Genomic DNA, 142052 nt, shown 5'->3' on the forward strand with positions numbered 1-142052 from the left:
CTAAATTAGGTGGTTAGGTTGCTAAAAGACCATGAAATTGTGAATTTTTGATGAAGAAAAGTGTTGGATTTGGGCTTGTGGAGGGGCTGGACGAAAATTGCAGAAATGGAGGTGAGATATTCTTGTTCTTGCAATGAATAGTAATTGCAAGAGGATATTTGTTTGGTCAAAATTTGACCATGGTTACCCTACCAACCCTGGTTACTTTATGCCATAACTAGAGTTACTTTATGCTATAGTTTAATCATGGTTAGGTTAGTATTTAACTCTAGTTAATTTTTGAACCATGGTTAGTTAATATATTAACTAGGGTTACTTTTATGTGACATAAAGTCGTTATGCCACGGTGCTAATTAAATGTGACATTGTTATAGTATAGTACTATGGTCGTGAATTAATTATATGTTAGAAAATTATTATTGTTCGGCCGTGATAAATTTCCACGTTAGTATAATTTTAGTGGCGCGTGATTTATAAATTGCTACGTTCGCGTAATATGGTCGCATGACGTGGATTGGATACTATGGTAGTATTAATTGATCGGGTAGTCTGAATTAATATTTGGATTAGTGTGAATTAATCGGGTGACCCCAAATCATTAATTCTCTAACGTGAGTGAATCACGTGGTCCCGATCTATTCTGAGAAAATGAGAAGGGTCGTATTCAATCAAGTCGTTCGAGGCCAAAGTGAGCCGTATTCGTCTGATTGTCCGAGACCGAGGAAATGTGAGGGTCGTATTCAATCAAGTCGTTCGAGGCCAAAGTGAGCCGTATTCGCCTCGATTGTCTCGAGACCGAGGAAATGTGAGGGTCGTATTCAATCAAGTCGCTCGAGGCCAAAGTGAGCCGTATTCGTCTGATTGTCTGAGACCGAGAAAGCAAGAAAGTCGTGTTCAATTAAGTCGTCCGAGACCAAAGTGAGTCGTGTTCGACTAATTGTCCGAGACTTGATCCGGTCGTGTTCATATGTGTCCGAGACCGAGATCCGTGGGTCGTATTCCTATGTGTCTGAGACCCCGATATATATAGAGCCGTGTTCCATAAAGGTCCGAGGCTCAATTTCATGAATGTATGATGTCGGTGGAGTAACATGGAATATTTTTGGAGTAACGTGGAATATTCTGGAGTGACGTGGAATATGTTTGGAGTAACGTGGAATATTCTGGAGTAACGTGGAATATTCTAGAGTGACGTGGAATATGTTTGGAGTAACGTGGAATATTCTGGAGTGACGTGGAATATTTTTGGAGTAACGTGGAATATTCTGGAGTGACGTGGAATATTTTCGGAGTAATGTGGATATTTATATTATGACCGGATGTGTTAAAAATGGGCCCCGGAGTACGTAGAATATTTTATTGTCGGACTGAGGCGTGGAACGCCGAGACGAGAGTAACGTAGAATATTTGAGAAGGTGTGAGAATTTTCGGAGAAAGAATGGAATTTTCTGGAATTTAATTGAGGAATTTTTGGGTAAGAAAGAAAGAGTTGTTGGAAATTGTTGCTCGCTTAGATTGTGTCTGGAGGCACTTGCGACCTGATCTAGGGTTAGAGATTTTCCTACTGAGATTTTTATCTCACCCCGTCGTGAGTTCGTTGTTTTTCGGACCCTCCGCTGCAATGATCCGACCCGTAGATTGAGACGCCGGGAGAAATGGTGGAACCTTCGGAAGGTGAGTAGCCGCTTGAGATAGCGAGGTTGAGGCTTAGGATAGTTGGCCTCTCGACTTTTGTAGAGTACTTTGTTTTCGTTGTGTAGCGGGCTTCAACCACGTGTCTTTTGTTAGGTGGTCACAGGCTTGTACGGTGGCCCCCGAAGCCCTAGGTTTGACAGTTTGTAACAACTATGTATATATGTACATATGTGTGTTTTTACCATCCCAAGTTATCGTAGATTTATTGGTTTTCTGTACGGAGATTTTGTTGCTTCCGCATGTGTTGTATAATATTGTTGGCCCGAGGATCCTGGAGAACCGTACGTAAGCGAGGCCAGGGGGGATGTCGATGGTTCGTAGGGTTCGGGTCGTGACATCACCCGTTACTGTTAGAATGCCTTGACGACGTCCAAGTGACAGTGCCTTAATTTTGGTACTCCCCTGACGATGGAAACACCAAGAAGTCCACAAAAGTGAAGGTCAAAATAAAACAAGTGCAAAATAGTCCACAACAATCCCTAGGAAAATAAATTACTGCTCCCTTTTTATACCTCTTTACCCTTTGAAATGCTCCAGGTTTCTTCAGGATTCCATACTCTACTTCGTTCGCTAGGATCTTCGCAATTCTCTTGACGAACGATTTCCCTTCCAAGGTCCCGTACTTGGTCATGCATCCAAAAAGTATTGTTGTCTTTGATTTTTATCAAGGACATGAAACAGAGGACCTTAATGGTAACGTGTGGGTGGTATCCACAGGCATCCCACATGTAGAAAGGGTATGTCTTATTCTTATCAATAAAAAAACAAGCTATATCCAAAAAAACTTGCTTTTGTTTATCTTCCAACTTATCGTAAGATATCATCAATTTACTTTGGACTTCATTGGGAGGAGCATTTTTTTAGCTTTTTCAATGTGGCTTCCCAAAATTCTTCTGACTCATTGTTAAGGGATGAACCTGTAACTTCAAGGGCTAAAGGAAGCATTCCCAAAGTGGAGACAATCTCATTTGAAAGGGAGAAAAATTGATCTCGAGGAGAGTCTCTTCTAAAGGCGTGCTTACTGAAAAGCTTAAGAGCATCATCGAACTCCATTTCACGTACTTCGTAAAAAGTAACTTTTGAAGACTTTTCTATGGGGCCTTCACTTGCTGCTTCTCCCTCAATCCTTAGGACACTTTGGTCCCTAGTAGTTATGATAATCCTACTCCCCATACCGAACCAATCGCCTTTTTCTGCTAGACTTTTGAGTTGCTCTTTCCCGTCCACGTCATCTAGAACAATGAGAACTTTTTTACTACCAAGAACTCTCTTGATCATGTTGATCCCCTCATCGACGTCATGAATTCGGTCAATTAAAGAACGAGAATCAAGAAACTCAGACAGCAATTGTTTCTACAAATATACCATACCGTGGCGTTGTGATGACTCTCGAACGTTTGACAGAAAATTGCGGTCTCTAAAGTAAGAAGATAGCCGGTTGAAGACGCACTTGGCAAGTGTTGTTTTGCCAATCCTGCCCATTCCGTGGATTACGAGAAATTGTACGCTATCAGATCCCACATCCAACATTTTGATAAGAGCTTCTACACGATCATCAACTCCAACTAGATTTTCAGTCACAATCTTTTTATTTCCGGCGTTCAGCTTATCCAACACAGTTTCAATTACAGATTTTATCAAATCCGCTTGGCTGCAACAAAGTAACAACCATGTTAAGAATGTATTTTATATTGCAAAACTACTCCCCAGGAGACTCAATTGCCCATACAGTTTGCAGAGATTACATGAAATAATCTAGCCGTTTAATAAGTAACCGTTTCATTCTAATGTTCGTTGAATGGAGAGGATAGGAAATCTACATAGGACAATAGAAAAATTTAAGACATTTACCCTTCATCTCTCTTCCAGTTCCATCCCTTTACCTCGTCCACCTCAATAAGGGCCTTTTTCCATGATTCAACTTCAGTGCAAAACTTCTTCTGGTGCTTCGAAAGTGCTTTGCTGTATAAGTTTGTTTTGAGTTTGACATCGTCGGGCTCCACGTCCAGGAAAATCGGCAAGATCTCTTTATTCCCGTTCGATTTGGAGGCGCACTCAACCATGTGTGCGAGCTGTCGGAGGCACCAGTGACTCCAAGCATAATTCTTGGAGAAGACGGAGATGTAGATCTTGGAGTTCTCGATTGCTCGTAGAAGTTCATCGCCGATCCTTTTACCGACGTGGAGGGATTCACTGTCTCTAAAGATGACGATCCCGGCATCATCCATGCCATGGTAAAGAAAATCGGTGAATTCATGGCGGGTGTCCGCTCCTCGAAAGCTTAGGAAAACCTCATAGGAAGGTCCTGATGATGCCCTCGAATTCGTCTCTTTCCCTAGCGTATTGTGCTTCTTCGAGGTCCGGCGGAGACGTATGCAGAGGTATATGAGGAGAACGATGGAGAGCGCGGAAAGGCTAAGGATTCCAATGAGGACGCAGAGCTTGAGGCTGGGGAAGGGAGTCTTGGAGGTGAGCCCGTGAGGTAGAAAGCCGTCGAGAGGTCGGCGTTCGCCGGAAACTGCCATGTTTCCAGCGGGGCGAAGAGCGAGTGGGTCAAAAAGGCTTAAGGGAGTACGCGAATGGGTAAGCATTGAAGAATGAGTGAGCTCCGCGCAGGAAGAGAGTGAAGGATCTTCTATGTCGTTGTTGAAAGTCTTGTCTAGCAGTATTATTACGAAAGTGACACTGTGTTGGATGAGTGACTTTTGTTTCGGTTGTACGGATGGCGGTGATAAATTGCAAAAAGTGAGAGTGGTGATAAATTTCTTGGGATGAAACCCTATAACCTAATAATGTGAAAGGCCGACTAAGTATTAACTGGTTCGTGCATGAGCCGACAATGCAGTCTTAGAATCCTAACTATGCTCCTATTTTGGTTTTCTTAATACATAGAGAAACAAGTTAAAAGTGAGTATTGTCATAAAACTCCGCATGATGAACTTAATTAGCTGATAAGGTGGATCTGAGATCTTAACTATGGATGATCAAGAAATATCTAGTATGTGACTCTGCTTGGTTATAAAATATCGTGAGATCATATTGGTGCCATGTTTTATATAGCAAAAAATTTTGGTTTATGGCAAGAAGAATTAGTTGCCAATATCTTTAGTTTTCGTACGATTGAAAATGAAGTTTTTGAATATAAAAGGGCACGCGGTGCACAACATTGTTTAGGGAATTCTTTTCCATTAGTCTCACTCAAATGATGTCTCGAAAAATTTAACTAGTCATCCTAGAATCTTCGTGGAAGTTTCCTTTGGCCAATCAATGGGTTGTTGTCCTAGGAGTTTCCATGCACACACGTTTACTAATAAATTTAAAATCAGAGATTCATAGTCTTAAAAATAGAGGATGTAAAGTGAAATCAGGATACAAAATGAAGATGATTTTTGAGTTTTTCTTTATTTGATTAAATTAGAAAAAAATTCAGAAATCTAATCAGCTTAGCATCTACATCAAGTATAACCCTGAGTTGTTGACATTTGCGGCAATGTTCACGGACAAAAATTCTTAACTATATGGTTAACTATTTCTCTATCACAGTGATATATTTTTAAAAATCGATCATATGATTGATGTGATATAATCGGTCAATTCACCTTATTCGTGCAATATGCATGTCATTCTGACGGGAAGAATCTAAACTACAGCTTCCCGATCAATTATCAGACGTGTTAGCATCTGAGCATGCCTCGATCCGGGCCTTAATCCCACGATGGACAAACTCTAATTCCTCCCCCTCTTGATGGAATCATGCTCAGCCGTCCAATCCAAATACCTGCTTCCAAGTCAAACCCCGTCACCCAATCAGCCACGAAGCCCGGGAAAAGGAATATGAAATGAGGGTGTCGTGACACCATCATTGAGGACCACTCAACAACCAAGAAAGCAAGTCAAAAAGTCTTCCACCATCTTGCTTGCTTAATTGCAAAGAAAATGATAAGGCAAAAGCCGACAAGACCTAAGTAGCACATATACTGATACGCGACATGCGAGACGTGACACGCGACACGACACGCGACACGATACGCCAACACGTCATTTCTAAAAAACAAAAATTTTCGACACGTTAAGGACACGTTGTATATTAAATACATATATTTTTATACAAAATAAATTATTATTTTATGATTTTTTTATAAAAATAGAGAATTTACAAAAAATACCTTTATAAGAAAGAAAAATTTTCTACCGTAAATACTGTCCCAATTTAATCTAAGCGGTCTAGGAAATGAATAAATAACAAAAAAAAAGTCACTTGAATTGATTGCTTCGATTAGACCACTCAACACCCCATATAGACGTGGCCGGTTCCGGTTCCAAGAAAAGTTGGAACCGGAATCGGCCCTTGGAAATACCGGATCCGGGCCGGTTCCCGGACCGTTTCCTTCAGGTTCCGCTTTTTAATTTTAATTTTTAAAATAATAAATAAAATAATAAATTATAAATTATAAAATATAATCAAATTGTACATTGTAATAAAATGTGGAGAAAAAGAGAGAGAGGAGGAATGGGCTTGAACTTAATGAATTATTATTAAGCGCCTACATATCTTCTTGGAGATAGAAGAATCAAAGCCAATGTAGTTCTTTTACTTTTGATATCCCCAACTTATCTCATCGTCAATCGTCGTTATCCGTTGTGGTACCCGTGGCGGTGGTATCTCCACAATCCTCGCTAAAAAGTTCGTGTTCTCGATCCAGCTCTTGGTGTCGAAATTTCGCTTTCGTCCAATCATCGACACAAGCTTGAGCTTTCACGGACTCCGGGCTTAATCTTGAATGGCGAGAGTCCAAAACTAATCCTCCAACACTAAATGCTTGTTCAACTACAACCGTTGAAGAAAGGGTTGCTAATATCTCGCGAGCGATGAGGGCGAGAACTAGGTAATCGATTTGATGACTCTTCTACCGCTTTAGGATTTCGAAATCTGTACTATGTTCTGCATCACGAAACTCAAATTGAGTGGTTAAATATTTTTCTAATTCAGAAATACTATATATTGCCCCTTTTTTGTCTTTTTTTTTTTTGCCTACTCTTAAACATATTATACTCTCTACTAAGTGAACTACCACCTTCGCTACGTGAGGCAGTAGATTGTAAAGATCTAGAATCACTTAAACCATATTTACTACAAAATTCTCCATATAATACTACTATAGATTCTTTAACATCTCCTTGTATATTTGAAATATCTATTGAATCTTCCAAATGTAAACAATCATGATAATACACATTCAAATAATCTAGTAAACCGTCTAATTTAATACGTGGATCAAAAACAATACCAACTAAATAGACAAGAGGAATTTGGAAATAATAATGCAACCATTTTTCTCGCATTACTAAAATAGTCCGAGCTAATTCAGTATCATTTTCATATTCACTAAAAACACTACCAATATTAACACTCTATTAAAAATAAATGCATAGTAGGATAATAAATACCAGATAAAGTATTAGTAGCATCATTAAAAATTTTCAAAAAATCTAAATTTTTTTTTTGCAAACGTCCCAATGTTGTGGAAGTAAAGTAATTTCAGGAATATTTTGTGAAATAAACATACATAATAAATCTTTGTAATCAAAAGTTTGCCGAAGCAACTCGTAGGTAGAATTCCAACGAGTGGGAATATCTTTTGGAAATCGTTTTGCCCTTCTCCTAGGTTGTTTACAAAATTTTCCCCATGATTTCATAAAATGGGCACGACTCCATAAAAATTTAATTGCACCCTTTATTGGGGCGAGAGAAGTGTCAAGAGTTCGTAAATCATCTTGTACACGTAAATTTAAAACATGGCAAGTACATCTAATGTGAAAAAATTGTCCGCCAAAAGAGGGTTTGCAAATATTTTCTAATTCAGGAATAGAAGCGGTATTTGCGACGGTATTATCAAAACCAATTGAAAATACTTTATTTATCAAATTATATTTTTCTAAAACTTGCCTAATTATTCTATAAATATTATGAGCCGAATGTCTTTCATCAAAAACTCGAAATGCAATAAGTCTTTTTTGAATGGTCCAATCGTCACATATCCAATGATACGTGATACCCATATAAGAATGAATTTGCCAATGATCACTCCAAATATCGCTACCTATATGCACATGTCCATTGAATTCCGTAAACAATTTTGCTAAAGATTTTTTTTCCTTTTTTATAAAGATGAAAAACTTCGCGTTTAAGAGTACTTTTTGGAATAGTTGGTGCTTGCGGAACCAACGCAGTATTTATCAAATATTTCAAATTAAAATTTTCACTAGTAGTAAACGGAGCATGATCAAGGGCAACATATTCAGCTAATGTTTGTTTATAAAGTGTATCGTTGTAACGGAACAAAGGATGAGGATTAGTATTGGCATACCCGAAAATTTGTTGTTGCGTGTTGTCGATCCCCGCTTGCATTGGATTTTTTTCGTCAGATGCCGACGGAATGGTCCATAGCCGTCTCCTTTCGTAAATTTATATGTTTGCGAACAATATTTATAATTTATATTATACTTACCTTCGCTTTCATCACGTACCTTGTCGAAGTGTAGTCACAAGTAGGATGTACTATCTCGGCTCTTCCGTTTCGGCTCATTTGCCGTTAACGTTTCTTCGACACCAGTAGGAGGATGAAGATTTTCTTGTGTTGGGATGTGCTCGACGTTCGGAATTGGGACAATGTTGATATTATCGTCGTTGTCTTCCCAACATGCATACTCACGAGGATCATATTCGGGAATGGGATACTCGGAATCTCCCATAGTCGTTTTGCCCTTTCCAGCATTTCTACTTCCACTTGCCATTTTTGAGAGAATTGATCGGAAATCCGATTAAGAGAATTGAGGCGGGATTGAGAGAATTGAATGAATTGAGAGAATTTGAGCGAATTGAGAGGATTTGAGAGAATTGTTGAGAGAATTTGTAAGAAAAATGAAAGGGAAACGATAGGTATTTATAGACAAGAATTAAAAAGATTTCATTTTTTTTTAGGCAACGGCCCAAAGAGCTGTTGGGTGGGGGGGCCCGGTGGGGCAAAGAGCCCAACGGCTCTTTGCCCCACCGGCCCATATTCTTTTTTTTTTTTAAATAATGGGTAGGAACCGATTCCGGGCCGGTTCCCATAATTATGGAACCGTGGGCCCGGTCAATGGGCCTGTTCGGGGCCAGTCCCGGGCCCACGATTCCAAATGGCCATGTTTACCCTATGTCCTCTATCTTGCTTTTTCCCATGCTCTCTCTCCCTCCCCTCTCTCCCTTTACTTTTTCAAAAAATTTCACACACTTTCCCACGCTCTCTCTCCTCGCTTGTCTCTTCCCCAGGCTCTCTGTTCTCTCTTTGTCTTGCCAAGCGAACGAAGAAAGGACAACCACCTGGATTTTGGTTGCCTCGTTTCTCCTCCGACGCGATCTCCGCCGCTGGTTCGCTCTCTCCTTCGGCGCACACAATACTCATTCATTACTCATATGCTTGCTCTAGTGTTGGCTCGCTCGCTGTCTCCCTTCTTCCAGATCTGCAGTTTTTTCGCCCTCGTCCATCACCGTCGCTAGCTCTCTAGACATCCTCCTCCCCCTCTCCTTCTGATGTCATAGTTTCGGATCTACGTTTTCCCCGCCCTCCTTCCTCGCCGACTCGCGCGTCCGTCGCGTGTCCCGGCGCTTAGGAGTGTGCATGGTCTGGGCCGGTCCGATCCTGGTATGCAACCGGGGACCGGACCGGTAGTCCCGGTCCCCAAATTTTCAGGACCACGGACCGGATCGGGACCGGTGGTCCTATCCGGTTCTGGTCCCGGCCAAGTGGGACTGCTAATATTAGCTACTTATAAAAATCTAACTCTTTGAATACAATATGCTTCAATTGCATGTTAATTTACAATCTATACCTCCGGTTGAATAAAAAAAAAATAAGTTGGAATATCATCATCTTGCTATGGAAAATGACATCACGTTAATACTCTAGAAGTAAGGCTTCTAAGTAGAAAAATATGGAGCATCTTGAAAACAATGTAACTGCGTTACTACATGTAGTTTTGGCGCAATAAAAGAAGATGAAAAGATTGAAGTAAATATAGGTAGTACAACATAGTTAGCCTGATACAAGAAATGCAAAAAGAAACCTATTTTTCACAAGTCATTATGAACATAAAAACAAAAACCTCAATCAATCATAAACAGATAAAAAATATAGAAGAGAGAAACATTAGGTGGCACGAAGTTCACCAGATTTACATAATGGAAACCGGAAAAGAATATCAAGATTATGGCATGATTCCTCCAACTAACCGAAAGGCGAAGGTGAGACGTGAGCGGGGAAGCGAAGGCGAGACGTGAGTGGAGAGGCAACAAGGAGACGCAAGTGGAGATGACTTAGGAAAATTAGGTTAACTAGTTCATGTTAACTGGTTCTTTTTTTCTTTTTTATTATTGGATTATTTTGTTTGAAGTCAAACATTTCTAATTATTTTTATAATTTTATGAATCTCTATATATATTTTGAACGGTCCGGTCCGGACCGGTCCCATCTACCATGGATCCGGGGACCGGACCGCCCGGTCACCTGTTCCATTTATTGGGACCGGGGATCGGACCGCCCCCCTCAAGGACCGGACCAACCCCGCCGGTCCGGTCCGGTCCAATCCAATTTGCACACCCCTACTAGCGCCGACCAGTGTCGGATCTCCGACACCGGCATGCCGAGGGGATCGGCGTGTCGGTGCTTCATAGGACAAGACTACTCAAAAGAAAAAGGAGAAAAGACTTGGGAGGAAAAGCAAGTCAAAGTCATTTCCACGTGGCTTGTTTAGCACATTTTGAAAATATTTCTAAAATAGATATGAAATAGAAATTCATTTAATAATATAATATAATTTTTTTTATTTTTGAAATAATTTTTTTAAAAAATAAATTTGGAACAGAAATGAGAAACTAAAATTTTCAACGTTTCTGTATTTGAAATAGAGATGAGAAATAAATTCACCCGTTTGTAGCCACCGATCCCCGATCGCCAATTCGCTGGTCCATCGATCGTAGGTTCACCGTTTGCCCCCCGCCAATTTGCCGATCATAGGCTATCGGTTGTCGGCCCACCGATCACCTGTTCCTAATCACTAGTTTACCGATCCTCTAATCGCCGGTCTACCGTTCGACGAGCCACGATCATCGATTGCTGGTCCTTCGATTTACATTCTCCATGCACCCATCCATCGGCCCCTAGTCTCCGATTGTCGGTTTGTCGGTCGCCCGTCCTCAATCACCGGTTTGCCGGTCCTCCAGTTGCCGGCTCATCGGTCAGCAATTTACTCGTCCACAGATCCGCTGTACTCCGGTCCACCAATTGTCGTTTGCTAGCCCCCGATCGTAGATTATCGATCCTGTAGTGACCGTCTTTTGTTCACCCGTCCATCAGCCCTCGGCCTCCAATCGATGTTCCTCCGATTGTCATTCGCCCGTCAACCGGCCCCTGGTTTTCAAGCGCCGATCCTCCAATCGCCTGCTCGCTAGTCACTATCCGCCACTCTGCCGTCCATCAGTAACCCTAGGAATTATGTGTTGTTGTTAAATAAATTTTTGTTTCGGGAATAGAATTTTTTTGTCGTTATCGGATGCGTTTATTTTCTTTGAAACTCATCTAGGAACCAGAAATTAATACCAGAAATAGAGTAATTATCATTCGCGCTCTTAATTACATGGCGATACGAAAGACTGCTATTTATCGTGAAAATATTTTTGTAGACTTTATTTATAAGTGATGCGACTGTGAAAATCAATCACAATATAATAATTGCATCGAAACTTGTATATTGATGTGGAACTCAGGATTCAATTTGCACAGTTCTTCTTAAGCCTAACATCCTAAAACACTCCAAACGTTAAATCCAATATCAATTCTACCATAATTTTTTTTATCTCATCAAAAAACTTAACTTTATGTCCAGTCCCAATTCTACTCTTAACTTTTCTTTACCTCATTAAAAAAAAAAAACCTCAACTTTAGATTCCGTCTTAATTCCACTCTAAACTTTTTTTTTCCTCATGGAAAAACCTCAATTTTGGGTCAAGTTCTAATTTTGTCATATTTTCTCTTTGCCTCACAAAAAAATCACCAACTTTTAGTTGACTCGAAATCTTCTCGCATTAATCCTCCGTCCAAAATCGTCCTTGTTGATCTTATTTGGATTTCTTACGTCATTGCTATAGTTTTTCTCCCAAAATTCAAATCTAAGAGAATGACTTTTGGAGATGAATTTTCATATCAGCCCAAACGCCTTCTTGGATCTCAAATTTAAATAAAAACTTGAGCAATTATGATTGGCTTTTCAATTGCTCTTACTTTTAAAAGTGTCATCTTTTTATCTCGCTCGAGGACCTTTGAGTTTGCACTTAGTATTCAATTTCTCATGTTTGGGAGTGTTCCATCTCTCGGGCTCGGGACGCTCAAACATCTCGTGCTTGATCCCTCGGTTGAACTTTTAGACAAAGGGTTAACGGGACATATTTGAGACTCAAGTAAATGTTGGTTTGTTTTGTGAGACTGAAGAAAATTTTAGGGTAAAAATGAGTTTGGATGGTAAAATTAGGACTTGACCTTAAGTCGAGGATTTTTCACGGGACAAAAAAAAATTAAGGTAGAATTAGAACTGAACTTAAAATTAGGATTTTTTTATGAGATAAAAAAAAATACGGTAGAATAGGATATTAGGTCATATTTCTTTGGTGTTTTCGAAAATCTAGGCATCTGCAGTATTATTTAAATATACAGTGACATCAAATTGTTTAATTTCTCTATTGAATTTAAACAGCTCGTATTGATCTGATAGCATACGTGATAATGTCATTGTTCTATAATTCTGAAGGACTCATAAGTGAACAAAAAACATGTTGCAGCAGTGTGGCGCAACGTCAAATGGGCTCGTGGGATATTTCTCCTCACGTATCATACTCATGCGAGTACCTACATTTTGCAGACAAAAAAATAAAAAAAGGACGACATCGATCATGATGCCCCAAAAGAAAAAGGAAGGGAGGGAGACATGTAGGTTACGTGGTCCATGTTAGGTTTGAACTCAACAAAAATCTGTCTTATATGATTATGATATTTTGTGAAATCATCACTAACTATTTTAAAAGCTTAAACCATTAGATAAATATGCGATTTAATATTTAAATACTCTAATGCTCTTCCTCATGAATAAACTTGACTTTGGCAAACACAGGCCTAAAAAATTGAAATCATGATTTCTTGCTTTGATACCAATTGAGATTTTATGACACATTGCTAACTATTCTAAAAGTTCAAAGACTTAAATAAATGTATGATTTATATCTAAATATTCTAACAAAGATAAACAACTTTTTTTTTCTTACTTTCTTTTTTATAAGTCAGGTTTCATATCATTCGCCTTACCTCCTTGAAGGATCATCCCTTTCTTCACAGTTAGAAAATCATAGTCAATGATATATCGCAATTCCCATTGCTATTCTAGAGCAGTACATAAGATTTTCACCTCATATGTGGTTTGAATAACATTTGCATATTCGTCTCAATCTTTGGAAGCATGTAAATGCGGACAATTTGGATCATCATTCAGATAAAATGTGCTAATAGTTTGCTGAAACAGACAGCTGAAACGGACAAACTTAACTAAAAAGAGTTTATTTGTCACGTTATTTTGTCTTTATAACTTGTTCAGGGTATGGGTGAATTAAGTTCCAGATGCATCGGATACATTAGGTACATTTATGTAGACAAGTACATATTACTGTGGTGCTTCATAATTTCCTCCAAACAAAGAACAAATAATAAAATTGTCAAATGCATAATCGTAAGTTGTAAACTCCATGAGTGAATGAGATTCTAATGAAATGTAGAAGCACTTGTAATGTACACCAGCATAGCCAAGATTGGCCACCTAATAAAGTTCATCGAATTTTCTTTTTTATCCTAATTCATAAGATCGGTTTTCTTCTCTTCCACTTGTTCTGCTTATGTTGATCATGAGTTTGCTGAGGTTTACATTATATCCTTCATTTTATGGTCCGAATATAATTCTGCGCATATATTAGACTTGCAGAATAATTCCTCCGTGGGACGAGAGAGTTCTATTAAAAAAATTGGGGTTAATACCATGAAAAATTCTAAACCGATACACCTATAATAAGCTTAACTCAAATTATTTTTTTTATCACGAAAAATCCTAAACTGGTACATTCATGACAAATTTATCCAAAATTATTTTTTGACCACAAAAAACTCTAAACTGGTATATCTATAATAAATTTACAATAAACTAATTCTTTTGACCACGAAATACCCCAAACTAGTACACCCGTGAAAAATTTGCCATCTGTTAAATTGAGTTGATATAACGAAAAATCCCAAATTAATAAACCTATGACAAACAAATAGTAAAAATCCCAAACTGGTATACTCGTCAATGGTCACGTGTCACTAATTTAGCAATTTGACGATTAAATTTAATGAAAATTAACATAGAGTAAATTTATTACAGGTGTACTAGTTTATGGTAAATTTGTCACAAGTGTACCAGTTTGGAGCTTTTTGTAATAAAAAAAAGTTGCCACCGGTATCACGAAGAGCGCGGTATCATCAAATTGGAGAGTTGCCAGCTAAGGAAGAAATTTAAAGGATCGCGTTACCTTCATCCGCTAATCATCTACGAGACGACCTTATATCATGAGATTCAGCGACAACTGTCTTATGAGGCGCTAGTAACATTTCAGCCTTCATTGTTCACATGAAGAGCATCGAGAATTCTAATGATATGAGAGGAAGGAGTGTAACACGATATACTCTTCAGCCAGTTATCATATATGTCAGACAGAACCATTGAAGGATCTGCTGCCTTCAAGATCATATCACTAAATTTTGGTATCTTCAAGCATACTTGGAACGGTAGCAGCAGCTCATTTTCTTTAAGAACAATAATGGAGAAATCAAACAAGTGAACATCCATAGGATCAAGCATCCCTTGCGGCAACACATCCAGCAATCTGGTCGTCCAATTTGGACAAATTAGGCTTAGTTGGAAAGCTGTTAGTATCCCTGTCGTCAAAAAATGGTATTATTGGGGGAAATTTCCCTTAATGGCGGGAACGGCTAAAGAACACTAGAGGTGTCAAAACTTGTGTACGATGCTCACTTTAGTGTCAAAATTTTCAAAACGATCACTTAAGTACCAACTTTTTTAAAAAACGATCGCTTCAGTGACAACTTCTTTTAAAAACGATCACTTCAGTGCCAACTTTAATTTCAGCTAACGTGGCTTACCGGAAATCCGACACATTTTTTTTATTAATATTTGAGCTGACGTGGCTCAAGAGAGTTGACACTAAAGTGATCATTTTTAAAAAAGGTTGACACTTAAATGATCGTTTTTTTAAAAAAATTGGCACTTAAGTAATCGTTTTGAAAGTTTTGAAAATTTTGACACTGAAATGATCGTTTTTCAAAAATTTTGGCACTTAAGTGATCGTTTTAAAAGTTTTGACACTAAAATGAACGTCGTACACAAGTTTTGACACTTGTAGTATACTGAAGCCTGGCGGGAACTTTCCCTTCAGACAAATGCAAATGCAAAAAATGATTTGTCACACACTCTGGTTCTAACTTTAACCAAAGTTCGAGAAAATTCTCTCTCAAACTCCTGCATTAAGTAGACATATAAGCGAGATAATAGACTGAAAATGTGTTGATGCTTAGAAAGAGGAAAAATACCATTGACTGAATTAGAATTTTACAATTGAAGTTTCTATGACAAAAAGGAATTAACTGAAAAAAAAAGGGCAAAAGATAAATTGAAAAGAAAGATCTACAAACCAACACAATTTGGGCATCATGACATCAACAAAGCCTGAGAAATGTCACCAAGAATGTTCTATATTCAAGTTTGAGGTGTCCACCCCGAACTCTCCAGCATTGAAAATCGACAACTCCTTCAGAGATTCCAAGCAGTTTAGACCTTTGACGCTTCTTAGCTTTGGACAGTGTCGCACTATGAGCTTCCTTAGCTTTGTAAAGCTCGATAGGTCCGACATCCTTTCCATGGACCAGCAACCCTCGATCAACAGGGAGCAAAGGGCTCCCAATTCTTCAAGGCCGCGAATCTCGACTAACGTTTTGCATACAAACAGGCATATCTCTTGCAGATTTTTCATGTGCGACAGATCAAGTACTTCTGGGAGGAAATCACACAAACGCATCTCTAGCTTTCTCAATCTTTCCATTTCCAACTGAAGCAGTGCGTCCAGTTTTCTGATTATGCAAAACTCCATACGGAGCACTTCCGACCCCAAAGAAAATATAGTATGTAATTTTGCCCTCGAACGAATAACGGATAAGTTTTTCAAATTGGAAAAATCGAGTGATCGCGAGGTCACCAGATTTCTGAATTGTAACTCTCTTAAACTAGACGAGAGTTGGGGGAGGAATTGCACCTTTTCAAAATAAAATGCTAGGAAATCAATGCTAGTGGGAAGAGTAGTGTGATTCTCCGACTCGTAGGAACCAATTGCCGTTTCGGTGGTCCATCTTAGACAAGTCAAACTTGGGGGAAGCTCCGGCAACTGTTTAAGCATACGACATTCTTCTAGATTAAGTGTTTGGAGATTAGAGAGGCGACTCACCATGGTGGGTAGTTCCGATATATCTGTGAATGACAAGTCTAGCTCTTTGAGCTTCTCCAATCCCCCAATGGCACTTGATAATTTTGTCATCCATCCCATCCTACTCAGCCTCAGTACTTTTAGTTGTTTCAGATTGCCAATTGAGTCAGGTAGGTGATCAATACTTGTCCATGACAAATCCAACTCGACTAATGACTGTAATTTCCCAATGGATGGGCCAATTTCAATTAACTGGCTACAGCGTCGAAGAATCAATCTCTCCAAGAACACCCATGTAGATAAATCAGGTGTTCTTGTTAAGTTGTTGTAGTGGCTGAGATCTAGGACTTTGAGTTTCCTTGCTGCCTGCAAAACAATTTGATAAAATATATATTAAGGAACGACTTGTCTAAAAAATGGCAAAGGACATGATACAACAATACAAGAAGTGAGACTCATATCATACTCTGATTTCATTCCACCCATTCCAATCGTTGGAAATATAGCTGTGTGAAAGGTCAAGAACAACTAAATTAGTCGGATGAAAGTTTGTTGCCTCAAACTTGGAAGGGCAATATTGCCAAGAAAGCCATCTTAAACTGGAGAGAAGATTATTGAAGTCTCCAACAAGGGACACTCCATCCCCTTGAAAGAAACGCAGGTTTCTTAAATCAGCAAATTCACCATGCTTTAGAATAATGTCTTTATTTGTTGGAACCCTATCCCCTTGAAAGAACAACCGCTTTCGTAAATCAGAAAATTCACGACGCTCTAGACTAATGTCTTCACTATGCCCATGACTGTGAGGTCCTGTTGACAGCGCTTCTATTTTCCTACTTCCCTGACAATGGAAACACCAACCAATTGCAAGCGTTAATAGCAATTAATTTCTCCTATTGCAAGAGCAGTCTACAACAGTTCACAAGAAAATAAATGAATGTTCCCACATTATACCTCTTTCTGCTTCAAAATGTCTAGGGCTTCCTTGTGATTCCACACTCTACTGCGCTTGCAGGGGTTTTTGAAATTCTCTTGACGCACAATTTCCCTCCCAAGGTCCCGCACTTGATCATGCATCCAAAATGTGTTGTCATCTTTGATTTTTACCAAGGACATGATAAAGAGGACCTCGATGGCATTGTGTGGGCAGTATCCACAGTTATCCCACATATAGAAAGGGTACGTTTTGTCATGATTAATAAAAAAACAAGCTATGTCCAAAAATACTTGCCTTTGTGCATGATCTAACCTTTCGTAAGTTACCATCAATTTTCTTTGGACTTCCCTAGGAGGAGCTTCTTTTAGCTTCTTCAATGTGTCTTCCCAAAATGCTTCGGATTTGCCATTAAGGGATGAACCAGTAATCTCAAGAGCTAAAGGAAGATTTCCCAATGTAGAGACAACTTCTTTTGAAAGGGAGATATAATGACTTGGTGGAGAGTCTCTTCTAAAGGCATGCCTACTGAAAAGATTGAGAGCATGATCAAACTCCATTTCATGTACTTCATAAGTCAAAACTTTTGCAGATTTCTCTGCAGGGCCTTCACCCATTGCTTCTCCCTCAATCATTAGGACACTTTGGTCCCTGGTAGTTATGATAATCCTACTACCGGAACTGAACCAATTACCTATTCCTACTAAACCTTTGAGTTGCTCTTTCTCATCCATGTCGTCAAGAACAATTAGAACTTTTTTATTGCAAAGTACTCTCTTAATCACATTGGTCCCATCATCCACGTCATGAATTTGGTCGAGGATAGAACGAGCATCAGGGAACTTGGATAGCAATTGCTTTTGCAAATGTACCAGACCATGACGTCGTGATGTCTCACCGATGTCCGAAAGGAAATTGCAACCTTGGAAGTGAGAAGACAATTGGTTGAACATGACCTTGGCAAGTGTGCTTTTTCCAATCCCACCCATTCCGTGAATCCCTAGAAATTGTACGCTACTGGATTCCACATGCAACATTTCGATCATAGCTTCTACCAGATCATCAATTCCGACTAAATATTCAGTCACATTCTTTTTAAATCTGACGTTCAGCTTAGCCGACACAGCTTGAATTACAGATTGTATCAGATCTACTTGGCTGCAACAACATAATAACCACGTTAGGGATATACGAGATATTGTTAAACTACTCCCTAAGTTACAGAAAATCAAGCAACATAATCTAGACGACGAACCAATCGGGATTTTTCCCAATCTATCTCCGCTCCCCCAATTTGAGTCACTACACCGTTGGCCACTACAGCCACGGCCACAATTTACACTACATAGGATCCAGCAATGCCGCAATTAAACTGAATAGGGAGGAAAAGGATATTTACATATAGACTTGTGAAAAGTTTAAGATATCTTATTACCTTTCATCTTTCTTCCAATTCCAGCCCTTTATCCCATCCACCTCAAAAAGAGCATTTTTCCATGATCCAACTTCAGTGCAAAACTTCTTCTGGTGCTTGGAAAGTGCTTTGCTGTATAAGTTTGTTTTGAGCTTGACATCATCAGGCTCCACATCCAAGAAAATGGGCAAAATCTCTTTATTCCCGTTCGATTTGGAGGTGCACTCAACCATGTGTATGAGCTCTCGGAGGCACCAGTGACTTGAAGCATAATTCTTAGAGAAGATGGGAATGTAGATCTTGGAGCTCTCGATTGCTCCTAGAAGTTCATCGCCAATCCTTTTGCCGACATGGAGGGATTCACTGTCCCCGAAGACAAGTATCCCGGCCTCAGTCATGCCACGGTAAAGAAAATCGGTGAACTCGTGACGGGTGTCTGCTCCTCGAAAACTCAGGAAAACCTCGTAGGAAGGCCTGGATGATGCCGGCGAAGTCGTCTCTTCCGCTAGCGTTTTGCGCCTCTTCATGGTCCGGCTGGCACGAAGGCAGCGTCGTGCAAAGAGAGCGACGGAGAGCGCGGAGAGGGTGAGAATTCTGACGAGGAGGTAGAGCTTGAGGCTGAGGAAGGGAGTCTCGGAGGTGACCTCGTGAGGTAGAGAGCCGTCGAGAGGTCGGCGTTCGCCGGAAACCGCCATGATTCCAGCGAAGCGAAGAGCGAGAAGGGTTGAAGAGGCTGAGGGAGTAGGTGAATGCGTGAGTATTGAAGAACGAGAGCTCCGCGCAGGATACGGAGGGAAAGGAAAGAGAGAGAGAGAGAGAGAGAAGGAGTGTCGGTGTCGTTGTTAAGAGTCTCGTTTGAAAATTTTATTACGAAAGTGCCATTTAGGTTGGATGAGTGGCTAGAGATTAGGGGTGATCGGTTCCCGGTCCGGTCCGGTTCCTCTCAAGAACCGAGAACCGGACCGGTGGTCCCGGTTCTCAATTTTCCGGAACCGGGAACCGGACCACCGGTCCGGTCCGGTTCCCGGGCGGTTCAATTAGATTGAACACATGCCAAAAAAAAATTTGTACCATTCTCGGACGGTCCCGATCTAGAAAATATAGAGACTGGACATTAAAAAATTTCAAGTTCATTTCCTAAGACGGGTCTTTCAATGCAAAGTTGAGAACTTTTTGCAAGATTGTTTCCAAAATGCATATGGGATTCAAGCAAAAACGATCTCCCTTTAGGTCAAAAACGGCCCAAGAACCGATTGAGGCAAGATCTAGATAGGGATTTTGTTTGGGGACTAAAAAGGCAAGATCGAGAAAACTCCATGCGCATGGAGTTTTCTTGATCAAAATATAAAAAAAAAATTCGATCGGTCCGGTCCGAGCGGTCCGGTCCCCGCGGACCCTAGAACCGGGAACCGGACCGCTCCCTCTAGAACCGGGAACCGGACCACCGGTCCCGGTCCGGTCCGGGCGGTCCCGGTTCGGGCGGTCCGATTTGCTCACCCCTACTAGAGATGAATGGCATTATATTTCAACCCCATCCATTCAACAATAAAAACGCAACTAGAATTATATATATATATATAACCTAATAATTTCAAAGGCCCACCAATTAGTAAGTATTAACGTAAAATCCTAGCTATGCTCCTATTATGATTTTCCTAGTACATAGACAAACAAGAAATATTTGGTTTACGACTCTACTTGATCTTAAAATGTCATGATACTATAGCGGGCCACATTCATTACATAGCAAGAAAGGTTTGGTTTTATAGCAAGAATAATTAATAGTCAAGTCTTTAGTTTTTGCACGATGTAAAATGTAAGGTTCGAATAAAAAATGGCAAGCGGGATACGAAATTGTTCAGGAAATTCTCATCCATTAATCTCGCTCAAAAGGTGCGTCGAAAAAATAAAACGCCTTCTACGAGCCATCCTAAAAGCTTCGTAGGAATTTCCATTGGTCAATCGATGGGTTGTCGTCCTGGAAGTTTCTATGGCCCATACGTTTAACAACAAATTCTAACTCAGAGAACCAAAGCCTTCAAGATAGAGGATACGAAGTGAAATAGGGATACAAAACGAATATGATTTTTGAGCTTTTCTTTATTTTAATCATATAAAGGAATGATTTTTAAGAAAAAAACGAATCATTCTTTGCATCTACATCAAGTACGGCTCTTAATGGAATCATCATCAGCCGTCCGATGCGAATACCTGCTTCCAAGTCGAATCTCGTCACACATCAGCGGGGCCCAGGAAAAAGCAATATGAAACGAGAGTGCTACCATCAAAACAACGAGAGAAAGCAAAGTCAAAGGGTCTTCCGCCATCTTTGCTTTTGCTTAATTGCAGAGAGAAAGGATGCAGTTAAAAGCCGACAAGATCGACTCGAAAGGAAAAAGAGGAAAAGACTTGGGAGCAAAAAGCAAGTCGAAGTCTTCCACCGCGTTGCTTTGCTAAGTTCCATCGCGGGACGAGAGATGTGGCAGTGAAAATCAATCACAATCTCATAATTGTATCGAAACTTGTATTTCACGGTGGAACTCAGTATTAAGTTGCACAATTTTTTTTTTTTTGGGTCTAGTATTCTAAAAAATTAATCCAGTCTTAATTTTATCACAACTTCTTTTTTGGACTTAAATACACTTCAAGTACCACAACTTATATACAACACTCACTTTAATATTAAAACTTTCAAATCGATCACTTCAATGCTAAGTTTTTGTAAAATCGATCACTTTAGTACTAATTTCAGAGAATATCGTGCGCTTCAGTGCCAGCCCGATCGAAATCCGACCAAGGTCCGGCGAAATAAATTACATGAATTTTACAATTAATTTTTATTATCTTACGTGGCAAATTTTTACAAGCGGCTGCCACGGTGGAAATCCGACGTGGCTTAAACAAGTGCAGAAATGTAAAACGACGTCATTTATGTATAGACAATACATAAACGACATCGCTGAGTCTATCTTCTTGGTCTCTATCGTTCAAAGATCCTGATGCGAAGAAAGTAAGCTGCTTATTGAATGCTCTAGTTAGTTTTCGTTGGGCTATATGATGACCTATCTGGCTAATGTTGGCAGCCTGAAGACTGGGAAGACAAAGAGTACATTCCTGATCCTGAAGACAAGAAGCCAGAGGTACTGATCCTTCATTCCTTAACACTGCTAACCTCTTAAATGCAATATTCCCTGCAATTCTTTTCAAATGACATTGTGCATGTGACTACAAGGGTATGATAACATCCCAAAAGAAATACCAGATCCCTATGCCAAGAAGGTAAACCTGCTGAACGATGATTCTAATTTGAAGCTGATCTTCTACTATGCGTTCATGAAATTGATATAGACTAGTTAGTAACTTATCAAGATCATGATTTCAGCTTGAAGACTGGGATGATAGACTATTTATGGTCTCCATTTTTTTTCTTTGCAGGCTGAGAAGGCAGCATTTGACGAGGGTGAGAAGAAAAGAGAGGAAGAGGTAACATAGAGTTGTCATAACTCAATACCTTTTGGGAAGTAGAAGCAATTGTAGAAGTTTTAAGAATAAATTTCTTCATTAGTTAGTGCTGCCTGAATTGTCTGACAATACTTTTCACAAACAAGCATGTGAATTTATACTGAAAATCATTGAGTTGACAGGAGATCACTACGCATTTATTCTCGTGATGCTAGGTTTTATCTATATGCATATTTTTTCCTGCATAGCTTAGGGTTCTCAACTAGACTTGTAATGTATTTGTGTATGTGCGCGCGCGCGAGCCCCGTGTTTGCGTGCTCACGAGAGAGAGAGAGACGTCATATTCCCGTTGGTTTGCTCCCCCTTTTTCTGATTTCTGTTTATCCCATTTTTAGGGAGCCAAGGATGAGCCAGTAGATTCTGACGTAAGCATTTTATTCCTGCTCGTTAAATATTCCTGATACTATTTATTTGGATGGTTCTAACCGTGCATACCTTTTTTTTTTTTTTTTTTCAGATTGAGGATGAAGATGATGATGCCAATGCTGATGATGCAGAAGACGATTCTGTTTCCGAAATCAAAGCAGACGAGAGTGCTGAGTCTGCCGACTCCAAGGACGAAGTAAAGGTATAATTCTTCACTTGACATGGTCAAGAACTTCATTTTGCTGCCCCTTTTTTCTTGTTTTTTGCATTCACTCATCTTCCATCATTTTTTTTCTTTTCACAGGATGAGTTGTAGAGAGGCAAAGCAATAAAACTGACCAGTTGGGTTCGACATACGCCTGGTGCCCGAAAAAATTTTCTTTTTCTATCTTGACAGTATAGATGTAGGGACATTTCTTTAGAGGGGGAGAGATGTAGGGGGGCTGATCCCAAGACCATGTGACTAATTTGCATCTATATTCTTTTTGAGTGATTTGAGTTTTTAGAGCAAAGGAAAATGTCCATTTTCGAAACAATTACGCTCGTTAAAATAGGCAGGATCTGCTGCAAATGGTTTTAGATATTGTCATCGATTCCTATCGGTCTTCTGTCTTTGATTTCGTTCACATTAGTTTACTAATTTCTGCAATCTGGGAACCGCAAGCTTCACATTCTTCATGTTTTCAGCACTCATCTTTGTTACTAAGAGATTTAGCTTGGATATACGCCGCTTGATGATAATTAGGTCGAGCACCACCATATCCATTTCGATGATTAAATTCTACTAAGAAAAATCAATCCATTTTACAAGTCAGAAACTCATCAAGAATATGCATATGCAAACATAGTTTCGGTATGAGGACAAAGTGGCACGTGGGCAATGTAGGAGTGAGTGTACACAATGAAACTTGACAAACCTAGGACTAGGACACCACATGAGCACCAATTTCGCAGATTGAGTTTTAGTTGTTCTTGCTGGATTTGGGCCTCTTCACTATTAGTACAGGGCACTTCACATTCTGAGTGCAGTGATAGCTCACGCTCCCCCAGAAAGGCCCTGCCATATTTCACCAATCACAATTGAGCATCGATTAAGAGACCAAACTTCATTACTTTCCCATATTCTGTTTAGGGAATCTATTCTCCATACCTGAAATTTACCCTATCACATGTTCCAAGTATTCGGAAGTTGCCAATTTCAATTTGTTATGTGTTTTTCCTTCATATTTTGTTAAGTAAAATGAGAACCAGCGCAATGACAATAATGAAAGTGTCTCATCTCCATATCTATCTTTGCATAGCATGATGAACAATTAGAAGCCACAGAAAGGCACAATTGAGAAGCTGGGTGACTGAGGAATGACTTATAATGATTTATGTGCTAGAATATGGCTAATGTTTTCCCAATCATAAAATTTGTACCGAAAAGAAATTCATAAGCCGTACAAAGCATCCACACAGCGGCAAATCTGAAATGCTTCTGTCGGAGTAAAGAAAGGAGTTGTACTCTAGAAATATGGGCCACTACCTGACGGCAAGCAAGCTATTATTGTTTTCCCGGGTCAGTCAAACTATTACTGTTTTCACAGGTCTGGTTCCTAGAAAAATAGAATCGAGAACTGGACCCTCACTCATCGGAACCTGGGACCGGACCGAAAATTGGCGATTTGGCTCTCCGGTTTCCGATTCTATCCTAGAATCATGCACCAAGCGCTCGAACACTTCTTGATGGTATCTTGAGATAAGACTACACAACATATGCCTTCTCTCCAAATTTATCAATTATTAAAGTCGATTTTAGGAGTTTTGAGTAATTTAAAGGAGAACGAGAAACGGGTATTTGAAGTACCTCTTGATATTCGACCCAAAAAATAATAATAATTAGTACCTCTTGATAAGGGCGTAACCGTGGCTTCCCATCGCCAGAACATCAGGCACCAACTTCTGTGCCACGCGGCAGATCACATCTCTTGCATCCCCATTCTCAACTCTCGTCTCCACCTCAACCTGCCCCCCGCCCCCTACAAAACAAAAGCACCCCCGCCCAGGTCAACAAAGCCCATTGATCCTCAGATGTCTCTCTTATTGAAGATTAATAAATTTAATGCCTAGATTAGGAACACTCACCTCACCAAAATCCTCGCAGATCTTCGTAGCCTTGGCCATAACGCAGTCGGCCATTTCGTTGTTGCACCTTTCCATGGTGGCCACTACGTCCGACGAAAACAAGTACCCTGTAAACAGAACCAAAAAGGAAAATAATAAAATAAAATAAGAAGTTCGAGCCAATCTTAGGTCTCGGAAGCAAAAGAAGACGACCGTCTCGACCCTTGTTCTTACCTGTGCCGTCGAGGGACGAGTAGGCAGAACGAAGGGGCTTCGCGTAGAGGAGGACGAGGGTGTCTCTGGAGTTGTCGGAAACGAGGTTGCTGAGACACCACGACAAGGCGTACATGCTCTCCTCGCCCCCGTCCACAGCCACCAGAATCTTCCTCTCTTTAACTACGGTCTCAGCCATCCCCCCCTCTCAAGAACACCAAGAAAACAAGAAAATTCTCTCTCTGTCTCTCTCTCTCTCTCTTCTGGGTACGATGTATGAACAGAACGACGAACGAATATGATGTGTTGCTCGATTCAAGGTCTAGACTCTATATATGTTATCTATTGGCTTTGTGCTGTTTAAGAGCAGATTGAGGTGAAGGGGGTTTTCCGGTTTCGACGGTCAGTGGTTTTCGTTTTGGAAGACGGTGGGCTCTCCTGTTTCCCATTTTTCTGAAGACTGGGAATAAGAGAAGAATTATATAATTCAGAAGCTGAACTGTTCTTTTTTTTAATCTTATTTTTTCGTTTTTGATTGGGAATTTTGCTCGATAAGCTCCGAATGACGTGTCTTGAGGATTTCGACCTACCGTGCCGGTCAACCTAATGACACAGGAATTTGGATTCAATGGACCAATTCTATGTTCTCTTTTCTCTACACCTATGGAATATCGAGTTTGATGAGAGAGAGAGATACATCTCGCGCGAAGATCTAGGCGCGAATATCAACCATTCTCTTTCCTAGCTCCAGATCTAGCTAGAAATATTTTTTTTTTCTATTTCTATTCCCTAGACGAATTTCTAAGCAGATACACATGTTTGGCAACGACACAAAAATTTTTATTTTTGGAATAGAAATTAATTTGATAACAGCATAAAATTTTTACGGTTGGGTGACCGGCGGACGGCGGCAGAGATGCGAGAGAGGCGACCGGCTATCGACGGCGAGGGCATGAGAGAGGCGACCGACGGTCGGTGAATGGCGATAGGCGGCCGACAAATGGCGACGAGCAAGGACTGGAGACGGCGACCGGCAATCGGTGACAAGAACGCAAGAGAGGAGACTAGCGAGATGGCGATCGTAGCCGGCAACCAGCTAGTCAAGGACATTTTCATCTAAAGATAATTTTAATTTTAATTATATATATTTAATTTTATTCTTTTCTTTTTTCTTTGTTCTTTTTTTCCGTTGTTGCACTCGGCAAGGGCTAGATAACCCTTGTCGGCCATTGGGCGAGGGCCCGGCAGCCCTTGACGGGTGCTAGTGTGGGTCTTAGCCCTCGTCCCTATGCCTTTGATGGTGGCTTGGCCCGGGGTGAGGGTTACCTCGCCTAAGTAAGGGTGGCCTTCGCGAGTCGCTTCAAGGGCGGCCTTGCCCCGGTGAGGCTGTCCGGCGATCCTCTACGAGCATCATCGGAGATCAGCAATGTGCGAAAAAGGAAGGAAAAAAAAAAAGTAAAAAAGGGAATGCGCTTATTCAATTCCGTCTGACTCGTTTTCCGAGAATCGTCCCCACCCATCCCCCCTCTCCTTATCCACCACCAATGAGTAAATATCTCTCGCCACGCCGATCCATTCTTCCACGAGCTCTCCCAGCACCTCTCGATTCCCCTCCCAAAGCATTCGAACATTCCCAAAACACCCCCGCCATTCTCATGCCGTTTCCACAAGACGAAGGGCGTTTCCGTCATTCCGCGTCCCGTAACGACAACGGCCCTCTTTGCGCTTTGTAATCGCCCCGCGACTGTTTGAACTCTCTCCACTCAAGGGCCTTGGTTTCGTCCCTTTCTTCTCTCCATCTCTTCGTCGTCTTCTTTGTTCTCTCTGACCCGCTCCAATGGCTCTGCAACTTTCTCTCTCTAGCCCCCCTCGCACCGTTCCAGCCCGCTAAACTAGGATACGTCAAAACCGAAGTGTTGACTTTTTTCCCGGTCCAAAGTTGGGATATATTTACTCACAAGGTAAACTATATTCGAGAGTAGAGGACAAACTTAGCAAAGAAAAAATTTAAGGATGAAAGAGATATTCATGGATAACTTCCGTATCGATTCAAATAATACAATCTGAATCTGGTCCCCATAAAAAAAGAAAAATTCACAATCAAGACCCAACCCTATTGCTTCTTCTCATTCAATTAAAATCCAATAAATCATTGGATAGTCAACTAAATCACGGAGAGGCTTCTCGATTCTCCACATATAGGTGAGGACAACCTTGAACCGGGGTGTCACGCCCGATCCCCCGAGCCCGCAACAACCCTACCAAAAACGCCTCTAGTCAAAATGGACGACGTCCCGGGCACGTCATCGACCCATTACTTTTATCTTTTATTAGCGCACGCTTAACGTGTAATTTCCCCAAACAAATATAAAATCTACAGGAATAGAAAAGTAGGATGTCAAACAAACAACCACATCAATTAACAACACACGATCATTTTTATTTAATTATCTTGTTAATCCCGTACATACAAGCCCTACCTCGGGGCCACTTTCTACTGTCCTCAAAAATATCAGTTCATGGTTAGGGGTTAACACCACTCCATGCTACTAAAAAAAACGGCTCCTCACTTTTAGCTTCCCACAGCTAATACCTGAAAAATGGTTAACAACAACGGAGGAGATATAAAATCTCCGTGAGTCAACGCCTAAGTCCGAGTAGGACATTGACTCGCTCAAGGCAGCCTAAACATACGGGATAATATCGATAGCGGAATAGCGTGCGACTCACGCCACGCTATATCTATCACATGACCAAGTACAATATCACGGTGAATCATCAATCACATGCAAACTTACCCCGCCTTGGTCCATACGACGAACATTTCATATTATAACAGCCAACAATATATAAACCAAGGCGTTCGACCGTAACACTCATCACAGTCTCATACATAATGTATCACACGTGTTCCGATTATTAGAGATCATCGGACCCGGCGCACACGACGGGTGTGGCTTAACAAGACGACCGGGCGTTGTTTAACAAGACGACGGCGCGTGTCTTCATCGGCATGACCAGGCTTCGTCCCTTACTTCCGACGACGGCGTCCGATAGTCCGTAAGATTCGTACGACCGGCACGACACGGAACTACCGGGAATCCTTTTAGGGGCATCGGTCCTTCACAAGTCGCGACCGGCGTCTAATAAGTCATGTCATTCCGTACGACCGGCACGGCACGAACTTTCGTACGACCGGCACGGTATAATCTCCTCATATGACCACGCAAGCACACGAGACAATCAAGTCGGTTCTTATCTTTGCATTTAATTCAATGCACTCACAAGCAATCATGCTCAAAACTTGGCCCGAGGTCATTTTTATGCTCAAAATTCAGTCCACACATGGCCACATAGTTATACAAATCATCCACAAGATTTTGCAACCATAAACAGGGTAATCACTCATATCAATCCGCACAAATAGCAGTAATTACATAATCACCCAATAATAATACAATAAATGTCCAATAATAATAATAATAATAATTATACAATAATAATTAATTAACGTAATTAACTATCTCAATCACGTTTAATTAATCCAACATGATTAACTATTCCAGACTTCCATTAATAATATTAAATCTATCCTTAAACGCAGTTAATTTCCTATTCAGAGTTTAGGGGTTAACTCACAACTCTTGCGTTTGATGTCGAGTCGGGCGCGAAGCGATACGAGTTCGAATTTAAATCCACATTCAAGTTCGCGGCAACCAACAGAACTCACACGTTGGATCCTCGAGTTGGCGCGGCGTTACGGGTTCGATCATCGGTCCGAGTCGGTTCAAGCTCACAGGTCGGCCTCGGTTCGGGTCTCGCGGTTACTGTTCACATTCCCAAGGAGCTTCGGATGGCTAGGTGGTTCATCGTCGGGACTAAGAAGAAGCTGGGAGTGATCGGGCGGATGTCGAGGACTCAAGGCAGTGGCTGGCGTTTGGGAAACTCGGGACAGCGGCGTCGGGAAGTGATCGGGATGGAGCACGGCGGCCCGGACCGCGTCGACTCCCCGTCGTGGCCCGCGGGTAAAGCGGCGACTTCGGGTGAAGCGAGGGCTAGAGGTGGAAGGCGACGGGATGAAGCGGAGGCGCGGCTGGCGGAACTGCAAGGTTAGGTGGCGGATCGGGACTGGCGACGGCCGGATCTGGGTTGGATAGAGTTCGGCGCGGCGGCACAAACCACGCTGGCCCTTGGGCCAGCCGACTCGCGAGCGAGTATCAAGCAGACCAACGGCGTCGAACCGAAGTTGGCACGGCGCAAAACGACAGCTGGGTGGTGGTCGTGCAGATTTTGGGGGGGGGGTCTGCTCGCGCGAACAGAAAAAGGAAAGAAGAAGAAGAAGAAGAAGAAGAAGAGGGGAGGGAGGAGTGGGGTCACGTCGTGGGGGAGGGGAAAGCTGAGAGAGAGAGAAAAAAAAACGTGGGGAGGGGAAACTTGGGCAGGAAGTGGGGGGAGAAAAGTCAAAAAAAGATAAAACTTGGGGAAGAGGGTGATTGAGGTGGGCAATGATGTCACCTTAGCTAAAGTGGGGTGGCTGCACAAATTGGGGAGGGGAATTTCGACGGAAAAAGGAAAGAGAATTGGGCCCACATAACTTTTCAAAAATTCCTTAATTCCCTTGTCTCAAGTGCATAAATCCCACGGCAATTTGGTAATTTAATAAATAGATATCGGACGGTCACTTGACTCAAATGACTGAGGGTAAAAATGATATTTTCGCATTTAGGGCTCGGACAAAATTAATTCGCGCTCGACGAGTCCGTGGTATTACAAATCAAAGTTTGACTATTCAAACTTGACTTTTTTCGACGGACGTTTTGGAACGACCAATCATCATCTCTTAAATCCTCAAAATCCAAATTTACTTTCCACGCTGGAATTTATAATTTCCTCACAAATGTCGAAATTTTAGGACGTCACACGAGGTGAGCCACCGGACTCATTTTCATTTGTCCTTCGATTTCTTAGCCACCATATTTCAAATTTTTGCCGTACGTAGAACTTACAATTACATGGCAAACGTCGTCGCGGCCCAAACCCGGCCTCGGAGTCGGGGGGAATAATAAATTGAAACCCTTGAGATCGCTCAAGTGCCCTGAACAAAGAAACAAAACGAGAAACAAAATGTTAAAACCACTCTGTAACTGCAAGAGATGGTCTCCAAAGCAGAAGAAAGAAGACCTACCTCAAATATCGACAAATAATCCCCCATTCACAACGATTGCGGTCGGGCAACAGCTCGCAACGGATGACATGGCCACATTTTAAATCCATAGTTGAGGTGTCAGCCAAACACTCCAACAACCCGCAATCGCAAATCCACAACCTTTTTAAAGATTCCAAGTGGTTTAGACCTTCCAGGCCTCTTAGCTTCGGACAATTTGTTACTTGGAGCTGCTCTAGCTTTCTCAGTTTCGATAGATCGGACATCCATTCAATCGAACTACAACTGTTGACATTGAGGGAGGAAAGGGATCCCAATTCCTCAAGGCCGCGAATCGCGACTTGCAGCTTGCATTCCCTCGAATTACCATGTTGCGGATTCTTCATATGCGCAGATCAAGTATTTCGGGAGGAAGTCACACTTATCCAAAGTTAAAGATGTCATTCTTTTCATTTCCGATCGAAACAAAGGCCCAGTCTTCTAAACGAGCATCCCCACATGTAAAGTTTCTCCAACTCCGGAACAAATATACTAGAGAATTCCGGCATTGAACAGCTACGGAATTCCAAGGTTGACAATTTTACCAAATTGGAAAAATCTAGCGGTTGTGCGATCGCCTGATTTACAAGTTTTAACTCTCTTAAACTAGACGGGAGCTGGGGGAGGAATCGCACATTTGGGGAGCCCAATGTCGGTGTTTTCAGCTGAGATGGGGTACCGATGCTAGTAGGAAGAGGACTGAAACTCTCCAGCTCCCATGTCAGACAAGTCAAACTAGGGGGAAGCTCCGGCAACTGTTTAATATAAGATCCGGCTAGCTTGAGTTCTTGGAGATTAGAGAGGCGATTCACCGCCGTGGGTAATCTAGATATTTTGGTCCATGACAAGTCTAGGATTCTCAAACAAGACAATCTCTCAATTTCTTCAGGTATTTCGCCGGTCAAGTTCTTACATCCTCCGGCGTCTAAAAGTACAAGCTTATCCAACCGCCAGATTGCACTTGGTAATTTTGTTATCCCCCGTGAGTTGCCGATCCCGAGTATTGTCGGTTGCTTCAAATTGCCGATTGAATCGGGTAGATGACTAATACCTGTCATTAACAAATCCAACTCGATCAATGATTGTAACTTCCCAATCGAGTTCGGAAGTTCCTTTATCTCCCCACAACAACATAATATCAACCTCTCCAAAGACACCAGCGTGGATAAATCCGGTGTTCTCGTTAATCGGTGGCAAGTGGCTGAGATTTAGTACTTTTAATTTACTTGCCACCTGCAAAACAATTTCATAAAACATTTATTGATAAACGACCTACAATAAATAATGTAAAGAAATGATTTACGAATACAAGGAGTGGGACTCATATCTTACTCTGATCCAATCAATCCTTTCCTCCGAAATATCGCTGCATGAAAGGTCGAGAACGGCTAAATTAGTCGGATGAAAGTTTTTCGCCTCAAACTCAAGAGAGAAATCACGGCAAGAAAGCCATGTCAAACTGGGGAAAAGACGATTGAAGTCTCCAGCAAGGGACACACTTTCTCCGTGAAAGAACCTCAGCTTCTGTAGATTAGCAACCTCGTCACCCGTTAGAATGCCTTCACGATGTCCAAGTGACAGTGCTTTAATTTTGGTACTCCCCTGACGATGGAAACACCAAGAAGTCCACAAAGTGAAGGTCAAAATAAAACAAGTACAAGAATAGCCTACACCAATCCCCAGGAAAATAAATTATTACTCCCTTTTTATACCTCTTTACCCTTTAGAATGCTCCAAGTTTCTTCAGGATTCCATACTCTGCTGCGTTCACTGGGATCTTCGCAATTCTCTTGACGAACGATTTCTCTTCCAAGGTCCCGTACTTGGTCATGCATCCAAAAAGTTTCGTCGTCTTTGATTTTTATCAAGGACTTGAGACAGAGGACCTTAATGGTAATGTGCGGGTGGTATCCACAGGCATCCCACATGTAGAAAGGGTATGTCTTATCATCTTCAATAAAAAAACAAGCTATATCCAAAAATACTTGCTTTTGCTTATAATCCAACTTATCGTAAGATATCATCAATTTACTTTGGACTTCATTGGGAGGAGCATCTTTTAGCTTCTTCAATGTGGCTTCCCAGAATTCTTTCGACTCATTGTTAAGGGATGAACCCGTAACTTCAAGGGCTAAAGGAAGCCTTCCCAAAGTGGAGACAATCTCATTTGAAAGGGAGAAAAATTGATCTCGAGGAGAGTCTCTTCTAAAGGCATGCTTACTGAAAAGCTTAAGAGCGTCATCGAACTCCATTTCACGTACTTCGTAAGAAGTAACTTTTGAAAACTTTTCTACGGGGCATTCACTGCTTGCTTCTCCCTCAATCCTTAGGACACTTTGATCTCTAGTAGTTGTGATAATCCTACTTCCCATACCGAACCAATCGCCTTTTTCTGCTAGACTTTTGAGTTGCTCTTTCCCATCCACGTCATCCAGAACAATGAGAACTTTTTACTGCCAAGAACTCTCTTGATCATGTTGATCCCCTCATCCACGTCATGAATTCGCTCAACGAAAGAACGAGAATCAAGAAACTCGGATAGCAATTGTTTCTGCAAATATACCATACCATGGCGTTGTGACGACTCTCGGACATCCGAAAGAAAATTGCAGTCTTTGAAGTAAGAAGACAGCCGGTTGAAGACGCACTTGGCAAGTGTTGTTTTGCCAATCCCGCCCATTCCGTGGATTACGAGAAATTGTACGCTGTCAGATCCCACATCCAACATTTTGATAAGAGCTTCTACACGATCATCAACTCCAACTAGATTTCCAGTCACAATCTTTTTATTTCCGGCGTTCAGCTTATCCAACACAGTTCCAATTACAGATTTTATCAAATCCGCTTGGCTGCAACAAAGTAACTACCATGTTAAGAATGTATTTTATATTGCAAAACTACTCCCCAGGAGACTCAATTGCCCATACAGTTTGCAGAGATTACACGAAATAATCTAGCCGTTTAATAAGTAACCGTTTCATTTTAATGTTCCTTGAATGGAGAGGATAGGAAATCTACAGAAGACAATAGAAAAGTTTAAGACATTTACCCTTCATCTCTTTTCCAGTTCCATCCCTTGACCTTGTCCACCTCAATAAGAGCCTTTTTCCATGATTCTACTTCAGTGCAAAACTTCTTCTGGTGCTTCGAAAGTGCTTTGCTGTATAAGTTTGTTTTGAGTTTGACATCGTCAGGCTCCACATCCAGGAAAATCGGCAAGATCTCTTTATTCCCGTTCGATTTGGAGGCGCACTCAACCATGTGCGCGAGCTCTCGAAGGCACCAGTGACTCCAAGCATAATTCTTGGAGAAGACGGGGATGTAGATCTTGGAGTTCTCGATTGCTCGTAGAAGTTCATCGCCGATCCTTTTACCGACGTGGAGGGATTCACTGTCTCTAAAGACGAGGATCCCGGCATCATCCATGCCATGGTAAAGAAAATCGGTGAATTCATGGCGGGTGTCCGCTCCTCGAAAACTTAGAAAAACCTCATAGGAAGGTCCTGACGATGCCCTCGAATTCGTCTCTTTTGCCAGCGTACTACGCTTCTTCGAGGTCGGGCGGAGACGGATGCAGAGGTATATGAGGAGAGCGATGGAGAGCGCGGAGAGGCTGAGGATTCCAATGAGGACGCAGAGCTTGAGGCTGGGGAAGGGAGTGTTGGAGCTGAGCCCGTGAGGTAGAAAGCCGTCGAGAGGTCGGCGTTCGCCGGAAACTACCATGTTTCCGGTGGAGCGAAGAGCGACTGCGTCGAAAAGGCTTAAGGGAGTACGTGAATGGGTGAGAATTGAAGAATGAGGGAGCTCTGTTCAGGGAGAGTGAAAGGATCTTCTATGTCGTTGTTGATCTTAAATTCCAAATTAAGAATTTAAAAAGAAGGTAATGAGAGGAGGTCATGAATACTCAAAGTTGCAAGGGAAAGCAAGTCAAAAGTCTTCCACCATCTCGCTTGCTTAGCTTTTCTTTTTCTTTTTTCTCTTTTTTTTAAAATCCAGTCTTGCAATGCAAAATATTGTATGAGATTAAATTGTAAGTGATGCGACAAAAAAGAAAAACCAATCACAATATATTATCGAAACTTCTGTTTTAGAGCAAGATTCAATATCGGACTTGAACAGTTTCTCTCAATTATTTTAAGAAAGCTTGACAATGTTATTTGAATTAGGTATACATCAAACTCTTCACTGAATAGTAAATATCTACTTAAAATCCTAGCTATGCTCCTTTCCTATCATGGTTTTGTTAGTACATAGACAAACAAGATGGAAGTGAGTATTGTCATAATACTATGCATGATGAATTTAATTTGCTGATAAGGCTCCGACATCTTAACTATAGGTGATCGAGAAATATTTCACGTACAATTCTACGGGGTCTTAAAACATCATGATACCATAGCGAGCCACATTGGTTACATAGCAATAAAATTTTGGTTTTATAGCAAGAACAATTAATAGTCATGCATTTGGTTTTCACACGATGTAAAATGAAGGCTTGAATCGAAAAATGGCATGCGAGGTACGAAATTATTTAGGAAATTCTTGTCTATTAGTCTCGCTCAAAAGGTGTGTCGAGAAAATAGAATGCCTTCTACGAGCCACCCCAGAAGCTTCCTAGAAGTTTTCTTGGGTCAATTGATGGGTTGTCGTCATGGAAGTTTCTATGTCCCATACATTTAACGACAAATTCGAACTCTGAGAGCCAAAGCCTTCAAGATAGAGGATACAAAGTGAAATCGGGATACAAAACGAAGATGATTTTTGAGCTTTTCTTTATTTTAATCATATAATTGAATGATTTTTAAAAAAATCCAATCATTCTTTGCATCTACATCAAGTACGACTCTCGAAGGAATCATCATCAGCCGTCCGATGCGAATACCTGCTTCCAAGTCAAACCTCGTCATACAATCAGCGGGGCCCAGGAAAAAGCATATTAGACGAGGTGGGTGTCACCATCATTGAGAAATGTGGAAGGCAAAAAGCCAAAAAGTCTTCCGCCATCTTTGCTTTTGCCTAATGGAAAGAAAAAAAAAAAAAAGGGATGAAGGCAAAAGCCGACAAGACCAACTCGAAAGGAAAAGGGGAAAAAGGAGGAAAAGACTTGGGAGCAAAAAGCAAGTCAAAGTCTTCCACCGCGTTGCTTTGCTAAGTTCCATCGGGGGACGAGAGACGAGGCAGTAAAAATCAATCACGATAGAGCAATTGTATCGAAACTTGTATTTTACGGTGGAACTCAGCATTAAGTTGCACATTTTTTTTATAGGCCTAGCATCCTAAAAAAACTTAATCCAGTCTCAATTCTAGTGCAATTTTTTTTTGTCACATAAAAAAACTTAACTTTAGGTTTAATTACAATTCTACCCCGAATTTAGGCCCAGTCTTAATTCTACTCTAAGTTTTTTTTTTTCTCGTAGAAAAAATCCAGCTTTAAATCCAATTTCAATTTTACCCTAAATTCTCTTTATCTCTTAAAAAATCACAAATTTTTAGTTAATTGCTCCCATTAATCCTGCATCCAAAATCATCGTTAGTGATCTTATGTGGAATTTTCACGTTATTGCTATAGTTTTCCGACAAAATTCAAATCCAAGAATACGTTTTTTAGAGATAAAGTTTCATATGAACCCAAACGTCTTCTTAGATCTGAAATTCGAGTAAAAACTAGAGCAATTAGTGTTGGCTTTCTTCAATTGCTCTTATTCTTAGGAGAGTCTTCCTTTCATCTCGTTGGGGGAACTTCGATTTTGCACTTAGTCTTCAATCTCTCGTGCTCAGGAGTGTTCCATTTCTCGGGGCTCGGGATGCTCAAACAACTCATGCTTAGGAGCTTTTCATCTCTTAGTTGGAATTTTAGACATAAGGTTAATAGGACATGTTTGTGACTCGAGTAAAAGTTGATATTTTTTTCGTGAGACTGAGAAACTTTTAGAGTAAAATTGAGATTGGATGATCAAATTGGGACATAATCTAAAATTGTGGAATTTTACATGGGACAAAAAAAAACTGTTTACGGTAGAGCTGGAATTGAATATAAAATTGATGGGTTTTTATGGGACAAAATATTTTTGTTAGGGTAAAGTAGGGAAGCCGTTTTTCTTAGGTGTTTTAAAAAATCTAGATGTCCGATAATAGTATTTAAATTCAGTATACTTTAAATTCTTTAATTTGTCTATTGACATTAAAGAGCTCATATTGATCTGATGGCGCAGTGATAATGTTAATGTCCTATAATTCTCAAGGACTCATAAGTCAACAACAAACATGTTGTTGCCGCAGTGAAGCGCAACGTCAATTTGGGGTTCGTGGGATATTTCTCTTTACGTGGCATGCTCATGCTAGTATCTACATTTTGCAGGAAAAAAGGTCAACATCTATCATGATGTGCCCCCCAAAGAAAAAGGAAGGGAGGGAGAATAATTAGTTAAAACACGTAAGTTATGTAGTGCATGTTAGGTTTGAACTAAAAAAAAAAAAAAACTTATATGATGGTGAGATTCTGTGAAATCATCTCTAACTGTTTTAAAAACTTAAATCATTCGATAAATGTGTGATGTTATATTTGAATATTATAACGATATTCCTCACGCATATGCTCCAATTTGGCATGTGCCTAAAATGTGAAAATATTTACTTGGGAGGCAGATATAAACTTGAAACATTTAAAATTAGGACCTTTTTTGCTTTGATACCATGTGAAATTTTGCCAAATATATTGTTAACTATTTTAAAAACTTAAGTCGTGAGATGAAGATATAATTTTTTTTTTTTGGTAAATGTAAGTATTGTATTAGCTTTAACCAAACGCAGCTTTACAAAAGCGAAACCCGACACCAACAAGGAAACTTGCACTCAATGTGACACTATACAATGTCACTAAGTGTGCAAGGGTGTCGTGGGTTCAAAAGCACAGGTATATATACCCTAGTACAGAAAAAAGAAAGGCCAAAACAGTCAGCCAAATAAGCACCTAGGACGAACCTCCGATCACAAAAAAATAGTCGGATCGATGCCCCAGCTAGCTTGCATCCTCCAGTTCCTAGAGGTGTCTTCAACATGCTCATACGTGAATGCCTTGTCCCTAACCACCTTCTCAAGGTGTTTCTTGATAGCCGGCACAAACAGAGTTTGATTCCGAAAAAGAAAATGATTCCTTTCCTTCCATATAACGTGGCACAAGGCTCCAAAGGCGAAGCGGGCAATACACTGGTGAAAGCTCCGACCGGAGATGTATTTCATGACCCATTCTAGGTTTTCCTACCACGACCTATTGTACCAAGCAAGGTTACACTTCGCTGCCCAAAAAAGAGCAAGGCTTACGGTGGACCGGCAGCCAAAGAAAAGGTGGTCGATGGAGTCCGGTCTACATGAACAGAACGCACAAGTAGCATCTACAATTCGGCCATAGTTTAGTAGTAATACCTGGGTTGGTAGCCTATTCCGTGTGATCAGCCATAGATGAAAAGAGTGACGAGGCGCAAGGGCACGGTCCCATATAAAGGAATGCCAAGGCACTGTTTGCCCTCGAGGACGTATGTTATCCCCAGCCGATGCAATGGAAAATACTCCTAAGGGATGATCGATCCAAGTGAAGCGATCGTTGCTCCGAGAGAACACGGGGAGAGGCTCCGGCCAAGCCGTAATAGTGGCCGAGACATAAGAGGGAGGGCCAGAATAAGACATGAAGTCCGCCACCGTAGCAAGTCGGGATATGCCCGATCGATAGATGTCTCTATCCGGGAAGATCTTATTGAGTGGTCCTCTAGGGTGCCAAGAGTCAAACCGGAAGGACACTTCACGACCACCGCCAATCCGCCATTTAAAGGATTGTTGGAAGTCCGCACGAAGGTGTAAGATCTTCTTCCATGCCCATGAACAAAAGGTTGGCTGCTTGGCAATCTAGAAATTTTTGTTCTTTAAAAAGGTAGAATGAATCCATTTGGACCATAGGGACTCCTTGTCTGTAAATAGGACCCAATTATGTTTGAGCATGGCTGCCTTATTGCAATCCCGCAACCCGCGAATGCCAAGGCCCCCTTCCTTTTTTGGGAGACAAACATCGTCCCAAGAAACTTTCGCCCCACCTCTTCCGAGACCCGAGCCTCTCCACAAGAATTACCTAAGGATCTGCTCGATGCGGTCTAAGATCGATCTAGGTAAGATGAAAACACTTGCCCAATATACATGGATAGCATGAAGGATCGATCTTATGAGCTGCAGCCGTCCAGCAAAAGAGAGACAGCGTTGCGCCCAAGACCGTGCTCGGGCCGTGATTGAGTTCACCAACATATTACAATCTGCTTTGCCAAGTCGTGATGCAATGACAGGCACCCCCAAGTACCGGAAGGGCAAGATGCCTTCATGAAAGCCAAGGATACCCATAATTTGATCCCGAGTATCAATAGACCCCCCGAGAAGAACGTCTCGCTCTTGTTTATGTTCGGTTTCAAGCCCGACCAACTAGAGAACCTATCAATTCCAACCTTCAAAAGCATGATAGAGGCTACATTTGCCTTCGCAAAAAGAAGTACATCATCAGCGAAGAAAAGGTGTGAGAGCCGAGTAGCCTTGCATCGCCGTAAGAACTTAAATTCCGGCTGCCGGGTCCGAACATTTAAGATGCTCGTGAATACCTCCATAACCAATGTGAATATATACGGGGACATAGGATGACCTTGCCGAATGCCTCTCCAACTAGAGAAAAAGCCGTGCAATTCCCCATTGATAGAGATGGAGAACTTGGGAGTGCGGATGCATACCATAACGAGTTTAATAAACTCTCCGGGAAAACCAAAGGCTCTGAGGGTTAGCTCCACGAAATCCCAATCCACCGTATCGTATGCCTTTTGGAAATCAACTTTGATAGCATATTTGGGTAAGTAGGGCTCATGCTGAAAGCTACAAAAAAGTTCTTGGGCTAGCAGTATATTATCGCTAATACGACGACCTTTCACGAATGCATTTTGTGGGATGCTAATGAGGGTAGAGCGAACACTAGCCAACCGATTAGCTAAAATATTCATGATACACTTATAAATAGTATTGCAACATGCAATGGGTCTATAGTCATTCATGGTCGAAGCATTAGGAACCTTTGGCACAAGTGCTAAGATCGTGGTATTAATCTCACGAAGTAGCCTCCCCGACACAAAGAAATCCTTTACCGCCATTATAACCGATGGGCCCACAATATCCCATGTATTTTTGAAGAACTCAACATTAAAACAGTCCGGTCCAGGGGCTTTTCCAAAGGCAAGTGAAAACATAGTATTACGAATCTCCAAATCAGACACGGGCCGAGAGAGGAACGTTACCCGGTCATCATTGAGGAATCTCTCCATAACCGATTGGAGCTCCTGCACCGTAGGCCTAGCCGGAGGAGTCGTGTGTGAGAGCAAGCCTTCGAAGTGGGAGGTGATATGCCGCCGCACCGTAGTCGGGTCGGTGATAAGAGCACCCGAGCCGTCCGCCACAGAGAGTATTCTGTTTCGAAGGTTCCTCTTGTTAACCGAGAGGTGGAAGTATTTAGTATTGATGTCTCCCTCCTTAAGCCATTGCACCCGAGACTTTTGTTTATAAAATGATTCCTCTTGAAGACGGAGATCCGAGAAGTCACGTAGAAGGTCCCTCTCCCGATTGGCCGGAGATTGGTTATGAGGATCCAACACCAAGGCATTCTGGATAGCCATCAAGGCACTCCTAGCTTGAGCAGTTCTAGCTGAAATGTCCGAGAATGAGTCCTTGTTGAGCTGTTTAAGTCGTCCCTTCAGCATCTTTAACTTCCGGCACGGGGAGAACATAGGCATGCCGTCAATCCTTGTATCCCAAACCCGAGCCACCATTGTCAAGAATGATGGGTGAGTCATCCAAAAGTTGAAGAACTTGAAAGGCCTTCTAGATCTTGTCGGATTCAAAATCTTGATAACCATTGGAGTATGGTCGGATACTCCGGGAGCCAAAAATGTTGCCTCCGAGTAAGAGAACTCAACGCCCCATTTAGCATTTATAAGGACTCTATCAATCTTCCTCTGTTTCCGATTTTCCCCCGAGGAGGTAGCCCATGTGAATTTGTGCCCGACATACCTAAGATCCTCTAAACCTGGTTGAGCAAGGCATTGTCCGAATTCATCAAAAGCCGGGATCCAGTTGTTTGCACTCCCCAATCTATCCGTGGGGTCCCGAATGGCATTGAAGTCCCCAGCAACAAGCCAGGGTGAATCCACTAGAAGTTCACTATTCCGGACCGGATCTATCCATAGGGACCGCCTCAATACAAAGGTATGCTCTGCATATATAACCGATAAGTAGCAGCTCTTATCAATAGCCATGAGTGTTAGGCATCCATGTATAACCCGAGAAGAGGAGGACACCAAAACAAAATCTGCATGCACCGGGTTCCACCCAACCCATATTCTCCCACGGTGAGAATGATCATAGTTGGCATACCACTCCCAACCCGGCAAGAGGGTAGCCGTAATGATAGGAAATAAGGTAGCCGGTACTTTTGTTTCTAGTATGCCAATACAACAAAGATCGTTGGATCTAACTTGATTCCGAATTTCAGCCTGTTTAAGGGAGTCAACAAGACCCCTTATATTCCAAACACCTATATACATATGTACAAAGAGGGAACAGAGTTACCACTTTCGAGAGCCACCCCGCCTTTTCTTCTTAGCGGTCGGCTTAGCTTTCTTCACAGTCTTGGGACCGCTATCTGAGATGGTATCCTGGTGAACAGCTGTCGGTGGAGCTGGGGCTTGCATGTCTGCAGCTTTCTCCGGCCGATGAGGAGTTTCCATCTGCATATGAATGTTCGTGGTGGTTGGGGGGGCATGATCCTCATCATCGCTACCCATATTACTCACCTCATCATCAAGACCATCCTCCGAGTCGGATGAGGTTGTTAAGACATCCCGAGGTGCCACCCTAGTCTCATGGTTTGTAGGGGCCGGAGCAGAGGAGATTGTCAAGGCCCCTATCTTCTCGGTAGACTCAGCTACCTTCTCGGTTGTCATAGGCACATTGGAAACAACATTCATCGATTCACCAAGCCTAGTCAAGGCTGATTGAGCTGCCCGGTCCAGTATCTTAGAAATCATGGGCGTTCCCACGGGTTGTCTTGAGTCGGCGGCCACCTCATTTCCTCCGGACCCTAGTCCGGCGTGTTGACGTCCCTGCTTTTTCCCAACTTCCTCCCATCCATCAAGGGATTGGGCAGCTTGAGTGATCACCGTGTCCGATGGGTTAGACAGTGGCATAGCAGAGTTGATGGTAGTGACGCACTTATGCCCAAAGGTGCCACAAGATGGGCACGGGTTAGGCTTCTACTCATATTCCACTTTCATAGAATGAGCTTCATCATTAACGACAACATCAATCGATTCACACCGAGGCTGCTTTCCATTGATCTCTACACATACACGAGTATACGATATCATCTTCATTTGCTCTGTTTGGTGATCTACGTAAAGTGGTTTACCAATGCAACTTGCCACAGCACTAATTCACGGAGCGGACCACAAGGAGTAGGAGATATTCCTCAACCTCACCTACACCAGGATGGATTCATGACTATCTTTCTTAAGTTTCATTGATGGAAACCACTATTGTAGGATTAGTAGCACTTTGGCAGCTGTTATAGGCGCCCCATCCAGCACCTTATGTCGAAATTCCGCATTAGGGATGTGAAAGAAATAGAACCCATCGTCATTAGCCATGACTTTCGACAAATGGGGACCCCATACATTTTTTACAGCCGCCTCAGTAAGCTTGAAAGGAAGCTTCTTTCCAATATAATACCCAACAAGGCACTCCGACCATTTCGGGTTAGTAGTTTCTAATATCTCATTCGGAATATGTGTTACCCCTTTTGTACCAATAGCGGAAGGAGGGATAAAAGTGAGGTCGTACCCCTTCACGGCCGACTTAGCAACAGCTGCCCAGGAACGACTTGGGGGTCGATTTGCTTCCTTGGAAGCACGGTTGGATGGCTGTGGAGTCTTGGGGGAGCTCCTACTTCTGCTTCGCCCACGCCCCCCAGTTTGCTAATCTTGGGTGGCTCGGCTCGATTCAACCCCAGGAGCATGTACCGCTTCTGCAGCTTTACCTTTCTCGGATGGGAGCATCACACCATCTGCCAACACCGGATTATCACTCACGGCGTGCTTGGGAATCAGGGGTTTTCTCCCTCGGGACCGTCCCCATCTCTTCACGCGCGAGACTTGTGGCCCTTGGCTTGACTCAGCACAGGTCGCAGTAGCCCCATGGATGCTTGCAGATTTTCCTTCCAGACGAACAGAAATTGCGGGCTGGTGCACAGCACCTTCAGCGAACACCAACCGAACGCCCTCACCTTAGTCGGAGGGTGTAGGAAGCATCGAACTCTTAGCCTTTGCCGCATCAGAAGGCTTAGCCGGGAGAGAATCCTCCCAGTTCAACATTTGGGCGGCCATGAAAACAACCTACCGTAGATCCGACATAGAGGCAACAGCTTCGATCCAACCGAAGATCCCAATGGTGAGGAAGGAGAGGATGGTGGGGCGACCTTTGACACCAAAGATCAGCTGAAATCGACAATCGGATCGCCGGGAAACACCGAAATCCGAAAGCGTGAAAAGTAATAGTCGGGCGGAGGCTTGAGAGAAATCGATGAACAGTAACCCGCGAGAGGAAAACGCTTTTTTCCACTTTTCGATATGATTTAATATTTACATATTCCAACAATGACAAACGACTCTTTTTTCTCTTACCTTCTTTCCCGTAAGTCCGGTTTTATATCATTCTCCTTACTTTCTAAAGTGTTCATTTCTAGGCCAAGGATCATCTCTTTCCACATAGTTCGGAAAATAAAAGTCGATGATAACACTATTGTTCCTATCGCTATTCCATTGCAGTATGTGAGATGTTCACCTTATAAATGGTTTGGATGTCATTTACATATTCGTCTCAATTTTTGGAGGCATGTAAATGCGAATAATTTAGATTATCATTTAGATTAAATGTGTTGATAATTTGATTAAAGTTCCCACTACATCGGATATATTTGCCACATTTATTCGGACTTACGTACATCTTACTATTGTGCCTTATAATTTCCTCCAAACCAAAGACAAATAATAAAATTGTCAAATAATTGTCAAATAAATAGTTGTAACTCTATGGATGAATGATATTCTACATGTTATGTATAATTTCTCTTCAAATAGTTTAATGAATAGTTTTCGAATTTCACCCCGCTACCACCCAATAATGAATTGATTTGCAAAATTCTTGATAGAAACTACTTTACATAATTGTGATTTATCCGTAAGCAGCACCATATATTTTATCTGCCCGTGTACGCAATCCAAGACATACTCACCATAGAATGATTCGACGAAGGTATTCCACATCGAGACTGTACCTTCAGGGAAAATTTTTCCTTGTATGACTTCCCACCATGAACTAGCATCACCTTGTAGTTGGTGAGTGGCCAGCATCACTTTGTCCACTTTCGAGCATTTCAAGGAGGTGAATGTCTTTTCCATTTCCCTAATCCACATGGTTGCAGCCTCGGGATCTCCAACTTCCGTAAACTTCGGTGGACGGAGCCTCGAAAACTGCTTCACCAACTCAAGCATCGATGGCCCACTACTCCCGTTCCCAACCGATGGGCCTTTGCGGGAAGTGGTGGCGGCACTAGCAGCTTGATTCCCCCGTTAATGTATATCTATTTCCGAAGTTTCCAACGTCGGTGGGGTCTCATCCACTCTGGGACCTTTTTGAATGGACCTCTCAAGAGGCAGCATCTCATTACTATTGCTCATTATACATGTGATTTACGGAGCCCTGTTCACCCCAAGCAACACGTAATGAAAACTCGGGCATATAGCCTTAAATCCCAAGCAACAAACACATGCATGGAATTTCAATTTTACTAACTATTCCAAAAACCCAATGCTCCTTATCGGGCCAATCTTGCTTTGATACCACTTTGGGCGGGGATGTTACGCCCCAATCCTTGAGCACGCAGCATCCCTACCTACTCATCCCTCGAGTTAAAAGGATAGCGTTCCGGGCACACTACCAACCCTTGATAGTAACTACGCATGCAGAAACGTATAATACTCTAGAACAATAATAGAAGATAGGGATAGGCAAGTAGGAAAACACATCAATTCAAAAACACAATTTCACTTACAAACACATCATAGGCCAATTGAGATGACACGCTAATCAGCCCCTCGGGCAAGGGAGGATCAACTTCGTATTTACTCCAAATAAGGCTACGTCACCCTCGTCATTATTAGTTTTTCAAAGAACTACTAGCTCTATTACTTAGAACCTGAAAATGGTTTAACAATGATGGAGTGAGATATAAATCTCGGTGGGTCAACGCCTAAACTTAGCTATGGCGTTGATTTGCTCGGAACCCCTACTAAGTAGTAATAGAATCATAGTATAAATTTTTCAGTTACATGCGAGCTTACCTATCAGAAGTCACATATAATATAATGCAAAACATGATGTAACAGTCATATCAATCAATTCACAGCCAAGCATCACATCAACTTGTCTAGAACGTCTTATCAACCAATCGCATACCTCAATGCAGATACCTTAACCACCTGCAACTCATTTACCAGATTACCACACAAAATGTAATGATAACTCGAACATGTGCAAATATGTGCCTTCGTCGTTCTACTCAATCCGTCCCATACCAGATTTCATAATTAAGATGCACACACAATCACCCATGAACAAGTCACAATTGCATACGGTTCAATTATTAATGGCCGTTTGGCCTTGCACACTAGGCAGTTGGTGCATAACACACTAGATAGTTGGTGCTCTACTAGTAGGATCAGGCTTTGTTCCTTATTTCTGGCGACGGCATCTAATAGTCCGTGTGATTCCGATCGACACGACACGGAATTACCATGAATCATTGTAAGGGCTTCGGTCCGTCATAAGCCGCGACGAGAATCCGCTCAATCCGACAATACGGAAAGGCGTGCATTTAACAAGTTGTGAAACTCCATTCGACGCGGCATGATATTGTCAGGGAAAATCCATTATATGACCATTCAAACACACTTAGCAATTCATCAGTTCATAATTCTATTTTTAGCCATATGTTCATAAGATATATTCGTGACTCGGCCTATGATTGTTTTCATGCCAATACATGCAATTGATATCGGATGTGGTCATACGAATGCACAAAATTATCCACTCAACTCTGCGTGCGCAACGAGACGATTAACCCCCAAAATCGAACATCCAATCAATCAGCAGATAATCAATCTATTCAATCGGACAATCGATATGGACGATCGATTCAAGCAAAGCCAAGCCTTCATATGAGAATTCAACCCAATCTCGCTTATTTAGGCTCTATTCATACATCAATTCATTATTAACCAATCCAATTCGTCAATTGAATGTACGCTCGTCCCTAACCTATTGCTCACTCGTAATCAAGCAATAATAATCATTAAATCAATCAAATTAATTCAATCAGCCATATAATCCTAGCTAACCAAGCTAGCCTAACCAATTAGGGCCATTTAACCTAAACCAAATTTCTAATCTAAACCGGTCCAATCGAACTAGCTAAACATCCAATAATCTAATTAAGCTAATCTATACGTAATTAGCGACCTAACCAAGGATTGGGGTCGACTCATAGTCAAATAGGCGAGGTTGGTGTGACAGCGATTCTTGAAAGCCTTCTTCCCGAACCTCGGGTTCGATTGGATCGTGGGCCTAAAACCTCGGATAATGGGTCTAAACTCTTGATCTACTAAACCTACGAGCCTAAGAAAAGGCCCAAGCTCTTAGCCCAACACCTTAGATCACGGCTCAAGTCGATTTGGGCCATGGCCCAACCCTTAAACCCACAAATCGGACCCAAAAACGGGGCGGGCCAGGTAAATAGGGCACGGCAAGGGGAGTCCAAGGTTGTGGTGGCTCTTTCGGTGGCCTATGAGCTGATGGCGGGTGGTGGGAGGCTTGGGGGACCTTTACGGATGTCTGGGGAGATGGTCGGAGGTTCACGGTGGTCGAAGTTATTGCGGCAAGGGCGGAATAAGCATGGCCAGAGCGGGGAAACAGAGAAGAGGCTATTCGAGGTTTTGGGCTGCCGCTTGGGACTCCACCGGTGTCGAGGCTTCGTGGGGTTGATGGTGGAGGTCTGTGGATGTGTGAGGGTCGTTAGAGACCGGCCGAGCTGGCCGGTAGGGGCCGGAGCAGCAAGCAACAGCGGTAGGGGCGTAACCGGCATGAAACAGGGCATGAGGAGCGATGTCTTGGGTTTGAGCTATTCGGGTTCTCCGGCGGCTGCCAAAGGTCGACGGTGGTAGCTAGAGGTTGATGGAGGGGCTGAGGTGGTATCTAAGGTGGTGTTGGTGGTCGAGAGCCACTGCAGCAGTAGACGCAAAACGGGGGACTTCGGCTGTGCGGTTGTTCGGGGTTGCTACGGTGGCGACAACGGTGGTGGTGATGGTCGTGAGGGGCGGATGGAATGGTGGCTGATGGCTGGAGGTGATGGCAGTGGGTGTGGTCGTACGCAGTAAAGGCAGAAGAAGAAAAGAAGAGAAGGAAGAAGAAAAAGAAGACCAGGAAGAGTAGTTAACATAAGAGAGAGAGAGAGAGAGAGAGAGAGAGAGAGAGAGAAGAGAGAGAGAGCCAACATATTTGACTTGGGGGTCTCGGAGATAGATTGGGTCCCACCTTCATCAATGCACTTATCTTGTAGTTCATAAATCGTAGGGGCAAAATGGTAATTTTACAATTTGGCCAGGGGCATTTTGGTCATTTTGCAACCAAGGCTAATGCGAACATCCGACAATCCGACGGAGGGTAATTTAGTCCAATTTCAAGTCGTGTTGATCATAACGAGGCCCGGGCGCGAGAATTCTAATTCCAAGGCATGCGACTAATCGATCGAATCACAATCCAATTCGATCGACGATTCGAGGAAATTCCCAATTTTCGATTCCTAATTTATTGAAATTCAATTTCGAGCAATAAATTGGAATTCATAGTCATTTCATAAACCGAATTTTACTATTAAATAGAGGTTGAGTTTTTAGGGCGTCACAATATTAGTACAAATGAACTTCTAAGAATAAACCACAAATGCATAGTGTCGATAACTTCCATCAATAAATCCATAATTGTTGTACGATCTAAATATTAAAATAGCAAAGGAGCTCATGCAGCATTTCAAAGCCACATATTCGACTTTGACGGGAAATGTAGACAAGCTCATCAACGAGATAGATCAATCAGTGAATGTTGAATCGTTAGAGAGAAACCATTGTGATTCACCTTTGAAATTCTGAGAAGTATAATGCTTTGACACTCTCACCTACTTCATTTTATTAATTTTTTCTTTTTATTTCTTCTTTATTCCTTTCCATCATCCCTTAATAGTATTTATTAATTAATTAACTCTATTAATATACCTAAAATATGTAATACATATTCTAATTGTATATATAAAATATATAGTTTAGAATAGAAAGAAATTCAAATATATAAATAAAATAGGAATAAACAAAAATGAAAATTTTCGTTTTTTTTTCCCATACCCAAAAAAAAATTCGTTTTTTTTGTTATTTTGAATTTTCTTCTCTATATTAGAATTCAAATAACATTTAGATTTAATTATTACACTAATTTTATTAATTATTTTGAAAATATTTTTTTTATTAATTTTATTAATTGAAGAAGTTCATTATTGGAGAGAAATAGTTCTTATACAATGGATATGAAAAATCGTATCCACTATTATCCCACCTCCTCAATGGGATGTCTTTATATGGGTATACCCCTATTTTATTAGACTTTCATAAGATAAGATAAATTCTAGATTATTCTATCTAATCTAGAATTTTATCATGACTACTAAGCGCTGCCTAAGAGACAAGTAAGTTTTCTTTGATCTTTTACCTCAAAAAGTTGAACGAGAACCGCTTAAGTAAGGTATGATCATGTCAGTTTCATAGATTAGTAGCGAGATAATACCTTGATCAGACTATCGCAAAATGATGCAAAGTCATGAAAGTTGAATAGAGAACCAACTCTTCAATAGTTTACACAAAATGGCGTCGGTTTCAAACCGTATTAGACCTTGTGTAATGTCAGCCTTTCTTTCTGACCAGGTCAAAAGTGGTGGGACCTGTAAAAAAGGCAAACGTTACAATGGACCCGTCAAAGGCTAAAACATTACAATGGACGCTTCAATTAAAAGAGGTCGAAATGCCCGCATAAACAGAAAGGGAAAAGACGAGAAATATAAAAGAAATGAAAAATAATGGAAAGCTTGTAAGGAAACAAAATAACATAGCCGATTTGGACACCCTGGAAAGCCGAATCAATTGCGCATTGCAACGCCGGGTAAGTAATCAAAGCCTCCATTCGTTTGTTCAAAGGAATTTCCAAAATTAGAGCGTAAATTTAGATCTGTAGCGATTCTGAGTTGCTACGTCTAATTTAGGGGTTGCCGGGCTATGTATATTTATAGAAATGATAACTTAGGGTGCTGTGAAGGTATAACATTTTATTGAACTCAATTTGGGCTCACTATTTGTTTGGAAAGAATTTTATATCGGATGCACATGTTGCGACCAGCAACTTTTTGGGCTGAATTTCGTTAGTTTTCAACTTGATTTTGGGTCGGCCAAGCTGAAGATTTTGTAGTACGTCGAAGGAGCTTTAAATTGACTATAAGTTTGCTTGAATTGAAGTTTGGCGAAAGAAGTTACCGCACAAACAGATTTAGTGCCCGAGCTGTGCATTGCGATCATCAATGTGTGTCCGCTATGGGCAAGTCTTTCGTTAGCATGTAAGTATCGTTTTATCGATGAATAGGCACACTTTACGGAGTCCGCTTAGCAGGAAGTAAGCGGAGAAAAGCCTGAACCTGAAGCAAGTATGCTATCCCCAACACCAGGTTCTCTTGGCCAATTTCAAGGGACTGTCTTTTAACTTTCAGGCTCAATCTTGAAGTTCAACCCTCAAGGTGTCAAAAATTTAATCGACGAGAAAGCTTGAAAAAACTAAAGTATTACGCTGAAATTTAATCGATGAGAAAGCTTGAAAAAACTAAAGTATTACACCGAAATTTAATCGACGACGCAACACCTAGGATAAAGACACTCACCAAAATATTATCGACTATGTAGATCTAGAAACTACAACTAAGAATCACCTCAGAATTTAGTCAACGACACGAATCTATAAAAGATAAAACTACAATGCAAGAAAGTAAAGATACTAAAAGATAGTGAATTTGTTTGATCTATGCGGGTTGGGGCTCCTCAGTAGATAAGCAATGGTATTTATTGTGATTGTGCCATAGCTGCTCCGCGAGCGGTTTCCAATTGTTGTGTCAATGTTCTTCTATCTTCGAAAATACCGTGACCATATTTTTATGATGCTATGATCCCGTTCCCAAAATAGTTGTTCCTCTAAAAACACACATCAGTTGTCCCACAATTGCAACTACTCTTGCTCTTTAGTGGCTTCAAACTTATAACCGTAACTTGATGCTCTCACCTCCCTTCTGGTACCTTGATTAACATGAACTGATTACCTCGAGGGCCAAGAAACAAAAGTTGTGTAACTAAAAAGATCATCCCATCTATTCTGGAATCTCGCAAGAGTCAATGGCCAAGCAACTACACCCTCAGCTTGACGTGATGGAACTTGAGCCCACAATCGGCACTGCAGTGAAGTCCATTGTTGCCATGGCTTCCAACTCTTGAATTGCATCAACGAGGATATCAAACTAGTCAAGTGGGGCCTCAATACACCAACTGCTTCCTTGATCTTCGATTGCTACATAAAACATACATAATTAGAAGCAAAGGGTAGGGAAAGATTGTACAATGAGCCTTTGTACAAAACTACAAGCAGGTAATGCGCCCCCAACTACTCATCACAGTCAATTCATAGCATTCAAACAACTGACTCATATTTGCATTAGAAGCTATTGTTTCAATGTTAGAACACAAAACACTCATCATCAACAACCTTCCATTTTTGCGGTGTAGAAATAGCAAACGATTCCCATGTAATGCCCAAAACATAATCACAAGAACATGTATGCTTCAGGCTTCAAATGCTCACACATGCCCCCGCATACTTCGTGTACTCTTACTCTTTGTTTGGTAGTACACAGAGTCAAACAAACTGTTAAGCGATTGTTACATAAGATCAACTTTTTTCTTTACATCGTTTGAGTTCTAAATGGAATAGCGAGCAAAATTGAGCTTTGACTAGGATTTTGCAATGACTGAGCCCGCCTCTTACTGAACTCAGTCTCATTGCATAATCCCAGTCAAACTCAGCCAAAACAAGAGACGCAGACTTTCACCTTCTTTTCAAAACCTCCATTGCAAATACTGCAACTTGCGAGGGAAAACACACATGAAACAAAAGAGACGCATGTTCAAGTGATTCGGGTCTCTCTCTCTCTGTCGTCGCCGCCTCACACCGTCACAAACTTCCCACGTTAAACTCTTTTTATCTGCAGGAATTTCCTCTGTCCTCTCTGTGAACGCAAACCATCCAATTTTCTCATGCAATCCACTCTCTACACAACGCCCAACCCATGCCACTTCCGTTTCCTCGCCAGCTCAGGGAACCCGGAACACCCTTTACGAAAAAACCCAGCATTGTCATCAACTCTCTGAGAACTCCCCTTCACTCCGACCGAGCGGGAGATAAACTCCACGAAGAAGGCTTCGCAGCCAGGTCAAAGCCCTAGCCTCTACCCGAAAAATTTAAAAATAAAAAGAAACGAGCTCGCTCGACAAGCAAATTCATAGTGGGAAAGCGATATATCCAATTTGGCACAAATCCAAGCAATCGAACGCAGATCCACCAGAGAGAGGGAAACCTCCGGAGAGATGCGAAGATTGGAGGCGAGCGAAGCAACAAAGATCAGTCGAGCAGGAGCAAGGGAGAGCGAAGCAGTAAGGAGAAGTCGAGCAGGACAGAGGGAGAGCCAAGCGTGGGGTATATACAAGAGGGGCAAATGTACACCTCTTGGGAAAGCTCGACGAAACGTACTCACTTACAAATATCTTAAAATTTAAGTAACCTCTTGTAAATTTTACAAGAAAGCTAATAATATTTTAGAATGTTGACATTGTAAAGAATTAAAGAATAACTTCAAAGAGTCATGATGTCAAAATGCGAAACTTTTCTTCGATTAATTATACCAATTGCTTTTTTAGTTATTTACCCACATGTACTGTTTGTTGTGGAATTACCAACCTAAATTTTGGAATATGTATGTAACTTTGACTATTGAAGAAATTCCAACTCTTAACTTGACTGAATCATTAACTTTTTTCCTTTAAGTTTCGAGTTCGTAGGTGAACTCTTATTTGACTTCTCAATGAACTCTTATTTGACTTCTCAATTATGAATTTATGTTGACAACTTTGTGGTGACCCTCCTGAAGGCAGTCTAGAGGGGCGGGGTTTAATGGTCTTTTCAATAGGACCGGGTGGTTTCTCTACTCGAGGTGCTTGCCCTTGTTTGGTACGGGTTCCCCCAACTTGTTCCATGAGTTATGTTGAAGAAATTAGATTTGACTAAACGATGAAGTTTCATCTAAATGAAGTCGTCACTAATCTATTAGTGAAAGGACGTTTCACTTGCTATGAATGAGAAATTTAGGTTTGGAGACTTAATTTTGCTACCGTTTAATTAGCACCCTTTCGGTTTTGAAACTTGTTTTGTTACGAAAGACATGAATCATGCGGTTTGTCAAGTTTTAATCCTCTAAGTATGTTCTACTAAGTCAAAATGCGTGATCTTTTTACGGAAAAAAAATGCACTTACATCAAGCACAATAGAAAAACGACGTAATATTAGATGTGAAACCCCCATGTGATGTTGCACAAAGCATATAAATGGCCTCATTATTGAGCTCGGGACATGAACCCCAAGAGCTAATTCAAAATTAAATCTAACTCTAAAGAGAACTATTTATCATCTGCAAGCGTATCCGTTACTGAAAGTAAACTATGCTAAGCTATGCTAGAATGACGTGGAATCAAACCTATGGTTAAGTAAGGTAAAGAATGATCCAATTAACATCTAAATCAGCCGAAGAGCCCCAAAAATCACACTCAATCGTCTCTTACCAGCAATTTATGTCGCGTTGCAGTTGATGATTAGATATGTCATAAATTTCTAGGGAATCAACTATATTTTAGCACTTCATTACGGGCAACTGACAAGGTTCAAATGAGCCTGGGATCAATTGAAGGTATGTCCCAAAAATGACCTGCAAAGAAAGGGTAACAACGGCCCATGTCCCACAAATAAAGAGCACGCAGATACATCGCACAGCAAGATTTGGACATGGGCAAGATCGAACACACTCAATTAAGTCCAAATGCACTGACCGAAAAACTGAAGGTATTAAAACCCAAATCGAAGTCATACAACATAAGCTCGACAAACACATGCCTATCTTATCATGCAAATAGATGTGATAAGGTCAGCAAATTGAGTAGGAGAAGGCTCTCAGGCAAGCAAATTAACATGAACCAATCAAATGCAAATCCAAACTACATAGGAAACTCTCAGCCTACAATCAACATATCAAGACAGCGATGCAAAATGTCACGCCCCGACTCTCGAGCCCGTGACATCTCTACCAAATCGCCACGAGGTCACGAAGGATAACGTCCCGGACGCGTTATCGACCTTTCAATTATCTACGCATGCGGAAACGGTTTACTCCCGGACAACATAAAAACAAACGGGGATAGCATAGCGAGAAATACATGCCAAGGCAGATAATCAAAAGGTAACATATACAATCACCAAACAGCAGATGAGCCTTAACCCTACCGAGCTACGAAAAGATACACAACCCCATACTTCGGGGCGGCTCACTAGATCTCAAAAGGTTATTAGGTCGGATAAGGTTAACTTCTCATCTACTCCAAAAGACTACCCTCATAACCTGGCCTTGGTGTCCGCAAAGCTCCATCACTTGGGACACGAAAGTGGTTCCCACAACGGGGTGAGATACATATCTTAGTGAATCAAGCCTAAGCTCGGTTAGGACACCGATTCACCGTAACCTCCTAAACACGAGGATTATAAACATCACGATATAGACATATATCCAGCTATCATATCACATAGCAATAATCACCCACATGCATACTTACCAGCCTTCAGCCACACATAATGCAATGCTTGACTCCACTCAACAGCCACGTCGGACAACCAATTGAACACGCATCACACTCACAAGTATGCACTGGACACCACACAAGTCCATTTATTAACGATGACCGCGCCCTTGGCGCCACGGTGATGAGGATCCACGCGACCGGCGTGATCGACTCTCACAATTAATGCGATCACGCATTCTTCCGACAGGACCGGGCCACGTTCCTTTTCCCTCTCGGCAACGGCTACTACAAGCAGTGTATCCAATGCACCCCGCACGGCACGGCAAGTAGGCATCCCTATACGGGGCTTCGGTCCATCACAAGCTGCGGCCGGCATCCGATAATCCCTTAAAACCGTACGTACCATACGGGGCATGAATTATCGTGCTTACGGCAAGTCGTGTGATTCCATAAAAATGGTACGGTGTGTATTATGTGTATAGTACGAACTTGCCAGGAAAACCCATCATCGTTCCTTCATATGACCATACAGCACACCCGACACATCAATCAATTTATTCTCTTTGATTTAGGCCGGATGCTCACACGTACGTGCTCAAAGACTCGGCCCAATGCCATTTTCATGCTAAAATATGTCTTTGACCTTGCACACGGTCATATGCATATGTAGACTACCAAATAGACACCGCAAAGATACACATAACAATTAATTCCCAAGCGTACGCCAACTCACTCAACGAGCATCCAGGATACTCAAATCAACATTTCAACGTGGCGATCCGCCCAAACAAAGTCATCAATTCAACACGAATAAACCAATTCGATTAGGCCACATAAAGGCTCAATTTCGTGCCGTAGTCATTAATTAGCCAGTTTGATTTAAAATCGCCAATCGATCGCTCGTCCTTAACCTATCGCTCACTCGCGATCAAATCACAATATACAGTCAAATTCATTTAACAACAATTAACCACAGACGATTCTAATTTAATCGATTATGGCCATTTACCCTAAACCGGGTTTCTAACTAATCCGACCATAATCAAATCTATCTAAATTCCTTACCGACTAGCTAACTAATCCTAGGCGCAATTAGCGCCCTAACCAAGGATTAGGGTCAACTCACCAAAAACGGTGGTCGAGGTCGGGTCAGGCACGATTTTTGAGACCGGGGCCAAAAATCACTATTCACGCCGGAAAACACTGTTCACGCCGGAAACACTGTTCACCGGCGGCACTGTTCCGGCGACACTGTTCACGGTCGAAAACAGTGACGAGTTCGGCTGTGAAATCGCTGCAAACGGTAGCAGCTCAGCGATTGGAGGTCCGGCGAGCGACGGAAGCTGAAAAACAGAACCGACAGAGGTGAAAACAGGGGAAACCGGGCTGAATTTGGGGGAAAAACGATCTCGCGGGCTGAGGCGAGGCTAGGGAAGGCTGGGGGACTCACCTACAGGTCGAGGACGACCTTCGGGACCAGCTGGGGGCGGCGGACGGTGGCCGGAGGCGGCCGAACAGCAGCGGTGCAGAAACCGGTGCAGAAAACAGAGAAAACGGCAGAACAGGGGAGGTCCGATCGGGGCTCAAATTGAGCTCTACGGGCGGCGGCCGACCACCACAAGCTCCGAGGGACGAGATAGGACTCTAAGGAGGTCGTCGGTGGCGGTGGTGAGCGGCGAAAGGCGGTGGAAACGGCCGGAACAGCAGCAAAAACAGCAAAACCAGAAAACAGGGGTTGTCGGTTTCCAGGGCGGTTCGCGGCGGTTCCGGTGGACGACGAGCGGCGGGGTTGGGTCGGGATGGTGGTGAGGAGTGGTGGATTGAGGAGTAGGGTGGTGGATGGAGGTGGTGTTTTGGCAAAAATCGCCAAGGAAAAAGATGGTTCGGTGATGGAGGGGGAGGAAGTCGCGCGAAGGAAAACAGGGGGGGCTGCAGGCGTGAGGGAGAGAAAGAGAAGAGAGAGGAGCACGTGGGCAGCAGAAGAATTGGCCATATTTGACTGGGTGGGGCCCACGGGTCTCATCCAAATTAATGAATTTCGTCCCATACGCATAATATCCAAGGGCGATTTCGTAATTTGACAATTCGGGACTGATCGGATTTTTGGCTCAACCGATTGGGAATAAAATTTGGATTTCTACGGGCTAGGGTCGGTCCGGGAAAAGGCTTAAGCGCGACGATTAAAAATCCTAATTCGCGGCGACCACGATTTTGAGACCCGATCGAAATCGAACGACATTTCGGAAATTGTTCAAAATTCGTCACGTACGTCCTTTCGATCCGAAATTTAATACCAACCAAAGTTCAATAATAATCATTTTTATTGAACTCGGTCTCTGTACCGAGGGCCTAATTTTCAGGGCGTCACACAAAACACTGAACGATTCGGTTCAGCCACATACATGCCATTTGCACAGATAACTATGACACTTCCCTAGGAAGCGAGAGCACACTGACAAGACTCAAAAGATGCCAAATGATGTGCGAGAAAATTTAGAAATTCCATGTTCCATCCAATAGAATGGACATGATCAGTACGGGGCTTTAGCAAATTTTACAGAACCTTGGAATCAACTCAAGAACGTCTAAACAGGATCAGTTCAATAATAAGTAAACAAATACATGAATCAATTCGGTTTCATATGAACTCGGCAGAACACGCATATCGGGATCGATTCAATTTTATACAGGAGATTCTCGCCCAGTATTACATAATCGAACACACATGGATCTAGCTCAGAAATTTTATCAAACAAATGATAGGTACCTCGGCCAACATGATTTTTCATGAAGAACATCCTTCAAAATAGGCCTACATGACAAAATTCAGTCGACAATTTAGTAGGGAAAGAAATTCTCCATCGAGGCCTGCATCGAAATACCCACTGACCTAGTTCAGGCATTTCATCAAACACATGATATACGGAAGAGGAGCTTAGATGCAACAGTAAAGCAATGATTCACACCCAGATTATCAGAAAGGAAACGCAGCAAGTTCAGATCATTAATAGAGCCTCATTCGCAGCCAATTTTCACACAGGCAGTAGCTAGAGCTCTTGGCCTCTGCTTCGTGTAGAAAATAAAAAGAAAACAGCGCATATGTTTTCTAATTGAAGAGAGACTGATTACCTATGGTTATAACAAAGTCGTATCCACCCAATTACGACAATACTGTTGCAAACGGGCTTCCAACCTTCAAGGGTCGTACTTGTTAGTTGTTACCACCATTTGTCATGGGAAAACCTTCTTCAGACCCTCTGAATTCAACTTCAAAGGAAAAACAAACAAACAAAATGAGCACAATAAGCCCAACAATCAAGTCTTGTTCCGACTCCCCTACCGACAAAACACGTACTTGCCAGACTTTCATCGGCTCAAAATACCCAGCGTGGTCGAGTTCATTAACCACCGAATCTCTGTCATCATGACATCTACAATAACTTTTACGATTGGGCAACCGCTCGCAATGTTCAATTGTGGAACATTCTAAATGCAAATCCGAAGTGTCGGCCAAACTCTCCAACTACCTGCAATCTTGAGTCCACGACTTCTGTAAAGATTCCATGTGGTTCACACCTCCCACTCTTCTTAGCTCTGGACATCTCCAACTCTGAGCTTCCTTAGCTTTCTCTATTTCTGGATAAATGGAATTCCACTGGCTCTTTGACTCGCCCCTCTGTCATCCGTCGACTGATATGATGCATCAGTGGCCCAAAATGGAAAAGAATGAAAAGGACAAATTCACTCACCCCCATCATCTTAGGACCACCAAATATAAGACTTCGAAACGAGGTTAAAAGTCTTGGGTTCTGCTGAGCAACAAGCAAAAGCAAATGGTCAAGCGCATGAAGAGGAAAGAAGATTGTCTACTTTTACCATCAAAATGAAATGAGAGAGCATCCAAAGGATCAAGCATCCCCTTGCGGCAATATATGCAGCTATCATGTCACGCGATTTCAGTAACTTAGGCATCGTTGGAACACTCTTACAATGCACGACCCAAGTGTACCCGTTGATCGAACCTTGATAAGAAGTTAGGTGTCTTAGAGGGTCAACAGGCTTCACTTAAGTAATAGATTCTATTCATGCTGTCAATATTAGAGAAAACGTGGATGGGCATCATTTCGCATAGGGGAGACATACTTACGTCAAGCAGGCACGTATTTCATTTCCTCCCAAACGTGAGAAAAATAGAAAGAAATGCAAATGCTGCCTTGTTTTTTTTGGGCAAGATTGTCCTTAGTTTCCTTTCAAGTGCTAAGTGAACAAAGGATAATAATTTTTTTTTTGTCTACAGGTCATTTACATTCAACATGCATCTAATCACACGAAAAAAATAATTTTTGTTTGTCTTTTTATTAGATAACTAAAAAAAAGTGGTCAGGAACGAACCGCTAAACAGCTTGTGCTTCGTTACCCAATTGTGACAAACCATATGTGGAGAGACTTCGTCGTTGCATCTTGGTGGGCCGAAGTGACGAATTATCCAATCTCGTACTTTCAGGACGTAATGCGTTGATTTCGTGAAACATATCATACGCATGATTGCATCTACCATAGCTATCCTGGTTGTTAAACTGCTCGCAACCATAAACTGTGGAAAATTCTAAATCCAAATTTGAGGTGTCAGCCAAACTCTCCAACGAGCAGCAATCGTGAATCCACAACCTCTTTAAAGATTTCAAGTGGTTTACACCTTCAACGCTTCTTAGCTTTGGACATTTTCCTACTCTGAGCTTCCTTAACTTTCTCAATTTCGATAGGTCTGGCATCCTTTCCAAGGACTTGCAAGCCACGACCTCTAGGGAGCAAAGGGATCCCAATTCTTCAAGGCCGCGAATCTCGACTAACAACTTGCATCCATACAGATCTAACTTTTGCATATTCTTCATGCGTGACAGATCAAGTACTTTTGGGAGGAAGAACTCGCACCAAAGAATCTTTAAAGTTGTCAATCTTTTCATTTCCAACTGAAACAGGGGGTCCAATTTGCCGAACGAGCACCTCCGCATATGGAGGACCTCCAACTCCGCATCATGTATACCAGAAAATTCTGACAACGAACAACTGTAGAATTCCAGGGTTGACAAGCTTTTCAAATTGGAAAAATCCAGTAATTGCGTGGTCGTCAGATTTCGAAGTTCTAACTCTCTTACACTAGACGGAAGTTGGGGAAGGAATTTCACTCTTTCGCAGGACAATTTTAGTTCTTCCAGCTGAGATTGGATACCGATGACAGTGGGAAGAGCAGTGAGGCTCTCCTGCCTACGGGGAATGTCCTTGTAGGAATCGTAGAGTGCATCACTAGCCAATTTCAGACGAGTCAAACTTCGGGGAAGATTTAGCAACTGCTTAAGCTCAAAACATGGACCTAGATCAAGTATATGGACATTAGACAGGTCACTCACCGTGGAGGGTAATCCGGCTATAGGAGTCCCTGACAAGTTTAGGATTCTCAAACAGGATAGTCTCCCTATTTCTTCAGGGATTTTTCCAGTCAAGTTGAAACAATGACTAGCGTCTAACTCTTCAAGCTTCTCCACCAGCCCAATCGCAGTTGGTATTTTTGTTATCCCACTGTTACTCATCCTCAGTAATTTCAGCTGCTTTAGATTTCCTATTGAATCAGGTAGTTGATCGATACTTGTCCCCGACAAATCCAACTCGACTAGTGATTGTAAATTCCCAACCGAGTCCGGAAGCTCCTTTATCTTCGTACAATTCGATAAATCCAACCGCCTAATTTTCACCAGCCCTCCAATTGAATATGGCAATTTGCTGATCTGCCTATTTGGTACATCAAAGGTCAACAATGACTTCAAATTACCAAATGTCTCCGGAAGTTCATGTAGCGTATTAGGTAGGACAATTTCTGTCAAAGCTTGAAGACATCCTATTTCTTCAGGCAACTCTCGAAGAGATGTGCATCCGCCCAAGTTCAAAGCAGTTAGGAGCTTTAATTTACCAATGGATGGGTCAATTTCAATTAACTTGGAACAGCCATGAGCGTCTAACTCTTCAAGCTTCTCCACCAGCCCAATCGCAGTTGGTATTTTTGTTATCCCACCGTTACTCATCCTAAGTAATTTCAGCTGCTTCTGATTTCCTATTGAATCGGGTAGGTGATCGATGCTTGTCCTCGACAAATCCAACTCGACTAGTGATTGTAATTTCCCAACGGAGTCCGGAAGCTCCTTTATCTTCGCACAATTCGATAAATCCAACCGCCTAATTTTCACCAGCCCTCCAATTGAATATGGCAATTTGCTGATTTGCCTATTTGGTACGTCAAAGGTCAATAATGACTTCAAATTACCAAATGTCTCCGGAAGTTCATGTAGCGTATTAGGGAGGACAATTTCTGTCAAAGCTTGTAGACATCCTATTTCTTCAGGCAACTCTCGAAGAGATTTGCATCCACCCAAGTTCAAAGCAGTTAGGAGCTTTAATTTACCAATGGATGGGTCAATTTCAATTAACTTGGAACAGCCACGAAGAATCAATATCTCTAAGGACACAAACGTAGAAAATTCAGGTGTTCTCCGTAAGTTTTCGCAGTAGCTAAGATTTAGTACTTTTAGTTTCACTGCCGCCTGCAAAACCATTTGATAAAATATTTATTAAGAAATGACCTACGAAAAAATGAAAAGAAATGATTTACCAATAAAAGGAGTGGGACTCGTATCGTACTCTCATCCATCCAATCGTTTCATCCGAAATGTGGGTCCATGAAAGGTCCAGAACGACTAATTTAGTCGGATGAAAGTTTGTTGCCTCTAACTCGGCAGAGCAATCTTTTAAAGAAAGCCATCTTAAACTGGAGGGAAGATTATTGAAGTCTCCAAAGAGGGACACCCTTTTTGCTTCAAAGAACCTCAGGTTTCGCAAATTAGGAAATTCCTCATGCTTTAGGGTAATGAGTTCACTAAAAGTTCCACGACCTGCTACGACAAGTGCTTCTATTTTCCTATTTCCCTGACAATGGGAACACCAAGAAGTCAACATGTGACGATCCAAAGCAAACAATTTCAAGCGCTAGAAGCAATTAAAATTTTTCTTTGGCAAGAATAGTCTACAACAAATCATAGGAAAATAAATTGCTGTTCCCTTTTTGTAACTCTTTCCACTTCAAAATGCTCAGGGCTTCCTCATGATTCCACACTCTGCTACGCTCGCAGGGATCTTTGAGATTCTCTTGACGGACAATTTCCTTTCCAAGATCCCGCACTTGATCATGCATCCAAAATGTGTTGTTATCTCTAATTTTTACCAAGGACATGCGACAGAGGACCTTAATGGTAACGTGTGGGTGGTATCCACGGGCATCCCACATGTAGAAAGGGTATGTCTTATTCTGATCAATAAAAAAACAAGCTATATCCAAAAACACTTGCTTTTGTTTGTCTTCCAACTTATCGTAAGATATCATCAATGTACTCTGGACTTCTTTGGGAGGAGCATCTTTTAGCTTCTTCACTGTGGCTTTCCAGAATTCTTTCGACTCATTGTTAAGGGATGAACCCGTAACTTCAAGGGCTAAAGGAAGCCTTCCCAAAGTGGAGACAATCTCATTTGAAAGGGAGAAAAATTGATCTCGAGGAGAGTCTCTTCTAAAGGCATGCTTACTGAAAAGCTTAAGAGCATCATCAAACTCCATTTCACGTACTTCGTAAGAAGTAACTTTTGAAGACTTTTCTACGAGGCCTTCACTGCTTGCTTCTCCCTCAATCCGTAGGACACTTTGATCCCTAGTAGTTATGATAATCCTACTTCCCATACGGAACCAATCACCTTTTTCTGCTAGACTTTTAAGTTGCTCTTTCCCATCCACGTCATCCAGAACAATGAGAACTTTTTTACTGCCAAGAACTCTCTTGATCATGTTGATCCCCTCATCGACGTCATGAATTCGCTCAACGAAAGAACGAGAATCAAGAAACTCGGACAGCAATTGCTTCTGCAAATATACCATACCGTGGCGTTGTGACGACTCTCGGATGTCCGAAAGAAAATTGCGGTCTCCGAAGTAAGAAGAGAGCCGGTTGAAGACGCACTTGGCAAGTGTTGTTTTGCCAATCCCGCCCATTCCGTGGATTACGAGAAATTGTACGCTGTCAGATCCCACATCCAACATTTTGATAAGAGCTTCTACACGATCATCAACTCCAACTAGATTTTCAGTCACAATCTTTTTATTGCCGGCGTTCAGCTTATCCAACACAGTTTCAATTACAGATTTTATCAAATCCGCTTGGCTGCAACAAAGTAACAACCATGTTAAGAATGTAGTTTATATTGCAAAACTACTCCCCAGGTGAGTCAATTGCCCATACAATTTGCAGAGATTACACGAAATAATCTAGCCGTTTATAAGTAACCCTTTCATTCTAATGTTCCTTGAATGGAGAGGAATAGGAAATCTACAGAGGACAATAGAAAAGTTTAAGACATTTACCCTTCATCTCTTTTCCAGTTCCAGCCCTTTACCTCGTCCACCTCAATAAGAGCCTTTTTCCATGATTCAACTTCAGTGCAAAACTTCTTCTGGTGCTTCGAAAGTGCTTTGCTGTATAAGTTTGTTTTGAGTTTGACATCGTCAGGCTCCACATCCAAGAAAATCGGCAAGATCTCTTTATTCCCGTTCGATTTGGAGGTGCACTCAACCATGTGCGCGAGCTCTTGAAGGCACCAATGACTCCAAGCATAATTCTTGGAGAAGACGGGGATGTAGATCTTGGAGTTCTCGATTGCTCGTAGAAGTTCATCGCCGATCCTTTTACCGACGTGGAGGGATTCACTGTCTCTAAAGACGAGGATCCCGGCATCATCCATGCCATGGTAAAGAAAATCGGTGAATTCATGGCGGGTGTCCGCTCCTCGAAAACTTAGAAAAACCTCATAGGAAGGTCCTGACGATGCCCTCGAATTCGTCTCTTTCGCCAGAGTACTACGCTTATTTGAGGTCGGGCGGAGACGGATGCAGAGGTATATGAGGAGAGCGATGGAGAGCGCGGAGAGGCTGAGGATTCCAATGAGGACGCAGAGCTTGAGGCTGGGGAAGGGAGTGTTGGAGCTGAGCCCGTGAGGTAGAAAGCCGTCGAGAGGTCGGCGTTCGCCGGAAACTGCCATGTTTCCGGTGGAGCGAAGAGCGACTGGGTCGAAAAGGCTTAAGGGAGTACGTGAATGGGTGAGAATTGAAGAATGAGGGAGCTCTGTTCAGGGAGAGTGAAAGGATCTTCTATGTCGTTGATGATCTTAAATTCCAAATTAAGAATTTAAAAAGAAGGTAATGAAAGGAGGTCATGAATAACTCAAATTTAAATTAATCCTAATTGGTTAATTGCGTAGAAATATAAACCACACAAACTCCCCAGGGAAGGCAAGTCAAAAGTCTTCCCCCTTCTTGCTTGCTTCCCTGCATTTTCCAATTGTTTCTTTTCCTACCAACCAATGAAAGGATTGGACCAAAAAAAAAAACCAATGAAAGGGATGAGGCAAAAGCCGACAAAACCTCCGCAAAAGAAAAAAGGCTTGGCTTTTCTTTTTCTTTTATTTTTTTTAAATCCAATCTTGCAATGCAAAAATATTGTATGAGATTATATTATAAGTGATGCGACAAAAAAGAAAAACCAATCACAATATATTATCTAATCGAAACTTGTGTTTTATATTGTGATTCAGTATGAGACTTGAACAGTTTCTCTCAGTTATTTTGAAAAAGCTTGACAATGTTATTTGAATTAGGTATACATCAAACTCTTCATCGAGTAGTAAGTATTAACTTAAAATCCTAGCTATGCTCCTAGTATGATTTTCCTAGTACATAGACAAACAAGTTAGAAGTGAGTATTATCATGGCACTATGCATGATGAACTTAATTAGTTGATAAGGCAGATATGACATCGAGAAATATTTGGTTTACGACTCTGCTTGATCTTAAAATGTCATAATACTATAGCGGGCCACATTCGTTACATAGCAAGAAAGGTTTGGTTTTATAGCAATAATAATTAATAGTCAAGTCTTTAGTTTTTGCACGATGTAAAATGTAAGGTTCGAATAAAAAATGGCACGCGGGATACGAAATTGTTCAGGAAATTCTCATCCATTAATCTCGCTCAGAAGCTGCGTCGAGAAAATAAAACGCCTTCTACGAGCCATCCTAGAAGCTTCACAGAAATTTCCATCAGTCAATTGATGGATTGTCGTCCTGGAAGTTTCTATGGCCCATACGTTTAACAACAAATTCTAACTCAGAGAGCCAAAGCCTTCAAGATAGAGGATACGAAGTGAAATCGGGATACAAAACGAAGATGATTTTTGGGATTTTCTTTATTTTAATCATATAAAGGAATGATTTTTTTAAAAAAAAAAAACCAATCATTCTTTGCATCTACATCAAGTACGGCGCTCGATGGAATCATCATCAGTCGTCCGATGCGAATACCTGCTTCCAAGTCAAACCTCGTCACACAATCAGCGGGGCCCAGGAAAAAGCAATATGAAACGAGGGTGCCACATTCATTGAGGGCCACTCAAAACAACGAGAGAAAGCAAAGTCAAAAGCCGACAAGACCCACTCGAAAGGAAAAAGGAAGGAAAAAGAAGAAAAGACTTGGGAGCAAAAAGCAAGTCAAAGTCTGCCACCACGTTGCTTTGCTAAGTTCCAACGCGTATCGAAACACGTATTTTACAGTGGAACTCAGCATTAAGTTGCACATTTTTTTTTTATAGGCCTAGCATCCTAAAAAAACTTAATCCAATCTCAATTCTATTTGTAATTTTTTTCATCTCATAAGAAAACTCAACTTTAGATTTAATTACAATTCTACCCTGAATTTAGGTCCAGTCTTAATTCTACTCTAAGCTTCTTCTTCTTTTTTGTCGTAGAAAAACTCCAACTTTAAATATAGTTTCAATTTTTTAGTTAATTGCTCCCATTAATCCTCCATCCAAAATCGACGTTAGTGATCTTATGTGGAATTTTCACGTTATTCCTGTACTTTTCCAACAAAATTCAAATCCAAGAAAACGATTTTTGGAGATAAAGTTTCATATGAGTCCAAACATCTTCTTGGATCTGAAATTCGAGTAAAAACTAGGGGAATTAGTGTTGGCTTTCCTCAATTCCTCTTATTCTTAGAAGAGTCTTCCTTTCATCTCGTTGGGAGAACTTCGATTTTGCACTTAGTCTTCAATCTCTCGTGCTCGAGAGTGTTCCATTTTTGGGGTCTCGGGATGCTCAAACAACTCATGCTTGGGATCTTTTCATATCTCCTTTGGAATTTTAGACATAAGGTTGAGAGGACATATTTGTGACTCAAGTAAAAGTTGATATTTTTTCATGAGACTGAGAAACTTTTAGAGTGAAATTGAGACTGGATGATCAAACTGGGGACATAATATAAAATTGAGGATTTTACATGTGACAAAAAAAAAAAAGGGTTTGCGGTAGAGCTGGAACTGAACATAAAATTGATGGTTTTTTATGGGACAAAATATTTTTGTTAGGTTAGAGTAGGGAAGCCGTTTTTCTTAGGTGTTTTAAAAAATCTAGATGTCCAATACTAGTATTTAAATTCAGTATACATCAAATTCATTAATTTGTCTATTGACATTAAATAGCTCATATTGATCTGATAGCGTAGTGATAATGTTATTGTTCTATAATTCTCAAGGACTCATAAGTCAACAACAAACATGTTGTTGCAGCAGTGAAGCGCAACGTCAAATTGGTGGTTCGTGGGATATTTATCCTTACGTAGCATCCTCATGCTAGTACCTACATTTTGCGGAAAAAAAGGACTACATCGATCATGATGCCTGCAAAGAAAAAGGAAGGGAGGGAGAACAATTAATTAAAACATGTAAGTTATGTGGTGCATGTTACGTTTGAACTAAAAAAAAAAATCCTTCTATGATGATGAGATTTTGTGAAATCATCGCTAATTATTTTAAAATTTTAAATCATTAAATAAATGTGTGATTTTATATTTAAATGATGTTCCTATGCATATGCTAGACTTTCCCTTGTTCCTAAAATGTCAAAATATTTAATTGGGAGGCAAACATAGATGTGAAATATTTAAAATCATGATCTCTTACTTTGATATCATGTGAAATTTTACGAGACACATTGCTAACCATTTTAAAAATTTAAGCTATTAGATAAATGTGTGATTTAATATTTAGATATATTCTAACAATGATAAACAACTCTTTGTTTTCTCACCTTCTTCTCTGTAAGTCCAGTTTCATGTCATTCAACTTACTTTCTAAAGTGTCCATTTCTAGGCCAAGGATCATCTCTTCCTACACAGTTCAGAAAATAAAAGTCGGTGATAACATCACTGTTCCCATCGCTATTCCATAACAGTACATGAGATTTTCACCTCATTTGTGAATTGGATGACATTTACATATTCGTCTCAATTTTTGGAAGCATGTAAATGCTAATAATTTAGATTATCATTCAGATGAAATGTGCTGATAATTTGATGAAATGGATAAACTTGACTAAAGGAGACGTCTTTATAAATTGTTGACTGGATGGGTGATTAAAGTTCCTACTGCATCAGATATATTAGCTACATTTATTCAGACTTACGTACATCTTACCGTTGTGCTTTATAATGTCCTTCAAACCAAAGAAAAATAATAAAATTGTCAAATAAATAATTGTAACTTTACAGATGAATGAGATTCTACATGTTACGTATAATTTCTCTTCAAATAGTTTAACGAATAGTTTTCGAATTTCACCCCGCTACCACCCAATAATGAATTGATTTGCAAAATTCTTGATAGAAAACTGCTTTACATAATTTTGATTTATCCGTAAGCAGCTCTATATATTTTATTTCAAATCTTTAAAATTGCAACTCGTTTATACTAAATTTCAAGTTAAGAATTTAAAAGAAGGTAACGAGTGGAGGTCATGAATACTCAAAGTTCCAAGGGAAAGCAAGTCAAAAGTCTTTCACCATCTTGCTCTCTTCGCTGCATTTTCCAGATTTTTTCCTCGACCAAAGAAAGGGATAAGGCAAAAGCCTACAAAACCTACTCAGAAAAAAAAAAGAAAAAGGAAAAAGAAAATATTGTGAAAATATTGCTTTAGCTTAGTCGCAGTGCGAGGGCAAGCAAGTCGAAGTCTTCCACCATCTTGCTTTAGCTTAGTTGCACTGCAAGATTAGTAACGATTGTTTAACGTGAAAACATTGTATAAACTTAAATTGTTAAGTGATGCGACAACGAAAAATCCAATCACAATATATTATCATATCGGAACTTGTGTTTTGCAATGAAATTTAGTATGAGGCTTGCACAGTTTCTCTTAGGCATTTTAAGAAATCTAAATGTCTAACAATGCTATTTAAATTCGGTATACATCATCTTCACTTTGTCTGTTGACTCTAAATGACTCATATTGATCTAACAACATACATGCTAATGTTATTGCTCCATAAATTATACTTTTTTCCCCTTTAAATTGACAAAAGTGAGCTGATACAGGTCACTTATCCATGAATATGAACACGGGAATATGCTATACGTAACGCTAGTGTCATAAAGGGTTTGAGGCAAGTTGACTTTGATATGTGGAAGCGATATGTTGCTTGGAATATACATCAGCATAGCCAAGATCGGCCACCTAGTAAAGTTCGTCAAGTTTTCGTTTTTGTCCTAATTCATAAAATCCGTTTTCTTCTTCTCTACTTGCTCTGCTTATGTTGATCATGAGTTTCTTGAGGTTTACATTATATCCTTCATTTTACGGTCCAAATCTAATGCCGCACATACATTAGATTTCCGGAATAATTCGTCCGTGGCACGAGAGTTCTATTTAAAGGAGTAACATGGAAAGCTAGATTTTTGCCTTCTGCTGAGGATCAACATTGTCATTTTCTGGTTTAACAAATAAATGGACCATTAGACTGATCTGAAAAATTCTGATTTTGCCGGTTTTTGCTAGTTATGAACCACACGAATCAAAGAATTAAAAAAAAAATGGAATACCATTGGCTATGTGACTCTCCCCTTTTCATCGGTTGACTGAGATGAGACATAAGTGGCCAAAAATGGAAAAGAACAAAAAGCAACAAATCATGTCATGTAGGACAACCGATATCCATGTCAGTGATTTTCGATCAAAATTGGCCGGAATGACTTAATTGGCAAATTGTCCAAAGTTTGAAAACTAAAATGAACAAATTGAAAGGTTTGCGACTAAATTAGCACAAGTCCAATAAATTTAGGACTTTTTTTTGGATAATTTTTCCATTTTTGACATTTACAGCAATGCTCATATTTAGACAAAAATTATCTAAAAGATTAAACTATCCTCAATTGTGGGAATGTGTTTTATGAGCCGGTCACATGATGTGTCCTAATCGATGAATCATCATTACCCAAGCAATATGGATGTCCATCGCTATCGAGTGGTACAACTCTCTCTCTCTCTCTCTCTCTCTCTCTCTCTCTCTCTCTCTCTCGTCTTTGCCAACGGCTTGACTCGAAACTATGGGCGTGGATGCTTGAGTATTTCTGGCATCTATCGACAATAGTTTGATGTCAAGTTTGATACCAGCCATTGTCGACGCCACAGAGAGAGAGAGAGAGAGAGAGAGAGAGAGAGAGAGAGAGAGAGAGAGAGAGAGAGAGGTGTTTATTAGATGAAAGATTTAAGGCAACGACTAATAAAGTTGGCCATCACGAAGCAGTTATTACAACTATGTTTCGAGCTTGTTGTTGATGAAATTCAAGTGTAAAAATACGAGACGTGGAAAATGACTAAAGACTCCATGTTGGAGCTATGTTGGATTCCCGCTTGAGTTCCACCGACGGGGAGATCGAGACTTGGTTGGTTGTTCCTGCAAAATCCAAATTCTCAATTGATAAAATAAAACTGTAATTCCTCAATTGATCAAGCAAATGTAATTTACTACTATGTTGTTGTGAGTTTTTCAATTTTATATCGAGTCCTCTCCTTTTCTTTGTTCTTTGTGTTTCTCTCCTTTCTTTGGTATCTTAACGAGAAAAAAAAAATCAAAGGTGGAAATTATTCGACAGTGAAAGGCAATTGGCACCAGAACACATGAGTTCTAATTGGAGAACCAATCATGGTTCTTGGTCGACTCCAGTTCCTTTTCACACACAAACACACTCACCAACCAAAAAGAAACAGAAAACGAACGACAAACATTAGCAGAATTTAGTTGTTGACACCTAAATTTTGACTAAAATTTTCAATCATTAATTAGCATAAAAATTAGGAATTATTTTTAGTTCCTACAAAAATTAGCTCTTCATTCGTATTTAAGTTTGTCGTTCATGCATATCATTTGCATTTTAATTTGGATTGCCGGTGCACAGATTTAAGTGATAGAGGTTCTGGGTTTAATTTGGTAAATTAAAACCCATACATTGGATGTACGGTCAAGCCCTTTGATCGTTTATATGGTCAAAATTGTGTACGTGGGTTTTTGAACTTAAACAGATTATGGGAATCAACTAGCCAATAATACTAAGATTTTTTTTAGTTATTATTTGGTATAACTCCTTGCGATTTTTAAGGAAGAAATCCAAGACCGTGGGATATCAAAAATGATCTGAGCAAAAAAATTGTTGAATCCCTACGATCAAGGGATTTCACGGTTGCATAAAAATCGTGGGAGATTTCTCCTGGGTCTATAAAAGAGAAAGGGGGCTTGAGAGTATCATAGGGGGAAGAAAGGGGAGAGCTTCGTCGATTGAAGTGCAGAAAAATCAGAGGAGAGAGAGAGAGAGAGGAAAAGCTTCGTTCAGTAAAGTCAAAAAGTGAATGGCTTCATCCAGTGTGGAGAGAAAAAAAGTGAGAAGAGGGGGGCTTCGTCCAGATAAAAAATGATAAGTCTGAGAGTAAAGTGAAAAAATGAGTCTGCATTACCGATACCTTTGCCCAAGCCCCACCGCGATATGCTCTTTATCGTGAAGTAGCCACGCCTATCCGAGAAACAGCTGAAGCCGCCGACTTGATGATCCCTCCGATGGTGATTAAACCGACGTCCAACTCCCTATAGCCAGTGCGAACGACAGTCAAGCTCGAACTACTGTGACGCTGTTGTTCCACCTACCTGCATTCCTGTCGCTACTGGTGGTTTAGTCCAGACGAACTAGCCCTGCTTTCCAGCGTCTTGTCCTGCCTCGGCTTGTAAGTGGCTCGGTACCATCGCCGTGCCCGCTGGTCCGTACCCATTTGGCGTTATTCACTGCTCACAGCCTGTGCCATCGCTCGAGCCATCCGTCAATTTTTTTTCTCACCTGCGACGTCCTTTTGCATTTCCTTGGTCTTAATTAACGTGCTTTGCGCATCATTGCATAATCTGTATCCAGCAGATTGTTCATTGTATCCGTTCGGCCATCGAGCTTGCTATTTGAATCCGTCCAATCCACAAGTTCCCTGTGAACAAGCCTTGCGAAGCCGTTGCTCCAAGTCTGCGAGATTCCCAAGCCGAGCGAAATCTCAACGAAAATTGATCTCATCCGCAAATTCTCTCGCTCAAGTGGGGAGCGATAAATTTGGAATTGTTTTCCAAGTAGGTAAGAATCCGATCCACTCAGATTTTATTTCTTATTTTTCATGTGAATATCGGATGATTTCTATTTAGGCAAGTTTTTATCTGTTGATATTGCAGTATGTGATAATTGCCTATTTGAATTTTATTTATAACTCAAGCATATTTTTAGATTAGAAAACCGTTTCGAATTAAAGGGTGATTCCCTAGCAACAACGTGCAAATTCGGACTAATCTCGACCCCGAGATTTGTCTCGATGGCACGGGGATCGAGATATCTAATCTTAACCACCAGATTTGATTCCTCGATCCAATCCGTTATCTAATTCGAATCGGAAGATATTTTCATAAATGATCATGCATGATTTGATTTGTTAAACAAAAAAATAAAAAAAATAAAAAATCCATTCAAAACACCAAAAATATCTCATTCATGTAGATTGCATATAGTTTAGAACATTCTATTCATGTAGATTGAACACATTCATTTTACATATGCACGTTGTTTAGGCCTAGTCGCATAATCACTATGTCATTTTCATGTCGCATTGATTAGTCATGTCATATATTTTACCACGTCATCAAAGTTTGACATATCATTCGGCATGTCATTTCGTCATATTATTTTTACGTGTCGCCATAAGTCATTGATGTCATGTCACATTCATACGTCATTTAGAATAAGGCTCGTTCATTTTAAATTAGTAGATTAGTCTAGTCTAATATAACACGTCATTTAGATTAAATCCATGTCATTTTTGCATAACATGTAGGTTAGAATTCACGTTGCTTTGCATGTCATTAGGATTCAAAAACTTTTAAAAAAAAAAAAACCATTATGCATTCATGTCATATTAGAATAATCGTCATTTTTTTCATCTCATTAGAATAATTGTGTTCTCACAACACAATTACATTCATGCATTGCATCATTCATTTTAAAAAATATATATAAAAAATAAAAAAACAATTACACCTTTGGAACTTTAAACCACAATCCTCACAAGTTGCCAACTCAGATAATTTTCATTGAAATGAAGGGTACCGAAAGGGCGTTAATAGAAATATTAGCGTAACCAAGTTTTCTGAACCCAATGAATCTCTGGTTCGTAGGAATAAAGTATTTCTCCCGATACTTTATTTAGGCGTCTAATCAGCCTACCAGAAAATGATTAGTGGCGACTCCAATTTGAAAATCTTTTTGCTTGTTAAACAGTAAACCATAAGTTGCGATTTGGTATGGACTTGGGAGAGTCCGAGTTAAGCTAATTAGATAATTAGCTTGATAATCCATTAGCCTAGAAACCTGATTTTTTAGGTCGCGACATTAGTAACTTTGCATTTCAATTTATACAAACTAGCCAACTTATTTGCTGTGCATCTGCATCATAATCTAATGTACTTTACACGGGCTGATTGGGAAATCATCTAAAAAAGAACCAGGATGCGATGCTTTTCACATGGGAAGTTCAGTGAACACATGGGAAAAAGAAAAACAGTTCCATCATGCATAGGGAATACATGGGCCGTCATTACCATGTCCTTGCAAGCCTATCCGTTATTCAAAGTCAACTATGCTAAGCTATACTAAATGAAATAGACTACAACCTATGTTTAAGCAAGCTTAAGAATCATCCAATTAACATCTAAATCAGCCCAAGACCCCCCAAATATCACAATCGTCTCTTACCAGCAATTCATTGCATGCGTTATCACCACTTCGCCCGTGCAATTAATTACATGAGACGTCCAAAATTACTAGGCAATCAACTGTATATTAGCACTTCATTGTGGGCAATTGACATAAGGTTCAATTGAGCCTGGGATCAATTCAACTTATGTCACAAATGACCAGCAATGAAATGGTAATAACGGCATAATTCCTGCAAATAAAGAGCACGTAGATACATCACACAGCATGACTTAAAACATATACTGGCATTGCCCATGTATATACCCACTTTTGGCTCGAAAGATGTGTGGGTGAGAATATCTAGCTGACCAATGCATAGCAGCAACGTATCGTGAGACATAAATTGGTTAAACACAGAAAATGATGGTCATCATGTATCAATGTGACTAATTAAGATATGAAGTAAATGAGCGAAGAACAAATTGACGTCACAAATAGAGTTCTTCTCCGCTCGGGCATAAGGAAAGCAAGATTCAGACACGCTCCAACAAGTCCAAATTTCATTCACGGAAAAAGTGTAGGGTGTTAAAACCCGAATCGAAATCATACAACGTAAGCGCGCCTATATAAGGTCAGCAAATTGAGTAGGAGAAGGCTCTCAAGCAAGTGAAATAACATGAACCAACCAAAAGCAAATGCAAAATTATCATAGGAGACTCGGCCTAGAATCAACTAGACTTGTCAAATGGGTGAGTCGGGTCGGATTTGGATCGGGTCGTAAATGGTCCGACCCAAATTGACACATTAACCCATTTATGATCCATTTATATGTAGTGCAAATTTCCTGACTCATATCCGACCCGTTTTATACTCAATCTAATCCATATTACTAAAGCACTTCTATATTTAATCCAATCTAAAATTATTTATTTCTTATAATTTTTTAACAAATATATGTTGCTAATTGTGGACTATTTTTTTAATTTATAAAAATCTGAATTTTTCGTTATTTTTAGAAAGTACAAATTTTTTATTTCTTTTTAAAATGAATATTTTATCCGAATTTTTCTTTGTTTTTATTTCTTTTTCTTCTTTTTCTTGTTACTTTTCTTCTTTTTCTTCTCTTTTCCTTCTACCTCCTTCCTTAGCCATTGCCGTGCCTCACAACCAGCCACCAGTGCAACCGATCCTAATGAGCTCAAGCTTGCCCGATGCCAATCCGGGTGAGCTCGATTCTCGACAAGATCCAGGCAAGGATGAGCTCGCCGAGCTCGATTCTCGGCAAGATCTAGGCGAGGACGAGCTCGTCGAGCTCGATTCTCGACAATGATCGAGCAAGCACAAACTCACCGGTGGCCGTCACCGGCTAGTAGAGGTAGGATCAAAAAGAAAAAGAAGAAAAGAAGAGAAAAAAAAGAAAAATAATAATAATATAATAATAAAATAACAAAAATTCAAATTTTAAAATATTCAGAAAATCAGTCTATGGATCACTTAATATAGTTATATTAATGAACCCATTTACTATCTGTAAGGTAACCATTTAAGATCCATTTAAAATTCATGTAAAACCCATTAAGTTATTAAGTGACCTATTTATGACCCATGTAAGCTTGTTAAGCAATCTATTTAAGACTCACTCCCTTAAATGTGGATTAATATATGAGTTCTTGACCCATTTTGACACCTCTAGAATCAACATATCGGTACATGCGCATATAATGAGTGTATCAGTAATGCTAATGCAATGCGCTGAACAATTCGGTTCAATCATACATTCGCCGTTTACATCGAGAACTATGACACTTTCCTATGAACACACAGACAAGAATCAAAAGATGCCAAAATGATATGCGAGCATATTCAGAAACTCCAAGTTGCGCAATAGAATGAACATGATCATGACGGGGCTTCAGCAAATATTACGGAACAACGGAATCAATTTAAGCACATCTAAACCGGATCGGTTCAGAAATGAGAGTACAAATACAGAAATCAATTTCGATTGGTAAGAACTCGGCAGGAAACACATTAGGATCGATTCAATTTCATACGTGATGCTCTCGGCCAACATTACGTAATCGAACACACATGGATCTAGGTCAGACATTCTATCAAACAAATGAAATGTATCTCGGCCACCATGATTTTTTATTTTGAACATCCTTCAAAATAGGCATATATGACAAAATTCGATCAACCATTTAGTAGGGAAGGAAATTTTCCGCCAAGGCCTGAATCGAAAAACACACTGACCTAGCTCAGGCATTTCATCAAACAAGTGATATACTATTTGGCAGGGGAGCTTAGATGTGAAGCAAAGCGATGACTCACATCCGGATTTTCACATAGGCAACGCAGTAAGTTAAAATAATTAATAGAGCCTCCATAGCAGCCAGCTTTCACCCAGGCAGTAGATAGAGCTCTCGGCCTACGTTTCCTAATTGAAGGAGACTGATTACCTGTGGGTGCAACGAAATGAAAAGTCCGAAGAATGCAGACGCTACACAAGAACATGCTGGACGGAAACTCTATGATTACAACAAGGTCGTATCCGCCCAATGACGAGGTCATTGTGCGGAGCTTCTCAACGTACTACTCTTTGTCTCCTCCATCTCCAAATGGGCTTTCAATCTCCATGGGTCGCACTTGATACCACTATTTGTCATGGGAAAACCTTCCACAGACCATCCGGATTCAACTTCAAAGAAAACAAAAACAAAACCGAAAAACAAGAGGACCACACTAAGCCCAACAATCAAATCTTGTTCCGACTCCCTTACGCATCGTACTTACTTGCCAGACTTCATCAGGTCGGGTTCAGCATCACCGGCTCAAAAATACCCAGTGTGGTCGCATTCGGCAAGCGCTGAATCTCTGTTATTGTGACATCTGCAATAACTGTTCTGGTCCCGGTCAGCCAACCGCTCGCAACGTTCGACTGTGGAACATTCTAAATCCAGATTTGAGGTGTCGGCCAAACTCTCCAACGACCTGCAATCGTGAATCCATAGCTTCCGCAAAGATTTCAAGTGGTTTATATCTTCCAAGCTTCTTAGCTTTGGACATTCTCCAACCCTGAGCTTCCTTAGCTTTCTCAATTTCCATAAGTCTGACAACCTTCCCAAGGAGTTGCATTCCACGACAGATAGAGAGCAAAGGGATCCCAAATCTTCAAGGCCGCGGATCTCGACTAACCACTTGCATCCAAGCAAATGTACCTCTTGCAGATTCTTCATGCACGACAGATCAAGTACTTTTGAGGTGAACGCACATCTACGCATCTCTAAATGTCTCAAACTTTCCATTCTCAACTGAAACGGGGCATCCAGCATTCTATTTTTGGGCTTCGACCTATCGGCAAGAAATCTACCCGGCATCCAACAACTGTCTACTCGCAACGTCAACAAGTTCTCCATTCTGGAAAAATCGAATGATTGTCCAATCGCTAGATTTCCAAGTTCTAGCTCTCTTAAACTAGACGGGAGCCAGGGGAGGAAATACGTGGTTTTGGGGGACGATGATAGTTTTTCCAGCAGAGAAAGGAGAATGATGGTAGTGCGAAGAGCAGTGACACTCCCCAGCACAAATTGCACGCCTTCGAAGAACTTGACAGTATCAGTGGTCCATCTTACACAAGTCAAACTTGGGGGAAGCTCCGGCAATTGTTTAAGCTCAGGACATGCTTCTAGGTTAAGTATTTGGAGACTAGAGAGGCGACTCACCGTGGAGGGTAATCCAGATATACATGTGTATGACAAGTCTAGGATCCTCAAACGGGATAGAAGTCCAATTTCTTCGGGGATTTTGCCGGTCAAGTTCCAGCAATAATTAGCGTATAACTCTTCAAGCTTCTCCACCAGCCCAATCATACTGGGTAATTTTGTTATGCTACTTATGTGGCTCATTCTAAGTACTTTCAGTTGCTTTAGATTGCCAATTGAATCGGGTAGGTGACCCAAACATGTAAATGACAAATCCAACTCGACCAATGATTGTAAGTTCCCAACTGTGTCCGGAAGTTCCTTTATCATCCTACACTTAGATATATTCAACCGCCGAAGTTTCACCAGCCCTCCAATTGAGTATGGCAACTTGCTAATCTGCCTATGACATACATCAAAGGTCAACAATGACTTCAAATTACCAAATGTCTCTGGAAGTTTAAACATATGTGGCGAACAAGGCATGAGAATTTCTATCAAAGCTTCTAGATATCCAAGTTCTTCAGGCAACTCTCGAAGAGACTCACATCCATTCAAGTTCAAAGTAGTGAGGAGCTTTAATTTACCAATGGATGGGTCGATTTCATTTAAGTTGTGACAGCCTTCAAGAATCAATCTCTCCAAGGACTCCCAAGCAGAAAAATCAGGTGTTTTCCTTAAGTAGTTGCGATTCTTGAGATCTAGTATTTTGAGTTTGCTCGCCACCTGCCAAACAATTTGATAATTTATATACATTAACAAACAATCTATCCAGAAAAAAAGCAGAAGAAATGATACAACATATGCAAGTAGTGATACTCGTAGCATACTTTGATTTGGTTCCAGCCAAGCCATTCCTCAGAAATACCGCTACATGAAAGGTTTAGAATGACTAAATTAGTCGGACGAAAGTTTGTTGCCACAAACTCGAAAGGGCAAAACCGCCAAGAAAGCCATGTTAAACTGGGGAGAAGGTTATTGAAGTCTCCGACAAGGAACGCCCCATTCGTTTCAAAGAACCTCAGCTTTTGCAAATTAGTAACTTCTTCATGCGTTACAATGTCTCCACGATTTCCTGTTGACGGTGCTTCTATTTTCCTACTTCCCCGACAATAAACGCCAAGAAGTCCACTTGTGAAGGTCCAAAGGAAACAATTTCAAGTGCTAATACGGATTATATTTTTCCTTTTACAAGAATAGTCTACAACAATTCACATGAAAATAAATTATTGTTCCCTTTTTATACCTCTTTACGCTTCCGAAGTCGCAGGGCCTCCCGATGATTCCAAACTCTACTACACTCGAAGGGATATTTGGAATTCTCTTGACGGACGATTGCCCTTCCGAGGTCTCGCACTTGGTCATGCATCCAAAAAGTATCGTCATCTTTGATTTTTATCAAGGACATGAGAGAGAGGACTTCAATGGCATTGTGTGGGCAGTATTCACAGTCATCCCACATGTAGAAAGGGTAGGTTTTGTCCTTACCAACAAAAAAACAAGCTATATCAAGAAATATTTGCCTTTGTGCATCATCTAGCCTTTCATAAGTTATCTTTAATGTTTTTTGGATTTCCATGGGAGGAGCTTTTTCTAGCTTCTTCAAAGTGTCTGCCCAAAATGCTTCGGATTTACCGGAAAGGGATGAACCGGTAACTTCAAGAGCTAAAGGGAGCTTTCCTAGAGTAGAGACCATGTCTTCTGAAAGGGAGATATAATTCTCTAGTGGTGAGTCTCTTCTAAAGGCATGCCTACTAAAAAGTTTAAGAGCATGATCAAATTTCATTTCCTCTACTTCGTAAGTGGAAACATTTGCAGGCTTTGTTGCAAGGCCTTCACTTGTTGCTTCTCCCTCGATCATTAGGACACTTTGGTCCCTAGTAGTTATGATAATCCTACTACCATAACCGAACCAGTTACCTTTTCCTGCTAGACTTTTGAGTTGCTTTTTCTCGTCTACATCGTCAAGAACGATGAGAACTTTTCTATTGCAAAGTAGTCTCTTAATCATGTTGATCCCATCGTCCACGTCATGAATTTGGTTGACACAACCAGAGTCAAGGAACTTGGATAACAACTTTTCTTGCAAATATACCAAACCATGTCGTTCTGATGACTCTCGAACATCCGAAAGAAAATTGCAACATTGGAAGTGAGAAGACAGTTGGTTGAAGACAATCTTTGCAAGTGTTGTTTTTCCAACCCCGCCCATTCCATAGATTCCGAGAAACTGGACACCATTTGATTCCACATCCAACAATCTGATTATAGCTTCTACACGATCATCAACTCCAACTAGATCTTCAGTTACATTCTTTTTACATCCGGCATTCAGCTTGGCCAATACAGTTTGAATTACAGACCGTAGTAGATGTACTTGGCTGCCATAACGCAACAACCGTGTTAAAGATAAATTTATATTGCTAAACTACACCCTACGTGACCCAATTTTCATTGCAATTAGTAGAAATTACGTAAAGCAATCTAGATACCAAAAATACCAAGATTTTCCCAATCTACCTCCGCTCCCCCAATTTTAGTCACCATCACCGTCGGCCTCTACCACTGCAATAACTCCATTGACCGAAGAAGTGGCCACGATAGAGCTGACGTCGGCCATTACCTGTGGCCAACAGCAGGAGTGGCCACGACCACAATTTACACTACATAGGATTGGTGAGATGAATAGACTATATTTTCACCAGCTATATCGCAATTAAACTGAATAGGTAAAAAGTCTAGGATATTTACCTTTCACCTTTCTTCCAATTCCATCCCTTCATCTCACCCACCTCATTGAGAGCGTTTTCCCATGACTCTACTTCAGTGGCGAACTTTTCCTGGTGCCTAGAAAGGGCTTCTCTATATAAGTTTGTTCTGAGCTTGACATCAAGAGGTTCCACATTCAAGAAAATAGGCAGAATCTCTTTGTTCTCATTTGATCTCAAGGTGCTCTCGAACATGTGTGCGAGCTCCCGGAGGCACCACCGGCTTGAAGCATATTTCCTGGAAAATATGGGGATGTAGATCTTGGACTGTTCTATTGCTTGTAGAAGCTCATCACCGATTTTATTACCAACATGGAGGGATTCTGAGTCCCTAAAGACATGAATCCCGGCATCAACCATGCCATGGTAAAGAAAATCGGTGAATTCATGGCGGGTGTCCGATCCTTGGAAATTGAGAAAAACCTCGTATGGAGGTCCGATGGATGCCCGTGAATTCGTCCCTCTCTCCATTGTAGGATCTGAGGAAAGCTTGCTTTGGGTGTGCTTGGATGTGAGCGTGGGCCCTCAATATACTAAGCTCTGGAGATGAGAAAATGAAGCCAGTTGCGCTAAAAACTTGGAAAGCAGTTTTTATGGAGATGGCCTGCCTAGTTCAGGCGACTGGCCATATATGATCTAACGTACGATAAAATTAATAAGTAAGTTTTTTTGCTTAAAAAAATGACAAAACAGACGTGCCGGCACCTTGTTAAAAAAGAGCAGGACGACAAAGGAACCTTGATCGTAGTTGTCAACGAGTTAATTCTGTTGGTTTACCGGTTTAGTTTGGAAATAGGAAAAATCACCATCCATAACAAACGCCGTTCAAGGAAATCTGTCTAATTACATCCTTTGATATTTAATGATAATGGTACTTTAATTTGATTTGATTCGAACTACTTAGTGATATCAGATATGATTTCGCTCAGTTAATCTCATTAAAATGCTCAAAATCTTTAACATATGAATCGATATAAGAATCATCTTTCCTTCTTTTCAAGATGACTTTCGTCCTTTGATCAATTTATTTCGTGTTCATGTATATCTTGTCAATCTTGCATCGGTCTAGCCACCGATTTTCCCAAATAATAAATCAGAATGCGGATCCAATCCAAAGAAACCATTAGTGTAAGAAAAAAAAAAAATACATGAATAGCGTTTAAAGTGAAGAGACTTATTTGGAATTGGAATTAACGTAATAAATGAAAATTGAAACTATTACATATGTATCAAAATTTAACCAACTAGATTATTCTATTAATGAATTCTAAAGTATCATAAATGTGTTTTTTTTTGTCGGCTGAGCATGATTAAATTTGGTCAGACTCCGATTTTATATCTATCTAGGTCAAGGACAACTAATAAGTTCATCTTCTTATAAGTGTGCATTTATTTCACAAAAATTAAATAATTTGAAACACATTTCTTAAAAGGGTTAATACCACGAAAAACCCCAAACCGATACACCTGTGATAAATTTACCCCAAACTAATTTTTTTACCACAAAAAATTCCAAACCAGTACAACTATGACAAATTTACTCTAAACTATTTTTTTGACCATCAAAAATCATAAACCGGTACACCCGTGACAAATATACCCTAAAATAATTTTTTTGATCACGAAAAATCCCAAAATGGTATATCCGTGACAAATTTACCCTTCGTTAAATTGAATTAATACCACGAAAAATTTCAAATTGATACATATGTGACAAATAGTGGGTAAAAACCCTAAACTAGTACACCCATGAACCGACATGCGTCATTCAGCTCAGCAATTTGAGGGTTAAATTTAATGAAAACTAACGAAAGGTAAATTTTTTATAGGTGTACTAGTTTGGGGTAAATTTATCACAAGTTTACCAGTTTAGAGTTTTTCGTGATATTAACCCTTCTTTAAAATAGTTGCTTATATCTCTTGAAATAATTAGGCACTGAAAAGAAAATATTGACGATAAAAATTTATGTCTAAACATTTTCGTAAACCATGAAATTTTTCCCCTTTAATTCTTTTTTCTAAGTGATATAAGCGATTCGTTTTTGGGGAAAATATTTCAAATCATTCATATTTCGCGAAATAAATGGAGCCTACATTATATTAAAACGGGAAAAAATCACTAAAAACTCAAATTATGTCCACTATTACACATTTACCTGAACTTTATTTGAGGTACGAAAACATCAAAATATGCCCACTGTAACACAAACTATGTCCAATTAATTTTTCCTAAAACAACCAATTTGCCTCCTCTTAGTCGATGTGCTAATCCATTTATCAGGAAATATCTATGGTTGTTGAACTTGTGAAAATGGGAAGACATGGTCTTCGTCTTCTGCAGTATTGCTAGGTAATTTGGGTTTGGTGGTTGAATGTGGAAATTCTGGTCCATTATTGAATGAAATGCCCAAACATAGAGGCGATTATTAAAAGATTTGATGTGATTGTATTTGTTTCTTTCGGCAAAGTTATTGCATTGGGAAATGCTTTTGTGACGTCCCGACCAAACCCTCGTGCCCGTAATAGGAAACTTAAGCTCTTTTAGGGCGCTTGATCTCTCGAATCCCTCCAAGAGCACCATGACTTTATGCCGTTTATAAACCAAGACCATATGAAGATCGTAAACTCGCGACGTTGTGGGGGAGGACATGTGATGTCCTAGATATACCGTCCTCAAAATCGACCCTCAATTGTTTTCACTCTCATCAATGATTCACATGGGGAAGCGATTTCATTTTAAGCTTTCGATTAGTTAAAAATCTAGGGAAAATATTTATGAGTAATAATTTGCTTCATCTATCCATGGAGATGGCCTGCCTAGTTCAGGCGACGGCCATAGAGGATGAATGTATTTGATTAAAATATTACTCCGCAATGTCATGGAATCGTAATGGCGCTCTTTCTTGTCAAATCGGATAACGTAAGGACATATGATATCACATATTTAAACATAATGAAGATTATATCCTACACACTGAATGTTCTGATATTTACGTAAAATTCGATAAATCATTGAACACATCAATAAAGATTACACAAAATCAAATTAAGTGTATGTCGATGAAGGCAGAGGACAGCTAGTAAGTCTCATCTGGCCGGAAAAAGAAAAATTAATAAGTCTGCATCACTAGTCACTGATTATTTGTCTTGGTCTTTTATTGTGGTGTAAGTGTTGTTCTTTATTATATCTTAGAGCTACGCAACTTGGACGGAACCTTAGGATAGTGACATACTCCCTAAAATTAACAATCAGTAATCGCGTTTTAAAAATAGGCTGTGCGTAATGACAGAGAAACAATTCAATGTGTCCCGACGTTTCACATGTTTCTTCCGGAATGCAGCCAACACTCGAAAGACTATGGAAACTTGTTACGATTGTGACAGAATGACAAACAAGAAGAATAATTAAATGTGTGGGGATAGCTTAGCCACATTTTTCTCCAATTATAAAAAAAAACCTGTTATGTATGACTCCCTCGAGGTAGTCTAACGAACAGTTTTCAAAATTCTTCCATACTATTACCTAACAATGGATTGATTAGCAAAGTTCTCAATGGAAATTATTTTGTTTACTAGTGATGTAAACATGAGCAGCTTGAAATTCTTATTACAAAATTAAAAATTGCTACTGGATTATCTCAATTTTTTTTAAAAATATTTAGTAGAAGGTAATTGGAAGGGCGGTGTATACTCATATTTAGATTAATCCTGATTGGGTCAATTATCTGGAAAGCGCACAACTACTTCCAAGTCATGGTTATCAGGTAAATCTACTTCATAGCGTGAGGGGGAGGGCAAGCAAGTCAAAGTCTGTCACCATCTTTCTTGCTTAGTTTCAATTACCAAATATTCTCTTTTTCCAACCAGAGAAAGGTATACAAAACCTACTCCCCCCCAAAAAAAAAAAACCCGAAAAAAAAAAAGACTCTAGTCAACGTTCGACCTTGGAGTGCTTCTAATTCTTCCCTTGAATTTCCTCGAAGGTGTGTAATTTGAGGTAATCACGGACCCGCTCGTCTATGATTAAGGCAAGACGAGACTGGCCATTTATGGTGAAAAATCGTATATACTTAATTGATATATAATGTGACGGAAAAAATCAATCACATCACAATAATTACAGGGGAATTTGCATTTTTTTCGTGAGATTCAGTTTTGAATTCTAGCAGTTTCTCTTAGGTGTTTCAAGAAATCTAGATGTTGGAAAACACTACATAAACCCAACTGATGATACACACCCAACTCTTCAATGGTAACATTTATGTTCCCGGAACAACTTTTGGAATAAAAACACTTTTTTCTGTTTCTGTTCCCGACAACGATTTTTGGGAACAGAAACCGTTTAATAACTGCATAAAGTTTTTGTTTCCTAAACAAAAAAAAAAAAAAAAAAAGAAAAGAAACGCGTTTGGTAACTGCAAAAAAATTGTTACTAATTTTTTTTATTTAATTAAGGGGACTATATATATTAAAATAAAGATGTCTTTATCTTTTTAACTTACTAAATCAAATTAAATCTCATTTGTTCAATTTACTAAATCAAATTAGATCAATATATTTATAAGTAATTTATGCACGATTTATCAAACTACAATATGGACGAGATCAACTATAAAAAAAAAACACTAAAAGAGAAGACGAATTGAAATTGGACAACAAGAACATTAAATATGTTTTCTATAAATAGGAAAAATTACAGTTATGAGTCACATGTAAATGTTCCCAAGTAGTTAAAAAATATGATTTCCTTTAAAAGGAAACCTCTAGAAAAATATTGATTGCACTTTGAGTGAAACCGGAGATTAAAATACAAAATATTTATGCATTTAGGCCCTTTTAGTCCAATTGTGCAATTTTTCCAAACATGATGACTGAAATGAGATTTAAGGTATCAAAGTCTCATGTCATGACTTCGAAAGTAAAATTGTTTTAGCTAAAATGATTTAAAATGAAATTTTTTAGTCAATTTAGGATTATGTTCAATGAAGAGGCATGTGGTCCCAAACTGAATTTTTAAAAATTTAAGAGGCCAAAATGAAAAGGAAATTAAAATATAAATAAGGGCTATTTTTGTGCATTTTTCTGACCATGAATACTATTTTTCCTATTTTTGGCTATTTTTATAATTAAAATAAATCCGAAAAATGTCAAAACTTACAAAAAATATTTTTTATTCAAAAAATGGTTCCTAAGGCGAGGCCAAAGCATCCAAGGTTGATCTTTTAAATTTATGAATTGTTTTGGTGTTTTTAATTAATTTTTTAAATAAAATGATAAAAAATAAGGTGTCAACATCGTGCAGAGTGTGTGTTCAAAAAAAAAAAATTGTTCCCAATTGTTTCTAAAAAAGGTTCCAAGTGAGTTTCTAAAAAGTATTTCAGGAATACAGAATCAAGTTTTCTTTTTTTTTTTCTTATTTCTACTCCAAAAGTATTTCTGTTTCTTATAAGTGCTCTCGGAACACTTTGGGAACACTTCTTTTACCATATGTGTTTCTGCAGCATTACCTTACGCAGCCTAAATTACTCTTATTGCTTGAATTGCATATGTGGCCTGGTCTTTGAAATAAAATGAAGAAGAATTTGAACAGCAAGTGAAGTTCGAGGAAATGTTGATACTATGAAAGTAAATCAAACAAACTTAAATGAAACTGCATGAAAGGTAGAGTGTTTGTAGACGCTCAAATGAAACAAGAAATTCATACCTAGAAAATTCATTGTGATTGGAGCGCTTGAAACTAAACCGAAGTTGAAAGGCCTTCATTGACAGAAACGAAGTGCAAAAGCTGATCAAAATTCGATGAAGCTTTGGCATTATTTGAGCGTGCCTCCTTCTTCTTCCTCTTGAATCTCTGTCTATTTTTGTAGCCTAATGCGCAGCAGAAGTCAATTTCTCTTAATGTCTCTCCTCCATTGTTCGACATTTCTAAGAAGGAGCATAACTCCCTTTTCCATTGCTCACGTCTCGGAGAAACTCGGACCGCTCTGTAACTGTTTCTGAGCTATTGTTCCATAGGCGAATCAAGTTTCCAGGACGACGAAGTTATTAATTGTCGAAGTCATATGCCGAGCTTTTCGACATTCTACTCTTAACATCCCTTATCTTCAAAATGGGCCGTACTTGTCACCAATATCGGTCTCATAGGAAATCCTGCTTCAGACCATCCAAGCTCAACTTCAGGGAAAAAGAAACCAACAAACAAAAGAACCACAAGAAGTCCGACATTCGAAGTCCGACTTTCGAAGCACTATTCCGAGAGTGTGCGAATCCAAATTGATACATGCTATGATCACACTTCCCTGACTGTCACTGTTGTGCAACTTCTCGCAACGGCAAATTGCGGAACATTCTAAACCCAAATTCAAGGTGTAACTCAAACTCTCCAACGAGCCACAATCGTAAATCCACAACTTCTTTAAAGAGTCTTAAGTGGTTTAGACCTTCCACGCTTCTTACCTTTGGACATACTCCAACTGTGCCCTTAGCCTTTTCAATTTCGAGAGTTCTGACATCCTTTCCATGGAACTGCAGTCCAAGACCTTAAGGAAACGAAGGGATCCCAATTCTTCAAGGCCGCGAATCTCGACTTGCAGCTTGCATCCACACAGATGTATTTCTTGTAGATTCTTCAAGTGCGACAGATCAAGTACTTCTGGGAGGAACTCACACTGAAACATCATCAAATATCTCAGTCTTTCCATTTCCAACTGAAACAGCGCGTCCAGATTTACAAACGTGTAGTTTTCCATTTGGAGGACCTCCAACTCTGCATCAAATACACCGGAGAATTCCAGCATCAAGCAACTAAATAATTCCAAGGTTGACAAGTTTTTCAAATTGGAAATGTCCGGCGATCTAGTCGTCACAGGATGTCGAAGTCTAACTCTCTTAAACTAGATGGGAGCTGAGGGAGGAATTGCACGCTTTTGCAGGACAATCTCGGTGTTTCCAGCCGAAGTAGAATACCGATGCTAGTGGGAAGAGCAGCGATACTCTCCAGCTCATCTGGCATGTCTTCGCCAGGACAGATGTTGGTATCGGTGGCCCATCTCAGACAAGTCAAACTTGGGGGAAGTTCCGGCAACTTTTTAAGCTCAAGACATGGTTCTAGATTAAGTTTTTGGAGATTAGAGAGGCGACTCACTGTGGTTAATATTCTGGTGCCTAACAAGTTTAGGATCCTCAAACAAGATAGTTTCCCAATTTCTTCAGGAATTTCGCCGGTTAAGTTGCAACATTGGCTTGCGTCTAACTCTGCAAGTTTCTCCACTAGCCCGATCACACGTGGTAATTTTGTTATCCATCTTATATGCCTCATCCTAAGTACTGTCAGTTGTTTTAAATTGCCGATTGAATCAGGTAGGTGACCAATACATGTCCATGATAAATCCAACTCGACTAATGATTGTAATTGATCAACCGAGGCTGGAAGTTCCTCTGTCTTCATACACCAACATAAATTCAAACGCCTAAGTTTCACCAGCCCTCCAATCGAGTATGGCAGTTTGCTGATCTCCGAATATTTAGAGTAATCTATCGTATGAGACATGAAAAAGTTTAAAAAAAAAAAAAAAAGGTTACTTACCTTTAAAAGTTGACTTCTAGAGCAAAAGTGTTGCTATGCGTGCCCAAGTCACCAACAATATAATTAATTTATTAATATACATAATTTATAAGTAACCTCTTGCAAATTTTACAAGGAAGTTAAGTATATTCTAGATTGTCAACATTGTGGAGAATTTAACAATGTTAGTTATGATGGCAAGATTTTGAACATTTCTCTGGTTAAGTCTAGCCGTTGCTTTTTAAGTTATTTACCAAAATGTCGTGCTCGTTGTGCAGTTACCAACCTTAAATTTTGCAATAATTGATTACCTTTTACATGTGAAGAAATCTCAACTTCAACTTGGGTGAATCAGTAACTCTTTTTTCCCGTTAAGCTTCAATTATGGTTATCAACTCTTGTTTGATTTCTCGATTACGAATTTATGGTAACAACTTTGTCGTAATCCTCCAAAAGGTGATTTACAGGAGCGGGTTTAACAGTATTTTACATGGGGAATGGACAGTTCCCATGTCGAGGTGCTCGCTCTCACTCAACAAGGGTTCTCCCAAACCATCATGGTGCACGACAGAAAATTAGATTTGAGTTCTATCTAGATGAAGTCACCACTAACCTATTTGGGACCGTTTATGAGCCTTTCTACGAAAAAGAGAGATCTAGGGACGGAACTTGATTACGCTAACGTTTAAGTAGCACCAATTTGGTTATGAAACTTATCTTGTTACAAAAAACAAGAGCCGTGCGGCCTTTTTAAGTTTTAACACCCAAAGTACGTTCCTATAAGTGTTAATGAAATCTTTTTTTTTTTAGCTTTGCAGGGGAAACGAAAAAACACTTCAAGCAAACATGTAAGATAAAGGTCGTATCCAAATCACGATAGCCACAGGAACACATCAAAGTGATATAAGGCGTAAAAGTAAAGACAATGAAAAGTAAAGTGCGAGAAAGTAAACTCTATACAAGTCAGGCCAAGTATAGACATGACCCCGTTATTAAATCCCGAGCAAGAACCGTAAGCTAAGCTCAAAACATCACATCCATCAAGCGCGAGGAAAAAACAAACAAAATATAAAGTGAAAAAAGGTAAAACCCGATGCGGTGTCGGGCAAAGAATACCCATGGCCTCGTTATTGAGCCTCACTACACGAGTGCCATGAGCTAATTCAAAAGTACTAACTCTAAAGAGACCTATTTATCATCTGCATGTCTATCCGTTATTCAAGGTAAACTATGCTAAGCTATACTAAAGGACATGCAATAAAACCTATGTTTAAGGAAGCTTAAGAATTATCCAATTAACGTCTAAATCAGCCCATGATCCCTCAAAATAACACTCAATGATCTCTTACAGCAATTTATAGCATGTGTTATCACCGCTTCGCCCATGCCATCGATGATTAGATATGTCCTAAATTACTGGGGAATCAACTATATATTAGCACTTCATTAGGGCACATTGACATAGGTTCAAATGAGCCTGGGATCAATCCATGTCCCACGAATGACCAGCAAAGAAATGGTAATAACGGCCCATATCCCTCAAAAAAAGAGCATGTAGATACATCACGCAGCAAGATTTGAACATATACTAGACAACGTACATGTATGTTCCCACTTTTGGTTCAAAAGATGTGTAGGTGACAATATTTACTTCCCTCTCATCCCAAGGCCGAGCAATGAATAGAAAGGTATCATGAGATATAAATTGTTTTGACACAGACAATGATAGTCATCACGTATCAATGTGACCAATTATGACATGAAGTAAATGAGCGAAGAGCAAATGGACGTCAAAGAGAGAAGTTCTCCCGTTCGGGCATAAGGAAAGCGAGATCAGACACAATCGAATAAGTCTGAATGCATTCATGGCAAAACTGAAGGTATTAAAATCCGAATCAAAATCACACATGGTAAGCTCAAAACACACGAAACACGCCTTTTCTATAGTGCAAATAGATGTGATAAGGTCAGCAAAATGAGTAGGAGAAGGCTCTCAGGCAAGCGAAATAACAATAGCATGAACCAATCAGATGCAACTCCAAACTACATAGGGAACTCTCAGCCTGCAATCAACATATCGATACGCTGATGCAATACATTGAACGATTAGGTTCAGCCCCATATATGCCATGCGAGAAAATTCAGAAATCCCATGTTCTATCAATACAAGGACATGATCATTGCGGGGATTCAGCAAATTTTACAGAACGACTAAACAGGATCAGTTCAAAAATAAGCAAACAAATATAGGAATCAATTCGGTTCATATGAACTTGAAAACACATCAGGATCAATTCAATTTTATACATGAGGTTCTTGACCAGCATTACATAATTGAACAAACGTGGATCTAGGTCAGAAATTTTATCAAACGGGTGATAGATACCTCAGCCAACATGATTTCTGATGAATAACATCCTTCTAAATAGGCCTACAATGACAAAATTCCATCCACAATGCAGTAACGAAAGAAATTCTCCGTCAAGGCCTGCATCGAAAATGGAAACACACGCTGACGTAGTTCAGGCATTTCATCAAATAGGTGATAAACATCAGAGGAGTGTAGATGCAAAAGTGAAGCAATGATTCACATCCAGATTATCACAAAGGCAACGCAGCAAGTTCAGATCATTAATAGAGCCTCACTCGCAAAAGCCGATTTTCACACAGGCAGTAGCTAGACCTCTCCTGGCCTCTGCTTCGCATCTAAAATAACAAGAAAACAGAGCATATGTTCTCTAATTGAAGGGAGACTGATTACCCGTGGGAGCAAGGAAATGAGAAGTTCGAGGAAATGCAGATGCTATGCAAGAACACGCTGGACGGAAACTCAATGGTTATAACAAAGTCGTATGCACCCAATGACGAGAATATCATGCCGAGCTTCTCAACGTATTACTCCTTATATCCCTCATCTTCAAACGGGCTTCCAATCTTCATGGGTCGTACTTGATTCCACTATTTTTCATGGGAAAACCTTCTTCAAACCATCCGGAAAAAAAAAAAAAAAAAAGGGCAAAAGTTAGCACAATTCCAACAATCAAAGTCTTGTTCCGATTCCCTTAAAGACAAAATATACGGGTCTGCACATCATACTTACTTGCCGGACTTTCATCGGCTCAAAAATACCCAGCGTGGTCGAGTTCGGTTTCCACTGAATCTCTGTTATCATGACATCTACAATAACTGTTACGGTTCGGCAACCGCCTGCAACGTTCAATTGTGGAACATTCTAAATGCAAATCTGAGGTGTCGGCCAGACTCTCCAACGACCTGCAATCGTGAATCCACAACTTCTGTAAAGATTCCAAGTGGTTCAGACCTTGCACGCTTCTTAGCTTTGGACATTTTCCCGCTCTGAGCTTACTTAGCTTTCTCAATTTCGATAGGTCTGACATCCTTTCCATGGAATTGCAATCCACGATCGATAGGAAGCAAAGGGATCCCAATCCTTCAAGGCCGCGAATATCGACTAACAACTGGCATCTACGCAAATGTACCTCTTGCAGATTCTTCATGGGCGACAGATCAAGTACATTTGCCATCAGACAACTATTTAATCGCAAGGTTGACAAGTTCTCAAATCTGAAAAATATCCACGGTTCAACACAACCATTTCCAAGTTCTAACTCTCTTAAATTAGACAGGGGAAAAACACCCATGGCTTCATGGAATTCGCCACTATCAGTGGTCCATTTTAGATTAGTCAAACTCGAGGGAAGCTCAGGCAACTCTCGAAGGTTAGGACATGATTGCAACTTAAGTATTTGCAGATTAGAGAGGTAAATCAACGTGGTGGGCAAGCTAGATATAAATGTGTATGATAAGTCTAGGATCCTCAAACAAGACAATCTCCCAAATATCGCCAGTCAAGTTGTAACATCTACTAGCATCTAACTCTTCAAGCTTCTCCATCAGCCCAATCGCACTTGGTAATTTGGTTATCCGACTTATGCAGGTCATCCTTAGTATTTTCAGTTGCTTTAGATTGCCGATTGAATTAGGTAAGTGACCCAAACTTGTCAATGACAAATCCAACTCGACTAAGGATTGTAACTCCCCGAACGATTCTGGGAGTTCCCCTATCTTCGTACACCCGGATAAATTCAACCGCCTAAGTTTCACTAGCCCTCCAATTGAGTAAGGTAGTTTGTTGATCGGTCGATATGATACATCCAAGGTCAACAATGACTGCAAATTACCGAACGTCCTCGGAAGTTCATGTAGCATATTAGGCAAGACAATCTCAGTCAAAGTTTGTAGGCATCCTATTTCTTCAGGCAACTCTTGAAGAGAATCACATCCCTTCAAGTTCAAAGTAGTTAGGAGCTTTAATTTACCAACGGATGGGTCAATTTCAATTAAGTTGCGACAGTCTTCAAGAATCAATCTCTCCAAGGAAACCAACGTAGATAAATCAGGTATTCTCCTTAAGTATTCGCAATTGCTGAGATCTAGTACTTTTAGTTTAGTTGCCACCTGCAAAATAAAATATATACTAAGAAACACTCTATAGAAAAAAAAATGACAAGAAATGATACATGTGTACAAGGAGCAGGATGGTTGTATCATACTCTGATTTGGTTCCAACCAATCCATTTCTCTGAAACATAGCTGTGTGAAAGGTCAAGAACAACTAAATTAGTCGGATGAAAGTTTGTTGCCATAAACTCGTGAGGGCACCATCGCCAAGAAAACCATCTTAAATTCGAGATAAGATTATTGAAGTCTCCGACAAGGAACACCCCATTCGCTTCCAAGAACCTCGGGTTTCGTAAATTAGCAACTTCATCGTGCGTAAGAATGTCCCCACGAGATCCAAGCGACGGTGCTTCTATTTTCCTACTTCCCTGACAATGGAAACCCCGGGAAGTCCACGTGTGAAGGTCAAAAGCAAACAATTTCAAGCACTAAAGTCTACAAAAATTCACATGAAAATAGATTGGTATTCCCTTTCTATACCTCTTTCTGCTTTAGAATGCTCGGGGCTTCCCGATGATTCCACACCCCGCTACGCTCACAAGGATCTTTGAAATTTTCTTCGCGGACAATTGCCCTTCCGAGGTCCCGTACTTGGTCATGCATCCAAAAAGTATTGCCATCTTTGATTTTTATCAAGGACATGAGACAGAGGACTTCAATGGTATTGTTTGGGAAGCATTCACAATCATCCCACATGTAGAATGGGTAGGTTTTGTCCTCGTTAACAAAAAAACAAGCTATATCTAGAAATACTTGCCTTTGTGCATCATCTAACCTCTCATAAGTTATCATCAATGTTTTTTGCACTTCTTTGGAAGGAGCTTTTTCTAGCTTCTTCAAAGTGTCCACCCAAAATTCTTTGGATTTACTTGAAAGGGATGAACCTGTCACTTCAAGAGCTAAAGGAAGCTTTCCCAAAGTGGAGACAACTTTTTCTGAAAGGGAGACATAATCATCGGGTGGAGAGTCACTCCTGAAGGCATGCCTACTAAAAAGCTTAAGTGCATGATGAAATTCCATTTCTTGCACTTCGTAAGTTGAAATATTTACGGACTTTACAGGCCCTTCACCTGTTGATTCTACATCAATCTTTAGGACACTTTTATCTCTAGTAGTAACGATAATCCTACTACCGGAACCGAACCAATTTCCGTTTGCCGCTAGACTTTTCAGTTGCTTTTCTTCATCCATGTCGTCGAGAACAATGAGAACTTTTTTACCACAAAGTACCCTCTTAATCATGTTGATCCCACCATCTGTGTCATGAATTTGATTGACAGAACGAGAATCAAGGAACTTGGATAACAATTGTTTTTGCAAATATACCAGGCCATGTCGTTCTGATGACTCTCGAACATCCGAAAGGAAATTGGAGCCTTGGAACTGAGAAGATAGTCGGTTGAAGATGACTTTGGCCAGTGTTGTTTTGCCAACACCGCCCATTCCATGGATTGCGAGGAAATGCACACTATCTGATTCCGGATCCAACATCTTGATTATTGCTTCTACACGATCATCAACTCCAACTAGATGTTCAGTCACATTTTTATACCTGACATTCAGCTTAGCCAAGACAGCTTCAATTACTGATTGGATCAGATTTCCTTGGCTGCCATAACGTAACAACCGTGTTAAGGACGACTTTTATGTCGTAAAATGCTACTCCCTAAGTGACTCAATTGCCCTCCCATGTTGATAAAAAAAAAAAAAATCTAGGGTGTTCTACCACCAGAACAGTGTTGGTCATTATTGGCCACTATCCGTGAGAATTCCATTCTCTCCGCTCCGCTACCTGGGAGAATTCCATTCTCCAACGACGAGATGAATAAACTATATTTTCCACCAACAATATTGCAATTGAACTGAGTAGGGTGGAAAGGGAAATCTACAGATGAGAGTTGAAAAGTTTTAAGACATTTACCCTTCATCTTTCTTCAAGTTCCATCCCTTCCTCTTGCTCACATCAATCAGAGCCTTTTCCCATGACTTTACTTCAGTGCGAAACTTCTTCCGGATCTGTGAAAGATTCTGTCTGTATAAGTCTGTTTTGAGCTTGACATCAATAGGCTCCACGTCGAAAAAAATTGGCAGAATCTCTTTGCTCCCATTCGATTTTGAGGCGCACTCGACCATGTGTGCGAGCTCTCGGAGGCACCAGTGGCTTGAAGCATAATTTGTGGAGAATATGGGAATGTAGATCTTGGACTTCTCAATTGCTTGTAGAAGTTCACCACCAATTCTTTCACCGACACGGAGGGATTCATCGTCCCTAAAGGCGAGAATCCCGGCTGCAACCATACCGTGATAAAGACAATCGGTGAATCCATGACGGGTGTCGGGTCCTCGAAAACTTAGAAAAACCTCAAACGAAAGTCCAGATGACGCCCGTGAATTCATCCCTCTCTCCATTGTAGGATCTTTAAACACCGCGGATATCAAATCCTTTCTTACTCTCAGGGAAGTTTGCTTTGGGTGTGCTTGGATCTGAGCGTGGGCTGTCAAAATGATAAGGTCTCTCAGTTTCTGGCGTCATGGGAATAAGGAAGAAGGAACTGGTCTTCAAATATCCCTCGAGTCAATATAGTCAACACCTTGAGTCATCGAAGAAGCTTCCGGGAAACTTCCCGAAAGATTCCATCAATCAATGGGTTCCTACCTAGGCTAGAAGTTTTCGGGTCCCATTCATCCAATAACAAATTTAAGTTTGCAGGAAGAAATTAATTTTCAAAGTAATTATGTCAATTGTCAAGTCTTGGCATTAGTTGGAGTGAGGATCAATACGTATTACATACTCCGCTGTATTAACGACAGCAGGAAGAAGAAAAACACGTAAAACGTAGTACAGAACCGTTAAGAATACATCTTTTTAAGACCGTTGGGAAAAGCAGAAATAGCGAAGAGGAAGAGTCCGTTTGATCGAAGGATTTTTTTTTTTTTTGGAGAAAAAAATCCAATTTTTCAGTGTTTTGATGACAGAGAACTAATCGGTTAACAGAACACGTTTTTCAAGAAGTAAAAAACAACAATAACTATAAGGAAATTTATGTTTTTCGTTGAGACTCAGTGTAGGATTCTCACACTTTCTCTGAGGTGTTTTAAGAAATCTAAATATTAAAAAATACTACATAAAATCAAATGAATGATATACATCCAATTCTTCAATTTGTTTATTGAGTCTAAATAAATGTTCGATGGAATAGCATAAGTTGTAATGCTTATGGTTCCGTAACGATAAGTTTTTTTAGGAGTGAGGTCCAGATACGATCGGATTCTGTATAGAGAACGAATAGGAGCAATTGGCGTGCATCAAGAAGAGACAAACCAGAGGTAGAGAAGCAACCTACATGACCTAATTGCATGTGAGAACCCTTTCTAGTGCACATACACTAGGTGCACTTTACTAAATTGTTCAGCAAAGTCACATGGTTGCACGCGGTTTACGAAATTGTTCAGTAAATTCTGATATGAATTAGTCACGTTCATAAGATATGCGAAAAGAATAGAGCGCGATTTACGAACCCGATAAGCTTGCTTTTCTAATTCAGAAAACGACGAAAGTATATGCTAATCCCAACAACAGACACATGATTCTTGTCCATCTTCTTCTAAAGTTATATTAAAATACACCATCAAACGTGCGAGCATTCTACAGAGCGGTTGGAAAGTAAGATTCCTCTAAAGACGAATCGATCACCTTGATGCTTACAACCTTCTCGATTCATTGATCACTGACTAGTCATATTACGCGTGACTACCAAACGGTACAACTATCACATGAAATCCATTTTCGTCTACCACATCAGTTGTCTGTCTATCTGTCTCTTGCTCCCACCATATTGCCGATCAACGTCACCATCGTTGTCTCCGACTAACATCACCACTCTTGCAACCGGCAGCACCGACGCCCTCCACAAGTTAGCCCCAACCCTCTCTCTCTCTCTCTCTCTCTCTCTCTCTCTCTCTCTCTCTCTCTCTCTCTCTCTCTCTCTGTGCCATTGCCTAACTAAAAACTAGAGGCATCGAGTTCAAAGCTGCAACGATGCTTGGCTAGATCTAACGTCGAGATTGAGCAATTCTAGCACGCGTCGAGCCAGACGGAATTTGATTGCTTGGCTATGCTCAACCTTTTCAGATTATCATGTATAATTGTGTTAACAAGAGACAAATAAATTGAATGCTTTTTCTATATCACTAATTGCATAGAGAAGCATTGACGATCGTTTATATTGATCTACTTCCCAAAGAAATGAGGAAAGATACCATGATGTCACAACTTTATGCTGGGACTTTGGTCTCTAAATCCCATAAGAAGATAAATGAGAAGTGAAGGATGAAGCAAAATTCGAACAAACATGTTTGCCTGATTTTTTCTTTAAACAAACATGTTCTTTTGGAAGATATCTATTCGATTTCGTGACTCTTCATTCTTTTGGAAGATGGCTATTCGATTTCGTGACTCTTCATTATATTGGAAGATGTCCATTCGGTTTCGTAACTCTTCATTCGTTTGAAAAGGAATTGTTCGGATTAGTGACTCTTCATTCTTAACCTCTATTTCATGACTCTTCGCATCATTGTTTATAATTAAAGCATTGACCGGCGCATTAGAAACGATTGTCATTTTCGTCATTCATACTTTCATTATTCATCATTTGTGCAATTATTCTATGAAGTGCGTTTGAAAGTTTCTTCTAAAGAAGTACCGCTTTAGAGGAAAAGGCGATTCGTTCTATCTTGGGAGACAATTGTCCAAGAACCTTGAGTACCAATTGAGGGGACAAATTTGTCTTAAGGACACAACGTCATTTCGTTGGGTTCGGATCATTTCTCTATATTCAGATTATTCATTTGCGTTTGGTTTCAAGTTTGTCGATCAACGTTATTCTACATATATGAACACTTATATAGGCGACCACACTTTAAACACGACAATGATTATACACAGTCTGAGGCGTTCTTCAAACATTAGCTTCTGCTAATGAGTGTTGGAACAAGTCTCTCGATAGGATTGAGGTCCGTGAAGAGCAGCAAAATGACAATGATAGACAAGAAGAGACAAAGTAGAGGTAGAGACGCAAGCAAGATGACTGACTTGCATGTGAGAGCCATTTGTAGTCCCATGGATGCAGAACGCAGTATCAAAGAGCCATAAAGAATGACCTAGATGGACAGAAAAGGCAATAGATTGACCAGATCTACGCAACATTTTCTTTGTTTTTTATTTTTATGAAATCTGGTTTGATTCAACGTCAAACATATCAAACTTTTAAAACTAGTGGACATAAATTCAATGCTTGGCATTTCAATTCGGTTTAAAGCAAGAAGTATTGGATTGTGAATATCTTGGGATGGTGTAAGTGTGAATACGAGAAAACATGGCCTTCATCTTCTGCAGTATTGCTAGGCAAAACAAAGAAATAATGCCAAAAATCGGTTCCCGGGTCTTTGAATATCCGATAAAAAAAGAAGATGCTAATCCCCGAAATAGTCAAATGATTCTTGCCCGTCTTCTTCTGAGTTACAATAAAAAAAACTTCTTCATTGTGCAAGCATTGTTCAGACCAGTTGAGTTTCCTATGAAGATAAATCGATAACCCCGATCCATTGCAATCTTCTCAATGTCATTGGCCATTGGGTTATCATCCCGGAAGTTTCCATATCCTATTTATTTAATAAAAAATTAAAATCCGAATCCTAATAACAAAGTTACAAAAGTGACAGCACGAATTCATATATTCTGAGCTTTAAAATACAGGACATAGTCATACAGCAAATTCGAGATATGTATGCCATTCAAACTGGAATTGGCTTCGAAAACCATTGCGCTTGAATGGCCGCGCTTCCTTTCCCTTCATTTGGCCCAGTTTGATTAGCATAGTGGGCCGTATTTTGGGCCAAGCCCAAAGAAACTCATAGCCGCATATCTGCTTCGTTTGATGCGAATACTTTGTGCCCAAAACTCAAATGTCCCTGATATCTAAACGCCAAGAAATGAAGTAACAACTGCGAATGCAAGACTATGCAGATCTCATATGCTCCTTTAGTTAGGAGTCGAACTCTGTCGAATTCGATCTCTAGCTTTCTTATTAAATGAAGGAGAAGTCCTCGAATGAAAATTTTAGGTGGCAGGAATCGGATCAGCATTAGTAGCTAAAACTTGGAGAAAGTAAAGAACAACCCATTGTTCTTGACGAGCAAAAGATGAGAAGTGACATTGCATGGATTCCATCCTTAAATCGTGCTAGGGTTTATTCAGCAACAAGGCTTGGGGAATACAAACTTTCATAACAGGACTAAGTAGAAACAAATTATGCTGGAATTTAATAGATGTGAAAGCTTGAAAACACTAAGGTATTATGCCGAAATTTATTCAACGACGCAACTCCCTAGATAAAGATGCACACCGAAATTTAATCGACGACACGGATCCGAAAACTACAGCTAAGAATTACACTAGAATTTGATCGACACGCGAGTCTGTAAATGATAAAAGTACAATGCAAGAAAGTAAAGATACTAAACAATAATAAATTTGTTTAATTTATGCGGGGGTGGGCTCCATAGTAGATAAGCGATTCTATTTATGGTGATTGTGCCATAACTGCTCATCAAGCGGTTTCCAGCTGTTGTGTCTACGTTCTTCTATCTCCATAAATCTTATGCTCACATTCTCATGATGCCATGATCCTGTTCCCAAGCTATTGTTCCCTTGAAAACGTACATCGGTTGTCCCACGATTGCTACTCCTCTGCTCTTTAGTGGCTTGAAACTAGTAATTATAACTTGATGCGCTCTTCTTCCTTCTAGTACCTTGATAACTCGTCGATTCTAACCAGTTGGTACCCTTATCGATTATCATTAATCATTCATTGTTGTATGTTGACAACTGATTGCTAATCGTTATCAATATGCATCGGTAGCGATACCGATTTTAATCGTCAATGATTCATCACGTACCTAACAATATTTATTGCTTGATCACGTGCTGATAATCCGATCATTGTTTTATGCAAATATAAATAGTAGATTACCAACATTGTAATGTCCAAATAAATAAATAATTAAATTGCATACCTTCTTAAATTTTACAAGTGTGGTTGGTCATTTACCAACACGATAAATAACTTGCCAATATCAAATAATTTATAAGTAATCTCTTGCAAATTTTACAATAAAGTTTATAATATCTTAGAATGTCAACATTGTAAAGTTGACCTATATTTTAAAGAGTTATAATGTCAAAATGTGGAACTTCTCTTCGATTAAATATAGCAATTGCCTTTTAAGTTATTTGCAAACATGTACTGTTCGTGATGGAATTACCAACTGTTGGGAAATTGTGCCCATCAAGGGCAAAGAAAATATACCTACTTTTATTGCGATAATTGATTGTGATAATTAAGGGCATATTTTATTTCCTATTGAATACATGGAGAGAGATATGACATCTTCTCTATTCAGAAACATACGTTCGTTCTATTCATCTACACTCAAGAACTCTCTATAAAAAAAAAAATGTCTCTGAAAAACTCTCTCGAAGAAAGATCAATTGGCGGATCCGAACCGTTTTCTCACTTGCAATTGGGGCTCTTAATCTGTGGCTATCAAAGTATATTCGTTTTACGTGATATACTTCTCCGATCGGTGATTCAAGATAATTTTAGGGCATGTAATTTAGAATTCGTTGTGTGTATATATATGTGTATGTATTGGGATCCATTCCTTTCACCGGTATCAGAGCATAGTCGTTCTTGTTTCCCGATCGTATTGTGCTTTGTCGTTAATTCGACCACGAAAAACCCTTTTCTCGTTGGTTCTGTTCATGTTTCGTTCATGAATTTATGTGCAATAAAAATGATCTTCGAACACATATTCGGAATGGGCTCGGCGAGACGAGAAATTTGAGTGGTCGCCCGTCGCAAGGTGACACCGACAGAGGTCACACATGCGCCACTCACCGTGACGAGATCGTGTTCCATGAGGCAGCGGAGAAACTTCATCTTTTTGTGCAATTTCGCTCATTGAAAATGGAATATAAGTATACCATCAGACTTGTATCGACAAAACAAGCATTCTGAGAGGTGGACCCTCTGCTAGAGGCCGCCGGAGGAACCCGCACGCGTCCAAGGAGTCCGGTGCGTATGGGATTCACGCGCCCACTTGTGCGGCACATGCACGAGCCCCAGACCCGATTTTGACTATCCCATAACCGGTTTAGCTTATCCATACAGGTTTTGCACTAGAGCAGATTATATGATCTTTTTGTGTTCTATTTGTTGGATTTCTTGCTGTCCAGGATATCAAATGTCCACTGCCTCACACACACTTATTGGCTTCTTATGCTGTTCAATGCAGCATCAAGATTGGACATTGTACCAGATATCCGTGGCTACAGCATCAAGAAAGTTAATGCAATTGTCACTTACAATGGATCTAATCACCTGATCAAAAAGGACGTCCCTTGAGACACAGATCTGACTTGTGTTTATACCTTATCCTCCGTCCTGATGCTACCTATACTATCTTGATCGACAATGTTGAGAAACAATCTGGTAGCTTGTACTCTGACTGGGACCTTGTCCCACCAAAGCATGTCAAGGATCCAGAGGCGAAGAAAGTATTCTATTTACTGAATGATCTAGTTGGTTTTCTTTGGGCTGTATGTCTAGATAATGACCTACCTAGATAACATCGGTGGCCTGAAGACTGGGTTGACAGAGCCAGTTCCTGATCCTGAAGATAAGGAGCCATTCTTGTTGATTCTTACATTCTGGCACTGCTAACCTTTAAAATGCAATATTCCCTGAAATTAAATGACATTGTACGTGTGACTGCAGGGGTATATGACATCCCAAAAGAAAGACCAGATCCCGATGCCAAGAAGGTAATCCTGATGAACTATCTCTGATTTGAAGCTGATTTTCTGCTATGCTATCATGAGATTGATGTAAACTAGTTAGTTACTAATCAAAATTGTGATTTCAACCTGAAGACTGGGACGATGAGGAGGGTGGTGAGTGGACTTCCCCGACCATTGCCGACCCTGATTACAAGAGTCCATGGAAGCCAAAGAGATGCAATGTTCCTGTGAGACCAGTTCTGGAATGCATTAAGATCTCTTGATCCTGCATGTTCTGCAGAAAACCAAGAATCCCAACTACAAGGGAAAGTGGAAGGCACCAATGATTGACCAGGTTCTTAACACTAGTTCCATTCTTAAGCTTAACCATCGATTTACTCTATGCTTGATTTGTCTGGTAAACTGTGGAACCTTGTTCGACAATGTCTTGATCTATGATGATCCTGAGTATGCCAAGAAGGTTGCTGAAGAAACATGGGGCAAGAACAAGGACGCATGTGGTTTTGCTCTTTTTGATTTTTACTTATGGAAACAGTACGAGTATGGGCAATTTTTAGTGTTTTATTTTCCTTTGCAGGCTGAGAATAAAAGAGAGGAAGAGGCAACATAAAGCACAGCAGCCAAGTCATGTTCTCACTTCCTTACCGGTCTTTCATCGGCTTGGATTTCTACAACAACTCAAAAAGCGTCTCACAATAGCAACCCCTGCCAAGTTGACAACAATTCCGACGGTCGGGCAACCGACTGCAATGGACAATTTAAGAACAATCTAAATCCAAATTTGAGGTATCAGCCAAACTGTCCAACCGCCCACAATCATGAATCCACAGCCTCTTTAAAGATTCCAAGTGGTTCAGACCTTCCACTCTTCTTAGCCTCGGACATCCTCCAACTTTGAGACTCCTCAGCTTTCTCAATCTCGCTAGGTCCGACATCCATTCGATTGACCTGCAATTCCTGACCACGAGGGATGAAAGGGATTCCAATTCTTCAAGGCCGCAAATCATGACTAACAACTGGCATCTATACAGACCTACCTCTTGCAGATTCTTCATATGCGACAGATTAAGTTCGAATGGGAAGAACTCACACCTAAACAGCATTAAAGATGCCAATCTTTTCATCTTCAACTCAAGCACTGTGTTCAGTCTTCTACGCGTGCAACCCAGCATATAGACTTTCTCGAACTCGGCACCATATATACCAGACAATTCTGGGTTCCTATCCTCATTGGATGCCAAGGTTGACAAGATTTTCAAGTCGGAACAACCTAGTGGTTGTCCGATCACCAGATTTTCAAGTTTTAACTCTCTTATGCTAGAAGGGAGCTGGGGGAGGAATTGTAAATTCTTGGAGGACAATATTCGAGTTTCCAATTGAGATAGGGTACCGACGCTGGTGGGAAGAGCAGTGACCGTCTCCAGCTCATATGACATCCTCGTGAAGTAAAAGGATGCAGGGGACCCGAATGTAGAATTGTGGGTCCATACCAGGCAAGTCAAACTTGGGGGAAGCTCCGGCAACTGTTTAAGCTCAAGACATGATTCTAGATTAAGTTTTTGGAGACTAGAGAGGTAAACCATCGTGGTGGGTAATCCGGATATTTTGGTCCATGACAAATCTAGAATCCTCAAGTAAGACAATCGCCCAATTTCTTCGGGGATTTCGCCGGTCAAGTTCCCACGTCCCTTAGCGTCTAACACTTCAAGCTTCTCCAACAGTCAGATCGCACTTGGCAATTTTGTTATTCCTGTATGCATCTCATCCTAAGTACTTTCAGTTGCTTTAGATTGCTGATTGAATCAGGTAGGTGACCAATACTTGTCCATGACAAATCTAACTCGACTAACGATTGTAATTTGCCAATCGAGTCTGGAATTTCCTTTATCTGCTCACCCCTAGATAAATCCAATCGGCCCCCAATTGAGTATGGAAGCTTGCCAATCTTTCGCGGCCGATGAATGACAAACTTAGTCAGAGCTTGTAGATATCCTATTTCTTTAGGCAACTCTTGGAGAGACTCACATCCCTTCAAGTTCAAGGCAGTTAGGAGCTTTAATTTACCAATGGATGGGTCAATTTCAATTAGCCGGCAGCAGCCTTGAAGAATCAATCTCTCCAAAGAGACCAACGTAGATAAATCAGATGTTCTTATTAAGAATACGCAGTAGCTGAGATCTAGTACTTTCAGTTTACTTGCGGCCTGCAAAACAATTCAATAAAGTACATATTGTGAAATGACCTGTACAAAAAGAATAACAAAGAAATGATAAACGAATAAAACGAGTGGGAACTCATATCATACTCTAATTTGGTTCCAGCCTATCCATTCCTCCGAAATATTGCTGCATGAAAGGTCCGGAATGACCAAATTAGTCGGGTGAAAGTTTGTTGCCATGAACTCTGGAGGACAATAATGCCAAGAAAGCCATCTTAATCTGAAGAGAAGATTACTGAAGTCTCCAACAAGATGTCCCCCACCAATTCGAAAGAACCTCAGGTATGGTAAATTGGCCAATACATCCCGCGTTACAATATCTCGACGATATCCTAATGACAGTGCTTCTATATTCCTGCTTCCCTGACAATGGAAACGCCAAGAAGTCAACATGTGAAGGTCCAAAGCAAACAATTACAAGCGCTAATAGCGATTAAATATTTCCATTTGTAAGAATAGTGAACGAAAATCACAGGAAAATATGTTGTTATTCCCTTTTTGTACCTCTTTCTGGTTCAGAATATTCAGGGCGTCTTCATGATGCCACACTCTGCTACACTCGCAGGGATCTTTGAAATTCTCTTGACGAATGATTTCTCTTCCTAGGTCCCGCACTTGGTCATGCATCCAAAAAGTATTGTCATCTTTGACTTTTACCAAGGACATGAGAAAGAGGACTTCAATAGCATCGTGTGGGCAATATCCACATCCATCCCACATGTAGAAAGGGTATGTTTTCTCCTCATTAACAAAAAAACAAGCTATATCTAGAAACACTTGCTTTTATGATTCATCTAACCTATCGTAAGTTATCATCAATTTCTTTTGGACTTCCATGGGAGGAGCTTTTTGTAGCTTCTTCCATGTGTCTATCCATAATGCTTCAGATTTACAAGAAAGGGATGAGCCTATGACCTCAAGAGATATAGGAAGCTTTCCCAAAGTGGAGACAACTTTTTCTGAAAGAGAGACATAATGATGTGGGGGCAAATCTCTTCTAAAAGCATGCCTATAGAAAAGCTTAAGAGCGTGATCAAATTTCATTTCTTGCACTTCGTAAGACGAAACATTTGCAGGCCTTTTTACAAGCCCTCCACTCGTCGGTTCTCCGTCAATGGCTAGGACCCGTTGGTTCCTAGTAGTTATGATAATCCTACTACCGGAACCGAACCAACTACCTTTTCCTGCTAGGCTTTTGAGTTGCTCTATCTCATCCACATCATCAAGAACTATAAGAACTTTTTTTTTGCAAAGTACTCTCTTAATCATGTTGATCCCATCATCCACATCATGAATTTTATCGACAGAACGAGAATCTAAGAACTTGGATAGCAATTGTTTTTGCAAATATAATAGACCATGGCGTTGTGACGACTCTCGGATGTCCGAAAGGAAACTGCATCCGTGAAAGCTAGAAGACAATTCGTTGAAGATGACCTTGGCAAGTGTTGTTTTGCCAATCCCGCCCATTCCGTGGATACCAAGAAATTGAACGCTATTAGATTCCACATCTAACATTTTCATTATAACTTCCACACGATCAGCAACTCCGACTAGATGATCAGGCACATTCATGTATCTGACTTTCAACTTAGTCAAAACAGTTTGAACTAAAGATTGAATCAGATCTCCGTGGCTGCCATAACGGAACAACCACGTTAGTGATAACTTTTATATAGTAAAAGTACTCTATACCTGACTTGATCGCCCTCACATGAGCAAATTACGCAAAAAAATAAAAATAAAAAAATAAATCTAGAGGACGAACTTCAGTACCCATCATATGAGAGTTGAAAAGTTTAAGACACTTACCCTTCATCTTTCGTCAAGTTCCATCCCTTTGTCTTGCCCACCTCAATGAGAGCCTTCTCCCACGACATTTCTTCAATGCAAAACATCCCCTGGAGCTCTGAAAGAGCTTGGCAATATAAGTTCATTTTCAGCTTGACATCTTCAGGTTCCACATCCAAAAAAATGGGCAGAATCTCTGTCCCCATTCGATTTCGAGGTGTACTCGACCATGTATGCGAGCTCTCGGAGGCACCAATGACTTGGAGCATAATTCGTGGAGAATATGGGAACGTACAACTTGGAATTCTCAATTGCTTGCAGAAGTGCAGCACCAATTTCTTCGCCAACATGGAGGGATTCACTGTCCCTAAAGACAAGGATCCTGGCACCAACCATGCCATGGTAAAGACAATCGGTAAATCCATGGCGGGTGTCAGCTCCTCGAAAACTTAGAAAGACCTCATACGAAGATCCGGACGATGCCCGTGAACTCATCCCCTTCTCCATTGTAGGATCTCTAGACACCACAGATGTCAAATGCTTTCTTTCTCGCAGGAAAGTTTACTTTGGGTATGCTTGGATCTGAGCGTGGCCTCTCAATAGAAAGGAAATGAAGCCAGTCGTGCTAAAAAAAATCGGAGAGCAGTTTTTTATGGAGATGGCCTGCCTAGTTCGGGCGGCGGCCATATAGGATGAATGTATTTGATTAAAATATGACTCCGCAATGTCATGGAATCGTAATGGCGCTCTTTCTTGTCAAATCGGATAACGTAAGGACATATGATATCACATATTTAAACATAGTGAAGATTATATCCTACACACTGAATGTTCTGAGTATATACGTAAAATTCGATAAATCATTGAACACGTCAATCAAGATTACATAAAATCAAATAAAATGTATGTCGATCAAGCCTGAGGACAGCTAGTAAGTCTCATCTGGCCGGAAAAAGAAAAATTAGTAAGTCTGCATCACTAGTCACTGATTATTTGTCTTGGTCTTTTATTATGGTGTAAGTGTTATTCTTTATTATATCTTAATTAGAGCTACGTTACTTGGACGGAACCTTGGGATAGTGACATACTCCATAAGATTAACAATCAGTAATTGCCTTTTAAAAATAGGTTGTGGGTAACGACGGAGAAACAATTCAATGTGTCCCGACGTTTCACATGTTTCTTCTGGAATGCAGCCAACACTCGAAAGACTATGGAAACTTGTTACGATTGTGACAGAATGACAAACAAGAAGAATAATTAAATGTGTGGAGATAGCTTAGCCACATTTTTCTCCAATTATCAAAAAAACCTGTTATCTATGACTCCCTCGAGGTAGTCTAACGAACAGTTTTCAAAATTCTTCCATACTATTACCTAATAATGGATTGATTAGCAAAGTTCTCAATGGAAATTATTTTGTTTAGTAGTCATGTAAACATGAGGAGCTGGAAATTCTTATTACAAAATTAAAAATTGCTACTGGATTATCTCAATTTTTTTTAAAAAAAATTAGTAGAAGGTAATGGGAGGGGCGGTGTATACTCATATTTAGATTAATCCTGATTGGGTCAATTATCTGGAAAGCGCACAACTACTTCCAAGTCATGGTTATCAGGTAAATCTACTTCATAGCGTGAGGGGGAGGGCAAGCAAGTCAAAGTCTGTCACCATCTTTCTTGCTTAGTTTCAATTACCAAATACTCTTTTTCCAACCAGAGAAAGGTATACAAAACCTACTCCCAAAAAAAAAAAAACCCGAAAAAAAAAAGACTCTAGTCAACGTTCGACCTTGGAGTGCTTCTAATTCTTCCCTTGAATTTCCTCGAAGGTGTGTAATTTGAGGTAATCACGTACCCGCTCGTCTATGATTAAGGCAAGACGAGACTGGCCATTTATGGTAAAAAATCGTATATACTTAATTGATATACAATGTGACGGAAAAAATCAATCACATCACAATAATTACAGGGGAATTTGTGTTTTTTTTTTCGTGAGATTCAGTTTTGAATTCTAGCAGTTTTTCTTAGGTGTTTCAAGAAATCTAGATATTGGAAAACACTACATAAACCCAACTGATGATACACATCCAACTCTTCAATGGTAACATTTATGTTCCCGGAACAACTTTTGGAACAAAAACATTTTTTTCTGTTTTTGTTCCCGACAACGATTTTTGGGAACAGAAACCGTTTGGTAATCGCATAAAGTTTTTGTTTCCTGAACAAAAAAAAAAGAAAAAAAAGAAAAGAAACGCGTTTGGTAATTGCAAAAAAATTGTTACTAATTTTTTTTATTTAATTAAGGGGACTATATATATTAAAATAAAGATGTCTTTATCTTTTTAACTTACTAAATCAAATTAAATCTCATTTGTTCAATTTACTAAATCAAATTAGATCAATATATTTATAAGTAATTTATGCACGATTTATCAAACTACAATATGGACGAGATCAACTATAAAAAAAAAAAACACTAAAAGAGAAGACGAATTGAAATTGGACAACAAGAACATTAAATATGTTTTCTATAAATAGGAAAAATTACAGTTATGAGTCACATGTAAATGTTCCCAAGTAGTTAAAAAATATGATTTCTTTTAAAAGGAAACCTCTAGAAAAATATTAATTGCACTTTGAGTGAAACCGGAGATTAAAATACAAAATATTTATGCATTTAGGTCCTTTCAGTCCAATTGAGAAATTTTTCCAAACATGATGACTGAAATGAGATTTAAGGTATCAAAGTCTCATGTCATGACTTCAAAAGTAAAATTGTTTTAGCTAAAATGATTTAAAATGAAATTTTTTAGTCAATTTAGGATTATGTTCAATGAAGAGGCATGTGGTCCCAAACTGAATTTTTAAAACTTTAAGAGGCCAAAATGAAAAGGAAATTAAAATATAAATAAGGGCTATTTTTGTGCATTTTTATGACCATGAATACTATTTTTCCTATTTTTGGCTATTTTTATAATTAAAATAAATCCGAAAAATGTCAAAACTTACAAAAAATATTTTTTATTCAAAAAATGGTTCCTAAGGCGAGGCCAAAGCTTCCAAGGTTGATTTTTTAAATTTATGAATTGTTTTGGTGTTTTTAATTAATTTTTTTAAATAAAATGATAAAAAATAAGGTGTCAACATCGTGCAAGAACAAAAAAGAAGAGAGTGTGTTCAAAAACAAAATTGTTCCCAATTGTTTCTAAAAAAGGTTCCAAGTGAGTTTCTAAAAAGTATTTCAGGAATACGGAATCAAGTTTTTTTTTCTTATTTCTACTCCAAAAGTATTTTTGTTTCTTATAAGTGCTCTCAGAACACTTTGGGAACACTTCTTTTACCGTATGTGTTTCTTAGGCGTTACCTTACGCAACCTAAATTACTCTTAGGCTGCGTTTAGTCATTGAGATTTCTGGTCGGGATAGGATTGGATAGGATATGATAAGAAATCTAGGGATTTGGCCATATCCTATCCATCATTTGGTGGACTACGGATTTAAAGTCGGATATTCTCATATCCTATCTTATCCCGCATTTGGTAGAAACCGTATATCAATATAAATAACATATATACCTTATGTGATGCTATGAAATATTCCGATCTTATTACTATACATTTTATTAGATTTTCATACACATTTTATTAGATTTTCAAACCTCTTTGCAAAAAAAATAAATAAAATGAAAATAGAAACAAATGAGACACGAAAGTTAGTTTTTATATGATGGATAAGAGAAATCCTATCCGACCTTATCCTACCCCCTCCCCTAGGATTTTTTTATCCGGGTTATATCCCACTATATCCAACATTATACTATCCGGAACACCTACCAAACACGGGATAGGATAAAACATATTATATCTCGAGTTTTATACGGATGACTAAACGCAGCCTTATTGCTTGAATTGCATATGTGGCCTGGTCTTTGAAATAAAATGAAGAAGAATTTGAACAGCAAGTGAAGTTCGAGGAAATGTTGATACTATGAAAGTAAATCAAACAAACTTAAATGAAACTGCATGAAAGGTAGAGTGTTTGTAGACGCTCAAATGAAACAAGAAATTCATACCTAGAAAATTCATTGTGATTGGAGCGCTTGAAACTAAACCGAAGTTGAAAGGCCTTCATTGACAGAAACGAAGTGCAAAAGGTGATCAAAATTCGATGAAGCTTTGGCATTATTTGAGCGTACCTCCTTCTTCTTCCTCTTGAATCTCTGTCTATTTTTGTAGCCTAATGCGCAGCAGAAGTCAATTTCTCTTAATGTCTCTCCTCCATTGTACGACATTTCTAAGAAGGAGCATAGCTCCCTTTTCCATTGCTCACGTCTCGGAGAAACTCGGACTGCTCTGTAACTGTTTCTGAGCTATTGTTCCATAGGCGAATCAAGTTTCCAGGACGACAAAGTTATTAATTGGCGAAGTCATATGCCGAGCTTTTCGACCTACTCTTTACATCCCTTATCTTCAAAATGGGCCGTACTTGTTACCAATATCGGTCTCATAGGAAAACCTGCTTCAGACCGTCCAAGCTCAACTTCAGGAAAAAAGAAACCAAAAAACAAAAGAACCACAAGAAGTCCGACATTCAAAGTCCTATTCCGAGAGCGTGCGAATCCAAATCGATACGTGCTATGATCACACTTCACTGACTGTCACTGTTGTGCAACTCCTCGCAGCAGTAAATTGCGGAACATTCTAAACCCAAATTCGAGGTGTAACTCAAACTCTCCAACGAGCCGCAATCGTAAATCCACAACTTCTTTAAAGACTCTAAGTGGTTTAGACCTTCCACGCTTCTTAGCTTTGGACATACTCCAACTGTGAGCTCCCTTAGCCTTTTCAATTTCGAGAGTTCTTACATCCTTTCCATGGAACTGCAGTCCAAGACCTTAAGGAAGCAAAGGGATCCCAATTCTTCAAGGCCGCGAATCTCGACTTGCAGCTTGCATCCACACAGATGTACCTCTTGTAGATTCTTCAAATGTGACAGATCAAGTACTTCTGGGAGGAACTCACACTGAAACATCATCAAATATCTCAGTCTTTCCATTTCCAACTGAAACAGCGTTTCCAGATTTACAAACGTGCAGTTTTCCATTTGGAGGACCTCCAACTCTGCATCAAATATACCGGAGAATTCCGGCATCAAGCAACTAAATAATTCCAAGGTTGACAAGTTTTTCAAATTGGAAATGTCCAGCGATCTAGTCGTCACCAGATGTCGAAGTCTAACTCTCTTAAACTAGATGGGAGCTGAGGGAGGAATTGCACGCTTTCGCACGACAATCTCAGTGTTTCCAGCAGAAGTAGAGTACTGATGCTAGTGGGAAGAGCAGTGATACTCTCCAGCTGATCTGGCATGTCTTCGCCAGGATAGATGTTGGTATCGGTGGCCCATCTCAGACAAGTCAAACTTGGGGAAGTTCCGGCAACTTTTTAAGCTCAAGACATGGTTCCAGATTAAGTGTTTGGAGATTAGAGAGGCGACTCATTGGGGTTAATATTCTGGCGCCTAACAAGTTTAGGAGACTCAAATAGGACAGTTTCCCAATTTCTTCAAGAATTTCGCTGGTCACGTTGCAACATTGGCTAGCGTCTAACTCTTCAAGTTTCTCCACTAGCCCGATCACACATGGTAATTTTGTTATCCATCTTATATGCCTCATCCTAAATACTGTCTGTTGCTTTAAATTGCCGATTGAATCAGGTAGGTGACCAAGATATGTCCATGATAAATCCAACTCGACTAATGATTGTAATTGACGAACCGAGGCTTGAAGTTCCTCTATCTTCGTACACCAACATAAATTCAAACGCCTAAGTTTCACCAGCCCTCCAATCGAGTATGGCAGTTTGCTGATCTCCGAATATTTAGAGTAATCTACCGTATGAGACATGAAAAAGTTTAAAAAAAAAAAAAAGTTACTTCTCTTCAAAAGTTGACTTCTAGAGCAAAAGTGTTGCTATGCGCGCCCAAGTCACCAACAATATAATTAATTTATTAATATACATAATTTATAAGTAACCTCTTGCAAATTTTACAAGGAAGTTAAGTATATTCTAGATTGTCAACATTGTGGAGAATTTAACAATGTTAGTTATGATGGCAAGATGTTGAACATTTCTCTGGTTAAGTCTAGCCGTTGCCTTTTAAGTTATTTACCAAAATGTCGTGCTCGTTCTGCAGTTACCAACCTTAAATTTTGCAATAATTGATTACCTTTTACATGTGAAGAAATATCAACTTCAACTTGGGTGAATCAGTAACTCTTTTTTCCCGTTAAGCTTCAATTATGGTTATCAACTCTTGTTTGATTTCTCGATTACGAATTTATGGTAACAACTTTGTTGTAATCCTCCAAAAGGTGATTTACAGGAGTGGGTTTAACAGTATTTTACATGGGGAATGGACAGTTCCCATGTCGAGGTGCTCGCTCTCACTCAACAAGGGTTCTCCCAAACCGTCATGGTGCACAATAGAAAATTAGATTTGAGATCTATCTAGATGAAGTCGCCACTAACCTATTCGGGACCGTTTATGAGCCTTTCTACGAAAAAGAGAGATCTAGGGACGGAACTTGATTACGCTACTGTTTAAGTAGCACCAATTTGGTTACGAAACTTATCTTGCTACGAAAAACATGAGCCGTGCGGCCTTTTTAAGTTTGAACACCCAAAGTACGTTCCCATAAGTGTTAATGAATGTTTTTTTTTCTTGTTTTTTGCAGTGGAAACAAAAAAACACTTCAATCAAACATGTAAGATAAAGGTCGTATCCAAATCACGATAGCCACAGGAACACATCAAAGTGATATGAAGTGAAATAAAGTAAAGTGCGAGAAAGTAAACTATATACAAGTCAGGCCAAGTATATACATGACCTCGTTATTAAATCCCGAACAAGAACCGTAAGCTAAGCTCAAAACATCACATCCATCAAGCACGAGGAAAAAACAAACAAACGGAATATAAAGTGAAAAAAAGTAAAACCCGATGCGGTGTCGGGCAAAGAATACCCATGGCCTCGTTATTGAGCCTCACTACACGAGTGCCATGAGCTAATTCAAAACTACTAACTCTAAAGAGACCTATTTATCATCTGCATGTGTATCCGTTATTCAAGGTAAACTATGCTAAGCTATACTAAATGACATGCAATAAAACCTATATTTAAGCAAGCTTAAGAATTATCCAATTAGCATCTAAATCAGCCCATGATCCCTCAAAATCACATTCAATGGTCTCTTACAGCAATTTATGTTATCACCGCTTCGCCCATGCAATCGATGATTAGATATGTCCTAAATTACTGGGGAATCAACTATATATTAGCACTTCATTAGGGGACATTGACATAGGTTCAAATGAGCCTGGGATCAATTCATGTCCAACGAATGACCAGCAAAGAAATGGCAATAACGGCCCATATCCCTCAAATAAAGAGCATGTAGATACATCGCGCAGCAAGATTTCAACATATACTAGACAACGTACATGAGATGTGAAGGTGACAATATTTACTTCCCTCTCATCCCAAGGCCGAGCAATGAATAGAAAGGTATCATGAGATATAAATTGTTTCGACACAGACAATGATAGTCATCATTTATCAATGTGACTAATTATGACATGAAGTAAATGAGCGAAGAGCAAATGGACGTCAAAGAGAGAAGTTCTCCCGCTCGGGCATAAGGAAAGCAAGATCGGACACAATCGAATAAGTCTGAATGCATTCATGGCAAAACTGAAGGTATTAAAATCCGAATCAAAATCACACATGGTAAGCTCGAAACACACGAAACATGCCTTTTCTATAGTGCAAATAAATGTGATAAGGTCAGCAAAATGAGTAGGAGAAGGCTCTCAGGCAAGCGACATAACAATAGCATGAACCAATCAGATGCAACTCCAAACTACATAGGGAACTCTCAGCCTACAATCAACATATCAGTACGCTGATGCAATACACTGAACGATTCAGTTCAGCCACAATACAAGGACATGATCATTACGGGGATTCAGCAAATTTTACAAAACGACTAAACAGGATCAGTTCAAAAATAAGCAAACAAATATAGGAATCAATTCGGTTCATATGAACTTGAAAACACATCAGGATCAATTCAATTTTATACATGAGGTTCTTGGCCAGCATTACATAATTGAACAAACGTGGATCTAGTTCAGAAATTTGATCAAACGAATGATAGATACCTCGGCCAACATGATTTTTGATGAATAACATCCTTCTAAATAGGCCTACATGACAAAATTCCATCCACAATGTAGTAGCGAAGGAAATTCTCCGCCAAAGCCTGCATCGAAAATGGAAACACACGCTGATCTAGTTCAGGCATTTCATCAAATAGGTGATAAACATCAGAGGAGCGTAGGTGCAAAAGTAAAGCAATGATTCACATCCAGATTATCACAAAGGCAACGCAGCAAGTTCAGATCATTAATAGAGCCCCACTCGCAAAAGCCGATTTTCACACAGGCAGTAGCTAGAGCTCTCTCGGCCTCTGCTTCGTATCTAAAATAACAAGAAAACAGAGCATATGTTCTCTAATTGAAGGGAGACTGATTACCTGTGGGTGCAAGGAAATGAGAAGTTCGAGGAAATGCAGATGCTATGAAAGAACACGCTGGACGGAAACTCTATGGTTATAACAAACTCCTTATATCCCTCATCTTCAAATGGGCTTCCAATCTTCATGGCTTGTACTTGATCCCACTGTTTTTCATGGAAAAACTGTGACGCCCCGCTTCCCTTACGAGCACGTACATCCATAACACGTCGTAAGTGCTATCCCAGGATACTCTTCATGTACGGCGAATGAAAGGAAACTCGCAAGCGAGAAGCGAAAGAAAATAAACCCAACTCCAGTCCATCGTCTCACTACATCCACTTAATGAGATACGGGGAAACTAAAAGACTTTATCCATAAAAAAAAATGCAAATAGATAAATACATACATGTCCGTACAAACGATACCACAAAAACAAAGAAAAACTAACAATATACACAACCGAGGTCACGGAGACAAGACGGCAAACCAAAAATGAAACCACCAGGCCCTAACCTAACACCGTCTCTAACAAAAAGTAGCATCAAAGTCGACCAACAGCAGAGACTCTAGAAAGTACTAGTGTCCTCAGCTTGGCTCGCGTCCTCGTCAGGAACATACTCGGAGGAAGACTCCAACCGCACTTCGATTGAATCCTCGTCCATCTCATCGTCTTCCGAATCCGAAATTTCTATTACTTCTATATTTTCCTCTCTCATTGGTTCTTTTTCAGGTATATTCCTTGAACCTACAGTGGACACTTCGACTTCTATCTCATCCCTGGTAGGGTGGCACCAAGAAGGTACAACCCCTTCTGGCACATCTTGGGGCCTTAATTGTTCGGATACGACCCCATTTACTCTACGAAACCATGCCTCGAACCTATGAGGCTTATAAGATGCTCCAGGCTCATCTATCCATACCACGATCGTCCTTCTAATATATACTACATCTCCACCTTCAGGAAACTCCTCAATGTACCTAGTCATTTCTTGGGGTTCACCCAATCGGACAGGTAACATCTTCAATTTCTAGGATCTGAAAAAGAAAGGTCCCACGACGGGGTGAGATTTACATCTCGGTAAGGCAAGTCCTACCCCTAGGTTAGACCGACAGTTCATTCAGACAAAAACAACATAAGCTCAATATGCATAGTAACGTGATGCATACAACAACTATACAAAGCACATGCATAACAATAAGTATCAATTACTCAATCATGGCAATATGTCTCATCATTTACTTAAGACGATGCACATAACCAAACCAAGCCACGCCTTCCTTTCTTTCCACCTTCATTCGATTCAAGCCCGCGTGTGAAACGCCTCAGGCTAGGTTCGCGTATTTACGCATCGGACCGTCTCATCGATAAAACCCACGTAAAATGTCTCGGGTTTTCAAAATCATCTCGGGCCCGTGTCGATACATCATAATTTCCGTCCCGCGTCACTTACGCATCGGGACGTTGGCCATTTCCACCCCGCGTCTTTACGCATCGGGGTACCACAATTTTTCAAGCATGCCAGCAATTCATCATACTCATGACTTCAAATTCAAATATAGTTCACCCATAGAGCCAACAATAAAAGGCATGTGAGAACATAAATTTCCAACAAGCAAGAGGCAATCAATACATATCAAGGCTATTCAATGAGTCTTTAAGCAATTGGCACAACGCGAAATCACATATCAAACAACATCACCGTAACTCACCAAAATTTGCACAATCCTCATCGTATTCACCCAATTGAACCTAATCGTTCTAGCCAAGGTATAAGAACGTGACGCCCGGGGAAATTTGGCCTATGTAAATTTGCCCGAATTCAATAAAAAGGGAGAGAATTGAATTTTAGTCGGTGCAAATTTTTGGATCGCAAGGACGTAAACGACAAATTTGGACGAGTCCCGAAATGTCGTTCGGTTTCGATTGGGTCTCGAAACCGTGGTCGCCGCGACTTAGGATTTTTAATCCTCGCGCCTAAAATTTTCCGGACCGAACCTAGCCCGTGAAAATCCAAATTTCAGTCCTAATCGATTGAGCCAAAAATCCAACCAGTCCCGATTTGTCAAAATACGTAACCGCCCTTGGATATTATACATATAAGCCAAAAACCATTAATTTTGAGTGACATGTGGGCCCCACCCATTCAAACCCGATCAGCCCCTAGTCAAACCCACGTGACTTTTTCTCTCTCTCCTCCCCTCCTCTCTTTCCCGTCCGCCTCTCTCTCCTCTCGTGTTGTGCGCGACCCCCTCCGTAACCGAAGACATCCTCTTCTTCCTTGGTCATTTTTGTGCGACCAACACCCCAACCACCACCACGGACCTCCAGCCACCTCCGCCCGCCGCTCCGCCTCCGCCTCGGCCGCCGTTCGCCGCCGCGAGCAGCCAGCAGAAGCCCCCGGCGTCCCTCGCTCTGTTTCGGGTTCGGGGCTGCCCAAGCTGCGCCGGCCGCCCCGAGCCCGCTTCCGACCGCCACCTACCACCATCCCATCTCCCTCTCTACCTCCGAAGCCACCCCACCGCCATGAGCCGCCGCAGAGCCGCGATTCAGCCCCAGAACAGCCCCGGCGACCCACCCGCCCTGTTTTTGCGTCGCCCAACCACCGCCTCCGTTCCGGCGCCCTCCGGCCGATTCCGGCCACCCCAAACCACCCCGAGCGACCACCCTCGACCCCACATCTTCCCCCAAGGCCACCGGAGGTTGGTCGCAGCCCGTAGAGCTCCGAACAGCCCGGAGATCACCTCCCCGTTTTTGAAACCGCCCCTGTTTTATCGCACCGGTTTTGTGCAGCTTGGAACCGCCGCCTCCGGCCACCTATCGCCGCCACCAGCGCCACCCACAGCTCCCCCGGAGACCCCCCGACGTTGGCCAAGCTTTTCCCCAACTTTGGACGCCCGGAACCCCTCGGAACAGCCCGTTTCCCCCGTTGTTACTGCTGCCCTTTTTCTGCCCGGCATCTGTTCACGCCGGCCGGTCACTGTTCCGGCCAGCTCCGGCAACCGGCCGCCAACCCCGAGCCCCGTGCCGCTGTCCCGAGGTGTCGCCAAGTCTTTGGCCCGCCTTTGACCAAATTAGAAGCCCGGAGTTAAGTGGATCGGGCCGTGTTTCGTCGTCGCCGTCGGGCCGGGCCGAGTTCGCGTCGCCGCCGCTCGAGTTGAGACCGCCCGAGCTTTTAAATTTGTGAGTTAGCCTCTAACTCTTGGTTAGGACGCTAATTGCGTTCGGATTAGATTAATTAGATTATTAGGTATTTAGGTAGCTCGATTAGGGCCGGTATAGGTTAGAAACTTGGTTTAGGTTCGATGGCCCTAATTGGTTAAGTTAGTCTAATTAGTTAGGATTCTATGTCTAATTATATTAGATTGATTGATTGATCTCGATCGTTTGCATTGATTGATCGCGAGCGAGCGATAGGTCAGAGACGAGTGCGCAATTGGAATTGAAATTGGGATTAATAATCGACGGGCTGCAATTGATTAATTTAATTATTGAATTATTGGCCGTGAGTGCCGGTTTGGTTGTTGATTGCCGTGGGGGTCCGATTAGAAGTTAATCGCCCCAAATTGCCCGGTGTGTCGGTCGATTTAAATTGCGCATTCATGTGACCACGTATGAGATAAAATTGCATGTTTTTGCACGAAACGGCCTTGGGCCAAGTATTTGAACATGCGAGTATGAGCATTCGACCTAAATCCAAGAAATGAACTCGGGCTGGTTGTCGGATGTGCTTGAGTGGTCATATGATGGGTGTAAACCGTGCCGGTCGTACGGGATCCCGACAAGTTCGCACCGTGCCGGTCGTACGGAACCACACGACTTGTCGAAGCACGTCGGTCGTGCCCGTGCCGGTCGTACGGATCACACGAATTTTCGGATGCCGGTCGCGGCTTGTGACGGACCGACGCTCCTTTTTGGAATGCCTGTCTGCTATGCCGTGCCGGTTGCACGGGATACATAGCTTTCGGTCGCCGTCGCCGGAAGTAAGGGACGATGCTCGGTCCCGCCAGTAGACACTGCCGGTCGTAGTGTTGGGGCCACACCGGTCGTGTGCGCCAACCACGCCATTCGCGTGGGTCACCGATTAATAAATGGACTACGTGTGGTGTCCTGTGCATGCAAGTGCTGTAATGCTTTGCAGTGTGTTGAATCGGTTTGGTTGGTTGAATTGTTAAGTCAAGTCCGCATTGCATTATGTGTGGCCCGGAGGGTAAGCTTGCATGTGGTTGAAATATCCGTTCCGTGTTGATGTGGCTGCTTATTAGGGTGTTCGAGCGAATCAACGTCCTAACCGAGCTTAGGCGTTGGCTCACCGAGATTAATTTCTCACCCCGTCGTGGTAACAATTTTCGGGCGGTGATGGAGGCCGTGGACGCCGATCTTGGAGGAGTGTGGTAGGATTTTTGGGAGTAGACGAAGGATTAACCTTACCCGACCCCGTGTCTTTTGAGGTCTTAGTGAGCCGCCCCGAAGTATGGGGTTGTATATATTTTCCGTAGCTCAAGAGGGTTAAAATTCGTCCGCTTTGATTGTTTAATGAAACTGTTTTTGTGAATTGACGGTGTTGAGTTTCCTACTATGCTATCCCATTGTTTTGATTGTTTGGGGAGATTTGCACGTTCCGCATGCGTCGTAATTTCGTAGGTCGATAGCTTACCCGGGACGCTATCATTCATGACCCGAGGCGAGTAAGGTAGGGATGTCGCGAGCTCGAGAGTCGGGGCGTGACATCCCCGCCCAAGGTGGTATTAGAGCAAGGTCAGCCTGATCCATCCGGTCATTGGCCGGGAGTGATAAGGAGCGATTGAGATTGGGATAGTTAGTGGGTTAATAAACGTTGTGCATGTGATCGTTGATTTCCGGATTTAAGTTGTGGGGCTGCCTTCTGACCGCGCTTTGCTCTGGGGTATGCGGGACTCCGTAATTTGCCCGCAAAATGAGCGCACGTGGTAGAAGAGCACCCCGAGGACCCCGGACTAGGCCTGTCGGGCCGATAGGGGAGATTCTAGAGGAAGAAAGAGCGCCGCGCGCTGCAGAGCCGATTGGGCAAGAGCCGACTATGGCTGGGATTCTCCAAGCACCGGGAGCCATTGGAGACCTTATGGGGCAGCAAGTAAGAAACCGGAATGCTACCGCCGCTGGCGAAGTACCACGGGGAAACGTGCCAGTTGGAGCAGCAAATGTTGGACATCAAGCACATAAGTTAGTGGAACAATTTCTGAAATTGAAGCCGCCCAAGTTCTCTGGGAGCGGAGACCCTGAAGCTGCTACCTCGTGGATCGAGGAGTTAGAGAAGGCGTTTGCCCCGCTGAGGTGTACCGAGGAGGATAAGGTCACTTTGGCCGTTTATCAATTGCAGGGGAATGCGAGTACATGGTGGAGAGCTTCTAAGGATAGAGTCTTTCTTGAAGGTACGGTTCCGGCGTGGAATGCCTTCGTGGAGACCTTTAACGGAAAGTACTTCTCGGACATCGCGAGGGAACAGAAGATGGCCGAGTTCCTTCGCCCGCGTCAGAATCAGCTGTCGGTGGATGAATATGAGGCGAGATTTGCTGAGCTGTCAAAGTATGCCCCAAGAATGATAGAGGACCCCGTGGATAGGGCAAGAAGATTCCGGGATGGGCTGAAACCGGAGATCAAGAGCGTGTTGGTGCCGCTCAACCTGAAGGATTATGACGACCTGTATGAGAGGGCGCAGATGGTAGAACGTGATCCGGCTGAAAGGGCTGCTGCAACCGGATCGCGGTTTGTACCCTCGCACTGAAGGGACATTCGGCAAGGAAAGAGGCCGATGCCTAGTGGTAGACACCACATCCCGCCCAACAGAAGAGGGGCGATCAGCAAGCCGATGTTCCGCCAAGATGGAGCATGTCACTTATGCCGCCAAAGGCATGGACCCGGTCCGTGCCCGTTTAGAGGAGGGGCATGTTTTGGATGTGGCCGGTTTGGTCATCAAGTGAGAGACGCCCCTGAGAGACACAGCGGAATAGGCCACAAGGGGAACACTGGAGGAAAACGTATCACGGGATCTTGGGAATCGGTCCCAAGCATAGAGATAGGATGACGTTCGTGGTAGAATATCCTGGCTATAGGTTAGCTAGGACTAGTCGAGATAAGAAGAACTTTTGTTAAACTCGACTTACGCATATGAGTTGTAATAAGGTGACTGGTACTTTTATGGATTACGAAAGTTTGAACTCGTGCTGTATCTTGATGGTTTCAGCTATCAACTTCCGTCAATACTTCTGGTTGGTAAAATGATTAAGCTACGCAAGAAAGCTAGCGAGAATCATGAAGTTTTAAGCTTGAATTAAAGCTGATAGAAGTAGTGGGATGAACAGTTCTTTTAAGGATGGGAAAATAGCGGGACTTTATGATTGAAATTTTGGGTTGTTATAGATCAAGCCTTGGAAGGCAAAGATTCAGCTTGAGTCGTGGGAATCAATGAGTATCCCATTTGAAGGGATTATGGATATGGAATTGGAGTAACCGATACTCGTAGAGTATGAGTCCGAAATTGGTGCGGCATCTCCATAAGTTTAAGTTATTGATTTTGGTTGATAGCCTCGATTGATGAGGTAAGTAGTGCAGAGGCATCTCGAGATATCGATACACGTTATAGGATTGGTAATGAGCTAATAACTACCGCTACCATAGCGGGGCTTGGCAAATGAGGACACTATTGATCGGAGAAGGCTCGGGATTTTTCTCTCGCAGTGTGGTCATTAGTGACGCCCTTAAGAAGGTCAATGAAGTAGGCGTTCTTACTAAGATGGCGCAGAGAATGACATTTGAGAAGAAGGTCACTATTTGTAACATGAATTATATGCAGAATCTGGCCAACAAGAAGCTATGTCGAGCACACAAAGATGGTTCAACCATGTATCCACTTAGAGAGGATTCCAAAGGGCATACCTCTTTGAGGCTTGGCCAAGCTGTCCATTGCGGGATTATGGATGGGAACATCGTGTTTATTAATAGGCCGCCAGCCACACATAAGTACATTTTACAAGCAATATTGGTTTATGTACACGATGATCATACTGTGAAGATAAATCCCTTGGTCTATGCAGCTCTTAGTATTGACTTCGACGGCGATTGTATCCACCCGTTCTATCCCAAGTCAGCACCTGCAAAGGCCAAGATAGTAAAACTCTTTTCAGCAAGAAATGCGGTTGTTGAGCTCACATGGTGACAATCTAAGTCTGCAACTAGTAACCGATTCCCTGTTGTCGCTGAAGAGAAAATATTTCTTATGCTTTATAGATGTTGCAAACCGCTTTACTGGCATGCCTTAACTAATGGAGCCTCGGGCAATATGAGGAATGAGAAATTGTAGAAACGAACGGGAAAGGTTCGTAATGGCAAGTTATGAGTTGACGGTAGGATGAGATTTGCCAACTAGCTCTATAAGTCGTTAGGATCGGTGCCAACCTGATAAAAGGTTAAGATTGCGAGATGTGGCAATTCGGGAAGACAACCGATTGGAATACGCAGCGAAAGTCGGGTGAAACCATGGAGCTGAACGAGATGATGATTACAAGAGTTTTGCTATACACTCGGACCATTCACGAGTGACAGCCCAAGAGTGAGGGAGGCCACCGAGAGGTTAGAAGTCACCTTCGGCATGGATCATGGCTTAATGTGCTAGTCGGTTGCGCCGTTGATTGAGGTTCGACCGTGCGACGACCTTGAATCGAGCATGGATCGATTTGAGTTAATCTTGTTTAGCTGTAAGTCACCCATAGGATCACCCCGAAGTCACTAGGGATTGATCTATGGTGTGAGCTACGAGCTAACATTGATTGACAGACAAGTAGACCATTGATCCAGTGAGGGACGAATTGTACTAGAACCCCGTACCAGCCACGCACCGGTCAAGGACTCGATCACCCCGGATCGAGTGACGCGTGTTGGAAGAATACGGGTCGAGACAAACCAATCCTGCATCAATTTGAATTGGTCATGAGAGGTGATCTCGATAGTACTCGACTTTACCATCGGTCTAGGAACGGGTGATTCCAACCCTAAATTGAGATAATCAAGGTGGCCCTCGACTCATCGATTGTCCGTGAGCCGAACTGTCATGGCAGAATGAGTGGTCCGACCCTCGGTTCAAATGGGTACCTGAAGTCAATGATTCTATGAATATCCCAATGGGTGGCCAAAGTGACGGTTCCAATCTTGGAGTGTTAACAAAGAACCAATTAGTATTTGACCTTGCCCATTTAAATAGAATGCTCAAATTTCCATTAGTGTTGATTGAAATTGGCATTCGTGGAACGAGAAAGGAAAGTTGAGCCCTAGGTATATTGGGCCTTTCAAGATTTTGGAGCGGATTGGAAATCTGGCATGTCGTTTTGCACCGCCGTCAAGACCGGCTCAAGTACGTAAGGTATTACACGTGTCAATGTTAAGAAAGTATGAACCGGACCTTGCTCATGTGCTGAGTTATGAGGAAATCGAGCTAGATGAGCGAGCTGGGTACGTGGAAACGCCGGTCGGGATCATGGATAGGAAAGAACAAGTGCTCCGGAGTAAAACTATTCCGCTAGTCAAAGTGGTTTGACAACACCATGGAACCGAAGGAGCTACATGGGAGAACGAAGAAGTTATGAAGAGTAGCTATCTATATCTTTTTGAAGAGTTGTAATCGTACTTGAATTTCGGGGACGAAATTTCCTAAGGTGGGGAGAGTTGTGACGCCCGGGAAATTTGGCCTATGTAAATTTGCCCGAATTCAATAAAAAGGGAGAGAATTGAATTTTAGTCGGTGCAAATTTTTGGATCGCAAGGACGTAAACGACAAATTTGGACGAGTCCCGAAATGTCGTTCGGTTTCGATTGGGTCTCGAAACCGTGGTCGCCGCGACTTAGGATTTTTAATCCTCGCGCCTAAAATTTTCCGGACCGAACCTAGCCCGTGAAAATCCAAATTTCAGTCCTAATCGATTGAGCCAAAAATCCAACCAGTCCCGATTTGTCAAAATACGTAACCGCCCTTGGATATTATACATATAAGCCAAAAACCATTAATTTTGAGTGACATGTGGGCCCCACCCATTCAAACCCGATCAGCCCCTAGTCAAACCCACGTGACTTTTTCTCTCTCTCCCCCCTCCTCTCTTTCCCGTCCGCCTCTCTCTCCTCTCGTGTTGTGCGCGACCCCCTCCGTAACCGAAGACATCCTCTTCTTCCTTGGTCATTTTTGTGCGACCAACACCCCAACCACCACCACGAGACCTCCAGCCACCTCCGCCCGCCGCTCCGCCTCCGCCTCGGCCGCCGTTCGCCGCCGCGAGCAGCCGGCAGAAGCCCCCGGCGTCCCTGCTCTGTTTCGGGTTCAGAGCTGCCCAAGCTGCGCCGGCCGCCCCGAGCCGCTTCCGACCGCCACCTACCACCATCCCATCTCCCTCTCTACCTCCAGAAGCCACCCCACCGCCATGAGCCGCCGCAGAGCCGCGATTCAGCCCCGGAACAGCCCCGGCGACCCACCTGCCCTGTTTTTGCGTCGCCCAACCACCGCCTCTGTTCCGGCGCCCTCCGGCCACCCCAAACCACCCCGAGCGACCACCCTCGACCCCACATCTTCCCCCAAGGCCACCGGAGGTTGGTCGCAGCCCGTAGAGCTCCGAACAGCCCGGAGATCACCTCCCCTGTTTTTGAAACCGCCCCTGTTTTACTGCACCGGTTTTGTGCAGCTTGGAACCGCCGCCTCCGGCCACCTATCGCCGCCACCAGCGCCACCCACAGCTCCCCCGGAGACCCCCCGACGTTGGCCAAGCTTTTCCCCAACTTTGGACGCCCGGAACCCCTCGGAACAGCCCGTTTCCCCTGTTGTTACTGCTGCCCTTTTTCTGCCCGGGTACTGTTCACGCCGGCCGGTCACTGTTCCGGCCAGCTCCGGCAACCGGCCGCTAACCCCGAGCCCCGTGCCGCTGTCCCGAGGTGTCGCCAAGTCTTTGGCCCGCCTTTGACCAAATTAGAAGCCCGGAGTTAAGTGGATCGGGCCGTGTTTCGTCGTCGCCGTCGGGCCGGGCCGAGTTCGCGTCGCCGCCGCTCGAGTTGAGACCGCCCGAGCTTTTAAATTTGTGAGTTAGCCTCTAACTCTTGGTTAGGACGCTAATTGCGTTCGGATTAGATTAATTAGATTATTAGGTATTTAGGTAGCTCGATTAGGGCCGGTATAGGTTAGAAACTTGGTTTAGGTTCGATGGCCCTAATTGGTTAAGTTAGTCTAATTAGTTAGGATTCTATGTCTAATTATATTAGATTGATTGATTGATCTGATCGTTTGCATTGATTGATCGCGAGCGAGCGATAGGTCAGAGACGAGTGCGCAATTGGAATTGAAATTGGGATTAATAATCGACGGGCTGCAATTGATTAATTTAATTATTGAATTATTGGCCGTGAGTGCCGGTTTGGTGTTGATTGATTGCCGTGGGGTCCGATTAGAAGTTAATCGCCCCAAATTGCCTGGTGTGTCGGTCGATTTAAATTGCGCATTCATGTGACCACGTATGAGATAAAATTGCATGTTTTTGCACGAAAATGGCCTTGGGCCAAGTATTTGAACATGCGAGTATGAGCATTCGACCTAAATCCAAGAAATGAACTGGCTGGTTGTCGGATGTGCTTGAGTGGTCATATGATGGGTGTAAACCGTGCCGGTCGTACGGGATCCCGACAAGTTCGTACCGTGCCGGTCGTACGGAACCACACGACTTGTCAGAAGCACGTCAATTCGTGCCCGTGCCGGTCGTACGGATCACACGAATTTTCGGATGCCGGTCGCAGCTTGTGACGGACCGACGCTCCTTTTTGGAATGCCTGTCTGCTATGCCGTGCCGGCTGCACAGGATACATAGCTTTCGGTCGCCGTCGCCGGAAGTAAGGGACGATGCCCGGTCCCGCGCGTAGACACTGCCGGTCGTAGTGTTGGGGCCACACCGGTCGTGTGCGCCAACCACGCCATTCGCGTGGGTCACCGATTAATAAATGGACTACGTGTGGTGTCCCGTGCATGCAAGTGCTGTAATGCTTTGCAATGTGTTGAATCGGTTTGGTTGGTTGACTGTTAAGTCAAGTCTGCATTGCATTATGTGTGGCCGGGAGGGTAAGCTTGCATGTGGTTGAAATATCTGTTGCGTGTTGATGTGGCTGCTTATTAGGGTGTTCGAGCGAATCAACGTCCTAACCGAGCTTAGGCGTTGGCTCACCGAGATTAATTTCTCACCCCGTCGTGGTAACAATTTTCAGGCGGTGATGGAGGCCGTGGACGCCGATCTTGGAGGAGTGTGGTAGGATTTTTGGGAGTAGACGAAGGATTAACCTTACCCGACCCCGTGTCTTTTGAGGTCTTAGTGAGCCGCCCCGAAGTATGGGGTTGTATATATTTTCTGTAGCTCAGTAGGGTTAAAATTGGCCTGCTTTGATTGTTTAATGAAACTGTTTTTGTGAATTGACGGTGTTGAGTTTCCTACTATGCTATCCCGCTGTTTTGATTGTTTGGGGAGATTTGCACGTTCCGCATGCGTCGTAATTTCGTAGGTCGATAGCTTACCCGGGACGCTATCATTCATGACCCGAGGCGAGTAAGGTAGGGATGTCGCGAGCTCGAGAGTCGGGGCGTGACAAGAACTTTCTTACCTTAAGCTTAATTAGCAAAACACTTCTTTCCCTAGCCCTTAAACACCTCGGCTCCCACAATTTCAGAACAGGGCAGCAAGCAACCTAGAGGAAATCAATCAATTCATCAATATTCCTTCGCATAAACGCCAAATCATCGATCATACACTTCCTCAACATATCACTCCACACCCTAACATGGCTCAAGGATCAAATTACATCTCAATTCCATCACAAACAGTCCCCTCTAACTCAGCAAGAACAGAACCGAAACAGGGTACCCCCCTTTTCTGTTTCAATCCAGCTCAAACAGTCCACAACTCAACCTAATCCTTCAATTTATCCATCAATATCCTTGTTAACACTAAGTTCTATGTATTAAGGGGCCTCACCGAAAATTTTGGCTCAAGGCGACACCAGTTGGTCCTCTTTTGGCGCTAATTCGTTCTGATCCGCCATTGGACAGTTTCTGCTCCTTTGAACACAACAGTGGTTCAAGGTCAAGATATCATTCTTTTTCGCCCAAAAATTTACAGCAACATCATATACATGTCTACTAAACGTCACCAAAATTTGAGCTCAAAATTCGTCCGTTTAGTGGTCCAATGAAATACCAACAGCAGCCTACCTCTGGTTGAGTCAGTTTCCGGCGACTCGCGGGAGATTGGCTGCCCTGAATTCCACAGTGGCTCAAACGGTGCACTTCCACTTGGAAAAGTTCGACAACAGGCTGATCTTCGCAGTGGTAGGTGGCTCACTGGCTGGTTGCCGACGGTTGGAAGGTTGGACGGCCGGGAAGTTGGCGATCAGAACTGGTCGGGTAAACTGTTCCTGTGCGTGAGGGAGTGAAGGGAGGAGAAAATGGAGGTAATGGTGGTGCTGATCTGCTCTTGCACGTGAGTAACCAGAAGGTTGAAGAAGAAGATGGCTCATTCTCATCCAAATCCTCTTAGGTGTCAAGCTCATTAATTGAGCTCCATGGATTAATGACATTTGTCATTATACACATAATATCACACTTTCCTTCCAATTTTGCCCCTCTAATTTCTGCTGATATAAATGGAATAAACAAATGACAATAATTCCCTTGTCCGATTAATAAAAATAGGGTCGAAGCTCTAGGGGCAAAATCGTCTTTTCACACCCTTCGTCCGAAAATCCATTTTTCACTGATTTTCATTCCCGACTAGGCGTCGTCCAATCTAAACTCATTTTTTTTTTTTAACAAATCTTCATTTCCATTTTTTTTTCCATTTCTGAGATCCCATTTCATGATCGATTTCTCGTCGTCCGTAATTTCAATTTATCTCGAACTAACGGGCGGCTTTTTGGACATTACGCGTGCCGACTCTGTGATTCTCATCACATTTAGAAAAATTCAAATCACGGCTATCTTGGTTGTCATGAAATCGCAAGGGTCTATTACTAGCCCCGACGGCCGCGATCGTCATAAATCGATTTAGGGAAATTTGCAAATCATACGTTGGTTATGCGGCATCACCCGCGTCCCAACCGTATAACACTAGCAATGAATCCCTTAATCGTTCTTAGATCAGCCTCAGCTCTAAATATTCCCTCAACGACCCTTATGGTCAAAATGCCGTTTTCGAAATGAATTTCCTAGGTCCACGTATCTCGTCACGCGTTAGCCTTTCCCCTTCGGTTAGTTAACTCGCGATTGATCAGATCCGAGCGAGATATAACTGAAATACTTCAACGGATATCTTACAGTCAAAGATCTCGAAATGACAGGAAAATCAGACTGTCACAAAAACCTTCTTCAAACCATCTGAAAAAAAAAAAAAAAAAGGGCAAAAGCTAGCACAATTCCAACAATCAAAGTCTTGTTCCGATTCCCTTAAAGACAAAACATACGGGTCTCCACATCATACTTACATGCCAGACTTTCATCGGCTCAAAAATACCCAGCGTGGTCGAGTTCAGTAACCACTGAATCTCTGTTATCATGACATCTACAATAACTGTTACGGTTGCGTAACCACTCACAACGTTCAATTGTGGAACATTCTAAATGCAAATCTGAGGTGTCGGCCAAACTCTCCAACGACCTGCAATCGTGAATCCACAACTTCTGTAAAGATTCCAAGTGGTTTAGACCTTCCACGCTTCTTAGCTTTGGACATTTTCCTAATCTGAGCTTCCTTAGCTTTCTCAATTTCGATAGGTCTGACATCCTTTCCATGGAGCTACAATCCACAACCGATAGGACGCAAAGGGATCCCAATTCTTCAAGGCCGCAAAGCTCGTCTAAACGCCTGATTCCCAACAAATGTAGCTCTTGTAGATTCGTCATGGGCGACAGATCAAGTACATTTGGGAGCAACTCAGGCCCACGGGTCAGTTCATCAGTCCAACTAATGTTTACCGACATCACGCAACTAGCTAATCGCAAGGTTGACAAGTTCTCCAAATTGGAAAAATTCCACGAGTCAATCGTCAGATTTCCAACTTCTAACTCTCTTAAACTAGACGGGAGATTTCGATCATGAAAGAATAAAAGACAGGGGAGACTGCTGCTGAACTCTACTCTTGGCAGCTTTAATGGAGGACTGATAATAGTGGGAAGAGCACTCCCCTGCGCAAATCGCATGCCTCCAGAGAGTCTGTCAGCATCAGCGGTCCATTTTAGACCAATCAATTTCGAGGGAAGCTCCGGCAACTCTCGAAGGTTAGGACATGATTCCAACTTAAGTATTTGCAGATTAGAGAGGTAACTCAACGTGGTGGGCAAGCTAGATATAAATGTGTATGATAAGTCTAGGATCCTCAAACAAGACAATCTGCCAATTCCTACAGTGATATCGCCAGTCAAGTTGTAACATCTACTAGCATCTAACTCTTCAAGCTTCTCCATCAGCCCAATCGCACTTGGTAATTTTGTTATCCGACTTATGCGGGTCATCCTTAGTATCTTCAATTGCTTTAGATTGCCGATTGAATCAGGTAAGTGACGCAAACTTGTCGATGATAAATCCAACTCGACTAAGGATTGTAACTCCCCGAACGGTTCTGGGAGTTTCTCTATCTTCGTACACCCAGATAAATTCAACCGCCTAAGTTTCAGAAGCCCTCCAATTGAGTAAGGTAGTTTGCTAATCTGCCTACATGATACATCAAGGGTCAACAATGACTGCAAATTACCAAACGTCCTCGGAAGTTCAAGTAGCGTATTATGCATGACAATCTCTGTCAAAGCTTGTAGACATCCTATTTCTTCAGGCAACTCTTGAAGAGAATCACATCCCTTCAAGTTCAAAGTAGTTAGGAGCTTCAATTTACCAATAGATGGGTCAATTGCAATTAAGTTGCGACAGTCTTCAAGAATCAATCTCTCCAAGGATACCAACGTAGATAAATCAGGTGTTCTCATTAAGTATTCACAATTGCTGAGATCTAGTACTTTTAGTTTAGTTGCCACCTGCAAAATAAAATAAATACTAAGGAACACTCTGTAGAAAAAAAAAATGAAAAGAAATGATACATGTATACAAGGAGTAGGACTCGTATCATACTCTGATTTGGTTCCAACCAATCCATTTCTCCGAAACATAGCTGTCTGAAAGGTCAAGAACAACTAAATTAGTCAAATGAAAGTTTGTTGCTGCAAACTCGTGAGGGCACCATCGCCAAGAAAACCATCTTAAATTCGAGAGAAGATTATTGAAGTCTCCGACAAGGAACACCCCATTCCCTTCCAAGAACCTCGGGTTTCGTAAATTAGCAACTTCATCGTGCGTAAGAATGTCCCCACGAGATCCAAGCGATAGTGCTTCTATTTTCCTACTTCCCCGACAATGGAAACACCAAGAAGTCCACGTGTGAAGGTCAAAAGCAAACAATTTCAAGCACTAAAGTCTACAAAAATTCACATGAAAATAGATTGGTATTCCCTTTCTATACCTCTTTCTGCTTCAGAATGCTGAGGGCTTCCCGAGGATTCCACACCCTGCTACGCTCGCAAGGATCTTTGAAATTTTCTTCGCGGACAATTGCCCTTCCGAGGTCCCGTACTTGGTCATGCATCCAAAAAGTATTGCCATCTTTGATTTTTATCAAGGACATGAGACAGAGGACTTCAATGGTATTGTTTGGGAAGCATTCACAATCATCCCACATGTAGAATGGGTAGGTTTTGTCCTCGTTAACAAAAAAACAAGCTATATCCAGAAATACTTGCCTTTGTGCATCATCTAACCTTTCATAAGTTATCATCAATGTTTTTTGCACTTCTTTGGATGGAGCTTTTTCTAGCTTCTTCAAAGTGTCTACCCAAAATTCTTGAGATTTACTTGAAAGTGATGAACCTGTCACTTCAAGAGCTAAAGGAAGCTTTCCCAAAGTGGAGACAACTTTTTCTGAAAGGGAGACATAATCATCGGGTGGAGTCTCTCTCCTGAAGGCATGTCTACTGAAAAGCTTAAGTGCGTGATGAAATTCCATTTCCTGTACTTCATAAGTTGAAATATTAGCAGACTTCAAAGGGCCTTCACCTATTGATTCTCCATCAATCATTAGGACATTTTTGTATCTAGTAGTAATGATAATCCTACTACCGGAACCGAACCAATTTTCTTTTGCTGCCACACTTTTCAGTTGCTTGTCTTCATCAATGTCGTCAAGAACAATCAGAACTTTTTTATTACAAAGTACCCTCTTAATCATGTTGATCCCACCATCCACGTCATAAATTTGGTTGACAGAACCAGAATCAAGAAACTTGGACAACAATTGTTTTTGCAAATATACCAGGCCATGTCGTTCTGAGGACTCTCGAACATCCGAAAGGAAATTGCAGCCTTGGAACTGAGAAGACAGTCGGTTGAAGACGACTTTGGCTAGTGTTGTTTTGCCAACACCGCCCATTCCGTGTATTGCGAGGAACTGCACACTATCTGATTTCACATCCAACATCTTGATTATAGCTTCTACACGATCATCAACTCCAACTAGATGTTCAGTCACATTTTTATAACTGACATTCAGCTTAGCCAAGACAGCTTGAATTACCGAATGGATCAGATTTCCTTGGCTGCCACAACGTAACAACCGTGTTAAGGACGACTTTTATATCGTAAAATGCTACTCCCTAAGTGACTCAATTGGCCTCCCGTGTTGATGAAATAACACCAACAAAAAAAAAAATCTAGGGTGTGCTAACACCAAAGAGAACTCCATTCTCTCCGCTCTAGTGGCCAATAGCAGTAGCGGCCAATATTGGCCGCTACCTGTGAGGATCCCATTCTTCACGACGAGATGAATAAACTATATTTTCCACCAACAATATTGCAATTAAACTGAATATGGAGGGAAGGGAAATCTACAGATGAGAGTTGAAAAGTTTTAAGACATTTACCCTTCATCTTTCTTCAAGTTCCATCCTTTTCTCTTGCCCACATCAATGAGAGCCTTTTCCCATGACTTTACTTCAGTGCGAAATGTCTTCTGGATCTGCGAAAGATTCTGTCTGTATAAGTTTGTTTTGAGCTTGACATCAACAGGTTCCACGTCAAAGAAAATCGGCAGAATCTCTTTGTTCCCATTCAATTTCGAGGCGCACTCGACCATGTATGCGAGCTCTCGGAGGCACCAGTGGCTCGAAGCATAATTTGTGGAGAATATGGGAATGTAGATCTTGGAATTCTCAATTGCTCGTAGAAGTTCACCACCAATTCTTTCACCGACACGGAGGGATTCATCGTCCCTAAAGACGAGAATCCCGGCCGCAACCATACCGTGGTAAAGACAATCGGTGAATCCATGACGGGTGTCGGGTCCGCGAAAACTGAGAAAAACCTCGTATGAAGGTCCGGATGACGCCTGTGAATTCGTCCCTCTCTCCATTGTAGGATCTTTAAACACCACAGATGTTCAAATCCCTCTCGTTCTCTCAAGGAAAGTTTGCTTTGGGTGTGCTTGATCTGGGCGCGGTCTCTCAACATGATAGCCTCTCAGTCTCGGGCGTCGTGGAAACAGGGAACGAGGCTTGAGTCAATATAGTCAACACCTTGAGTCATCATCCAAGAAGTTTCCGAGAAATTTCCTAAAAGACTCCATTGATCAGTCAATGGGTTGCCACCTATGCTAGAAGCTTCCGGGTCCCATTCATTCAATAAAAAATTTAAGTTTGCAAGAAGAAATTATTTTTCGAAGTAATTATGTCAAGTCTTGGCATTAGTTGGAGCGTCGGCCGTCGAGTAAGGATCAATACAGACTCCGCTATATCAACGACAGCAGAAAGAAGAAAATACGTAAAACGTAGTACAGAACCGTTAACAGTACATCTTTTTAAGACCATTGGGAAAATCAAAAGTAGCGAATAGGAACCGTATGTTTGAAGGGAAACTGTTTCTGAGAAAAAAAATCAAATTTTTTAATGGTTTGATGACAAAAAACTAATCGATTTACAAAATATGTTTTTCATAAAAGAAAAACAACAAGTTTATACTGGAGGGGAAAAACGACTTCTACTTCTGACAAGAAGGAAGTCACTTTCCCCACACCACCAACCAACAGAAAACTAAGGTTTCCGTAGAATGACAAGAAGGAAATCACTTTCCCCAAACCAACAGTCAAAAAGAAACTAACTATTTACTTTAAAAATGATCTCTATAAAAAAAATATTTTCCTTGATCGTAAATTTTTCAGTGAAACAAATATTCCCCATGTGCATGTTAACGGATGAGTTAAGTTAGTAATGATGCATGAGATATTTTTTCCTTCTGTTGATCCAACCAATCTGTTGTTTCATAGTCAATCCAGCATAGAGCTGACAATACTATACCTGGGATGCCCAGGTCCTTCTCAAATTTCAATTTGGTGTCTTCCAATCTAGTTGATCAAGTAGGTTTTCGACAGCAACTAATGTAGCGTGACAGAGGTTTATAGGCTAATTAAGAAGTAAAGGAGACTAATTACTTACCCAAACATTAGATTTCAGCATCACCTCTAGGAAGGCATAATACTCTCAAGATCATATCAACAAGGATAACATTTGTGAATCCACTGCTTCCATCCGGAGTGACTTAGGGCACACATGGTAACACTTCTGCTTTATAAATTAATTTCTGATTAGAAGTTGATTTTTCTACTTCTTCTCAGAAGTACAAGTTGATTTTTTTACTTTTGCTTCAGAAGTTATTTTTAATCAGAGAAATTCATTTGGTAATGATTGAAAATTTCTACTTTTGAAACATTATTAACACAAAATTTTGTATGAAAAATTATTATCGGTAGTCGAAAAATTTCTACTTCATTTTTAAAATTTTAAAATTTCTTTAAAAATAATTTTTATTATTAAAAATATTATTATTTTTTACTCCGGCGGCCGGAGACGGCAACTCCGCAGCTGCGGCCGACGCGGTGGTCGATAGTTGGTAGCAGTTGACGGCAATAGCGACCAATGGAAGTCGATGGTTGGTGGCGATCGTGGCCGGCAAAGGTTGGCGATGGGTAGTGGTTGGCGGTGGCGGTAGTCGACGGTTGGTGGCTGTCGGCGGCAGGATGCGGTTGGCAACGATCGCAGGGGCAATAGGAGACTGTTGCGAACGGCGTTGGGCGGCAGCCGATGAAGGTCGGCTGTGGGTGGTGGTTAGCTATTGGGGTGGCAGCGGTGGGTGGCGGCCGGTGGAGATCGGCGATGGGCGGCGATCGACGATGGTCGGCGATCGACGATGGTCGGCAGCGCGGTGGTCGGCGGAGGCGGGTATGATCGAAAAAAGGGTGATTGAAAAAAACTTCAGAAATAGAACTTTCTTTTAAAAGTAAAAATTATTACATTACCAAATGAATTTATGCTCCATAAGCATTTCTGGAGCAGAAATTCACTTCCAGAAATATTATCATGAGCATAAATTCATTTCCATAAGTGTTATCTTCTACCGAATGAGAAAAATAGTCTTCACATTGATTCGTGGTCATAATAATCTTAGGAGGTTAGACAGCATCAATCATCACTGGCGGAGTCGTCTCTTTTAGCTAAGCAAGGATGATTTGACAATAGTGTAGAAGTATTTTCCGTTATTGTCTCCTTGAAGCTTTCATTATACATTTATAGTTTGGAGACATCGGTCTGGAATCTCGGCTATCCGGAAGTTCATCCTAAACTTGTTCAAATTATGATGGTAAATGGCCAATATATATAGTTTTGTTTCTGAGGTACCTGTTTTCTTCAATCTCTAGCTTATGTCTATGTATGCACATGTCCGAGTACATATCTGAAATCTGAGAGTGCGGCAAGCCTTGATTTACAGGTGAAGCAAGACAATGAAAACTATTAAGATAGGGAGACGTGGATACAAAATGATCTTTGCATTTTCCGTCAACGCCATGTAAGAAAGATAAAATAATAATAATAAGTTACGTTAGAATTGTTTGTTAGCAAGCCTTGAATTTTTTGAATGTTTTAGCACTCAATAGCACTTCCATAATAAGTTTTATGATTTTCAATGCGCTTATCGGGGCTAATACTAAAAAAACCCTCAACTTTAGCATCTGTCCCAATTTTTCCAAAACTTTTTTTATCATAAAGAACCATCAACTTTTACTTTTGTCTCAATTATATTCAAAACTTTTGAGTCTCATAAAAAAATCCTCAACTTTTACTTTTGTCTCAATTCTACCATCGTCGCCCTTCCGTCCATAATCCCCATTAATTAATCCCACATGGCTCGAATTTTCTCACCGAACTTACCAATGAATCCTCAAAATTCGGAAACAACAGGTCTCGGGGATACGAGATATGATATCATTCGTTCAAATAATCAGATCTTCATGTTTACTCACTTTTTAGGCTGTTGAGTGCCAAGGAGAATCCGAAATGTGCTGTCTTGAGTGGCATTGTATCTCTCCGTAGTGTGTAGGGAAAGTAGATAACAAAAGAGAAGTTGAGGAAATTTTTCGTGTAAGCTTTCTTAAGATGTAATTCATTAACGAAGTGAAAATGCCATATAGAATTAATTAAGGGTAATTTAGGACGGAAGGCTAATCGTGGTGAATAGGACAAAATAAATGTTGGAGATTTTTTATGAGATAAAAAAATTGGATATAATGATGCATGCGTGAGGCTGGTGAATGTCGTTTAAAGTGATGGATGAAGGAACCGAGGATAGAACTGAGTGTATGGGGAAGGATGTCGGTGAAGGAAATGATATGCAAATGCAGGATAGAGACAAACTATACCGAGGCGTAAACGACAAACCACTAGCTGGCAATACTGAGCCGATAAAGATAGAGTACGATCAACACCGAGGTGTGAAGGACACACCAACAATCGAGCTTGATGAAGCGTAGTCTAAAGGCAATGCCACCAATTAAGGATAAAGGGTTTCGGGATAGAAAAACTCACCATCAAGGCCTGAAGATATCACCTGCTAAGGATAAAGGGCTTTTCGGCCCACCACAACGGAGTAATCCATTTTTCAAGGATAAAGAGATCAAGGAGTTATCCAATCTCTAAAGAAATTCACTCAACTGAGGAAAATATCACAAGTTTTCATATTCATCAAATCATCGTCTGCCTTATAATTGATATTTCACCTCATTATATAGAGGGACTCCGACATAGGAAATAAACAAGAAACAAAAACTATAGACTCACCCAACTGACAACGACATGAGGATTAGATGTCAATCAAAACATAGGGAATAGATGACATGAGAAACAGAAAGCTATTAAACTCCTATGAACTAGAAATGCATAAAAAGTCCTAGGAACTAGAAAACATTAAAGACACAACAACTTGAAATCTTGAATCTTCAGCCTTGCTGTTCTTCTCTCTAATTTCATCCACCAGCATGGACAGCTCCATAAACATCTCTGGAGATTAACAAAAAGCAAAGGACTTCATCCAAGACAACCGCCCATTAATATGTTATTCATCTCCTTTGAAATTGGCAACTATCTTGATGAAACAGTAACTTAAAACATAACTGACAAGGGAGAATCACAACTATTATGGATAAAGCAGAACGAAGAATTGGCATTTGCTTTGTCAATAACTCCATTGCCGGCATCTTGATTGTCGGCATTGCCATTATCTATAACTTGGCCAATAGTCTTCATTTCAACATTTTGAGTTAGATCTCCTCGAAACATGTTATGACCAAAACCTACCTCGGCTTGAATAGACACCGATGTTGCTTGACTAGCTGATGGAACCTTGTTGAACCTTGTGAATTGTTCCTTAGAATCGGCTAGTCTCTCACCATTAGTTGGATTAACCGATAAGGATCGAGTTGAGCTTGCGAGCCAATGGATTCAGCCTGATGCGCCCGCATCTTTGGGACGGATGCTAAAGTTGAGGATTTTTTTAGATATTAGGTCCATAGAGTTACAATAAAAGTAGAAGTTGAGGATTACTTATGAGATAAAAAAAAAGTTCTGAATTCTTCGTTTGTTTCGCGGAAGATGAGCGATTTGGAAAATATTTTCCAAAAATTAATCGCTTATGTCGCTTAAAAAATAAAGAAATGGAATTTTTTTTCATTACCTTCGAAAATAGTTAGACATAGATTGTTATTGATGATGAAAACATTTTTTGTTGACTAATTTTTCTAAATGAAATAAGCAATCACTTTTCGGAAATTGGTTTCCAAATTGCTCATTTTCATTAAAACAAATGGAGATAGATGCTAAAATTTAGTTTTTTTTTTGTCTCTTTCTTTCCTTTCCTTTCTCTTCCTTTTCACGAAATAGGAGAAAATTGGCTTAAGTACACCCCAAGTGCCATAAGTTGTGTACGGCGCTCACTTTAGTGCAAAAACTTTTAAATCGATCACTTTAGTGCTAAGTTTTTGTAACTTCGATCACTTCAGTACCAAAACTTTCAAAACGATCAATTAAGTGCCAACTTTTTTTTAAAAACGGTCATTTAAGTACCAATGTTTTTAAAAAACGATCACTTTAGTGTCAAATTCACCGAGCCACGTCATCTCAAATATTAATAAAAAATAGTACGTATCGAATTTTCGGCAAGCCACGTTAGCTCTGGCACTAAAGTGATCGTTTTTAAAAGAAGTTGGCACTTAAGTGATCGAAGTTACAAAAACTTAGCACTAAAGTGATCAATTTGGAAGTTTTGACACTAAAATGAGCGCCGTACACAACTTATGGCACTTGTGGAGTACTTAAGCCGGAGAAAATTATATAATTTTATCAAAGAAAAATTCCCTTTAACAAATTTTTTACTTTTTTTTTTGTCAAAACAAAAGAAAAGTTTTACAGATGATGGCAAATGAGAAAAATGGGTTTTCACATTTTGGTTCTAACTTGAACAAACGTTGTGCTAAACTTGACTTCGCTTTTGTTCTTTGGCACATGCCCCGACGGCTTTCTCTCTATCTGTTCTTTTCCTTTTTTCTCTTTTTGCCACCTCCTCCACGAGAATCTGCCTCCTCTGTTTTTCTCTCTTTCTTTTCTTTTATACCGACCACTTTCCCACCTAGTTGCCGTGAAGAAAAGCTCCATGCTTTCCCCACCCACCCACCCTTACAAATTATCAAAAAAGTCCTCAATTATTGTAGTGTTGACACGTATAATCCTCCAAGAAAGCCCGTGACAAGCACGTGAGGGGGCGATAATCAGCTACGGGAAGGAACACCGAAGCAAGGTACTTGCCAATCAAAAAGGGTGCCATGTATCTAGGAAAATTCCGACGCCACTTCCTTCCAGAGCAAGAAAAGCGCGCAGAGTAGGGCCACGATCGAAGCGGTTGCTAAAAGATTGGCGATAATCCCCACGAGGCAAAAAGAAAAGGCGCGAAGACTGGAAAACCGTCATCCACGAGGCTTATGGAAAAGGGCAAAGCGTGGAGCTAAAGGAAGAAACCGCTCATCTGTTATCAAAAAGCCTGCCTATAAATACCTCGCGGTGGCAAGATACAAAGACACACAACAAACCCAAAAACACTTGCATTTTCAACTAGCTCTTAGCCTTTAGCCTAGCCTAGCTATAGTTTTTCAGATTCCCGTCGTTGATTTAATTCCGGCGAGTCTCATATCCTGAGTTAGGTGTCGTCGATTAAATTCCGACATCTACTCACTAGGTTCAGGATCGTTGATTAAATTCCGGTGTTGCACCCTTCATCCATTTTGTCCAAGACCGTCGATTCAATTTCGGTATTGTGTCCTATAATCCTCCGTCTAGTGCTATTGATTAAATTCCAGCATTGTGTCCTACATCATTGCCCCGATCCATTCGATTTAATTCCAGAATCGTGTCGAAATTTGCTACATACTAGGCTGTCGAAAGACCGTAACGTGCCTCTTGTGTTAATCTACTGCATTTGACACTCTCTGTCCAAAACTGACTCAGAACTCCTTTTCGGAAAACGAACGGATTAAGTTCGATAAAAGATTCTCGCGTTAGCAACCCTTTTTGGGCTATAGTCATTTTTGGGCCCGGAACCCATAACCAAGAAAGCCCGGCCGAAGGATTTCGACGTGCAACAATCTTTTTTGGCACGCCCGGTAGGACTCATTGGTGTCGGTCGAGAGAAGTGCTATGCCACGCACACGAGGACTTAACAACTTAGACGGTGGTGGGGACGAACCCCCGGAAGAAATACAACGAATGGAGTCATCCACGGCCCATCAAGAGGACGTCGAGGTCTCTCGACAAAACATCGAGGAGCCAAGGAGAAATCCGGAAATGACGCCCGTCATGTTAACATCGATAAGGCACACCATCGAAGAAGTCCAGAACGAGTTTGCTGATCACATGGTCCAGTGAATGACCGAGGTTGTCCGGCCATTAATCATCAACACATATCACGAATGTGCTGCGGGACAGCATGGGATTATGGTCAACCCACCTCATGTTCAAGAAGGGAATGATTTTATACCAGCAGCAAGTGGCGGGTTACCATGAACGACACCACCAAATGCAGGCCCTATAGGATAGAACACTCGGCCTCTAGCACCGCACGGATTCTCGCAACGAGGGGAGGCGCTACCAGCCAACGAGCCTAGACCTCCGGTAAATGCAGACACGGTATGTTCCCTAGACATCCTATTCGACAAGATATCCCCATAGACACGGTTATGTTTCCGGAACACCCTGTTCGACAAGACGAGAATATTGCTCGTTAAGAGGTTGTTGCTCAGTATAACCCCGTCCTTGGCAATGAACAACCAGTACCCTTGATCATAGAAAATCAGGGGGCGGTACCCTTTAGGGGGCAATGGCAGGCTAGGGGGCAGGACTAATTTCCCCAGGCCAAAGGGCCGGGACGGTTTGGACATCAAGCCATATGACACGGGTATCGGCATATGAATCGGGTTCCACAACCACCAGGTCCCGAGCCTATGTTTCAGCCTGTTGTGCAACCTGTGTATCAAGCACCACAACCTGGATATCAAATGCCATATCAACCGCAGTACCATCAGCCAATATTCGACCAGGCACCCGTATACATTGACCCAATGGTAGGATACCGAGCTAATGTCTACCAAAAGCCATACCCAGATTGGATGGATACGATCCCGTATCTAATGGGATTTAAGATACCCGAGTTCACACTTTTTCTTGGTGAAGATGATCAGTCCACATATGAACATATCAATCGTTTTCTAGCACTATGTGGAGATGCTACACATGCGGATCACTAGAAGTTAAGGCTCTTTCCATTATCCTTGTCAAAGACAACCTTTACATGGTATCTTGCGCTACCACCCAATTCGGTGCTGACATGGGAGCATATGGAACGTTTGTTTCATGGGCGGTTCCAAAGAGCGGTGTCAAATTTGTCATGAGCTGATTTATCAACAATGAAGCAAATGACAAGTGAGACTGTTGACCAGTTTATTGCAAGGTTCAAACGGGCAAGGAACAAATGTTTAGTCCCTCTACTCGAAAAAACATTCGCGGAGTTTGCCTTCAATGGGTTGAAATTCGAAATACGAGATAGGATGGTAGGACATCCGTGTACAGATCTGTTCGAATTATCCACAGTGGCAATGAAGCATGAGATTTTGCTCAAGGAAAAAGACAAAACGCATACCCGAAGAGGACATATAAGTTTTGTCGAGCCGCCTAATTTCGATGAAGAATCAATGGATCCTGTCGAAGCGGCCGTCGCCCGATTAACCATCGACAAACCATACACTTGCCAAGCACCGAAGCCGGCAAGGATAAAAGAAAAGTCAACTATAATGGCTAAAGCAAAAGAGGCAATATACTATTCATTCGATGCAAACCGGGCGGAAGAAATCTTTGACATATTGTTAGCCGACGGACAAATCAGGCTAACAGAAGGACAGAAGATACCATCCAAAGAGGAATTAGCGGGGAAGAAGTACTGCAAATGGCACCATTCGTGGAGCCATAACACCTCGGATTGCTTAGTTCTAAAAAAGAACATACAAGAAGCAATTCGACAAGGGAATATCAAATTCGCCGAGGACAAAGGGAAGTCCTTGATGGATGTGGACACCGATCCTTTTCCAGTAATGATTGGGATGGTGTCTTTAAAGCAATCAAATGAGGGGCGTAAGTCACTAAATTTATGCGTTCATTGTAGACGAAAATTGGGAAACACAAGTACACCCAAGGAAGGGTACCAAAAGAGTTGTCGAACTAGTCGGAGAGACAAGACACCTCCTCGCATCGAAAGTACCTGACCTCGGAGAAGTCTCAACCATCGGAGAACTTATAAGTCATTTAAGCGGAGATATGATGATGGGGACCCTACGGTTGGTACTTTAGGTGAGCCAAGTGGCAAGTTCGATTATTATGTAAGCTATGGTCCCCCACCCCCACATCCTCAAGAAAGAATCCATTATGGATGGGGAGAAGAGTTCGACAGGAATTATCGATGAAGCCCCCATAAGCCACATCGTCGAGGAACTCTTAAGATACCGAGCAACCCCGTAAAAGGATTATGGTACGAGGTAGCGGAGGACCAAGAGAAGAAGAGAATCCTGACTCGAACTCAGAAGAGAAGGGTGCAAAAAAAGAATAGGATTCGCATACTACGGCAACAGGAGATCCCAGTTAGCCATGAGTCGGAACCAGCAGCTCCTAACCACACCAAGCTGCGGAGAACAAGAGCTCTAGTTTGGCGGCGACGACCGGAAGAGACACAGCTAGCTCAAGAAAAAGAGGACAAGGGTGCAAAGCCACAGAAATCATATATGTCTAAATCCTGGTTTAAAAGCCCCGTTAGCAAGTCAGCATCTCCTCTAAGCTCTTGCATTGTACAAGTTAAATTGCTACACAAGTTTCGATTTAAGTCGACTTCAGCTAACGACGACAACGAAGAAACGACACAAGAGAAAGAGGGGGCTTAGTTTTGCTTCGACGATGAAGAAACCATGGAATTCATAAAACCCATGGAAGGTATATCAAATCATTTGAGGTCACTCAACATAAATGTCAAGATCAACGGGCGACCAGTAATGAAAGTGCTGGTAGATGGGGGGTCAACACTAAATCTCATTCCATACTGCTTCTTCAAGAAAATAGGAAGGAATGATGACGAGATAATCCCATCGAATATACAATTATCTGATTTCACCGGCGAGATTACTCAAGTAAAGGGAGTATATATCGCTGATTTGACCGTCGGATCTAAAACGTCGAGGACGTCCTTCTACGTCATGGACGCCGATGGGTCTTATAACTTGTTGTTGGGACGAGATTAGATACGTGGAAACCAATGTGTCCCATCAACACTTCACCAAATGCTGGCATTCTGGAATGGGGACAAAGTGGAATATGTAAAGGCGAATCCTCGGACTTGTGTTATTTGGACCCGTATATCCGGTCGGGACAAAGTGATGTCGGATGATTGCCTTCGCGTGTCTAAGCCGCCTGAGGCGGACTCGAGGGACATTACATTCTGCCGTTTCGACAAGGGAAACACCGAGTGGATCCCAAGAAAGGAGCCGGTGGAGCCAATCGACCAATTTTTCGATGGAAACTCGGTAATTTGCACAAAACCTCGCTAAGAGGTATGCGGCCCGCAAGGCCGAGCAAAATGGTCAAACTAGCCAACTTGTATATGGTATCCTAGATTTCAAAGAATCCCCAATTAAAGAGGACGACAAAATAATCCAAGCTCAAGACCTGATGGAATAAGTTAATCTCGGAAACGAGCCCCGTCCTCAACCCACTTATGTCGGCCGATTGCTCGATCCGCGATACAAGGTTTAAATGATAAACCCGTTGAGGAAATATAAAGATTGTTTTGCCTGGAATTACCATGAGATGCCTAGCCTTTCGAGAAACATAGTTGAGCATCGATTGCCAATTAAGAAGGGATTTCGACCACACCAACAGTCTGCTAGAAGGTTCGCTCCCAAAGTGATCCTTAAAATTAAGGAGGAAATTGAGCGCCTCCTTTCGGCCGGATTCATAAGATCAGCAAGGTATGTCGAATGGCTGTCAAATATCGCGCCTGTTAAGAAGAAGAATGGTAAACTACGAGTATGCGTTGATTTCCGTGACCTCAACACGGCCACCCCAAAAAATGAGTACCGGATGCCCATGGCCGATATGTTGATCGATTCGGCCTCCAACAATGAAATGATGTCCCTCATGGATGGACATTCCGGGTATAATCAGATATTTATAGCAGCAGAGGATGTTCACAAGACGGCCTTTAGATGCCCCGGGGCCATTGGCACGTTCGAATGAGTCGTCATGCCTTTCGGATTGAAGAATGCCGGTGCTACATATCAAAGAGCAATGAATTACATTTTCCACGACATGATTGGGGGGTTCATGGAGGTATACATTGATGACGTCAACGTCAAGACAAACCAGGTAAGTCATCTGGACCACTTAGAGCAAGCTTTTGAGAGAATGCGCAAATTTAAGTTAAAGATGAATCCTTTGAAATGTGCTTTCGGGATAAGAGCTAGTAATTTCCTAGGTTTTCTGGTCCATCGAAGAAGTATAGAAATAGACATAAATAAGGCCAAGGCCATTTTAGAAATACCAGCCCCTGTTAGTAAAAAACCAGCTGCAAATGCTAATCGGGAAATTAAATTTCTTGCGGCGTTTTATAACTAATCTGTTAGGAAAAATCGAAGTTTTCTCCCCATTGCTCAAATTGAAAAATGAACGAGAGTTTGTATGGGAGGAAAAGCATCAAGTGGCTTTCGACGGGTTAAAAGAATATCTTATCAAGCCACCGGTGTTGATGCCACTAAAGGCTGGACGGCCATTGAAGTTATACTTGTCGGCTGCCGATACAACGATAGGGAGTATGCTGGCTCAAGAAAACGATGAAGGCAAAGAGTATGCTGTGTGCTACCTAAGTAGGATACTCAATGATGCCTAGACGAGATACACGTCCATCGAAAAACTATACTTATCGCTGTACTACGCCTGTACGAAATTGCGACATTATATGTTGCCGACTACGGTACATGTAATTTGCAAGACAGACGTGATTAAGTACATGTTGTCCAGGCCAATCATTAGAGGCCGGATTGCAAAATGGGCGTTTACGCAAATAGAAATCGATTTGATTTATGTACCGCTCAAAGTAGTAAAAGGGCAGGCAATATCCGATTTCATTACCGAATACCCTTCAAGTTTAAAAGTCGAGAAGGATGAAAATTATCTTGGTATTGCACCTTGGATATTATATTTCGACGGATCGGTGGCATCCGGGTCAGCGGGTGCGGGAATCATTGTTATATCACCCTCTCGACAGAAAACAAAGCTCATATTCAGGCTCGACTTTGAATGTTGGAATAATCAAGCCGAATATGAAGCTCTAATCGTGGGATTGAATGTTTTAATTGACATGGGGGTCGGGTCAATTAAAGTGGTGGGCGATTCCCAGCTGGTGATCAAACAACTAAATAGTGAGTATCAATGTTTGAATGAAAACATCATTAGACATCACCACCTGGCAATAGAATTGTTGTCGAAATTCGCCGAGCACGAACTAATCCATGTCAAGAGAAGTGAAAACTCGGAAGCCAACGAATTGGCTCAAATGGCGTCCGGATATCGCATATCAAAGGAGCTAGCAGATCATATCATTACCCGGGTAAGGACTTTACCGTCGATAGATGCCCGGGTGATGATGATTAAGAAATCTGAATGCTCGGGACAAACCAATGGCCAGCACGATTGGAGAATCCCTTTGGTAAACTACTTGAAAAAAAACAGGTTCGCAAGTAGGGATTTCAAGAGAAAAGCCCTAAAATATCCGTTGATTGATAACGAGTTGTATCGAAAGACAATCGACGGATTGCTTTTTAAGTGCTTGGGGCGGGAGGAAGCAATGCTAGCCATGACGGAAGTCCATGAAGGAATCTGCGGGGCACATCAAGTTGGATTAAAGATGAAGTGGTTATTAAGGCGACATGGATATTTTTGGCCAACAATCACTCAAGACTGCATTAACTATGCTAAAGGGTGTCAATCATGCCAAAAGCATGGACCAGTTTAGCAGGTGCCGACCGCATTAATGAACCCAATTGTCAAGCCATGGCCTTTTCGGGGATGGACGATGGATATAATAGGAAAAATTTACCCTCCATCGTCGAAGAAGCATAGTTTCATCTTGGTAGCCACGGACTACTTCACAAAGTGGGTCGAAGCGGCGTCGTACAAAAGCGTGACACAAAAAACAGTCGGGGAGTTTATCGAAGAGCGAATTATTCATCGATTTGGTATTCCGGAGACTATCACTGCTGACCAAGGGACAGTCTTCACAGGGCAAGAAATATTATATTTTGCCAAGTCTAGAGGTATCAAGATGATCCATTCAACGCCTTATTATGCCCAAGCTAATGGCCAAGCTGAAGCTTCTAATAAAATAAGCATTGGATTGATTAAAAAGCATTTGGAGGACAATCCAAGGGAGTGGGATTCACTACTTTCGACAGTGCTATGGGCTTATCGGACGTCCGGAAGATCAAGCAATGGAGTTACTCCTTATATGCTAACATATGGGCAAGAAGTCGTGCTACCCCTGGAAATTACCGTGCGGTCATTAAGAGTAAAGCTCCAAGATGGCATGGCTAAAGAACAGTACGATGAGATGATGTACGTCAATATTGACGAGTTGG

At 41.3% G+C, this 142052-nt stretch overlaps 6 protein-coding genes and 3 long non-coding RNA genes across 12 annotated transcripts; 3 read left to right on the plus strand and 6 right to left on the minus strand.

Annotated features, from left to right (window-relative positions):
* Positions 1-2045: 2045 nt before the first annotated feature.
* LOC115727848 (disease resistance protein L6-like) lies at positions 2046-4400 on the minus strand. Its single transcript, XM_048280674.1, has 4 exons — positions 3547-4400; positions 3061-3346; positions 2208-2347; positions 2046-2097 (listed from the first exon to the last, which is right to left on the minus strand). Exons 1-4 carry the CDS (start codon positions 4284-4286, stop codon positions 2046-2048), a joined length of 1218 nt encoding a protein of 405 aa, XP_048136631.1. The 5' UTR covers positions 4287-4400.
* An 11165-nt stretch (positions 4401-15565) lies between these two features.
* LOC115732180 (disease resistance protein L6-like) lies at positions 15566-92560 on the minus strand. The gene is made up of 7 exons (XM_048280675.1): positions 92349-92560; positions 77866-78364; positions 76454-77495; positions 60367-60433; positions 31777-31802; positions 31397-31666; positions 15566-16672 (listed from the first exon to the last, which is right to left on the minus strand). Exons 2-7 carry the CDS (start codon positions 78351-78353, stop codon positions 15566-15568), a joined length of 3000 nt encoding a protein of 999 aa, XP_048136632.1. The 5' UTR covers positions 78354-78364; positions 92349-92560.
* Positions 21634-22054, plus strand: LOC115727852. Its single transcript, XR_004013744.2, has 4 exons — positions 21634-21664; positions 21738-21794; positions 21887-21933; positions 22037-22054. It is a non-coding gene; the product is annotated as an uncharacterized LOC115727852 (long non-coding RNA).
* LOC115727851 lies at positions 22122-27582 on the plus strand. 2 transcript variants are annotated; one of them, XR_007198621.1, is made up of 5 exons: positions 22123-22137; positions 22512-22541; positions 22634-22744; positions 22847-22976; positions 27572-27582. It is a non-coding gene; the product is annotated as an uncharacterized LOC115727851 (long non-coding RNA). The 2 variants fall into 2 exon arrangements; XR_004013743.2 differs by lacking the exon at positions 27572-27582 and having other exon boundaries at positions 22122-22137; positions 22847-23072.
* On the minus strand, positions 23219-25293 carry LOC125315380. Of its 2 annotated transcripts, none has more exons than XM_048280009.1 (5): positions 24883-25293; positions 24670-24776; positions 24431-24549; positions 23460-23599; positions 23219-23323 (listed from the first exon to the last, which is right to left on the minus strand). In XM_048280009.1, the coding sequence occupies exons 1-5, from the start codon at positions 25058-25060 to the stop codon at positions 23226-23228; spliced, it is 642 nt and encodes a 213-aa protein (XP_048135966.1). In that variant the 5' UTR covers positions 25061-25293; the 3' UTR covers positions 23219-23225. The 2 variants fall into 2 exon arrangements, with proteins under 2 accessions (XP_048135966.1, XP_048135965.1); XM_048280008.1 differs by having other exon boundaries at positions 23219-23326.
* On the minus strand, positions 89251-92355 carry LOC125315509 (disease resistance protein RPV1-like). The gene is made up of 4 exons (XM_048280676.1): positions 91850-92355; positions 90409-91537; positions 90021-90296; positions 89251-89925 (listed from the first exon to the last, which is right to left on the minus strand). Exons 1-4 carry the CDS (start codon positions 92335-92337, stop codon positions 89251-89253), a joined length of 2568 nt encoding a protein of 855 aa, XP_048136633.1. The 5' UTR covers positions 92338-92355.
* Positions 92561-98267: 5707 nt separating the features above from the next.
* Positions 98268-99398, plus strand: LOC115731390 (calreticulin-like). The gene is given in 6 exon segments (XM_030662053.2): positions 98268-98418; positions 98421-98545; positions 98649-98677; positions 98761-98810; positions 98912-99009; positions 99078-99398. Coding segments are annotated over 6 exon segments (774 nt in total).
* An 11439-nt stretch (positions 99399-110837) lies between these two features.
* On the minus strand, positions 110838-111455 carry LOC125315383. Its single transcript, XR_007198623.1, has 2 exons — positions 111392-111455; positions 110838-111118 (listed from the first exon to the last, which is right to left on the minus strand). It is a non-coding gene; the product is annotated as an uncharacterized LOC125315383 (long non-coding RNA).
* Positions 111456-125634: 14179 nt separating this feature from the next.
* LOC115734090 (disease resistance protein L6-like) lies at positions 125635-128936 on the minus strand. Of its 2 annotated transcripts, XR_007198620.1 has the most exons (3): positions 128377-128936; positions 126536-128052; positions 125635-126441 (listed from the first exon to the last, which is right to left on the minus strand). XR_007198620.1 is itself a non-coding variant. In XM_048280005.1 (2 exons), exons 1-2 carry the CDS (start codon positions 128862-128864, stop codon positions 126918-126920), a joined length of 1623 nt encoding a protein of 540 aa, XP_048135962.1. In that variant the 5' UTR covers positions 128865-128936; the 3' UTR covers positions 126448-126917. The 2 variants fall into 2 exon arrangements, 1 of the variants encoding a protein (XP_048135962.1); XM_048280005.1 differs by lacking the exon at positions 125635-126441 and having other exon boundaries at positions 126448-128052.
* Between the last annotated feature and the right edge of the window lie 13116 nt (positions 128937-142052).

Source organism: Rhodamnia argentea, chromosome 6 (genome assembly GCF_020921035.1).
Source record: "Rhodamnia argentea isolate NSW1041297 chromosome 6, ASM2092103v1, whole genome shotgun sequence".
NCBI lineage: Eukaryota > Viridiplantae > Streptophyta > Magnoliopsida > Myrtales > Myrtaceae > Rhodamnia > Rhodamnia argentea.

Excerpts from the sequence above, each read along its gene's own strand:
- LOC115732180 (XM_048280675.1), bottom strand. The coding sequence starts at position 78,353 with ATGGAGAGAGGGACGAATTCACGGGCATCCATCGGACCTCCATACGAG. Across the intron at positions 77,496-77,865 it reads AATTGGAAGAAAGGTGAAAG|CCAAGTACATCTACTACGGT; the intron begins GTAAATATCCTA and ends GCGTTATGGCAG. Across the intron at positions 31,803-60,366 it reads AGTGTGGAATCATGAGGAAG|CTTGGAGCATTCTAAAGGGT; the intron begins CCCTGAGCATTT and ends ATCCTGAAGAAA.
- LOC115727848 (XM_048280674.1), bottom strand. The coding sequence starts at position 4,286 with ATGCTTACCCATTCGCGTACTCCCTTAAGCCTTTTTGACCCACTCGCT. Across the intron at positions 3,347-3,546 it reads AACTGGAAGAGAGATGAAGG|CCAAGCGGATTTGATAAAAT; the intron begins GTAAATGTCTTA and ends ACTTTGTTGCAG. Across the intron at positions 2,098-2,207 it reads GCATTTCAAAGGGTAAAGAG|GGGAGTACCAAAATTAAGGC; the intron begins GTATAAAAAGGG and ends TTCCATCGTCAG.
- LOC115734090 (XM_048280005.1), bottom strand. The coding sequence starts at position 128,864 with ATGGAGAGAGGGACGAATTCACAGGCGTCATCCGGACCTTCATACGAG. Across the intron at positions 128,053-128,376 it reads AACTTGAAGAAAGATGAAGG|CCAAGGAAATCTGATCCATT; the intron begins GTAAATGTCTTA and ends ACGTTGTGGCAG.
- LOC125315509 (XM_048280676.1), bottom strand. The coding sequence starts at position 92,337 with ATGGAGAGAGGGATGAATTCACGGGCGTCATCTGGACTTTCGTTTGAG. Across the intron at positions 90,297-90,408 it reads GCATTCTAAAGCAGAAAGAG|GGAAGTAGGAAAATAGAAGC; the intron begins GTATAGAAAGGG and ends TTCCATTGTCAG. Across the intron at positions 89,926-90,020 it reads TTGGTTGGAACCAAATCAGA|GTGGCAACTAAACTAAAAGT; the intron begins GTATGATACAAC and ends TTTATTTTGCAG.
- LOC125315380 (XM_048280008.1), bottom strand. The coding sequence starts at position 25,060 with ATGGCTGAGACCGTAGTTAAAGAGAGGAAGATTCTGGTGGCTGTGGAC. Across the intron at positions 24,550-24,669 it reads TCTGCGAGGATTTTGGTGAG|GTTGAGGTGGAGACGAGAGT; the intron begins GTGAGTGTTCCT and ends GGCGGGGGGCAG. Across the intron at positions 23,327-23,459 it reads ATGTGGTGTCCTAGTCCTAG|TAGAATTTAATCATCGAAAT; the intron begins GTTTGTCAAGTT and ends GATTTTTCTTAG.